This window comes from Convolutriloba macropyga, chromosome 3 (genome assembly GCF_964194025.1).
Source record: "Convolutriloba macropyga chromosome 3, txConMacr16.3, whole genome shotgun sequence".
In the NCBI taxonomy this organism is placed as follows: Eukaryota; Metazoa; Xenacoelomorpha; order Acoela; family Convolutidae; genus Convolutriloba; species Convolutriloba macropyga.
In genome coordinates, this window is record NC_134470.1 from 57,825,226 (window position 1) to 57,947,121 (window position 121,896).

Below are 121,896 nucleotides of genomic sequence, written 5' to 3' on the forward strand. Positions count from 1 at the left end.
GTTAGACCCAAAAGATCATTTGATCGACCTTGTGGAAAGAACCGATCATTTAAGTTTGAAAGACGAACAACAAAAGGATGAGACAATAAAAAGAGTAATTTCATGGCAAACTCGGGAACGAGTTGAAGATCTAACCTATGCATCGTTTCAACTGAAAAAGTATGGAAAGCAATTTAATAGGTTGGTACTTCAAAACAGAGTTCTCTTCAGAAAATTTTTCGACGACACAGGAAAAATCAAAACTCTACAATTTTGTCTCCCAAAACATCTATGGAGAGAAGTAGTTTATAGGCTGCATAATTCAAAGCTAGCAGGACATGTGGGCAAAAACAGTGCAAGAGTTCAGAAAAAGATTTTACTTTCCTGGCTTCACAGAATATTTGATCACGATGATAAAAAACTGTCTTACATGTATTCAAACAAAAGCAATTTCAAACAGAGCACTTAGAACTTTTCTCCAGCCAGTTTCATCTCTGCAGTCCTTTCCTGGAGATATGATGCAAATCGATCTCGTGGGACCATTTAAGTCACCAGTTTACAAGTACGCGTTAACAGGCATTGATGTGTTTTCTAAATATTTATTTGCAAAACCACTAACAAGAGCAAGTGCACAAAAGGTAGCAACTGCAACTGAATTAGCAACAATTTTCTTCACACATAGTTGCATTCCACATACGATTGTTTCAGATCTCGGAAAAAATTTCGTGTCTGAATTAATGCATGAACTTTGCAAATTGTTAGAAATCAAGCTAAAACATGCTACATTAAAACACGCTCAAACTGTAGGGGTTGTGGAAAGATCAAATGCAGCACTAAAAAGGATTTTAAAGTTAAACACAGATGAACAATGGTCAAACTGGCATCTCTACGTACCATTAGCCACATTCATTCATAACACATCAGATTACTCGTCAATAGGCTGCACACCAACTGCTATTTTTCCTGGACGAAAGCCCATCAAACCACTTGACATCCGATTTAATAATAAAAACATTCAACTAATGGATCCAAATTGCGATTTTGTGACAGAGCTGCAAGATGCCATGCAAATATTATTTTCACAAAACAAATGCAAACTAGTGGAAGCTTATCACAAGTTCCGAAAGTACTATGATGAAAAAGCGTACGCAAATCCTTTGTAGGAACACAGTTACTGTCTTGTACTCAACCCAAAACTTTCTCATCAGTCAGACTTTGGAAGCAAATCATTGCAGATATGGTTACCGTTGTATCGAGTTGAAAGAGTTTTAACCAATTCGAACTATCTGATCAGAAAAATCGGCACGAACTTTACACAATGTGTACATAGAGTTCGACTACGAACCTATGAACCAAGCGAACCACCCATTGACATTCAGGACGTGAGTGAGGAAAAATTTACACAAGATCCTATTTTAGGAAAAAACAGACAGGAACCCGAACTATTCGACAACGAAATACCAAACTTGTTGAATCATAACTTCATGGATGAAGCGCATCAATCAGACAAATCCCCTATTTCAGAAGACCCAGTTACCGTAACATATCAATTGAAATAGAACCTCATGACCAATTGAAGTTGTAGAACACCCACAGCCAGTCCAAAATGACCAAGTACACGAACCAGAGAAGATTTTACCCAACGTAGTCTTTCCCTTTATTGAGTTTCCGGAAGTTGAAAGGCAGAGACCAAATAGAGACAAAACAAACAATATGGCATTTAATGACAGCGCTAATGAACAGACAATTAATTTTCCCAATGAAACTAGAAAAACCACTCCTACACCAAGACGTTCTCAAAACAAACATGTCCAGTTTAGCCCGACATCTCAGATACCTGCTCCTGAAAAACAAACAAGAGCTAAACCTAGACAGTTCGTAACGATAGATGGAAAAATCTTTACTATAATTAACTTAAGCCCAGGAGCTAAGAAAGACAACATTAAAAAATCCTATAGAAGCAACATGGAGAGAACCATTTTTCACCCAGGAGCAGGACCATCTAGAGCCACTAAAATGGATCAAAAACGAAGTGAAGAAGTTAAAAACATTAGGCAAGATGCTGAGAAAGATCAAGCCCAAAGTTCAAGCACAGTAAAACCAATCGCAAATATTGTATCTAGATTGAGAGGCAAGAAAGGCAGTGTTAATACAATAGAAAATCAAAACCTTAGAGTTTTCTTTAGCTAGTCTAGCATCTCCAGTTTTGAAAACTCAATAGTACAATTGTTCGATAATCACTTTCAGGATTTGAGCTTTGAAAAGCTTGGAATCCTAATAAGTGAGAAAGAGAGAGAATTAATTAGGAAAACTGACATGCTCAACGGTACAGTCGTTATATCTACATGCTCAATGTAGATACTCTTGAATCCAGACCAATTTACCAGTCTATTAGGATGTGTTTCGATAACCTGAAAAAAGTAGTAGATAAAAACAATGATGAAGTTATAGCAATCCCAAAATCAGAATTAAACTCAAAAGAATTTAGTTGGCCTACTCTGCTTAGATTAGTGGTTAATGTTTTTTACCACAGCAAATTGGATCTAATTTTCTTCGTTTAAAAAAAACAGAAAAAAAAACAAAAAAACAAAATATATTATTGCACTAGAAACTCATCAAAATCACTTCATTCAATTACTCTGTCAAATCGACAGTAGCAACTCTAGCTATCAAAAATAGACTGAATCGATGATCAAAAAAATAACAACAGAAAACCAATCGAATGTCATAAATTACATGTATTTATATAAGTTATAGACTCAATGTGCCACAAAAAAAATTGTAAAAGACTTTCTACAATTTATAGCTAGCGATTGCCATCTCCGTTGACAAGGAAGCCACTCAAGAATTTTGCTCACCCAATTCACAAATTTGAAAGAAGTACAGGTACAAAATGTTTCCTCCAATGTATTAAGATTATGAATAAACATAATTTCAATCACTTTTCCAAAGTTTGAAAAATTATCAAGAACCAGTCCTCATCAAGGCATTAGGCAACCCAGCACGAGTACACATGCCAATTTTGCTCACCCAATTGTCAAAATTTAAAGATATACAAGCAAAAAAATTTTTCCCCCATGTATTAATATAGGCTATAGACATGTAAATTATAACATTTTTGTGATAACTATACCTGATGAAAAAAATTATTAGCTCAAGGGATACATCTTAATACCGGCCCATTATGTGCCAAATTTTATTATTTAACAATGAATGCTCAGGAAATTACAAAAAAAACATTTTTTAGCCAAATTTGAAACATTCGAAAACGATTAAACTGCAAAAAACTATTAAAAGAAACACAATACTTTAAAAACCAAAGAAGAACACGAATCCCATATCACAGAAAACGAAATCAGAACACGAATCACTATATCAAAAAATATTTCATTAATTTTACGGACCACTTACCGGTTGTTTCATACTACGTTCCTTACGATCACCATCAATAGCATTTACACTCGTCATCAGGTTCCATACATTATTTTTCCTCTGCTCTTGAATTTTCATACCGACTGATAGAAGTGAAGCACAGCCATTATATAACTTCACCGTTATAACGCAATGTAACCAGCCGTATGGCAGGTATACTGTGTCACCCACTCATTGCCGACAGTAAAAATTCTTGCCGTCATAACGTTCTAAGCATTCCATGAAAGTGCTCGCCCGAACGAAATGTCTTTCAAGCACCCCACATTCAGCAGATGGTGGGAAGAAAAACCAGTGTTTTTCACGCGAACCGTACAAAGTGATCAAACAATCAGTAGCCTCCATGAAGTCGCTATGCCATCTCGTAAAATTCGGCTTACCGACAGTCAATAAGTACCCTCTGGACAGCGTCGAAATCTCAGAACCATTGGCAATAGTGTACTTCACAAAATCAGGTTTTGTTATTTCGTCAAATGGAAATAAACCCATATAAACATTTGCACCGGTGTCAGTTAGTCGTTTTCCAGAAACCATGAATCGGTTTTCTAAGTTTTCGATTTTTACTAACCAATCAATGCAGCGCTAAAACGATTTTTTTAAAACAGTTTTTTCTACAAGGAAATGTAGGTCTGATGATTTTTAGAAGACAACATTTAACATGATTACCAAAAACGTGAATTGAGAAACTATCACCTGATGATTTTTGTCCTTGTATTGAACAGCTTTGCAACCAGCAACCAACGCAGGAACGGTTCTTTCAATATCATGCACTGAACCGTAACTAGTGACAGCTTTGGTGAGAGAAGCAGCATTATCGCAAATGGTTAACAGAACATCGGAATTTTGAATAGATCGTGTTGATCTCTTCATACTTTTCTCTGGAACATTCGGAACCTCTTGTTAATAATTTTCTAGAAAAACCATTGAAATTTAGATTGAGCGTCCATCAAGACCTAGTAGAAACAAAATTAAAGAGTACAAAAGTCAATTAGCCTTAAGAAGTCGAAGAGCAAGACACTAAAACAACTCTACAAGTTTAAAGAAGTTCTACAAGTTCAAAGTCCAAGTTCACTTAAAACTAGTATCCTAGCTCAGTCTGTTTGTAGACTGCATAAAGAAAGCAGAATTGAATCTGCTTACAGCAGCAACAAACGCTGAGGAGTACAACAATTAGTCCCAGCCAATTAAAGTCGTCCTCCTCAGCTGGCCCACATACAAGAGGTCGAGCCTCCGCACCCTTCGTCCATTGAATTCGTAATAAGTGCCATTAACACAGCAGTTGAGAACATGGCCACGCCAAAGCACACTTGTGCAACAATAGGCAGCACTCACAAAAGCAAGAAGCAAAACAATTTTCAACATGTTTCAACTGAAAATGGGTAACTTACCAAGTAACTGAACTCAACACAATCACATTACCTGGTTATACTCACAGAAAACTAATTGTTTTGAAGATGTGAATCTGAAACACAAAAAGTGTGTTAGCACGTAAAACAAAATTTTAATTATAATGATGACGAGGCTTATACCCTTACTTATCCTACTTCTCTCCCAATCACTATGATTTCATTCTATCAAAAAGACGATTATGACGACATTCTCGAGAAAGGAATCATGAAAACCAAAATTTTATTGGCCGAAAAGTTTGTTCCAGTCCAGTTTCTGATACCATTGCCTTCATTCAATTTCTCAATGAAATCAGATGTCGAGAAAATGTTATCAAAGCTACAAGCGATGTGGAATCTTCCAGCTGTGTCATACAAACGGGATTTCTCAACAAGCTTTAACACGAACTCGACACCATATAACATAAATTGGATTTTGAATCAAACAACACATCAAATTGAAAAATCACGACAAGAAGTATCTCTCATGCGAAACGAAACGGCAACATTTCTACAAACCGAATCAGATGAACAGAAAAGAGGCAAAAGAGGAGCCCATGTAGGAGCTCTGGCTATGGCTGGAATTGGTCTACTTGGTAGCGGAATCGTTATGGGGAGTGCAGGCGGATGCGGTGCAACAGGAATATTTGGAAGTTGCCAGGACGAAGCAAAAGCGAAAGCTCAAAACATTGAACAGCTAAACATCTATTTAGAAGCGTTGACAGAGTACGTTGTACAAAAAAAAAAGAGACAAGCGATAAATTTTTCATGATCAGCAACGAACTGACAGACATCCGCGCTACACAAAAACAAATGAGCGAGACGCAGAATAAAAATTGGGCAATAATTGAGCAGCAGTTTCAAGCAATTGAAGACAACCTTCACATACTCAGAGACTGTAATCAAAAGCTGTTCTCGAATCAGCAGATCAACTTTAACTTTGACACCGCTGCTTCATTGCTAACTCTCCTATACGCCGACGTAAAAAGCTACAGGTCAGCTCTGTACGCTTACCGATTGAATTTGCTGAACTCGATTCCAACTCTCCTTCAAAAACATCTTCCAATGTCTCTAGTGCCACGCGATTCTCTGATGGCAATACTAGAAAGCGTTGGTCGCGAACAGTATAAAGCAGCAGACAGACTATCGTTAGCCATTCCGACTAGTGAACTTATGTCATATTATGATGCAAAACTACTCCGGGACGTGATAACAGTCGAACAAGGTCTAATTGTGACCTTAGCGATACCACTTGCATCACGTCAAACAGTATTTACAGTTTATAAAGCGCAGACAGTACCAGTGCCTCTGCCAGAGTCTCAGATGGCAGTTAAATGGAGCATCGAAGCACCATATCTTGCAATATCTGAGGATCAGATGGATTCCATCCCGTTGAATGTAAGCCAATTTGAACAATGCTTAAGGTCATCAAGATATAGAATTTGTCACCAAGCTGTAGCAACTCAGCCAAATCATGGATCGTGCTTAGCGACACTGTTTTTCAGATCATCCCTAGAAGCGATTCGTGAATGCAAAATGGAAGTCTTATACCTTCCTAATCAAGTTCAAGCTCAGAACTTAGGCTATGGAATTTTGGTTGTTGACATCAGCTACAGAAAATTACAGTTTGCGCAAAACATCTATAGATTCAATTCACCCGTCTCGTAGTGAACTAATACGCAGCTGTAAGATCTGCATCATGACTATAGACTGTGGATACCAGCTATTAGGCAATATGATAAAGATCAGAGCCGATCTTTCGAGTTGTGAGAAGATACCAGCAAAGAAAATTCAGGTCAAACTAGCCGACCCCTTGCAGTTTTTACTTGGTGAGCTACCATCCATAGAAAACTTACCATATTTTGAAACAAAAACTGTAGCAGGTGTAAATCTAATGCGAAAAGTTCGAGAAAACTGCTGATGAATCCAGTGATAGCTGATAATAACCATCTCGCAGAAATAGCAAAGCCGATTGCACAAGAAATGAAAATCTTCAAACCATCCCTTATCAAAGAATTCAGATCTTACGTCCCTATCAAAATATCACTTACATTGACTATTATTGTTTTTATCTTGAATGTTTTTCTTCACGTTCTCTGTCTCTGGCTTTATCATAGATTTCGAATCATTCGAAAGTTTGTCCCATCTTTTCTTATGAGCAAAGACGAAAAAATGGAATTTAAACCAGTATTAGGAGTTAACTCTGATGATCAATCAGTTATTCAAAATCTCCCATCAAAAATGAAAGACCGCTATCATATCATGCTTCAATCTGAACTGAACGAAATGTTTATTGATAGTCAATCAGAGATTGGTATTCAAAGAACTCAAAAAACACTTTTGCCCAAATCAATTTCTCGGATACCATCTCGACCAACAATGATATCAGCTGCGAAATCACATCCTCATTTGAGCTCAGTTACAAGTGCAGTTGATTTGTACAATTAAACGTACTAGCAAAATTTGAAAAACGACCCAATACACGGACAATCTATTCAAATATTGTTTGGAACGATGGCAACAATTAAACGATGCCAACTACAATGATGTCATCATTATTAATTAAGGAGCCTTTTTCGCTCAATAATTTTTACTCAATTATTTATCATGGACTGGAACAATGTGGCCTGCTGTAGTTTCATCGAGTTCAATCCTTACTTCATGACACAAATGAAGGACAAGCCAAAAATTATGGAGTCCGGAACGATTTCCTCAAAGGAGGGGAGAGTCATGTCGTTAGACCTTGAACAAACTTTTGATTATCGATTGGAATTTAACAAACTTGTGAAAATAACTCAATATTGACTTAAAGTTCTAGTATTTGTTTAATAAGCCTCATCATCACTCGAGAAAATATTTCTTTATAATCAGTTGAATTAAGCATTGGAAAACTTACTTATAATAGATTTAACAGTAGATTGAAGAAGATTGTCGCCCAGCTCTGAAGATCCGCTCGAAGATCCTGAAACCCTAATAAAATGTTTTAAGGGGTGCAAAAACACGTAAGCATGCAACAATTTTAATTTCATTAAATACGTTAGTGTCATTATAACGCCAGTAGAAAATCAAAAAAGCCAACCATAAAGTTACTATCAACCTGCATTTCAGGAAATATGAGTTCCAATTTAACGTTTTCCCTCGTGCATAAAGCAGTATCAAAAAGAAGTTATCTGCAATCTCGATAATATACTTGCAAACTAATTTGAAACGGTCAACTTGAAATTAACTGAAACCATGAAGCTCCTAGCTTAATAAAAATTGATATCTTTGCAATTCACAACGATTCAAGAATTGAAGTCAAAATCAATTTATTTTGTTCCTACCCCCATTTAGTGGGAGGAAGGTACTATATACTCAAACAGTTTTTTCTCGTTCATTCAATTTAAAATACAGAATTAAAAAGATTTGATTTTCGGGGAAATATCAGGGTTTAAAATTTTGTGAATATTAGACCGAACTCGGCTGTTTTTTTTTTTCATTTTCAATAAATTAAGCCCAAATATTTGATAATTTTGCAAAAATTTGAAAAAAATTTAAAAAAATGTTATTGATTTTTCCTCTAGTGTAGATGAGGGTTGCTGAATAGTTTGATTAGATTTTTTTTGCTAATTTTTTGCAAAATTTTTCGAATTTCAGACTTCATAAAAAATATCGCAAAATACGCTTTTACATCACACTTTTTTTAAGATTGCTAAAAGAGAACTGAAAACTGCTAAAACATCTTATTTTAACTTCAAAAGACGGCTAATTTTATTTCAGCTTCCTATAAGGGTCTCCTTGAAAGGTCTTCTCGTTTTTTGCTAATTTAACTCTATGTGTATCCAAAATGCATCAATTATTTTTAATATACTGAAATTTGTCATTTGACTAACTGTTTGGTTCGCAAATAATTGAAACAATTAGGTGATTAATGGGACGCGCAGCTATATCAGATCAGGGCTAGTTTTTCTCTCTTCGCCGACACCTATAATCAAAATTTGTTGTGATTTTTTTGGGGCGTGATCTTTTTCATAGCAATTTTTTATGTTAATAAAAAACTAAAATGATTTCTTACAGATTCAAACGAAGCAATTCGCCTTGAAAGAAATTCAGCTTCAATGAACAAAAGATGTTAACTTTTGGGTATACGCTCATGTGTATTAAGTCTTCAAACAGGTTTTAAAAAATTTGATTTCAATTCTTGTGTTTTCCTTGCACTTCTTGTTCCGTTTGCAGACTCATGGCTTAACCTCACTTATCAAAGAATACATATCGGCCCTTTTTGTTCACAAATAAACAAATACCGAGTTTTCAATTGGTATCTAATGGCTCTTATTATTTTGTGTATAATTGTTCTGAGAAATTACCAGTGAACTAATAAATTTAGCTTTTGTATATCATACTAATGTCAACCTATAACTAAGTCTCCGTAAAGACAGCTCAATAATTTTTCCCTGTTAAAATGATTTCAGTTTCTATAAAGGTTTTTATTCTAACCAAAGATTCTCCTCTTTGGTTCAACTATTTTCCGAAAGAACCTTGCTTGCTTGTCAAATTATCACATTAATGACTGGTCCAAAGGACGTGGAAAGATTGCTTAATGCAACATTGTAATTTTTTTTGGGTGATTATGTTTTTGTTTTGACGGGTGCGACACAGTTTTCGTAAACTTTTTATTTTTTACTAGTGTTTGTTGTTGTTTTTGTAGTCGTTCAAAAAATTCCAGATCATAAGAGACCTCCAAAGTTTCTTCTGAATTTGCAACTCAACCAATTTGATATTTTTTTATTATAGCTAATGATTTCGATGACTTTCAGATAAAAAGTTTGCAAGTAAATTATTTTCGGAAATTTTGGGTTTTTTGTTATTGAACAAGGACATCTAGTTTTGACTGTAATTATTTTTTGTTTCTTTATTTTACGTTTGTCTTGTCTCGTAGTCTCATTATTTGCAGATGTCATCAGCCCTCTAATACGGCATTACTTTCATTTAGTAAGGCTCGTTGAACAATATGTGACTTTAATTTAATTTTCAATATGTTAAATGACAGGTCTCATTGTTTTTGAGTTTTGGAGCTGTAGGTGAACTTATTTACTGCCTATATTTGATAGCTAGTATACCAGTTAATTTTTGTCAATAAAGAGAGATCGGTTCCATATCTTTTCTGATAAAATTTAATTGATTTGCTTTAATTTAGATTTTGTTTGATGCTTTTTTGAAGTTTTTATTAAGTTTTTTATATAGATGGACCTTTAGTGTTGGTCGTAATTAATTGTTGTTCTTATATGATTTTGTTGTTTGTCTTGTTTTTTTATTCTTGCTTATGGCAGGTATCATCGACCCTGTAAAGAAGCTTTGTTTAATTCGTTTAGTTGTTTGAGTTCAAAGCAATTTTTTATTTGGATACAACAATTAATTTCGAACAATATATGAGTTTTTCAAAGTTTTCTGTCTCTTCCTCATTTGGTAGACCATTGAGTCAAAAATGTCAGATGAGCCAACGCACATTACCAAGCCTCCTTGTTGGTATAAGAATGATAAAATAAAATGCAAAAAGTCAGAACTGAGAGTCTAAACGAAGCAAAAAATAGTCATTTGATCAAAACAAGAGCATCCATTTGCCTCGAAGCTTTGCAATTGAACATCAGTTGCTTCTACGACACGAGAATCAGGCCTTCGGAACAATTTTTTAATGGTTTTCATCCATTTTCCATGGCCAGACCAATTTATTTTTTATTCATTATTCCATCACAAATTTTTGAGGAGAGAAATGTTTGCTTTCAACTCAAGTAAGGTGAAACGTTAGTGCCAATGAATTTTGCGAATCTAGACAGAGGTAGACACGGGGAAATTCAAAGTGCATTGTCTATTTTTGTCTACACAAAGCCCCAGAATATGTGATTGCGTATAGGAACCTTTCAAAATCGGCTCTTTTAAATTGAGAATTTTGACAGAGGAGCTTTATGCAAAATTGAGCAAGGGTAATTTTGTAAGTCAATTCACTCCAAACTGTAAGCATATGAAGGATTTCATTAAATTCATACACAACAAAGTATGTAATTCAACTGCATCTCTGCATCTGATAGAAAATTTTGGAGGGAGCCTTTGGCCAACCTAATAAAATAATCTCGTAATGCAGTCAACAAAAATTGAATTGCTTTCAACAGAACTAACTGTGATGGTTTCAGAAAAAAACTTGTAATTCAACTTTTAATTGCAAAAAATTAAAGCAAACTTAAATTTTATTTGATGTTTTTTATGGTCCGTCGCGAAACAAGGGCGAGAAAACTCATTTTATAAAATCTCCAGTCCCCTGGAGATTTTAACCTAAAAGACTTGCTCGTCTGGGTCGATATGTGACATTATCAATGTTTGCAACTGCATCATGGGCTATGGCTATCTTGGCGGAGGCATCAAAGAAGTTTTGTTATTCTTTGAGAGGATTGTATGATACCTAACAATCCAGGAGTCCATCAAAAAATGCATCCATGTATGCCTCTTGCCTTCCCACCGCGTTCAAGTTCCGCCTTCCCACCCACCAGTGACGTTTAATGCAGTCGTGCTTGCTTATTCAAAGTACTGAATTGTGGACCAATTCCTACGAAGTATCTGTTGAGATAAATCCGTAGCGCAAATCTATAATCGACTATTATCCAACAGTCTATACACTAACTTGCCAAGCATACTGCAGAAATGAAAAAAAAAACACGACTAAACTTCCGTTGTTAAATCATTAGAGGGAACTTTTTTTAAACGAACTTAAGATTTTTTGTACAAATTCAACAAACATTAAAATGGCTTGTTATTTTTCTTACGTGTATAGAGTAATTCGTGGTGCGAATTACTATAAATTCAGTAATAATTGAAATACAAATTCGCGTCTTGAATATCTGACTGTAGCTGGTTACAGATAATGTCTGGAATTTGGCTTATATTATTGAGTTAAGACAAAGTAGGGAAGATTGAAATAGAAATGGACTTTCAACAAGTTATGAAAACGAAAGAATCATCACTCGGATTTTAATTCCAGGCATTAACAACTCCTGAATTAAAAAGTCTATACCATGGCTTTGATTTTTTCCTCATCGGCGGCGATTCCTTCGAAAATAAATTTTTATCAAATTACATGACAGTTTTTGAGGTACATTTTGCATTTCTCTGGCTTCAAAACCACGTTTGTTTTCCGTACCTAAATCTAAGATGCCCCTCGTGTTTTTCCTTCGTCTTGCTGAAACTAAAACATCATCCAGAGAGATGAGAAAAAAAATATGAACACGTAATTGTTCAATACTGCTGTCAACACTTACTGAAATGTGCTTGGGGCACTGCAGAGTCCAAACCAAAATGGCAGGAGATCATAATGACGATCGCCACAAAAACGAAAGCAGTTTTCGCTATCCTTCAATCAGCTAGCGGGACCTGCCAGTGTCCACAGGCTAAATCTAGTCTAGAGGAGAAATCTAGTCTTGAGTTTACAATAAGATGATTGAGTTTTCGACTGATTCTGAATAAAGGCAAAGCGTCTTTGTTTGCTTGTTTGATAGCTTCTCAGTCCAGAAACAATCTGTCGCTGCTATTTTTGTCGCGATGATAAAGGGTTCACTATGGGGGCTCTTAGACGGTTGGATAAAATTTCGAGAAAGAAGCTTCTACTTCTTGTTTCGCAACTGCAAATTTTCAGGAGGCTAGTCGACAGCAACCAAGTTTAATTGTGCACTTGTTTTCAAAGTAATTCCCGTGCCCACCTAGATGTGTTTGACCCAATCGGTATTGTTTAGGGCGAAAAATCTCAGAAAGTGGGGTCTGTGCTCAATGTCATCAGTTCAGCATAATTGTGTTTTGCTTCTGATGTTATGGTCGCAATCCGGTTCCTTCTGTCCTCTGATCTTGACTTGTATTTGACGTCCACTCCTTCTGATTCATCTGATTCGTGGTGTCGCAACTCACTTTGCGCATTGCATTCTTCCACTGATTCTATATTTTTTATTTACATCAAAATTTCAAAATGTCTGTACTTCTTCTTGTGCCCATCATAAATTATATTGATTGAAAACCCATTTGAGTTTTTTTGATAAAAGGGGTATCCCTAAGATTAAGTGTACCTCTGAAACCGGGGTAACAAGAAGTTCCATTTAACCAACTATAATTGCTCGAAATGCAAGGTTTCTAGAACATTTTCCCACGAAGGGTCGTTGATAACAGATAAAATTGTATCGTGGAAGTTGGACAAAAATCAATGGTGAATAAAGCTTGCACAGCCGTTCTGATTAAAAAAATTCACATTGCTGCCTTTGTCATTACTCCAGTTTGACATTGTGTCAATTTAAAAGCTGCGTCCAAACACTGCACTGGCGTTCATGATACTTGAACTGTTGAAATGTTCATGTCTTTGATTTCTTTTCAAGATCAGTTTATCAAATGGCACGTTGTCAAATATATTATTGTTGTGCGTTTTTGTATTTCGTTTAGGGCAGTAAATGTCAAAATTCACCATGAAAATGGTAGCCTTTTTTGCTCCACTCTCGCTTCTCTGCGGGACGTTCTCGGTACTAGATCATGTTATGTGAGAAACAGGATCCTCTTTTCTGAGAACTTTTTTCAATATTTGCATCTGTAACTACTGACGTTCTAACAAACTGTTGAAAATACTGGTCTGGTTTTTCAACAGATCAATAAATACCACGCCTTTATTCCTTTTCAGTTATCGGATTTCGGTTACCGTTCCCTTTTCACTCAACAGTTTTCTTCTAACCTAAAAGACTTGCTCGTCTGGGTCGATATGTGACATTATCAATGTATGCAACTCCATCATGGGCTATGGCTATCTTGGCGGAGGCATCAAAGAAGTTTTGTTATTCTTTGAGAGGATTGTATGATACCTAACACTCCAGGAGTCCATCAAAAAATGCATCCATGTATGCGTCTTTCCTTCCCACCGCGTTCAAGTTGTCGTTCACCACGTTACCTAGTTCTTAGACTCCGCTTGCAAACTATTGAAAGCTCTTCACTTCGTTTTAGTGGAGGTTCTTGAACTCGGATATGTCACTTCTAGCATTTAGAAAGACTCTGGTATTCCTTGACATTTGGGCTGGCGAGGGCATTGAGCACCCATCCAATAGTTGGCGTGGGTTGGTTTTGTACTTGATTGAAATTAAAATTTAGGAGACCATAAAATTTGTCAGGAGAGTAGTTTTTCTTGCAAGTGGCTAGAACTTTTCAATAGTTGGTGAAATCTCAATTGATTGCCTGTGAACAGCTCTCTATGAGTGTCTGATCAACCAAATCACTGATTATGTGGTGGCGACGTAAAAAAACTGATTTTTCTTTGATCATGTTTAAAACCTATTAATGCAATTCCTATTCGGTTTACCACAAAATCAATAATTTTTGTATAAGAAATTTATGAATTGCTTTAAAATAATGGAGCACATAACTCTTTTAGTTAATCCTCTGCACAGTCCATATTACAAGAGATTATATAGGCCAATTAATCTTAACTGGATGCAAACCCCCTGAACTTTACCTAACTCTTTCTCTAATACAACTTATACCACCAAATATCACAACACAAACTTGTCGGCTGGAGACCGATCAGTTCATTTACATTTAGTTTTGGTTAATCTTTTGAGCATGTTGCTAAGTTTTGAGTCCCTTACCACACTGTCTGTCTGATGACCTAAACACAGTTTTTTGCAATCTCAACGCCAAGAAGTTTTTTGTCTTTGAAGAACAGTTACAGATATAAGAGTGTATTTGAAAACCCCGAGAAAGTTATGTTGAAAACTGATAGTAATTTGACTTTTTTGTTGGATTAATTTGGACAAACTCGGAACAGCTTTCACAAGAAAAGCAACCCGGACCAGTACTGAAACATTAGGCGGAGCAACTGCAAGATTCATTGGACCACAACAAACAACTTAAACGGATCAATTCAAAGAACCTTCATTCAGTTAAATTGACCAATTACAAAGAGACAGCACATATGACACCTATAGGCGACATTCAGTTTTTAAAAAAGACGGCACAATAAAACCCACCAGAAATAAAGGCATAAAAATGGTCCTAGTGTGTTAGATGGAGATTTTGGTTATCATATGATCTCAGGACTGTTTGTAAGAACTGCAAACACAACAGCTAAAGAAACGAAACATTTCAATTCTAATTGAAATCAATAATTGTTTATCGGCATGATTTTGATATTAAAGAATTAATTACGACAATTGAGAAACTTTTTTTACATTAACGCACATAAATGTTTACTGGGAGTAACATTATTCTTCACTTGATTAGTGCCTGGTGTCCGTCTTTAGATAAAAGAGTAATGTGCGCGTCAACAAATTCTACAAACAGCTGTCCAGTTCAGTACCAAAATTCGTTTACCAATTGTACGAAAAGTTTAATATAATTGTTTTTTTGAGAAGTTTCAAAATGACCATAATTATATATAGGCAGATCGCGTCGATCCATTCGAAAACTGTGTTGTATAATCTTCTCGCAAAATTTTGGTGAACTAAACGATCAATTGGGCGACAGAAACATAACTCAAAGACATCAAGACCTAGAACAACGAATGTGTTTTAAGAAAAATTTATGCCTAATAACCTACATTTTTGATAAATTTTTCACTTTACTAGCAACATGTTTGATTTACATAAATTTCTCCAACACTCCTATACAAAAAAAAATTGATCTTAAATGCGTGTTACGGATTTTCATGAATCAAACCAGACTGACTTTGGTTAGATTTGCAAAATATTTGCAAATTATTAACTGATGAATCTCCGCAAAATATTTCCGGATGAATCTCTTTTTAATTGAAAACCAGGAGTCAAATCCGGCATTAACAATTTCTGATGAATCTACATCAGAGATAACAAAAAAACTTTCTAAAATTTTGACAATTTTCCATTTGGTCGAGGAGAACTTTAATCGAAAACAGATCTCATTTAAGGATCTCTTCCAGGCTATTGTTCGAAACAAAATTATTCTACTAAGTAAAACGTGGTTAACCTGAAAAAGTTGCTGTAAGTTTTAGAAAATTTTGAACGATACTCATGTCCTTATGCAAAAAGTCCGCAGTAAAAAAGATCAAAAGAAAAATGGAGGTATCGTCATGATTGTACCAAAGATAATGGCACCAATAAAACCTGATTTAATCAAGTGTTAGCGGAAAAATATTTTAGTGAGATGGGATTTAATTTTAAAAATTTTCCAGAAAGCAAAAAACCCAAAATTGCTTCTCAACCTATCTGAAAATGCCTCAAAACATCAGACAAAGTTTTCAGTAGAAGCGTCACATAATTTGGACTAGTTTTTTTGAAAAATGCCACAAGTTACATGTACGGGATGATTTTAGCTTCAATTGTTTAAACCAAAGCGAGAAATACAATTCGAAAGGCCTTGTTCTACCTCATGTTCTACAAATTGATCACGCATATGAACGCTCACGATAAACACGAAACTGAAAATCACATAATTGTTCCGACCCCTCTTGAGGGGGGAGAAACTATATACTCAGTTTTTTTTAAATCAATTTTGCCGATCGATATATTCATCGCAGAGAGTTGAGACTGGTATCACTAGAAAGTTTGTCCAACGTAGAATATGGAATTAAATAGATTTTTTGATTTTCGTTTCTTACAAAGAGATATTGAGGTTTAAATTTTCGGGAAAATAGAGTGAATTCCATTGATTTTATTCACCTTTTTTCGGAGTTTTTGACTAAAATTTCGCCAATTTTTCTAAAATTTAATAGAATTTTTCAAGAAAATTTTAATGATTTTTTTTAAACACAAAATATGTAGTCGGCTCACTTTATTGAATTTATTTTTCAGAAATTTCGGCTAAATATTTCTCAAAAATCAGACCTTTTCATCAAAAACAGCACGAAATAATTTCTTTAGTCCACTCAGATTAAATTTTCAGGAAGGGCACACCAGAAACACCACTAACACAATCTTTGTACACTGAAACGGGGGCTAATTCTACTTCAACTTCCGTTGTGAGTGCTCTGTAATTTAAACATTGCCGTTTTTCGCTAACTTTATTCGTTGATTATCAAAAACGCAGCGTTTATTTTCAATTTTTTAATCAACAAAACATCTATATCTATGACATTCGAAAAATTAAAAGTTCCTAATGGACAATCAGCATTAGCACGACTAGTTTTGTACCAATCTTGGACCGTTAAAATCCAAAAATAATTCGGATTGTCATCAGTGGTTTTTTTATATAAGAATTCACTCTTTTTTATATTAATTAAATAACAGAGCGTTTCAATTTATTTCAAATTTTCATGTACTCGATGCTCTTAGCTTCAATGATTTAAACGAAAGCGAGAAATACAATTCGAAAGGCATTGTTCTACCTTACTTTCAACGAATTGATCACGCAAATGAACGCTCACGATAAACACGAAACTGAGAATCACATAATTGTTCCGACCCCTCTTGAGGGAGGAGAAACTATATACTCTAATAGTTTTTTCAGTCAGTTTTGGCCGATCGATATTATCGTTGTAGAGAGTTGAGACTTGTATCTTTAGAATGCTTGTCCAGCGTTGAATATGGAATTAAAAAGATTTTTTGATTTTCGTTTCTTACAAGGAGATATCGAGATTTAAACTTTCGAGAAAATGGAGTGACTTCCATTGATTTTATTCACCTTTTTTCGGAATTTTTGACTAAGATTTCGCCAATTTTTCAAAAATTTAATAAAATTTTTCAAAAAAATGTTAATGATTTTTTTAAACACAAAACATATAGTCGGCTCATTTTATTGAATTTCTTTTTCACAAATTCCGGCTAAATATTTCTCAAAAATCAGATCTTTTCATCAAAAACAGCACGAAATAAGTTTCTTTAGACCACTCAGATTAAATTTTCAGGAAGTGCACAACAAAAACACCACTAACACAATCTTTGTACACTGAAAAAGGGGCTAATTCTACTTCAATTTCCGTTGTGAGTGCTCTGTATTTTAAACATTGCCGTTTTTTGCTAACTTTATTCGTTGATTATCAAAAACACAGCATTTATTTTCAATTTTTTAAGCAACGAAATATCTTTATCTATGAAAATCGAAATATTAAATATTCCTAATGGACAATCAGCATTAGCAGGACTACTTTTGTACCAATCTGGGACCGTTACAATCCAAGAATAATTTGGATTGTCGTAAGTCGGATGTCATCTTTTTTTATATTAATTAAATAACAGAGCATTTCAAATCAAAGCTCACTAGTGATAGGTCCTATCGGCTTCTTAATTAGCTCCAAAATAATTTATCTAGTTGATTGCTTGAAAGCTTATGGTCGTTTTGACTTTTAAAATATTCGGTTTTTAAATAAAAAATGGCTTATTGAGCTTTGCCTCAATTTTTCCCTTAATTTAGTCAACTTGCAGCTTAATGTCAGCAATCAAAGAGTGCTCCTTCTTTCTACTGAATTAAAAATCAGTCTTTATTGCGGTTTTACCCTTTAAGTAATATTGTTCTGGCTTTGATACTACTAGATTTCACAATTTTTTTTAATTTAGAGGTATTTGCTCATTTTTCATGTTTTCTGGTTTTGTCATAATTTCACGTTATTGGCAGTTCATATATCACATTATTCACTTCAAAATACCAAGCAATTGATAACATTTTAATCCTGAAAGATATACATTGTGGTTTTTTACTGCTTGGACAATAATTTCTCGAAGAATTTAATTGAATTTTTTAATTTTCTCATTAACTGTCGTTTTTACTTCGTCTTTTTAGTCGTATTTATTTTCCTTTACAATGGCCCGGTTTGATTGACTTTTAATGGGAGAGTAAATGAGCCGATTGTCTGATAATAGTAGATAGCTGATGGCTTTCTTTAATTTCGCTTTCTTTAAAGAACACTTTAATTTCGCATTTTTGTTCCTTTTATTGTCTATTTGTTGCCTGGTCTCGTTAATTAAAGGTTAAATATGACAATAAAGGTATTAAAGGTTAAAATTATAATTATTTTTGTCAAAGGAAGGTGTCAAAAGGGATTGATGTTATAAAATCTAATCTTTTTAACTGTTTCGTTATGACTTTACTGGTTTCGACACGGGTTTTTTTATGAAAAAAAGTAAATTATTTTTTTGATTTTCGTCATATTTTCTTTTTGTAGACGTAGGACATGTTCTGGATAATTGCAGGTCTCATGGGCTTCATAGGGAAGAGTAAGCAAATCTATTCATTGTTTTCATTTTGTAATTAATGGCTTTCATGTCTTTGGAAGAAAATGTTTTCGAAAAAACAAGTATTACATAATCTTGCCCCTTTTTCTGTTTTGGTCTAATTGTTACCTAGTTTCATTAATGAGAGGCCACTAATAAATTTCAAGTGAAAGTGTCAAAAGAGATTAGTGTCACAAAATCTAACGTTTTTAATGAATTCGTTATGACTTTACAGGCTTCCACACGGGTTTTTCACAAAAAAGTAAACGAGTTTTTTATTTTTGTCAAATTTGACGGTCCTTTTGTAGACGTAAGACATATTCTGGATAATTGCAGGGCTCAAGAGCTTTCTCTGGAAGAAAGAACGAACCTATTCAAATTTTCAGTTTCTAATTAATGGCTTTCATGTTATTGAAAATAAACAATTAATTTCGAAAAAAAACAATTATTACATAATTTTGCATTTTTTCTTTTTCGTGTAATTGTTACATAGTTTCATTAATGAGCTGTCACATAACACTTTATCGTTGTTTGACGAAGGTGCAATCGAACATTATTTGAGGGCCAAAGTATGGCTTTACGGCTTCGAAAGCATTTCCTGGTAAGTTTTAATTTGATTTTTTGTTTGTTGTCTATTTGTTGTTCTTTTTGTAACTGAATGAAAAATTGAATACCGACAGCTCTTAATTCCATTCTATGGGAACATTGGTGATTTTCAATAATGAGCGGCCACAATACAGGAACATTGGTATTTTTAATAATGAGCGGCCACAATACATTATTGGTGTTCAACGAAGGTGCAATCGAACATATTTTGGGGGCCAAAAGCTGGCTTTACGGCTTCCAAATCTTTTTCTGACAAGTTTTAATTGATTTTAAATTTGTTGTCTATTTGCTGTTGTTTTTGTAACTGCTTAAAAAATAGCATACCAAGAGTTCTTTATTCCCTTCTATAGAAGCATTGGTAATTGTAATCCTATGGGATATTTTAGTTGATTCCTAATGGTTTTCATTACTTTGAAATTAATTGTTTTTTTAAATAAAAATCAGCAAATTTTCTAACTTTAAAAACTCTGTTCTTTTTGTCAAAATGTCACCAAGCCTTATTATGAACTGTTGAATAACCATTTATTTCTGGTGAATTACAATTTATTTAATTTAATTTCAGTTTTATCTGACGCTATTTTGACTTTGTTATTAAGTTTTGTTTTTAAGAACGGACATAAAATTTTTGACGTAATTAATGTTTGTTGTTGCTGTTTGAGAGGCTATCTCTTAGTTCATATCCCAATTTTTTCAAAAATACTTGAATTCATGGGTTTTCCTATCTGTTCCTCATTTGGTAGACAATTATGTCAAAATTGTGGATGAGCGGGGTCGGAAATTCATGTGCGATCGCACATTACCAATCCTCTTTGTTGTTTTTTCACTTTCTATAAAGAAAAGAAAAAGGAAATATTACTTTGATGCGCCATTTAAATCATATAAATTAGCGTTGCTTGTTTCACGTGATAAAAATTGACAGAATGCAAACCAAAGCCACTTGCCGTTTTGAAAAGAAGCAGTAAAGGAAAAACGATTTTGCTAAAGCCATGTCACTTTCAAGGTAGTACCACCCTTGTAAATTCAAAAAAGTTCTCATAAGATTTAATATTTTCATATGAAATGTTGGAAATGCAATCCAAACACACGCTCGCAAAGTCAAATGAAATTGCAAAGTCAAATGCTTTGACAAGGAGAACAGAATTGCGGCAAAGACAAGAAGCACTTAAAACATAACAAAAAAAACCGTTTGCCAATTTGGTTTTATAAAAAAAAGCCGCACTTTTTTATCAAAATGAAAAAAAAACAGCAAACCTAAGGCATTGCTTTGAAAAACGCTGGAACACAATTTTTACAATCAGACGACAACAAATCGATTTCAACCACTGTAACCCTGATGCAAAATTTCGTTTAAACATACTTACTAACAAAGCAGAAGTAGCGGGGTTCCTATTTATAGAAATTCTGAACTTACACTCTCAAAACTAAGCTAACAAACATAGACAACAGTTAAATTAAATAGAAATTGGTGCTTGTTGTAGTGATGAAATTTAGTTCCAAAAAGACAAAAGGTCCCTGTACGGTTCCTGCCTGAGATATGAAAGTTGTTTGAACAAAAACTCTACCACATCTTACATACATTCTTAACGAATGTTAAAAACAGCTTTTAACAACTGCATTAGAAAAACGAACATTATTTTTATCTCCACAAAAGTTGTTCTCCTTCAGAAGGGTCATCTGAGCAAGAGGAAGGACTTGGTAGTGTGGCACGACCTGATAAATAACACAATCTCCCGTCACAGGTCAAACAACTACCAACCCTGCAGCGTGCCGGAGTTGATATCGTTTCTCAGAACGTCTTGACTTTAACGTAAATGTGAGCAGCAAAAAAAATATCACCTGTCATTGGTATCAAAAACCAACTGACACTGGAATAATACTGAATTTTCGCAGCTGTGCATAAGAAAAAAGTGATTCAGGGGGCGGTTCACAGGGTTTTTAATGTAACCTCTAATTGGTTGGCCTTCGAACAGGCTCTTGAAAAGAACAAACTTGCTGGACCAAAAATCAATATCCAGAGGAATGGTCTTCAAAAATAGTGAATCAGACTCTAGAAAAGATAATAAGTGGCGGTAAAGACCAATTAAGAACAACACCAAAAGAGCATCAAAAAAAGCAAGACTAAATCTATTGATAAGCCAACTATTTTTCTACAATACAGAGGCAACCGTACTCAAAACTTTGCAAGCAAACTGAAGAAACTATGCGAATTGCAAGTAGTTTTTACAATGCGGAAATTAAGATCGTGCCTCCCCACCCTGAAATCGTCTTTCGATACAGACTTGAAATCCCACGTGGTATATGAGATTAAATGTAATGGATGCGGATCCATCTATGTTGGGCAAACAAGCCGGCATGTTACCACAAGGATAACAGAACATCAAAAGAAGGATTCACAGGTGGGTCAACATCTGGTTTAATGTCGTGGCGCCACGAATGACATTGAATGGAAAATTCTGGACGCCTGTAGGACAGTAGAAAAATTAATGATTATCGAAGCTATATATATCAGCAAGCTGAAGCCGGCATTAAACACACGCGATTAATATAGGGGGAGCGATCTCAGGCTAAAATATTAGTTCAAATCATAATTTTGACTAGATAAGAATACGTAGGGCAAAAAACTTTTTGTGCATGACAAAACGAAATTTGCAAAACCTCCACAAGAGGGATACTCATGGTTAGGGCAAATTCGGAATAACCCTAAAAATACAAGAACATGGCCAAAATCGAAAAATCCGGAATAGGAATGTTTTTAAATAAATTGATAACAGATGTAAATATGAGTTGTAAATAGGCTAAATACTGTATATAGGGAAAAATGTTCGATTGATTTTGTAGAATAGTTCCTAGAATTGTTTTAATTGTCTCAGACAAATGTAAATACATATTCATTTTATCTTTTAACAATTTGTAGAACAATTTTAACGTGACGATGAACGGAAAGTTCGAAAACGTTTGTTTTAAATATTGGAAGTAATTTTAATTTGACAAATTGGTTTCTTTTACATTACGCTATTTTATAAGTTTAGCACAATATCACAACGTGAACCAATAAACAACTATCATATATGGCAATGTATTTTAGATAGTTTTCTTGTAGGCAATTTAACACGAATGCTAACGAGTCTATCAAATGCAGTAATATGGTGCGTTGTCTGCAGTCAAGTATGAACTTGGGAACTTTCGGATCTATTCTGTTTAGCCCTCCAGCTTATTGGTTAAATTGCTTTTATGCCCCGGGTGCATGCGCCATATTTAAATGTGGTATTGTGCTAAATTATAACAAAACATTTGTAATACACTTTCTTAAAAGTAAATGCTGAAAATGCATTTTACATGGTAAACTGCCTGATTTTCAAGTCAATTTTAGACTAATTTTGGCAGTTTGTTTTGATTTTGATATCAATCGACGGATCAAAATGAGAACTAATATATCTAAATTCTGTTAAGCTGAAAAGCTTGTTTACATAGAAGATCCAGATAGGTGCCCGGTCTTGTCTAGGTAACATTAAGGTGAGTCGCACGGGAAATCTGTTCCACCTACTCATGACTTCCTCATTTTAAGCAAGATTTTACATTGTGATTTTTTCAAGTTAAACAGATTTCACATGGGACATAATTGACTTCTATTTAAACTAACCTGAAACAGAGGCATTTTACCATGTAAACTTGAAATATGTGCTTTTACTTTTTTCAACGAGTGTAGGTGGGGCATAAAAAGTTGTGGGAGGGGGGGGGGCAGAATAGATCCGAAATTTCTTTGCCACGCACAGGATCATGCGAGCTGAGCCGTCTTGTTCCTTTTCATTGTAAACAGAAAAGCACGAATAACACAGCAATTTTGGAAATTCTTTGAAAAGTTCAACGGAGCCAATCTATGTAACTGAAGGATACTCTGCCAATGCACGAACTGTAACCAACATTCCAAACTTACACTAATGACATAAACAGTGAAAACCCATGGTATATCCCTAAAGACTTCGCTACTACTACTACTATTGTCTCTTTTTAAATTCAAAAATGCTGACATAGAACAAGGAAAACCCAGATCCATCGTTGTTTTGAAGAGGCATTATTGTCCTGTATATGTTCTCTAGGATTTATTACTGCTCTGTTAGTTTTAATTATTAGGAATTTATTTCTAATCTATATTAACCAAAATGATTCATGCCATTTCTTATTGCTCATTTTTATACGCTGCTATTTTTATACATATAGAGCAAATATCATTGATTCAAATGTTAAATTCTTTCAACCCGTCGGTCTCAAAAATCGAATCTTAAACTTGATGTGGAAGTACTTCAGTATTTATTTCAGTATCGAAAATTCGTGTTCCATAACATTTATCTGTCTCTGCGAAAAATGTCGGTCCTCAAATGAAATAAACTTAACAAACTTAAACTAGTGATTCATCTACATATATATAAATTTTGCGGGAGCAGTCCCTCACATTTGTGGAAGCCATAATAATAATAATAATATTGTGGAGTTTCCGAATCAAAGTTTGATAACAAAGATTTGTATTAATTCATTAATTGTGGAGTAGTCCCGAAGGCTGCCTTTTAGATGAAAATATATGCCTAAGTACAGTGCTGAGGATTTGGGAATTAAAGATGATGATATAGAAAAGACTGTCGAAGAGGATCAGCAGCTTTCAGTGCCTCCGGGATGGAAAGAACCAGCGTTCACCAAAGATGACAATCCCTCTGGTTTGTTGGAGAAAAGCTCTTTCTCGACCCTTTTTCCCAAGTACAGAGAAAAGTATTTACGCGAATGTTGGCCTTTGGTTCAGAAACGACTGGAACCTTTTGGCATCAGAGCAACCCTTGATTTGTTGAAAGGTCAACTGATAGTTGAGACAACGAGAAAAACATGGGATCCTTATGCTATTTTGCGAGCTCGCGATTTCATCAAATTATTGTCTCGAAGTGTTCCTTTTGAACAAGCAACAAAAATCTTAGACGATGAAATGTTCTGTGATGTCATTAAAATTGGAGGCATGGTTCGCAACAAGGCTAGGTTCATTAAACGACGTCAGAGAATTGTTGGTGCCGATGGAACGCACTTGAAGGCGATCGAACTTCTCACTGGATGCTACGTTTTAGTCCAAGGTTAAAGTTAACGCTGATAAAGTTCAGAATACCCAGGACTAGCTTAGCGGGCATAAAACTGTGCAAATGTTTAGATTGTCTATAATAATGCTTTATTTGCAATTTTGAGTAGTTCAAGACAGGGGCTACTGAAGCGGAGTACTTTCAGAAATGTCAACCAGAAAAATCTGAACGAAAATGATTTTAGATTTCTGAAAGGAAACGGATGAATCTGGAGATATTGACTTTTTAAATAACCGGTGGCTGCAAATCAATTAATGTGTATAACTACATAAAATAACTCCTAAAACTACAAATAATAAGTTCAATAAAAGAGCAAAAATTTCACTTATTGATTGTAAGTTATTCGACGGAACACTGAAATACAGCTCTTCGTATGTAATTAATGGCGTCAATGTAGCTCTCCTGACGTTCTTGCCGAGTTTGTTTCCTAAGTTTTGAGTTTTTAGGAAGTACCGTGTCAGTGATGGGACCCCATAAAGGACTGCAGCAATGTCGAAAAATTGTCGAAGATTGCATGCGTAATATTCACCCTATTTACAATATAAAACGTTTGATGATTCAAAATGAACTGATGAAAGACCCAAACATGGCGAACGAAAGCTGGGATCGATTCGTTCCCAATTTCAAGAGCAAAACATTAAGCAAGAGAAAGAAACCTTTCAAAGTGAGACAGAAGAAGGAGTACAACCCTTTCCCTCCCGAACAACAACCCAGAAAAGAAGATATCGAAATTGAGACGGGTGAATGGTTCTTGAAGGAAAAAGAGCGAAAGAAATTAAAGCGAAAAGCCAAGTTTGAGACTCAAGAGGAAGTCATTACAGAGAAGAAAGCAAAGAAAATGAAATCTTTTCAACCGCCTAAAGAGAAAATGTATAAACGTGATGACGCTTCTGATGTTAATGAAAAAGCGAAAATCGATGTTGCTTCGTTAAAGAAAAAACTTGCTAAGAGCAAACCTACTTTAAGCACAAAGCAAAAAGCTGGCTAGTTAATGTATTTTTACCCATTTTGTGGAAAATGACAATATCCTTTTACAGCATCGATTTCTACCTGGCGTATTAAAACGCCAAGTCTAAGAGCAGTTTTCAACTTTATGTAAAGTGAAGACTCGATTGTTATTGAAGTATTGCTCAAATGATCACCAAACTTGTCAATTTTCATTTAGTATTGTAGAACAACGTTCTTTTAGAAGTTCATACGAGGTTATCAGTTCACAAATCACGTTGCTCGTAATTATCTCAAAAACAGCTGTTCTAAAATGAAATTTGTTCTAAAAGGCCAGTAAAATATTAACTTTTATTGTCTTTTGCAGCAAGATTTACTCTGGTCAACTTTGTTCAACTTTGATTTAATTTTTAGCTGGTAATCCGATCTTATGTAAATATTTGTTTTCTGAGAGAAGAAAAGCATAATTTGGAATTAAGGAGCGAATTTATCACCGATTCTCCATAATAGTGCTCCTCCCAAGGTGACTTTCTCATCCTTTGTTAAATAAATATAGTGAATGCTGTCAAAGTATTTGCTAAGTCCATTCTTCACTCAGATTCATTACTTAAGAAAGCATAGTATACGACTTATCAAACAAGCTTCTGAAAGTGCATGTATCATGGACAGGAAATCAGGTCTGTCTAAATTACAGAGGTAGGTATGGTCGTCCTTTTTCTGCAACAATGTGTGGCTGCTATTACGCAAAATTATCACTTGAGCCACCCAATTTTTACTTTTTGACTTTTTCGCCGACATCAGCCTATAATTGGTAATGTTTGTAGTCGTGCCTTTTATGCAGATTTTTTTTGCTTCACTGTTTCGAATTGATTCTTTTCGGCTATCTTTTCCGTTTGTGCCCTGTCATCTTAGTGGTTGCATATTATTTGCGCCTCCACATAGTGATTTACTGTATTGCTACGCTACCATTTGAATGATCTTAGAAAATTCCTTATGGAAGCAAATTTTTGGTCTATTTGTTACCGGTAACGAAGTAATTTTTTAAACTGCGTCATTTAATAGCTTAGCGCCTCAATGCCAATAAAAATCTGGGATCGACTGATTATTTGGTTTATATTGGTTGCTCGGATGCCGAGTTGCTGGTTACTCGGATAATGAAACTTTTGTTCTAAAACTTTCTCATTTTAATTAAACTATATCGAATTTAGAAAGGCAATTAATATTGGTTTCGCAGTTTTAAATTCTTTTGATTTCATTGTTGATAAGGTTTTACTAAGCTTGGGTTTGCAATCGTTTTAACAACAGAAAATTTTTCGGGGAGTGCATTCCAAAATTTCTCAAAAATTTCTCAGTAATTTTGTCCCATTTGGGTAAATTGTTTTTACAGCTGCGTAGCTATATTGTGGTGTTCCCAGTTTTGCTTTACGACTCGAAGAGGTGTATTGGTATTCTACTAGTTTTTTTTTCAGCTGAAGCAAGTTTGTTCATGACTTGAATTTCGACTTCTTTCTATTCGACTATTTACCTCCGTTTTTGAAATTTTACTGTTTTCGAACATTGGACATTAACAGTAGCTTAGTTTGTAACGTATAGTAATTAGGATCTGCTGGTAATAATTAAGGTCAAAAGGTAATTTTGAGTAGTTTGCTTCCCATAACACTCACTGCTCTCTATACAAACTACAGACATCCAAACTAATATCCCCCACTTTACCATCTCTCACCTTAAGCGCCCCCCCCCCCCCAGTCTACAACCCACAAACTCCTTCCCCAAAAAATTGCTATCCACCAACTACCTAACACCAAACCTCCCTTTTTCAACCTACTTATCCGAGACTCGTCACCAAACCCCTGACCAAAAATTGATTTTTCTAATTCAGGTGGGGTAAGTATAGAGATTACATTGAATGACTCTTTGAGTCTGTTCGGGTATGTTTTTTTTGTACCGGAAGTAATATTTGTTCAAACGGCGTTTTCACCTGAAAGCGAAAATGAGTAAAATAAAATAGTTATGTGAACTAATTGTTCTGAACGAGAGAAGTTTTTTGATCGTGCATTGCGTTCAATGAATGACTTTTTTGATTTTGCTAGGTGTGTTTGAGAGAATTGTGCATTTATAACGTTTTTTTTCTGTTTTTCGAGCATTTGGCTCAATTTTTGCTTCTAATTTTTTTTTTCGTAGAAAGTTTTTTAACGAGTGCTGTATTAATATGTAGCCTTTTGAAATGGATGTTTCAAATTTTTTGAGGTCCTAACGCGTTTGAAGGGCTAAATGAACCCATATTTCTCAATTTCTTGTAAAATTTTTGGCTTTTTATTCTGTATTTGTTTTTGGATCTTCATTTTTTGATTTTATATTAGCAGACTTTTTTGACCAAAAAATCAGTGTTTTTTGTCAATACATTCCTTCGACAATTCTTGCAATGGTTACCTCATTGTGAATGATTCGTTTTTGTTTTTATAAAATTGTACATAAAGTCTTTCATTTTTTAATTTTAATACTAGGAAGTATGTTCTGTCTCTTCTCTGTGCACCGTCAAGAACTTTACTTTAGTGTTATTAGTAAATGATTTTTTTGACGTTGAGTCTTTGATATCCAGTTAAAATTTGTTGCATAATAGCAGTTTGTACATTTTTTGGCGAAACAACTTTTTGCAAAGTTGACTCTGTTTTTTTTGGAAACAACCCCATTATCATTGTGTCAGATTTGGGATTTCCATGCTCTCATTATGCATCTATGTTTTGCTGCAAGACTATGTCAATCGAAAAAAATGATTTTTTGTTTGGCGATTCTGAAAACTCACCTAAATCGAAAAGATTATTTACATTAACCTTTTTCTGTTATTAAAAATTTCATATTCTTGGATTTTAAAACACGCGAACTGGGGAATATAGCCAGCCATACCTAGGTGCATTATTGTTGTTCAAGAAAGATTGGTACTGTGCGTTTGTTCGCAACTAATTATGTAACTTCTCTTATGCTAAATAAAATTTACCAAAGTTTGAATACGTAAAATATATTAAACGTAGATGAATATCAGATGTTATTTCAATAGATTTTCTCTTGCTTTTAAAATTTTGGGTGAACCTGTCTCTCTGTGCAAATGTAATTTTTGGAAGAAACCTTTTTGACTTTTCCCGCTCACTCTATTTCGGATGCGTTTACCTCAAAGACAGTATTTACTGGCTATCTTCTTTTCTTATCTGACTAACTTTTTTTCAATTCAACTTATCCAACGTTGACAGGTTGCGTCAAAATAGCAGACATTGACCCCGATAACGTCCATCCGCATTGAAATAAAAAAATAAACAGGCAATAGATTGACCGATTGAATTTTAAAGGTGCCAGGCAGTAATCTAATCTGGTTAATAGCCGCGAATCGATAGCTGAGGTTATTGTTGGACTTCTCTTGGTTTTTCACGACTCGAAGAGGAGTATTGGTTTTCTTAAGTTTTTTTTGTACCGGAAGTAATATTTGTTCAAACGGCGTTTTAACCTGAAAGCGAAAGTGAGTAAAATAAATTTTGAAATTTTACTGTTTTCGAACATTGGACATTAACAGTAGCTTAGTTTGTAACGTATAGTAATTAGGATCTGCTGGTAATAATTAAGGTCAAAAGGTAATTTTGAGTAGTTTGCTTCCCATAACACTCACTGCTCTCTATACAAACTACAGACATCCAAACTAATATCCCCCACTTTACCATCTCTCACCTTAAGCGCCCCCCCCCCAGTCTACAACCCACAAACTCCTTCCCCAAAAAATTGCTATCCACCAATTACCTAACACCAAACCTCCCTTTTTCAACCTACTTATCCGAGACTCGTCACCAAACCCCTGACCAAAAATTGATTTTTCTAATTCAGGTGGGGTAAGTATAGAGATTACATTGAATGACTCTTTGAGTCTGTTCGGGTATGTTTTTTTTGTACCGGAAGTAATATTTGTTCAAACGGCGTTTTCACCTGAAAGCGAAAATGAGTAAAATAAAATAGTTATGTGAACTAATTGTTCTGAACGAGAGAAGTTTTTTGATCGTGCATTGCGTTCAATGAATGACTTTTTTGATTTTGCTAGGTGTGTTTGAGAGAATTGTGCATTTATAACGTTTTTTTCTGTTTTTCGAGCATTTGGCTCAATTTTTGCTTCTAATTTTTTTTTCGTAGAAAGTTTTTTTAACTAGTGCTGTATTAAGATGTAGCCTTTTGAAATGGATGTTTCATATTTTTTGAGGTCCTAACGCGTTTGAAGGGCTAAATGAACCCATATTTCTCAATTTCTTGTAAAATTTTTGGCTTTTTATTCTGTGTTTGTTTTTGGACCTTCATTTTTTGATTTTATATTAGCAGATTTTTTGACCAAAAAATCAGTGTTTTTTGTCAATACATTCCTTCGACAATTCTTGCAATGGTTACCTCATTTTGAATGATTCGTTTTTGTTTTATAAAATTTTACATAGTCTTTCATTTTTTAATTTTAATACTAGGAAGTCTGTTCTGTCTCTTCTCTGTGCACCGTCAAGAACTTTACTTTAGTGCTATTAGTAAATGATTATTTTGACGTTGAGTCTTTGATATCCAGTTAAAATTTGTTGCATAATAGCAGTTTGTACATTTTTTGGCGAAACAACTTTTTGCAAAGTTGACTCTGTTTTTTTGGAAACAACCCCATTATCATTTTGTCAGATTTGGGATTTCCGTGCTCTCATTTTGCATCTATGTTTTGCTGCAAGACTATGTCAATCGAAAAAAAATGATTTTTTGTTTGGCGATTCTGAAAACTCACCTAAATCGAAAAGATTAATTACATTAACCTTTTTCTGTTATTAAAAACTTCATCTTCTTGGATTTTAAAACACGGGAACTGGGGAATATAGCCAGCCATACTTAGGTGCATTATTGTTGTTCAAGAAAGATTGGTACTGTGCGTTTGTTCGCAACTAATTATGCAACTTCTCTTATGCTAAATAAAATTTACCAAATTTTGAAAACGTAAAATATATTAAACGTAGATGAATATCAGATGTTATTTCAATAGATTTTTTCTTGCTTTTAAAATTTTGGGTTAACCTGTCTATCTGTGCAAATGTAATTTTTGGAAGAAATCTTTTTGAATTTTCCCGCTCACTCTATTTCGGATGCGTTTACCTCAAAGACAGTATTTACTGGCGATCTTCTTTTCTTATCTGACTAACTTTTTTTCAATTCAACTTATCCAACGTCGACAGGTTGCGTCAAAATAGCAGACATTGACCCCGATAACGTCCATCCGCATTGAAATAAAAAAATAAACAGGCAATAGATTGACCGATTGAATTTTAAAGGTGCCAGGCAGTAATCTAATCTGGTTAATAGCCGCGAATCGATAGCTGAGGTTATTGTTGGACTTCTCTTGGTTTTTCACGACTCGAAGAGGAGTATTGGTTTTCTTAAGTTTTTTTTACCGGAAGTAATATTCGTTCAGATGCTGTTTTGACCCAAAAGCGAAAGTGAATAAAATTGCCGTGTGAACTATTTTTTCTGAGCGAGAGAAGTTTTTATCACAAGATCATGCGCTGCGTTTAGTCAATGACTCTTTGACCTTGAAAAGTAGTTTTTGACTGAACGGCACATATAGATAACTGTTTTTAGCCGTTTTTTCGTCTAAGTGGCCGTGTTTTTGCTTGTAATTTGGTTTTTTGTAGAAATATTTATTCGATGCTTTTAATCGAATATTTTTTATTATATGGAAATGTAAACCTCGAAAATTGATACCACAGTGTTTTGCAGGGCCGGAAAATGCGTTTCAATTTCAAAATTGGCACATATTTCTTTTTTAGTTAATTTTTTGGCCTTTTCTATTTATTTTTTCTTTTTTTGGATCTTTCAGCCGTCTTTCTTACTCAACGCCTCTTTCTACCTCGATGTAGTTTTGTTTTTATAAAGTTGTACACGTGCTAATTTTGGTTTTTTTTGTCAGTTTTTTGCTGCTTTCTTGTTTTAATTACTTGAAATATTCTTTTTGTTCAACATGAGCGACTTTGATTTCGTTTCAATGAAAATGCAATCATTTTTTGGCGTTAAGTTTTCGAAAAACAGATTTTTCAAACCTACAAAACGTTTTGTAAAAAAAAGTCGAAAAAACTTTTTTCATAAATGCTGTCTTAAAAGTTTTTTGGACTTTTTTTTTACAAAATGTTTTGTATGTTTGAATTCTGCTTTATCTTTTTTTGTTTTGTTCAGAAGGATGGGTCTTTGTCTCGGATGACTCGTTGTCTTTTCTATGTCTCGAATGCTGAACAATGAAATGTATTCGTTTTTCTTTTAATTTGGTTTTTAACTTGCAAAAATCAAGAATTTTTGTTTTGGTGTTCCTTACTTTGTGTCCATTTTCCTTGAATTCTAATTTGTATCATTCTAGCTTTATCCTTGCACCTTCATTTATATTCGTTTTATTATTTTTGTTATATTGCTTGTTAAAAAGTTTCAGCTTTTTACATTTTTGTCATTTATTTGGTTCGCAATTGATTTCATTCAACATAAGGCAATACTGAAAGTTTGCCAGAAAGCCTTATCCAAAATTTCCACGTCAAACTTTTTGCGATTTTTACCTTTGTGTTGTTCTTATTTTTTGACTTAGAATATTATTCTGTTGTTTGTCGTTTCTATGATTAATTTAACTTTTGAATTAGTATGAAATCATGTTGTCTAGCATATATACAAGGAAGAAGTATGTGTTGTTTTTGTCTTAATTGCAGTGATGAGAAAGCTAATTGTAGTGGTTTTCTGATTCTTAAATTTGAGCTTTCTTTTTTGAAAAATTCAACTTTGTTTCTAAGATTTATCTGCCGTTTGCTTTCGCGTTCTTTTTGAGATTAGAATCATGAATTATTTCAGGGCAATTGATAGCCCCGTCAGTTTTTTCAGCCTATCAGTATTTTGACCACCCTAAGTACTTCGAACTTTTTTAATGTTACCAAACGTTTTCAATAATATGAAATTTTGCTGCATTTTGTTTCTCTTGGTAACAGTGGTTTATATTCATTTCCTGGGGAGGTATTGAGTTATTGATTTAATACACAAGGTAATGGCTTCAGCTGAATTTAGGGCTTTTTGTGAATAAATTTTTAGTTCATTCTCGGCCTAGTTTTTTATTTGAGCTAAATTTGCTTTTCCCGCTACTGGTTTTTTGTTCCCATGCGGCATTTTACATTGTCTGGTTTTATTTCTCATTTAATTTTTTTTAAAATGTTTTTCCCAATTCACTCATAGTCCGTTCTAGGTCCAGTTTTTTCTTTAGTCAATGAAAGTTCTTTGAATTGAACGTCAGGACTTATCCTGTTGTTTTTTAATTTGCTTTACTTTTTGATCACGTTTTTCGTTTTACTTAAGTCCCGATTTTCACGTTTGATTTCTGACTTACTTCACTCTGTTTCAACTAAATGGATTTTAAATTCTTCAAGCATTGAAATACGCAATATGAATACGGTCAATGTCAAAGAGCAAATTCAAAAGAAGCGGGATAAACATATAAAGCGCCGTCTTAAACGTAATGCATTAGGTTATCAAAGTTCATTAAAACGATTGCCAGCTGGCATTAGTATAATGCTTAATAGCCTGTAGTTTAGAAGCTGAGTTAATGTAATTTTAGAATTTAACCGATTTTGCAGCATTTAAAACATCAAATGAGATCACTTTGACTTCTATAATTTTTCTGTCAATTTCTTTTTTTCCCCTTTCAATCCCAATGGGCGTCAAGCGGGTCAACGGCGGCTATTTTCCGGCAAATTGTCGGCTATCTTTAAAATTTTTTGCAGGTTTAAAATATTTTAAGCTGTTGACCTCAAATCGATATCACTCTTGTTAATAGCCGCATAGCGATAGCTGGGGCTATTATTAGCACCTTTTTTTTATTTCGTCGTCAAATTTTTTGTTATGATCATATGACGTCTCAATTACTTCAAATCTGCTTTTTGTTCATTCGGTCATGCAATTTCAACTCAGTTGCGTGCGTGACGTCATTTTTCACTCTTTTTGGAGCGAGTTTTTGTTCATTCGCGTGAAAGTTTTTGACCACACGTGGCCTCCCTCACTCAAAAATGACTTCCTTACTCTAAATTTGACTTTTCTTCACTTTAATTCAAAGAGATAAGGTCAAGTGAGTGTGTGTCACTCTAATTGAAGGTTATTTGAGAGCAGTGAATAAATGTATTATTAGGATAAACAAATTCTTAATAATAAATATAACATCTCAGCATTTAATAAAAAGGGAGTTTTGGTCTTTCTTTTACTATCTTTTTGAGACTGCCCATTTACGACGCTATTGCGGCTGCTTTCTGGCAATCTGGCAGCTATGTTTAAATTTATTGTTGTATAAGTAATTATACGGAATAAAGCTTCGAAAACGAAGTGTCTTATCTTATTGTCAATTAACATTAGCTCTATTAAACTATGGTAGCTAACTGAAAAATTACTTACTGAATGGCTTTACCGGTTTGTTCCCTTTTTCTCACGTTTGCCCTCTATTAGTGTATTGCTCGAGTTTGATCAATTAGTTAGTTGTATCTAAATGAAGTGAAGTAGTGAGAGAGGTAAGAAAATTATGACAGAAAAATAGCCAGAGATAAAAAATGAGAAGAACATAGCAGGACATGGTCTGAAATACAACTCAAGAAATTCAGCAACCTTAAGTTACAGCTCTCAGACTATTTAGAAAAAGTTCTTGGCTGTTAACAAAATTATAACTGTACACAAATAAAGAAAACCAAAGAAAGACAAAAAATTCACAACGAACAATGGGCATTGAAGTCACTTATTCTAAGAACCATGTATTAACAACTTTTGCAATTTAAAAATAATTCAGCAAACATAATTCAGAGAAAAACAATGAAGAAAAGAAGTAGGACAGTAAGAAAGAATGAATAGACAGAAGCCGCACTTTTTGACGTTTTTTAATGCATAGCTTCGAAGTCATAGAAGCTCTTAATGTGATATCCTTGGACAGTAGTTGGTGACAGAAGGGAAACGGTTGATCTTACCTTCCATTGAAACTTCTGATCTTTTATTTCTCTTTATTTCGGCCAAAGTCAAATTGTCATCATCGCTTTCATCAGAGAGCTAAAAATTCATTCAAATATTAACAAGCCATGCAAGTCATGCAAATCAATATTTTCAAAAGCTAATTGTTAAAGTTTGAAAAAACACTTGTTAGATAACTTGCAATTTGTATTATTTGTTGCTGTGAAAATTCGTTATTGCGAATTATTAAGAACGATTTTTATTGAAAACGACTCTTACTACAAACACGGATCAACAACAGACGACCACCACAAACAGGCACAAAATCAGAAGAGGCGACACAATAAAACAACCGGATTTGGGAAGAAAGGAAGAGAACAGTTGGCTAAGAACTGCAAAGGGCTGAGAACTACAGAGAACAGCCAGAAACGGACTTCAAAAGCTAGTAAGTTTACAATGCAGTGAAACCAATTATCTCAGTGTAGTTTATATATGCCATCAAGTGCTTTCACTGTCACTCTGTCCATAGTTAATCACTTCGTGCTATCAGTGCTAAACTAGTCATCTTTTGAAACACTTAAAAGGGTTTTCGATAGGCGCATACAAGTAAAATACCGACTCTCTCCTTATTTATTAGGATAAAAGTTAAAGAAAATATAATTTAACAAAACGCATGGCTCAACCACATATCTCTCTCAGCCCATTCTCGGGCCTCGAACGTGAAAATTGGCGCGAGTTTGAAGCTTTATTACGCAGTATCATAGCAGTAACAGCAGTCCCTAATGATCAACAAGCAAACTTCTTGCGACTTCACTTAAAAGACGGAGCCCTTAGATTTTTTCTAACACTAGCTGAAGCTACTCAAAACAACTTAGAAAATGCACTCACAGCACTAAGAAATCAGTATTGTGACCTAAATTTAAGAGAAGTTCATGCAATAAAGTTAGAGAACTTTAAGTTTATACCGGGAAAAACAACGCCAGAGGAACTTCTAGTACAGATTCAAACATGCGCACATCAAGCTTACCCAGATCCTATTTTGCCAGTTGTAGCGCCAGCTGCAAATGACGCAGATAGGCCTAGGTTTGACAGAGAAACCGCTGTAAACGCGGAAAGGTTAGCAAGCGCAGGCAGAAACAGAGAAAGTCAAATTAAAAGAGCATTTATTAGAGCAATGCCAAACTGGCTACGCTTAAAACTTTTTGAACTTCCTGAAAATGCTACCCCACAAGAAGCATGTAACGCAGCCCGAAAAAATTTAGTTTTGAAGGACCTTTGTCCCACAGATGAATGGTCACCAGGATCAGTTAGCGAAATTCAACAAGGAGTTACTGAGAATTTAGTAAATGCGCTCACAAAAATGGGCCAAGCACAAGATTCACTGGAGACAAAAATTTCGGAACTGACACGTAAATTTGATGATAGTCAAACCCGACAAGAAGGAAGCTCGCAGAAAAACATTACTCAGAACACACAAGGTGGCGGAAAAATTTTTAAACCGCGAAATTGGAATAACTCAGGTCAGCGTTCGTTTAGACCAAATAACAATCAGTGGGGCTACCAAAATTATCAACAAAATACAAATAGACAAAAACTTCCAAGAAATAGAAACCTACAATGGCAATTTGCATTCCAAACATCTCCCCAGCAGTTTTACCAGAACCAATTTCCAGCACCAAATCAATATAATCAACAAACAAGTCAGAGCCAATTTTCCGAGCAAAACCCCCAGGTTTCCCAAACTTTCCAGACAACAGATCAGAGTTTCCACTACCCATATGTGCAATCGGCACCAAAAATATGCTTCAAATGTGGATATCCCAACCACTTAGCAAAGGACTGTCAAACTTCAAGTAACCAAAATGCTAATCAGTACAAATCTGAAACGTTACCGTTTCCGATGCAAAAAACTAACTAAGCCACAGCCAGATGAGTCCAATAAAAAACAAAAAAATATAAAAGATAAAACTCAAAAAATTCACTATAATCATCATGTAGCGTCATCATCTATAAATGCTGTTATAACGTTAGAAGGAGAAGAACTCTCCTATGTTCAAATTAATTTCTTGAAAAATTTTAAACGTCGAGCACTAGTTGATACAGGAGCAACAACAAGTGCACTGTCGGAGTCAGTTTTTTTGGAGCTACAAAAAAATAGCGTAATAAATAAAAGCTCTTATTGTGAACCAAAATTCAGTCAAGTTAAAACAGCATCAGGCCAAGTAATAAACATTGATAAACAAGTGTCAGTCGATTTCCACATCGGAGACTACAAGTTCACAGAAGACTTTTTAGTGCTACCTAAAATGAACAACATAATTATTGGAAATACATTTTTCATAAAAAATAATATCCAAATTTGTCCTAGAGACAAAATACTCAAGTTTGAAGACATGTCTGTTCATTTGAATGAACTCAAACCTGTATCAGGCAGACGTAGAATATTGAAACCTTGCAAGTTCAATTTAACTGCTGCAAGAAAAATAACTATTGAAGCACAGTCACAGAGAGTCTTAGAATGCAAATTTGAGGACTCACAGCCTGAAATTAAACATTGTAGTGGAGTCGTTACGCCTCAAAAGCAGTTTGAAACAGAAACAGAGTTATTGGTTAGCTCAGCAATAGTAACAACAACTGAGACAAACACAGTTTTTCTCCCAGTTATAAATTTCAACACTCACCCGATTACAATAAAAATAAACACACAAATAGCACAATTTAAAGTTTTAAACTTCCAGGAGTTACAAAAAACTTCAGCATGTTAGTTCAGATACTATACAATCAGCAAAACTGAGAGAAGAATCAAGCTACTTAGCAGAAATTAACAAGTTGATAGAAATACCAAAAGCGCAACAAATTGAGAAACCAGCACCAGAATACGAGAAATTTTGGTTTCCAACACCGGAAAACTGTCCAGACAAAACCTGTCTATCAAATTGGCAAAAACAGGTATATGACAAAATAAGTGAGTACAGAGAAAGAGAAAAAATAAACCCAATAGAAAATCAGAGAGATAGGAATGAGTTTTTACAACAATTTTCTTGGCAAGACTCAATCTTATCAGACACAGAGCATAAACAAGTTGAACAACTCCTATTAGAAAATTTTGACGTATTTGCTAAACACAGATTTGATGTTGGCTACAACTCTGAACTGCAAATAAAATTGACACCATCACATGAGTTACCTGTGTATTTACAAAGCCTTCACACTCCAATTCATCTTAGAGACGAACTTCTGACTGAATTAGCTTTGATGCACTACTTTGGACTAATAACAACTTTGTCAAACTCAAAGTACGGAAGTCCAATTTTTGCCCAACGTAAAGAATCTGGTAAACTCCGCATTCTCATTGATCTCCGTCGAATAAACCATTTACTACGAAATGACTACCTAAATTCAAAGTTTCCAATTTCAAATATGCAAGATGCAGTGAATCATTTTGCTGGAAAGAAGCTATTCTGCAAGCTTGATTGCTCTCAAGCTTACCACTGTGTACAGATGGCTGATGATGTTTCTGTACAACTACTATCATTTAACTTCGCATCTCGGACTTACGCATATAAGTGTCTCGCACAAGGATTAAGCAAATCAGTAACTGGATTCAGCGCCTTTATTAGACATTACCTGGATCCTTGCCTAACGGCAAATGTATGTACCCAATATATGGATGACATAGGAAGTGGAGCTGAAAATGTTACTGAACTTCTGAGAAATCTTAAGCAGATAATTGATTGTGTCAGAAAATCGGGGTTAAAACTCTCACGCAAAAAATGTATATTTGGAACAACCAAAATTAAATTTTTGGGAAACATACTTACGCCAGCTGGAATTCAACCAAAAAGTAAGAAAATAGATAAACTTCTGTCAAAAATGAAAATGCCACAGACCGTAAAGCAGGTAAAGAGACTGATTGGATTTGTCCAGTTCTTTCGCAATCATATACCTAAGCTAAATGAAATCTTGATACCTTTTTACGAACTTCTCCAAAAGTCTGCATTCTTTTCAACAAATGATCGTCATCAAGAAGCTCTAGAACAGATACGTAATGCCTTAAGGAAAGCAACAACTGTTGTGCTCAGATTTCCAAAACCAGGGCTCCAGTATGTTATATTATGTGACGCAAGCTACCATGGAGCTGGATACGTACTTCTAGTTGAAGATTATCTGACAGATGACAAACACAAAAAACAGAAAACATATGCTCCAGTTTCTTTCGGCTCGAAACTATTTAACAAAGCACAGCTTAAATTGTCAATCTTCTGTAAAGAATTTCTTGCATTATATTTTGCATTGGAAGAATGTTCTCACTATATTTGGGGAGCAGAAAAGCAAGTTTTAGTTTTCTCAGATAATAAAAGCCTAACCCATTTCTTCAAGGCAAGAACACTTCATCCTTCGCTTTGGGGATACTTGGACAGAGTACTAGCGTACAATATTGCCTTAGCACACATTCCAGGTAAAGCAAACGTTGCAGCAGACTATATTTCAAGAATTCAGACAGATCCTGATAATGCTATTGAATTGGCAATGTCAGACAGCATTCCAGTGCGAGAAGTTAAAATATCGTTATCAGCAAAAACACCAGACGTTGCATTGTCAGCAATTATAGAGTGTGAAAATATGTTTGAAAAATCAGAGGATCAATTTTTTGACACTGAACTAACCGACAAATTAAAGAAGGAAGGAATCTACGATGCTATGCTTTCACAGTTGAAAAACCAGGGAATCTCAATCAATTCGACGGAGCCTAGAAGTGATATTATGAAAATTCAGTTTAAGCCGGAAATGAATGCATTAGAATTGCAAAACCCACTGGACTCATTTCCAGACATAGCAAAATTGTCTAATCCACTTTCATTAGTGGAGGAGCAGCAAAAAGACAATGATATTGTCAAAGTAATAGGGTGGTTAAGCAAAAATGAAGTGGATAATAGCCGTTATTTGTCATTTGAACTCAGAAAGTATAGGAAGCAGTTTCCACGTCTAATTGTTTGGAATCAAATCCTTTACAGAAAATTTTTTGATGACACAGGAAAGATTTCAGTCTACCAGTTTTGTGTCCCAAAACACCTGAGGAAAGAGATCCTCTATCGACTCCATAATTCAAAACTTAGCGGTCACATAGGTATCACCAAGACAGTAGCTGAGTTTAGAAACAGATTTTATTTCCCAGGTTTCACAGAATACCTTATTGACTATATCCGAAATTGCTTAACTTGTTTGCAGTTGAAAACAGCAAAAAACGTCACCCTTAGACCGCCCCTTCAGCCCGTATCATCAGAGCAACATTACCCAGGTGATGTAATGCAAATTGATATTATAGGTCCGTTTGACAGTAATCAATACAGATTTGCACTAACAGCAGTCGATGTATTTTCTAAGTACATTTTTGCCATTCCACTTTCAAAAGCAGATGCACCAACAGTAGCAAAGTCCTTAGTTTCCATTTTTTTCAGACATAGTTACATACCGTACATGATAATAGCAGATTTAGGCTCAGTTTTCACTTCTGACTTAATGCATGAATTAGCGAGTCTTCTCGAGATCAAACTAAGACATGCAACCCTTAAACATGCACAATCAGTGGGAGTGGTTGAGCGATCTCACCTTTCCATGAAAGGAATCCTTAGATTGGCTTCAAATCAAACAGGCAGTGACTGGCATAAATGGTTAGACATAGCTGTGTTTATACATAACACATCTTACTCCTCAGCTATAGGGTGCTCACCAACCTCTTAGTCTTTCATGGCCGAGAACCTCATAAACCACTGGATGTTAGATTTAACCTCAAAGCCATTCATGCAGCCATGCCCAGTTCAGACTTTCTTGTTACCTTACAAGATGCAATGACACAACAATTTTCTCGAGTCAAAGAGAAACTTGTCACAATGTATCACAAGTATAGAAGTTATTACGATGACAAAGCGGAAGCTAAACCCTTAGAATTATTTTCCTATTGTCTTTTGCTCAATCCGCGCTTAGTAAATCAATCTGATCTTAGTCACAAAGCAGTCCAAATTTGGCTCCCGTTATACAGAGTTGAAAAAGTTCTTACAAACTCTAACTATCTGATCCGAAAAGTTGGAACGCCATTTACGCAATGTGTTCATAGGATCAGATTACGACCAATAGTACCACAGACCAGAATAGACGATATTGATACATTAACAAACAAATTTGTTGCAGACCCCAGTTTGAGCAAATTTAGACAAGAACCTGAACTTTTCGACGAAAAAATTGGGAAATTGTTCGAAGAAGAGTACTATGAAGATCGAACAACAAGCAGTAACGAAAACGGTCTTAACAACCCCTCAGCGCAAGTATATTGGAGTTACCCAATAGGTCATCTACCACCAGCACTACCTAATGGTCCTGAAACACCACCAATGGCACCAAGTCCCCCAAATACTTTTGAACCGCCGGAAGTACAATCTGACGAAGAACCAGTCCTATTTGTTGACGATCCAGCCCCTACTGAACCATTTGAGGATCTATCAGATGCCAATCGTAGTATTGATGAGTCTGAGGACCCATTAATAACAATACAAGGCCATAAGAATGAGCAGGATCAAATTGAAAGTCCAAGATCAACAAAATCAAAAATTCCCATTAGAGATGCTAACTGGAGCACAGGACCTGATTCACCGGTCAGCACTACGCCAACCCCGTCACCAGTGGCTAGCAATCTTCGTAGGTCGTCGCGCATACCCAAAATGCCAATACCAATCTACACAGAACCAAAAATTTCAAAGGAAAAAAGTAACATTCAAAGAGCCTTCAACTTCGAAGTCAAACAGAGGAGATAGATCTCGGAAAACTCAAACGGTAGATGAAGCGCTGAGCGAATTTGGTATGCAAGACTACAGCTCTATAGGTGATCTAGCAAAAACTATAGAAAGACGAAGAAAAGAAAGGGAAAAGGAGAAAACAAACAACCCGTCAACTTTGATAGAATCAAGTTCAAAGCAAGATACTTCACAAAACAAGTCCAAAAAAAGCAAACCCAGTAGTTGTACGCAATCTCTGACAAAAGAGGACTACCCTAGCTTTGAGTCATGCAATATAATTTGCATGAGAGCGGAAATGAAAGAAATAAACGGCAATATTGTACAAAGTACATGGTCTGATTCATTTTTTTTCGAAAAACTTTTGGCAAAATCTTGCAAAATTTTGTCCTAACTTGATAAATAATGACGTACCAACTAACATTAACCTTGCACCCGGCTCAATACATGTTCATTACGATAGTTACTCGGACCGATTTGTATATAATCTCATCATAAAACAAAATGTTTCGAAAAATGAGTTGATAGCAAAAGTTTACCAATCGCTCATTTTACTAAGAAACCATGCCGTAGAAAATCATTTGACCCAAATTTTTGTACCAAGACTAGGCATTGGTCTCGACGTAGTGCCCTGGCAAGCAGTGAAGCAAATTTTTCAGAATATCTTTGGACAAACAGCGCTAAAGGTTGTGATAGTTTTTCCAACAGCAATTATTTGAACTTGAATATCTCGCAAACTTAAAAACAAATTTCGATCAAACATTAGGAAAACGTGGCCCCCATGGCTTCATCATATTATGTGTCAATAATTACAGGCAGGTTGTACCATTTGGGCAAATAAAAAATAAGAAAAACTAACTAAAATACAAAACATAACAGAACTGAATTTTTCACCAAACTTTGAAAAGCACACAAGTTACAACTGACAAACAGATGAACTAAAAAAAGCTCACGAAACCTTCAACAATATGCCAGGGGGACGAGAGGTGACAATAAAATGCAATAGTTTAAGTTAAAAACGCAATAAAAATGGAATAAACGTCAAAAGTGTAGAAAAAACGCAAAAAACACAAGTTTTTGCCCAAAAACACGCAAAGTTCTATATGAAGGAGTCACAGCAGGGCCACCAAACTTTACCACCACCTGCACCAATTGTTGTTGTAAGTGCCTGCCAAGTTTGCTCAATTTTGAACCAATAGTTGAGAAGTTAATGCGTTTTTTCTAATTAGGCCGAAAAATGGGAAAACTTGATTCTTACAATTTTTCAATGGGCTATTTTACCAACTTATAATCACACTAGGGTTAGAAAAATTGGCCTGGAGTCCCAACTTGAACCATACTGACAGGAATTGGGGATAAAAAAGTCCTATCTATCATATATTAGGAGAACTGACCACCAGAAATCGTCAAAAATCAGACCCAAAAAAATGCGATTTTTTCCCAATGAAAAGGTAGCCCTAAAAAACTGAAAAATAAATCACAGTTTTTGACTACACTCAAATTAAGTTCACATCAATACCTAACTGCATGCAAAAAATTTCAACGAAATTCGAATTATTTACCAATTTATAGAGCTTTCGTGGTCAAAATTTTTTACACATCAAAAATCGTCGTTTTGGCTGAAATTTCATATCTTTATGACGAGATAAAAATGCTTGTTTGGCGTGTGTTATTTAGCTTAGAACTAAATTTTATTGATACAGAAACAATGCTGCACAGTTAGAAGGTCCACAGAAGTGAGTTTTTTGAGTTTTGAACATTAATTGAACATTCATTTTTTAACACCTAAAATTAGGCCAAAAATGCACAAATTGCAAGTTATTTAACAAGTTAGAGCCTCAACCGACGGCAGTTCTCTACTATTACCATGCATTTGAGCTGTTACTTTGTGGAAAATTGTTAAAAATGACATTGAGGTGAAATACATGAGCCATAAGTGACCACAAAGTCATATATTATTGATGAGCAAAATTAAGTAAATAAAGTAACTTACAAGTAGAGCAGTTATAACGCCTTTTGAACGCTGTATCTCACGCCGCTTTTGTAATCTTCCTTGAGCTATACCTGGCCAAGCCATTTTTTGTTCATTAGGGCTAATAAAAGTAGATACAGACAAAAGACATGTCCATTGATCGGGCCGAGCAATTGTTAAAACGCAGTGATATTGCCCGAAGGGTAAATATACTGTATCGCCAGGTAACTGCCACCCTTGAACTGCATAGTCTTTGAAATAATCAAGCTGGTGAATTAAACTGCTGGGATTTTCGCTCAAACGCTCTAGATTTGCAGCCATTTTACCTGGGTCAAGAAAAACCCAGAACTTTTTTCCTGTACCATGCAACGTTATGAAAGCATCACAGGGATCTTCGCAATCACAATGAAAGTTTGTGTACTGAGCGCCGCCACTTAGGATATTGAAACCGAAGGACCAAGGACTCAGGGTAAACCCATGCGGCAACTGACAGTTAAGAAAATCGTGTTGAATAGTCTTTAAAACACAATGATTGTAGACTTTTGTTTCGAAAAATCCAGTTTTCTCATCATTACATGTAAACTTTGAAAGCACTGTACTGAACTTTTTTGCACCGTAAATTGATCTCTAAATAGCAAAAATAACTGAATATCAACTCAAACATTGAGGTGTTAAAACAAAGAATAAATGAAGTTTTTATTAAAAAAAAAATCAAAAAGAAACTTACATCAATATTTTTGTCCTGATATTTCACCAAAGGTTCCCGAATAATGAAAGGTCTTCCACGTAAAACTTGAGAGCCAAGACCTTCACCAACTTGTTGAATTTGCTCAGAGAGCTTAGATACAACAGGGCTAAGATCCATGCAATCTGAAGTCAGCAGTACGGACAAAAAAAACAACTTTATCTAAATAGGCCAAATGGGTAAACAAAAGTGAGACAAGTTCCACAACTTAATTGAAATAACCGCACATTAAACTCACACTGACGCCTTTTAGAATTCACTGCTTCTAAATTATAATGTACAAAACCAAAACTGTGCGTTAAATAACAATTAGAAAGCTTAAGACAAGTAATAGTAGTTTTAGTACATGCTAGAAATAACTCAAATCCTTAAGTAATTGCCTGTATACAGAGGAGTCATTTGCTAAACATCTCCTGTACGCGCTCTCAATCTCCTGATTAGATACATGAACACAACAAATAGAATAGAGATCGGAATCAAAACAAATGAATTGATCCACGACAAATCTTTAAAGTCGCCTTCCAGAATTGAAACTTCCGAAGCTGTTCGGGGGAAAATAGAGGGAATTGTTTCACTGAATGATAAAATACCATCAGGAATTGACCACGCAAAAGTGGCATTGGGGCAGCAAAGCAAACCAAATTGGCCCAAACTTATGTTGAAACGCATTTCCGAACTGAAAAACTCCTTTTGAAATTAGCTATGATTATTTGCAAAACAGAGTAAGTCATTAACCAAAACGTTCACACAAAAGAGACGATAAAAACAAAGAGCACAATCGTGAAGATTTTCTATTACAAAATCAATTTATAGAGTTAAAACAAAAAAAGTAAAAGCCTCATCTAACTCAAAAGGGACACATTTAATTCCGATTTCATCTTGCTCATCTGTTCCTCTTCGTCTGTTCACAAAATCAACACCTAAACAGCTACTTTGTTATTTAGGCAAATGAATTTACTTTGGTTAGCGGGATGCAGTGTACTGGCTGCAATAATGTTCCAAATCGATAAAAACACTGCTTTCACGAAAGTTGAAGAAAATCGTGAAAATGCTGAAAGCTTGTCCAAAGGAGTTATTTTCCACGAAAAATCGAAAATTCTCTTATCGGAAAAATTTATACCTGTTGAATTCCTTATTCCATTTCCAAAATACAACTTTACAATGAAGGCCGAGCTTCGTAAGCTCCTACGAGATCTCAAATATGTGGCAACAACCGACTTATAATTGTCCTCTTAACATTTCCTCCAATTTGCAATCTAATACAACTGATTTCAACGTAGACTGGATTCTGCGAAAAATTGAAAATGAGGAGGCAATTGCTAGAACAGAGGTTAGCTACCTGCATAATGAGACACAGCACTTCTTGGAAGCATTGAAAAACACAGTTCCTAATCGCAAAAAACGAGCAGCGCCAGTAGTTCTAGCAGGTTTGGCAGCAATCGGACTTTTTGGAGGAGGAATTGCATTCGGATCATCAGGCAGCTGTGGAATTATTGGAGTATTTGGAGGATGTCACGATAAAGCGAAGAAAAATGCAGAAAACATTCAAAAACTGGCCGACTTTACAGAACAGATAGCGACCTACGTCTCACTTGTAAAATCAGAGACAGACGACAAATTCTTTCTCATTTCGAATGAACTGGCCACTCTGCACAAGATTCAAAATGAACTTATTGAGAACCAGAACAGAAACTGGGAAATAAGTCAAAAGCAGTTCAAAGTTTTCGAGAAAAACATTAGATTGCTCCAAGATTGTGATCAATTACTTTTTTCAAATCAGCAGATAAACTTTAATTTTGACACTGCGGCATCGTTACTCAATATGATATACTCAGATGTCAAAAGCTATAGAGCTGCACTTACAGGATATCGCATGAATCTACTCAATTCAATACCAACACTGTTACAGAAAAGATTACCGATGTCCTTAGTACCTCGAGATTCCCTAATGAAAATTCTAGACTATGTTGCACGCGAACAGATGAACGCTCGTGACCGACTGACCCTAGCAATTCCCATGGATGATCTCCTGTCTTACTATAATGCAGAACTGTTGACGGATGCACTATCAATTAAGGAAGGGCTACTTTTAACCCTTGCGATCCCGTTGGCTTCTCGTCAAACAGTTTTCACAGTTTTTACTGCAAAAATTGTACCAATGCCACAAAAAGACACTGGAAGTGCAATTAGATGGAAACTAGAAGCTCCATACTTAGCCGTATCAGAGGACTCTATGCAAACAGCAGTGCTAAGCAGAGGTCAACTAGGAAAATGTTTAGGATCTTCCAACTACAGAATTTGTCATGAGACAATTCCAACGGAGTTGGGACACTCCTCATGTCTAGCCACACTTTTTTTCGGAACGACTATGGACGCCTTAGTAACGTGTCCAACCGAAAATGTTGTTTTACCAGTGATAGAGGCAGCAGAAAACCTAGGATATGGTATCTGGGTAATCTTGTCAGCGACGGACACATTTACCATGCGAGAGTCTTCCATGGATAGTTCAAACGCTCTCCAAGTCAGAACTTACCCTGGTTGCCAAATATGTATTATCACATTGGAATGTGGTAAGCAAATTACGACTCCGCACTTGAAAATTAGATCTGACCTAGGAAGCTGTCACAAGATTCCAGCAATTAAAATTCAAGTAGAACTTTCTGACCCTCTCAAGCATTTATTGACTGAAGTGCCAGAAATAGACCAACTCCCATATTTCAACAATAAACATCAGGCCAGTTTTACTCTTATTAGACAAGTGCAAGAAAAATTAATAAAAATGCCGTCAATGAGAAAAACAGAAAACCTTGCACAGATAGCCAAGCCAATCGCCATTCAAATGACACATTTGAAACCTGTCTTGAGTAACACCTTTGAGAGCTACATGCCGTTTGAATACGCGCTCCTTATGGGAGTGGTATCATTCCTAGTTTCATTGGCCTTGCACTTACTATGCATGTATCTTTATCACAGATTTAGCTCTGTACGCCGTTTAGTCCCGAACTTTATGAAGGTCGGTAAACAAAAGGTTCCAGTCAAACCAATGGTCGTAGTGGACAGAACTCACTTTCGAAAAATAGCAGGAGAGAGAGATAAGTGGGAAAAGCGTGCACATGTTGTCATGAAAAAGTCTAAATCGGAAAACAGCCTTAGAGCCCCTGACAATGAAAGGGAGGAAGAGCTTACGGAGCAGAGGAAAAGTCTATGCTCGGTATATACAAAAGGTGACTCCATAAACGACTTCGAAGAAGTCAATGTGTAAATTATTCATTTATAAAATGTCTATCCTTCTATATTTGAAACTTTCTGTAAATCATTCATTAATATTTCAAAAAATTTGGACTCAATTAAGCTGTGGTAAATTGGTGTAATGACATATCTGTAGCCGTATATTCTTAAATTTTTTTTAAAAAAATAATATGCTGAAAGCAAAAAAAGAGGGAGCTAGTGTGATATCCTTGGATATCACGTAGTCCTAAAAAGGATTGTTTTGATGATCATAGAGTTAATAAACATTTGGTTGTCTTAATTTACATTTCTTAACCGGTACATTTAAATTATACAAGTATATTTGTTGTTAAATTTACTATGCTGTAAACTGCTGTACTCAATGCCCTTATATGCCTCTGTTGAATCCGGATAAATATTTAATGAATATACATAGCAAATGTAACTTACTGAAAGCCATTGAATTATAATAGAGACAGAGAATAAAGTCTTGAGAACAGTTGGTTGTTTTAAAGAGAAGAAAACCGTGATCCACCACTCCGAAGAGCCTTAAGAGCTCAGGCTGAAAATTAGACAAGATTATTAGTCTTAACTATGTTATTAAATCCCCAACCGTATCCAACTATGTACATTAGCAAGAATTGAGTTTTTAGTAATGCCACTAAGGTCCAAAATGAGAAAAATAACTGACAATTGAGTCAAGATTTAAAAAAATGTCTTGATTTCTGATCACAAATTGTGTCAAATTTATGAAAATCATTAGCTGCAAAGGAAAACCGTTAATTTGTTGCAATTTGTTTAATTGAAAGACGATGAAACTTGTCAAAACAAAAATGTCTCTAAAAACTGAAAATTTATAATTCGAAAAATTGAAAGTAATTTGAAAATGTCCACACGCCCTTAAACTAGTTGCACTTGACTACATTTTAGTACATCGGTCGACTAAATAAATCAGCTGCTGATATAGTTTTTAGAATGTTTTTTACGTGTGTCTGTTTCAGTTGCTAGTGCGTATTTGAAAGGTAAAAAGTTGACGAAAAAGTGAATAATTTTGGTAACTTCAAATTTCATATAGTAATTTCAATGGTAATTTCAATAGTTCCTCGAAAAATCAGAATACGGAAAATTTGTTCAACAATTGATTCAATTTATTGACGGCTTCTTAATTATACCTCATTTATTTCTCTGCACAAGATATACATCGGCCATAATTGGCTTTAAAAGGCCTGGTTTAAAGTTCCTAACCCCCATTTCATTGCGGGTTGGGAATTATTTGGGGGTTCCCAAAGAACTTTGCATGCAATTAATGACGTTGTTGCTATAAAGAAATGTTTTTGTGTCTGGAATATTGAGTGTTTATAGCGTGCATTGCCGATGATGCGTATCTGAACTCTGTCACCTTCTACATTGTAAATACAGACAAAGTACATGCATGGCTTTATTAGAAATAATGGTTGAAGGCTAGGCGGCTAGAAAGCAATCAACCGTGACATTTTTATAGCACATATGACGAGAATTTATACTCTAGGTCGATGGAGCGAATCCTTTCTGCTCGGTAGCAATTGAATAAAGCTGCAAAGGCTTATTTTCATTCCTTGCTTAGCTTGTATTTGAGTGCGTGCTGAAAAAATTTTGCTAGAGATTCCTTTCTTCCAAAAATCAATATGCAGACTTTCTTTTTGGTATATTTTGAAGTGTGATTGTGTATTATGTGCGGTTGAGCGTCTGCGGATATTTCTTTAGCTAAATTGATTCTTTGTTTACAAATTGTGGCTTTGCTTCGATTTCTAACATCAGCACTTTTCATTGATTGATGAACGAGTGAGAAAGCTGCTATAGTGGTGATAATGAGGTAGGTTCTAAATGTTTTTTAGTAGTTTGGTATGCATTCTATAAGCTGTTTTGCACCCAAAATCAATGGGACATTGCTGGATGTACGGCCACTCAGGGCGTTTTCTACCCCTTTTTGAAAAGTGTACCAATTTTTGTTACCATTAGTTGAAATTTTTTTTAACTATTATTGCTATTTTCTAAAACACAAGAATCGTAACTAAATTTTCAAACAATATCTTTGGAGAAATAAATTTTTCTTAGCTGATAAACTGGTACCTTTATTACGCTGCTAATCTCGCACAACAATAATTTTGAACACCTAGAAAAAAGTTTTTTTCTCCATTATTTTGTCACATTCTCAAAAATTTCTATCTGCTGTCAAGGTGCCAGGAATATCTTCAATTCGGGCAAACTCATTGCTGGATGAACCCAAAACTGGCAGTGAAGGTTTTATCCGAACTATTAACTCTTATGTTTTTCAACATTTTAGCGCAAAATGCACTGTAATTTAAATATTGTAATAGTTGCTGAGCTGAGAGTTTCTCACCCCACTGTAGGAAACGGTTAACAATTTTAATAATAAAAGAATGCAGATTTTCAAGTTATCAAAAATCTATCGTTTTTTTTTACCACGGAAGCGAGATAAGATACGAAAATGCTATTTGACAGGAATGAACACAGGAATGAAAGTCAATTAGTTTTTGCCTAGGAAAAGTCAATTTTCTAACAATGAAAACATTGTATATTTTCTATTTATACAGGAAACGAAAAACGTTCTTTTGTTGTTGCTTATTTGTGAAAATGTTTGTTTGAAAAGAAACTATTTCAAGTTTTAAATGTCTCTGGTAAGCTTTGCGGCCTTCATCAGTGATTTGATATGAAAATTTTTTTACAAGTATTGATGCTTATGCTTTTTACATAAAAACATTGACTCCATTTTTGTTGGTCATGGCTTCTAGTGAATAGAAGAAAGAAAAGACAAGCAAGAATGGGAAACGGTCATGTTTTCATTTTTTCTGGCTGTTTACAGAAAAGTAGAGTAATTGCTCTCTTGATCATTTAGATTTCGCTAATTAAAATAATGTTTGAACCAGTGTCCAACACTTAGTATTTGAGTAAATTTAAAAGCAAATTGGCTGCTCAGCTACATTACACCTGGTTTAAAGTTTAGATGAGTAAAACCCTATTTCTCAGGTTTTCTTGCCTAGAAACAAAACTTGCTGTCAACTGATTGAACAATTTAATTTTTGGATACTGTCTCAGCTAGCCTCTTAACTCCCTACATTATATGGCAAATATAAAAGAAATACAGAAATGATTTTAACTTTTTTTCTGGATTAACAGAAAAGTTGTACAAGATGTTCCGTAAAATCAGAGATGCTTTCATTTAGCGGCTGAAATAACTTGCAAAACTGAATTCTGCACATAATGATCCAACCCCGCTCATCTCAGTTTTGTCTTAATTGGTTTGTCAAATGAGGAAGAGATAGGAAACCTTCATGGTTTCGAATGCTCTTAGAAAACAATTGGTATGAATAAAATTTTTATATTGAACTCAAAAGAGTAAATGAGTTAAATAATACCACAGTAGCTACGAGACAAGAGAGACAACAGATGAAATCAGCAAAAGACATTAATTACTGGCAAAACTCAATAGATTTTTTAACACTTAATATTAACTTTTCAAACTTTTTCCTTTTGAAAAAATTCTTTTAAGTCAAATTAGCAGCATCTAAATTAAATGTTAATAAATTAACTTAACTACAAAGCAGACGGGAGCTGTGTCTAATGAGAAACGGGAACAATTCGACCAACAGAAGAAGAACCAAAATGATCAACGTTCAAAACTTCATTGAACTTTTTTTGAAACCAGGTAACCTAAAAAATCAGAACTACCATCATCTATTAAAATTTTAATTTGATTCATTTGTAGCTCCTTCGGATGTCAATGGACGTGCAATAAGTGAGACAGTCAAGTGTACAAAATAATAACAAATATAAGCAATGCTCAAAACGCACAATTAATTTACGGAAACACTATTGTAGTAATAAAACTATAAGGCAGTAACTAAAAAGATTAAATATGTTAATTTGGGCCAAATTTGAACTTCACTACGCCCTGTTGCTTAAGGGGACTGGATGACTCGGAAAACAGTGTGAAAATCATGAGAACAGGCTAAAACACAAAACAGGCAGAAATTATTTTTTTTGCTTCACAAGAAATTGGATGGGACTTGTGTTTAATGAGGCTAAGTTACAAGATGACTAAAAGAAGAGAAGGGACGAAGTTCAAAATAACGGTTTTTAATATCTTCAAAGTTATAAAAACTGACGCTGTTGTCAACTGAGGCTGTTTTGTACGTTCAATTATACCTGCAATACAAAGCATGAAGACTTGTTATTTCTCAGAATATGGAATCGAATATTCAAGTAAAAATTGAAGTGTGTAAGCCATTGAAATCGGAAGATATTCATTGGAAAGTTTTTATTCGGCCTCTTTTCAACGCCAATACCGCAAAAGTTAAAACCGTTTAACAGTTTGACTTATCTTCCACTCGAAAAAAGATATGACCATTAATAAATGAGACTAAGCTGCAAGCTAACAGAATTAAGATTGAAAAAGAGAAATTTCATTAATTCTTAAAAAAACAATTATGTTCAAATTCATAGAAGCCGATAGTTATCAACTGAAAGCATTAGATAGTTTTATTAATACTTGTTTCGATTGCTAATTGGACCTTTGATTATTGAGACTAAGTGAAAATAGTACTAATAGAATAACAAATTAAGGCAGAAATTGAAATTTTGCGAAAGCTAATTTTCGGGAGCCATTACAACCATGAGCTTTTCTCAAATCATCATTTTCAGTGAGTCTCATAAATAAGCTCTCTCATCAATTGAACTTGCATTTGAAAACTGGCTTTTCTGTAAGATGCGTACAAGACAAGGTACGAAAAGATTTGGCTCCAGTACAATCCGAATTTTATTTGTAAAAGTTCACAATGAGAACAAAAGTGGCCTTGCTATTGCTGCATGTCAACTCCTGATTGTTCCCGTTATTGTTCAGAATCTTAATGTGATATTTGGTTTGGAAAATAAAAACTTTAAATATCAAAAATGAATTATGCATTTTGGATTTTAAAGATATCTAAATTAGCGGAAGGCTGCAAAATTTTCTTTCCTGAACACTTTGTTAGGAATCGAAAGTTAAAATAGCGCTCATCCGAGAAAACAATTGTGTTAGCATTTCTTAGGTCTTAGCATGAAGACCTGTTCATTCTCAGAATATGGCATGCGACTGCAAAAAGAACATAAATAAAGGCAAAAATCGAATGAAGATTTTCAGAATATGGCTAAGATTAATCTTTAAATCGTTTTGAAGATTAATCTTACGGCGAATTTGGAAAATTTGCTCTAAAAGGAGCACATTTGTTGGCATTTTTATGACTTTTTTGCAATCGAAATCTGATTATTATCTTTACTGTCACTATAAGATTGTAAACTTTGCTGAATAACGTGACCTCTATTTAAAAAGCAACCATTGACATCGAAACCCGCTGAAGACCCGTTTGCGTAGTGTCAGGTTTTGAAAGGTAATTTGAATTTTTGACTTCTCTGCTTGCGGATCTTTTTTTTGCATGCATGAGGGGCGTCTTTGTGCGCGAAGAAATTCTTTCTGCTGGATTATGACTAATTGAAATAATTTTAAAAATTAAACTAAAAGCGGACATTCCTATGTAAAAATTAGTTTCGAAACTGTTATTTCTAGAGGCCTTAGGAAGGATCTGTTTCAAGTTTTCAGGTCCGCCAAACAAAATTGATCGAAGCGCACTCGCTGTGAATGACGTAATTCACAGTCACGTTTTCTAACCAATAGGTTTCATTCACCGCACAATAAAGCCTGATATTCAACAATACGTCACTCGAAGCAAGTATTTGAGCTAATGTAATTCCTTTCGTTTAAGTGCGTTTAGTAAAGTTTTCTGATGCAACTGAAATTTTTGTTCGCATCAGATCATTAATATGCACTTAACTTACTGATCCGATTTTCGATCAATTTTTCATTTCAACGAAAGTCGTTAAGTTGAAAGGGAAACAAGAAGAATTTGAATAACCCTTGCTTAAATTTATTATTCATTCTGGTGTGAACAAATATATCAATATATTTATTGTTAGTGGCTTTTGTTGAAACCGGGTCGTCCTGTTGAATAGTAACGGTAGGAAAATTAATAATTCCTTACAAATTTACTCGTCTTGTAGGAATTTGAACGTTGTGAAATGGAAAGTTTTTGAAAGCTAATAGCCTATGATTTGCAGCATCCTGTTACTTGGTGTTTGTATTCAATTTACCTAAGATATATATTTGACTAAACAAACTTTTAGAGGCTATTGAACCCCTGTTTTTTGAAAGCTAACTAATTTCACATGTTTATACACATAAACTACCGGGTATTTTTGCACTGGTAATGGCTTTCACCGCCTTATAAGAGTAGAATAGCCATTTCGAATATTTTTTTACCGTAAAATTATAATTACAAAAGTTTTTAGAATATAACTTTAACATCGGATCTTTTTAACTAATTTACACATCAGTTTTTTTTATTGGGCAGCGTTTTGATGTTTGAATTGAGAATTGAAAAGTTGAAAAAATTGTAAGGTTTGTTATAAACCAATACACTTTTATTGTTCCGACCCCAGTTTGCGTGGAGAGGAACTAAATGCTCAACTGGATTTTTGTTCAGTCAATTGGCCGATCGATATATTAATTGCAGAATGTTGAGTGGTAGCTATCATCAGAAAGACCTTCAGCCGTAGAATTTCAATTTGAGTTTACTAAATTTAAGATTTTTTATATCAAATAAGTGGTTTAAATTATATTTACGATAAGATTAGGAAATAAGAACACCCAACATTTGGGTGTTCTTATTAGACATGGAGCGATAGAAAATTTTGTTTTGATCTCATCGAAGATTTTTCAATCAAAAAGATTCGAGATGTATTGGAACACGGTTTTTTTAATTCTTTTGTTTTTTACGTCAATTATAGATGTCAATTTTCATAATGTTTGATTAGTGACATGAGGTCAAATGAAAATGTTTCTTGTTTTGTAATTGCTCAAGGATTTTGATACCTTTTGGCTATTATGACTTTGAAGAAAAGATAGATTATTTTTTGAACTTTGCCCCTTCTCAGTATTATCGGTCAAATTGTAGCTCGGTCTCACTATTGTCAGGTGCTTTTTTCTTTACAAAGAAAAAAATTGTTTGGGCGTTATTTTTAGCTTTTGATTTTATGTTTTGTTGCTATGAGTTTGCATAAAAGTTTTGTAGTATTAGTCTTTGTTCATAATTGTGGTTCTTTTTTGAAGCATAGTCACGTTATCAGTAATGGCAGTCACGTTATCAGTATTACAGTTATCAGTAAGTGCAAGAATGGGAAACGGTCATGTTTTCATTTTTTCTGGCTGTTTACAGAAAAGTAGAGTAATTGCTCTCTTGATCATTTAGATTTCGCTAATTAAAATAATGTTTGAACCAGTGTTCAACACTTAGTATTTGAGTAGATTTAAAAGCAAATTGGCTGCTCAGCTACCTTTACACCTGGTTTAAAGTTTAGATGAGTAACACCCTATTTCGCAGGTTTTCTTCCCTAGAAACAAAATATTTTGCTGCCAACTGATTGAACAATTTAATTTTTGGATACTGTCTCATCTGGCCCCTTAACTCCCTACATTATTTGGCAAATTTAAAGGAATCCAGAAATGGGTTTAGCTTTTTCTGGATTAACAGAAACGTTGTAGATGCTCCGTAAAATCAGAGATGCTTTGATTTAGCGGCTCGAATAACTTGCAAAACTGAATTCTGCACATAATGATCCGACCCCGCTGTCAGTTTGGTCTTAATTGTTTTGCCAAATGAGGAAGAGATAGGAAACCTTCATGGTTTCGAATGCTGTTAGAAAACAATTGGTATGAGTAAAAATTTTAATAATGAACTCAAAACAGTAAATGAGTTAAATAATACCACAGTAGCTACGAGACAAGACAGACAACAGATTGAATCAGCAAAAGACATTAATTACTGGCAAAACAATAGATTTTTTAACACTTAATATTAACTTTTCAAACTTTTCAAAATACTTAAGTCAAAATAGCAGCATGTAAATTAAATGTTAATAAATTAACTTTACTACAAAGACGGGAGCTCTGTCTAAGGAGACACGGGAACAATTCGACCAAAAGAAGAAGAACCAAAATGATCAGCGTTCAAAACTTCATTGAACTTTTTTTGAAACCAGGTAACCTCAAAAATCAGAACTACCATCAACTATTAAATTTTTAGTTTGACTCATTTGTAGCTCCTTCGGAAGTCAATGGACGTGTAATTAGTGAGACAGTCAAGTGTACGAAACAATAACAAATATAAGCAGTGCTTAAAAACGCACTATTATTTTACGGAAACACTATTGTACAAGATGTTCCGTTATATCAGAGAGATGCTTCCATTCAGCGGCTCAAATAAATTGCAAAACTGAATTCTGCACATAATGATCCGATCCCGCTCATCTCAGTTTTGTCTTAATTGTTTTTCCAAATGAGGAAGAGATAGGAAACCTTCTTGGTTTTGAATGCTGTTAGAAAACAATTGGTATGAGTAAAAATTTTTATAATGAACTCAAAAGAGTAAATGAGTTAAATAATGCCACAGTAGCTACGAGACAAGACAGACAACGGATTAAATCAGCAAAAGACCTTAATTACTTGCAAAACTCAATAGATTTTTTAACGCTTATTAATATTAACTTTTCAAACTTTTCAAAATACTTAAGTCAAAATAGCAGCATGTAAATTAAATGTTAATAAATTAACTTTACTACAAAGCAGACGGGAGCTCTGTCTAAGGAGACACGGGAACAATTCGAACAAAAGAAGAAGAACCAAAATGATCAGCGTTGAAAACTTCCTTGAACTTTTTTTGAAACCAGGTAACCTCAAAAATCAGAACTACCATCAACTATTAAAATTTTAGTTTGACTCATTTCTAGCTCCTTCGGAAGTCAATGGACGTGTAATTAGTGAGACAGTCAAGTGGACAAAACAATAACAAATATAAGCAGTGCTTAAAAACGCACTATTAATTTACGGAAACACTATTGTACAGGATGTTCCGTTATATCAGAGAGATGCTTCCATTTAGCGGCTCAAATAAATTGCAAAACTGAATTCTGCACATAATGATCCGACCCCGCTCATCTCAGTTTTGTCTTAATTGTTTTTCCAAATGAGGAAGAGATAGGAAACATTCATGGTTTCGAATGCTGTTAGAAAACAATTGGTATAAGTAAAATTTTTATAATGAACTCAAAACAGTAAATGAGTTAAATAATACCACAGTAGCTACGAGACAAGAGAGACAACAGATGAAATCAGCAAAGGACATTAATTACTTGCAAAACTCAATAGATTTTTTAACGCTTATTAATATTAACTTTTCAAACTTTTCAAAATACTTAAGTCAAAATAGCAGCATGTAAATTAAATGTTAATAAATTAACTTTACTACAAAGCAGACGGGAGCTCTGTCTAAGGAGACACGGGAACAATTCGACCAAAAGAAGAAGAACCGAAATGATCAGCGTTGAAAACTTCCTTGAACTTTTTTTGAAACCAGGTAACCTCAAAAATCAGAACTACCATCAACTATTAAAATTTTAGTTTGACTCATTTCTAGCTCCTTCGGAAGTCAATGGACATGTAATTAGTGAGACAGTCAAGTGTACAAAACAATAACAAATATAAGCAGTGCTTAAAAACGCACTATTAATTTACGGAAACACTATTGTACAAGATGTTCCGTTATATCAGAGAGATGCTTCCATTTAGCGGCTCAAATAAATTGCAAAACTGAATTCTGCACTTAATGATCCGACCCCGCTCATCTCAGTTTTGTCTTAATTGTTTTTCCAAATGAGGAAGAGATTGGAAACCTTCATGGTTTCGAATGCTGTTAGAAAACAATTGGTATGAGTAAAATTTTTATAATGAACTCAAAACAGTAAATGAGTTAAATAATACCACAGTAGCTACGAGACAAGAGAGACAACAGATGAGATCGGCAAAAGACATTAATTACTGGCAAAACTCAATAGATTTTTTAACACTTAATATTAACTTTTCAAACTTTTTCCTTTTGAAAAAATACTTTTAAGTCAAAATAGCAGCATGTAAGTTAAATGTTAATAAAATAACTTAACTACAAAGCAGACGGGAGCTGTGTCTAATGAGACACGGGAACAGTTCGATCAAAAAAAGAAGAACCAAAATGATCAACGTTCAAAATTTCATTGAACTTTTTTGAAAGCAGGTAACCTCAAAAATCAGAACTACCATCAACTATTAAAATTTTAGTTTGATTCATTTGTATCTCCTTTGGAAGTCAATGGACGTGTAATTAGTGAGACAGTCAAGTGTACAAAATGATAACAAATATAAGCAATGCTTAAAAACGCACAATTTATTTACGGAAACACTATTGTAGTAATAAAACTATAAGGCAGTAACTAGAAAGATTAAAGATGTTAATTTAGGCCAAATTTGAACTTCACTACGGCCTGTTGTTAAAGGGGACTGGATGACTCGGAAAACAGTGTGAAAATCATGAGAACATTGGTTAAAACACAAAACAGGTAGAAATTAATTCTCAAGAAATTGGATGGGACTTGTGATTAATGAGGCTAAGTTACAAGATGGCTAAAAGAAGAGAAGGGACGAAGTTGAAAATTAGGGTTTTGTAAATATCTTCAAAGTTATAAAAACTGACGTTCTAAAAACTTGGACCTTGGATTATTGAAAACTGGCTTTTCTGTAAGATGCGTACAAGACAAGGTACGAAAAGATTTGGCTCCAATACAATCCGAATTTTATTTGTAAAAGTTCACAATGAGAACAAAAGTGGCCTTGCTATTGCTGCATGTCAACTCCTGATTGTTCCCGTTATTGTTCAGAATCTTAATGTGATATTTGGTTTGGAAAATAAAAACTTTAAATATCAAAAATGAATTATGCATTTTGGATTTTAAAGATATCTAAATTAGCGGAAGGCTGCAAAATTTTCTTTCCTGAACACTTTGTTAGGAATCGAAAGTTAAAATAGCGCTCATCCGAGAAAACAATTGTGTTAGCATTTCTTAGGTCTTAGCATGAAGACCTGTTCATTCTCAGAATATGGCATGCGACTGCAAAAAGAACATAAATAAAGGCAAAAATCGAATGAATATTTTCAGAATATGGCTAAGATTAATCTTTAAATCGTTTTGAAGATTAATCTTACGGCGAATTTGGAAAATTTTTACTAAAGGACCAGATTTGTTGGCATTTTGCATGATTTTTTTTTGTATTTGACTTCTGGATTTTTTAGCAATAAAAATTGAATATTTACAACATCACTGGCTATATAATCATTATTATCTATGAAGCAATCGAAATCTGATTATTATCTTTACTGTCACTATAGGATTGTATACTACAATTGGGTGTTCTTATTGGACGTGGAGCGATAGAAAATTTTGTTTTATCACATCGTAGATTTTTCAATCAAAAAGATTCGAGATGTTTTATAATTCCTTTGTTTTTTACGTCAATTTTAGATGATCAATTTTCATGTTTGATTAGTGACATGAGGCCAATTGGAAATATATTTTGTTTTGTAATAGCTCAAGGTTTTGGATAACTATTGGCTATTATGACTTTGAACAAAAGATAGATTCTTTGAACTTTACTTCTTCTCACTATTATATGTCAAATTGTAGCTCGGTCTCACTATTGTCAGGTGTTATCTTCTTTCCAAAAAAAGTGTTCGGGCGTTATGTTTAATTTTTGGATTTACGTTTTGATGTTATGATTTTGCATAAAAGTTTTGTAGTATTAGTCTTTGTTCATAATTGTGGTTTTTTTTGAAGCATAGTCACGTTATCAGTAATGGCAGTTGCGATTGGCGTTTTAAGGGGGCCCAATTGAAAAAGTAAAAAGTCAGGGAATAGTTTTTGTTTCAATGGCTTTGACACTTTAGTTGAGTTTTTAACTTTTGCTTTTGTTTGCTGATCTTTTCTAGTCATAAAGCTCATTCTGATTAATGGCAGATATTATAAGAAGAAAAAAGACAAGCAAGAATGGGGAAAAGGTCATGTTTTCATTTTTACTGGCTTTTTACTGAAAAGTAGAGTAATTGCTCTCTTGATCATTTAGATTTCGCTAATTAAAATGATGTTTGAACCAGTGTCCAACACTTAGTATTTGAGTAAATTTAAAAGCAAATTGTCTGCTCAGCTACATTTACACCTGGTTTAAAGTTTAGATGAGTAAAACCCTATTTCTCAGGTTTTCTTCCCTTGAAACAAAACTTGTTGCTGCCTACTGATTGAACAATTTAATTTTTGGATACTGTCTCAGCTAGCCTCTTAACTCCCTACATTATATGGCAAATATAAAAGAAATACAGAAATGATTTTTTTTCTGGATTAACAGAAAAGTTGTACAAGATGTTCCGTAATATCAGAGAGATGCTTTCATTTAGCGGCTGAAATAACTTGCAAAACTGAATTCTGCACATAATGATCCAACACCGCTCATCTCAGTTTTGTCTTAGTTGTTTTGCCAAATGAGGAAGAGATAGGAAGCCTTCATGGTTTCGAATGCTGTTAGAAAACAATTGGTATAAGTAAAATTTTTATATTGAACTCAAAACAGTAAAGGAGTTAAATAATACCACAGTAGCTACGAGACAAGACAGACAACAGATTGAATCAGCAAAAGACATTAATTACTGGCAAAACTCAGTAGATTTTTTAACACTTAATATTAACTTTTCAAAATACTTAAGTCAAAATAGCAGCATGTAAATTAAATGTTAATAAATTATCTAACTACAAAGCAGACGGGAGCTCTGTCTAAGGAGACACGGGAACAATTCGACCAAAAGAAGAAGAACCAAAATGATCAACATTCAAAACTTCATTGAACTTTTTTTGAAACCAGGTAACCTCAAAAATCAGAACTACCATCATGTATTAAAATTTTAGTTTGATTCATTTGTAGCTCCTTCGGATGTCAATGGACGTGCAATAAGTGAGACAGTCAAGTGTACAAAATTATAACAAATATAAGCAATGCTTAAAAACGCACATTTAATTTACGGAAAAACTATTGTAGTTATAAAACTATAAGGCAGTATCTAAAAAGATTAATTATGTTAATTTGGGCCAAATTTGAACTTCACAACGGCCTGTTGTTAAAGGGGGCTGCATGACTTGGAAAACAGTGTGAAAATCATGGGAACATTGGTTAAAACACAAAACAGGCAGAGATTAATGTTTGATTCACAAGAAATTGGGTGGGACCTGTGATTAATGAGGCTAAGTTACAAGATGACTAAAAGAAGAGAAGGGACGAAGTTCAAAATAACGTTTTTTAATATCTTCAAAGTTAGTATTTGAGTAAATTTAAAAGCAAATTGTCTGCTCAGCTACATTTACACCTGGTTTAAAGTTTAGATGAGTAAAACCCTATTTCTCAGGTTTTCTTCCCTTGAAACAAAACTTGTTGCTGCCAACTGATTGAACAATTTAATTTTTGGATACTGTCTCAGCTAGCCTCTTAACTCCCTACATTATTTGGCAAATATAAAAGAAATACAGAAATGATTTTTTTTCTGGATTAACAGAAAAGTTGTACAAGATGTTCCGTAATCTCAGAGAGATGCTTTCATTTAGCGGCTGAAATAACTTGCAAAACTGAATTCTGCACATAATGATCCAACACCGCTCATCTCAGTTTTGTCTTAGTTGTTTTGCCAAATGAGGAAGAGATAGGAAGCCTTCATGGTTTCGAATGCTGTTAGAAAACAATTGGTATGAGTAAAATTTTTATATTGAACTCAAAACAGTAAAGGAGTTAAATAATACCACAGTAGCTACGAGACAAGACAAACAACAGATTGAATCAGCAAAAGACATTAATTACTGGCAAAACTCAGTAGATTTTTTAACACTTAATATTAACTTTTCAAACTTTTCAAAATACTTAAGTCAAAATAGCAGCATGTAAATTAAATGTTAATAAATTATCTAACTACAAAGCAGACGGGAGCTCTGTCTAAGGAGACACGGGAACAATTCGACCAAAAGAAGAAGAACCAAAATGATCAACATTCAAAACTTCATTGAACTTTTTTTGAAACCAGGTAACCTCAAAAATCAGAACTACCATCATGTATTTTAGTTTGATTCATTTGTAGCTCCTTCGGATGTCAATGGACGTGCAATAAGTGAGACAGTCAAGTGTACAAAATTATAACAAATATAAGCAATGCTTAAAAACGCACATTTAATTTACGGTAAAACTATTGTAGTTATAAAACTATAAGGCAGTATCTAAAAAGATTAAATATGTTAATTTGGGCCAAATTTGAACTTCACAACGGCCTGTTGTTAAAGGGGGCTGCATGACTCGGAAAACAGTTTGAAAATCATGGGAACATTGGTTAAAACACAAAACAGGCAGAGATTAATGTTTGATTCACAAGAAATTGGGTGGGACCTGTGATTAATGAGGCTAAGTTACAAGATGACTAAAAGAAGAGAAGAGACGAAGTTCAAAATAACGTTTTTTAATATCTTCAAAGTTATAAAAACTGACGCTGTTGTCAACTGAGGCTGTTTAATACGTTCAATTATACCTGCATTACAAAGCATGAAGACCTGTTAATTATCAGAATATGGCATCGAATATGGAATCGAATACTCAAATAAAAACTGAAGTGTGTAAGCCATTGAAATCGGAAGATATTCATTCGAATGTTTTTTTTCGGCCTCTTTTCAACGGCAATAGGACTGCTCACTGATGTGACATTGTGACGCGAGACCAAAGTGAACCATAAATATAGGCAAATTTCAAGAACTACAGGTTTTTATGAAAACTCGTATCAAAGTCATAAAACCATTAGTTAAAACCGTTTAACAGGTTGACTTATCTTCCACTCGAAAAAAGATATGACCATTTATAAATGAGACTAAGCTGCCAGCTAACTGGATTAAGATCGAAAAAGAGATAAATTTCAATAATTCATTTTTAAAAAACAAATGTGTTCAAATTCATAGGAGCCGTTAGTTATCAACTGAAAGCATTAGATAGTTTTTTTAATACCTGTTTCGATTGCTAATTGGACCTTTGATTATTGAGACTAAGTGAAAATAGTACTAATAGAATAACAAATTAAGGCAGAAATTGAAATTTTGCGAAAGCTAATGGTCGGAGCCATAACAACCATGAGCTTTTCTCAAATCATCATTTTCAGTGGGCCTCATTTAAACGTAAATAAGCTCTCTCATCAATTGAACTTGCATATGAAAACTGGCTTTTCTGTAAGATGCGTGCAAGACAATATTTGAAAAATAAAAACTTTAAATATCAAAAATGAATTATGCATTTTGGATTTTAAAGATATCTAAATTAGCGAAAGGCTGCAAAATTTTCTTTCCTGAACACTTTGTTAGGAATCGAAAGTTAAAATAGCGCTCATCTGAGAAAACAATTGTGTTAGCATTTCTTAGGTCTTAGCATGAAGACCTGTTCATTCTCAGAATATGGCATGCGACTGCAAAAAGAACATAAATAAAGGCAAAAATCGAATGAAGATTTTCAGAATATGGCTAAGATTAATCTTCAAATCGTTTTGAAGATTAATCTTACGGCGAATTTGGAAAATTTGCTCTAAAAGGAGCACATTTGTTGGCATTTTTATGACTTTTTTGCTATCGAAATCTGATTATTATCTTTACTGTCACTATAAGATTGTATACTTTGCTGAATAACGTGACCTCTATTTAAAAAGCAACCATTGACATTGAAACCCGCTGAAGACCCGTTTGCGTAGTGTCAGGTTTTGAAAGGTAATTTGAATTTTTGACTTCTCTGCTTGCGGATCTTTTTTTGCATGCGTGAGGGGCGTCTTTGTGCGCGAAGAAGTTCTTTCTGCTGGATTATGACTAATTGAAATAATTCTAAAAATTAAACTAAAAGCGGATATTCCTATGTAAAAATTAGTTTCGAAACTGTTATTTCTAGAGGCCTTAGGAAGGATCTGTTTCAAGTTTTCAGGTCCGCCAAACAAAATTGATCGAAGCGCACTCGCTGTGAATGACGTAATTCACAGTCACGTTTTCTAACCAATAGGTTTCATTCACCGCACAATAAAGCCTGATATTCAACAATACGTCACTCGAAGCAAGTATTTGAGCTAATGTAATTCCTTTCGTTTAAGTGCGTTTAGTAAAGTTTTCTGATGCAACTGAAATTTTTGTTTGCATCAGACCATTAATATTCACTTTTGACTTACTGATCCGATTTTCGATCAATTGTTCATTTCAACGAGAAATCGTTGAGTTGAAAGGGAAACAAGAAGAATTTGAATAACCCTTGCTTAAATTTATTATTCATTCTTGTGTGAACAATTATAGCAATAAATTTATTGTTAGTGGCTTTTGTTGAAACTGGGTTGTCCTGTTGAATAGTAATGGTAGGAAAAGTAATAATTCCTTACAGATTTACTCGTCTTGTAGGAATTTGAACGTTATGAAATGGAAAGTTTTTGAAAGCTAATAGCCTATGATTTGCAGCATTCTGTTACTTGGTGTTTGTATTCAATTTACCTAAGATATATATTTGACTGAACAAACTTTTAGAGGCTATTGAACCCCTGTTTTCTGAAAGGTAACTAATTTCATATGCTTATACACATAAACTACCGGGTATTTTTGCACTGGTGTAATGACTTTCACAGCCTTATAAGAGTAGAATAGCCATTTCGAATATTTTTTACCGTAAAATTATAATATGTTTTATTGGGCAGCGTATTGATGTTTGAATTAAGAGTTCAAAAAATTGTAAGGTCTGTTATAAACCAATACACTATTATTGTTCCGACCCCAGTTTGTGTGGAGAGGAACTAAATGCTCAACTGGTTTTTTGTTCAGTCAATTGGCCGATCGATATTTTAATCGCAGAATGTTGAGTGGTAGCTATCATCAGAAAGACCTTCAGCCGTAGATTTTCAATTTGAATTTAATTTATTAAATTTGAGATTTTTTATATCAAATAAGTGGTTTAAATTATATTTACGATAAGATTAGGAACAATTGGGTGTTCTTATTAGACGTGGAGCGATAGAAAATTTTGTTTTGATCTCATCGTAGATTTTTCAATCAAAAAGATTCGAGATGTATTGGAACGGGGTTTTTATAATTCTTTTGTTTTTTTACGTCAATTATAGATAAGTCATTTTTCATAATGTTTGATTAGTGACATGAGGCCAAATGAAAATATATCTTGTTTTGCAATAGCTCAAGGATTTTGATACCTGTTGGCTATTATGACTTTGAAGAAAAGATAGATTTTTTGAACTTTGCCCCTTCTCAGTATTATCGATCAAATTGTAGCTCGGTCGCACTATTGTCAGGTGCTATCTTCTTTCCAAAGAAAAAATTGTTCGGGCGTTATATTTAACTTTTGATTTTATGTTTTGATGCTATGAGTTTGCATAAAAGTTTTGTAGTATTAGTCTTTGTTCATAATTGTGGTTCTTTTTTGAAGCATAGTCACGTTATCAGTAATGGCAATTACGATTGGTGTTGTAAGGGGGCCCAATTGAAAAAGTAAAAAGTCAGGGAGAAGTTTTTGTTTCAATGGCTTCGACACTTTCATTGAATTTTTAATTTTTGCTTTTATTTGCTGATCTTTTGTAGTCGTAAAGCTTATTCTGGTTAATTGCAGATATTATTGTTCCGATTGAGTTTTAAAATGGACCTTTTTAATGTCGTCAGTTGATAGCTAATGTTTTAATGTCGTTGATAATACGAGTTTTCATATCTTTTTTGATATTTGCTCATATTTTTGAAGTCTTGTCACATTATCACAATAATGCCAGTTCAGGTTTGCGTTGAAAAGAGGTTCAATTGAAAATCTACACAGTTTCCAGTTAATAGTTTCTTGTCCCTTCATTTGTTAGACAATTATGACAAAAATATGTATGAGCAGGTTTGGAACTTTTGTGTGAACAAACATTGCCGAGCATCCTTGTTGTTTTCTTCGAATGATTACACTTCCTAGTGGCTCTGTAAAGATACAGATTACAAGACGCCATCTATTCCTTTTACAAATTTGTGGGGGAGATCATAGTATTTCTTTATTTAATGCCTTTTTATCTGCTTATATACAGTAACTTGAACTAGACCAGTTTCTTATAGAATGAAAAGCAAACCCATTAGAACAAAGCAAACCTTTTGTTGAAAACCGCTATCACAATTTCCATGTTCAAATTAATGACTACTGAAATTTAGTAATCGAGTGTGAGTTAAATAAGCACCCAGGCTGACGTGCGCGACCCAAGTCAGCTTTAATCAGACTGACGTGGGTCGCGCACAGGGGTTACCGGACCGAAATCGCTCTTAGAAGGCCAACTTAAATCGGGCTACTACTGGTATCATCTCTTTGTCAAGTGTTTGAAATTTAAAATTTTCAGGCTCGAGATGGAAAATTGTCGTAAAAACAAAAAGCGTTCGCCACAACAACGCGTATTTGTTAACCGCAGTCTGAGACTGGACAAGATAGACTACTATGGCTTCGACATGGACCACACATTAGCTGTTTACGTCACTCCAGAATTCGATGAGCTTTGCTTTCAACTCGCCTTAGATGCTCTAGTCAAACTGGGTTAGTAATCGATAACTAGTTTCTTTAACTATTTTTCAGCCAAACATTTGTTTTCAATTCAGTGACTATATCAAAATCTGCAAAAATTTGAATTTTAGGCTAGCATTTTAAATTAAGTGGGCTGTTACAAACCGGCGCAGAGGAATGAAATTCCTCAAATACATTTGGGAAAATGAAATTCCTTAATAGTGTAATTTTAAGACTGATAGTAACAAGGAGGCTCGTTAATGTGCGTTTGCACATGATGTTCCGACCCGCGCTCATCTATATTTTTGAATTAACGGTCTTTTGCCTTACATTTTTGACAAAGCGATAATCAAAAGTAGATAATTGAGTTCAAAAAAAAAAACGTTACACAACCAAACTAATAATTGAATTAAATAATGCCATGCCTCATTACAACGATATCTGCATCGAAAAGACTACGAGAAAAAAAACCACAACTACAAAAAAGCAAAAACAAAAGTTTCACGTCAAAAATTCAATATCTAATTTTAAAAGCACCCAGTAACAACGTCGCATTACAATTAGACAAAATCCTCCTAACTACACGAATTTAATTTTTCCTAACTACACAGCAGATGGGATTTTTTCTTAATGAGACTAGGTAACAATTCTACAAAAATAATTAGGCGAAATTCGAAAATCAATCAACATTTTTTAAAGCGAATAATTTCAAGTCTCAAAAATCAATAGCTTTCAACGAATTAATCCTCAATAAATTTACTAAAGAGTCATGATGAAACCAATAGGACCTGTCTTTGATTGGACTAAGCCATAGGAACCGACTATAGATGCAGAAAATTACAAACATTGCGAAAACACAAATTAGTGAAGCCATTAAAATCATTAGCTATTATCTGAATATTATGTATTTTTATTTCAGTTTCCATTTATAATAATTCAGCTAAATACATACTGAATGAATAAAAAAAGTTCAATTGGGCCACCTTTGAAAATCATTGGGATCTGTTATTACGCGATTGTGCTAAAGCAAGAGAAAAAGAAACACAAATACACCACTCACATAACTTTTCATGAAAACACATTGTCTAACAAACAAAACATTAGTTACATCATAATATCAGTAATGATGTTATTTTTTAAAATACATGGGACCTCTCAATGACGAGAACACGTTACAAGTTAATGAAAACAACAAAAACTGAAAAATGTATATTATAAACTTGAAGGCTAATCGCTATAAACAGTCTTCATCGGGTAACATTATCCTCACTTACATGCTTATGGGACCGGTCAGCATTTTACGGCTACCTAAAGAATAAAAAACAGGCTAACACAGCAAATTCAAAAAAAATTGAGCGAGGAAAGTGTCGAAGCCATTAAAAATGAACTTTTCAGTTGAAACTTTTCCAATTTCAATTAATTTCTAACAGCAATGGGATTTTTCTTTTTAACAATTTGACTACAATAAATCAACAAACATGAACAAACACATTAAAACAACAAAATTTTTTTGAGAAAAACCGTAGTAACAACGCCATTAAATTCAATAGCCTTCATTGGGAGCTAATAATTACGCTAAGTTATGCCTCGGTGAGACAACGAAAAGATCTAAAGTTTGGCATTCATAACGCATCAATAAGACATTACAAAAAGTCATTGACTATGAAAACAACAAAAAACACAGGCAAAATCGAAAAAATTGGTAGAAAAGTGCGCGAGGAGTGTGGAAGCCCTTCACACCATAAGCTTTTCTCTGAAAACTTTTTGTATGAACCACTGAACGTCGTCATCTCTAAGCCCATGAAACTATCTATATTGCGATAATGTGTTATTATTCCAAAAGGAACCAGAATTAAGAAAGAGATCCGAAAATTTTTGAAAAAAGTTATTAAAACTCACGAATTGAAGTCATAACACCAATAGTTAGAACATAAAACCGCTAACTAGATTAATATTGGTTGAATTAAAAAAGAAAGGTCCGGTCATTACTGAGACTGACTTACAATTCACGATCTAAGGGTTAAGATCGTTTAATGTTAAAAATTTCTCGGAAAATTATATTTAAAGTCTTAACAGCCATTAAATCCAATAGCTTTCAACGGAAGCTAATAAACACGTTCAGTTGTCCCTCGATTGAACAAAAAGGATATTTTTCATGCATAGGTAATCGATAAGACATCACAATAAGTCTTATGACTATGGAAACAACAACAAATACAGGCAAAAAGAAAAAATTCAGTGGAAAAGTGCGCGAAGAAAGTGTCGAAGCCATTTAAACCATAAGCTTTTCTCTGAAAACTTTGTCCCATATCCATTGAAAAAATTCTCTAAGCCAATGGGAGATATTAATATCAGGAGAATGTGATAAGATTTCAAAAGGGACCAATAAAACAAAAAATCCAATTTTTTTTAATTTCGAAATTTTGTAGCATTGAAATCATAACAAATAATAAGAAGATAAAAACGCTAACCAGTTTAATTTTGGTTGCAGTAGAAAGTTACTGAAGTTGACATACAGTTCACGAAAATTGTTTATGATTGGTTAATGTTAAAAAAATTTCTCGAAAAATCATTTATAAGGTCTTAACAGCCATTAGCTGTCCACTCAAAGCTTTAGATAGGTTCTCTTAATGCTCATCATGAAACCTATTGCACTTTTAGGCAACGAGTTTATGCCATAGATCTCCAAAAATTTAGTAAAACCTCAAAAAACTCAAAATTTCATTTAAAATTCAGAGTCGTAGCCAAATAAAACGAGCGATTCTTTGAAAACGAAATTTTTTTGTTCATTGGGCTTCATTAGTCTGTGAATCAGGTTTATCATTAACGGAACCTTGGGAAGAAAAGTGACTAGTCTCTATGTGACATAAGAAAACAAAAAATTATGAATTTTTTAAAAAGCTCTGAAATAGAATTTGATATTTTTTTTGATAGTGAACTTCCCTATGACAACAGAACTAGTCTTTTTTTATCGCCTTTCGTCTATTAGGAACTCAATATTGATTTTTTTTGTGGCGTGAAATGTAATTTTGAATCAAAATTTTATATAAAAATTATCTTAATTTGAAGAATTGCACTAAATTACACATAAATTACACTAAAAGTGAACAAAAAATCACATGTTCACACAAAACTTAAATCCTCGAAAAAAAGGAAATTCAAAAGAATCTTTTTAATTTCGAATTCTACGCTGGACGAGCTTTTTAATGATACCACTCACAATTCTCTACGATGAATATATCGATCGGCCAAAATTGACTGAACAAAAAAAAACCCATTTGAGTATATAGTCCCCCCCCCACAAGTGGGGTCGGAACAATTAAGACTATTTTGTTTCATTGAAATTATCTTGGGGAAGAGCTATGTTTCTGTAGTAAATTTGCCTAAGATCGATAGCATCAATTGTAGTAAAAGCCTGTAGACTTGCAGTTTTATTTTTTCTAACTGATAACTGACAAAGACAAAGACTGGTTTTAACACTATTCATGACAAGCATCATAGATGAAGTCATCGTGTATTTTGTCTGGCGAATTAAAATTGATGACAAAGAAAATTGATGAAAAGTTGCATTAAAGTGATAATTGGAACCTCTTTCATGGAAAGGTGTAGTGGCTAATCAAGTTCTTGAGTCAAATTTCATCCGAGTTGTCTAAAAAGATGTCTTTAGGTTATCCTGAATCTATTCGTGACTTCAAATACGACCCGGCTTTCACACTCCGAGGACTTTGGCTAGACAAAAAGTACGGAACCTTGTTAAAAGTTGACCCATACGGCAATATTCTCAAATGCAGTTTTGGTCGCCGATTTTTACGCTCTTCGGAGATTTCCAAAATTTATCCGAACAATTTTGTTACTGTAGACAAGGACATTTTTATCTTAAATACTCTGTTTAACTCGCCGGAGTCGTACATTTACGCTTGTGTTGTGCATCATTACGTGACATGTGGTGAATTTGACGTGGAAAAAGAGGGAGTGAGGAAGGACAATGTGTTCATGTCATTCAGAAATATCGCCACCGACATCAGAGCTGCGATTGACGGAGTACATAGCGGAGATGGCCATATGAAGTCATTCATTTTAGGTAAAAAAAAGTTATAATGTACCTATAATTAAGTATGACGCGAGAATTAAATTATTTAACAGATCGCACCCCCCATCAAGCGCACGTGCTATATTACGGCATTGTGATTTACTGTGTAATGAATCGTGTAACCAAAAGGTCCTGAAAGATGGCTTTCATAGCTTGTTTAGTTGTAAGGTTATCGCACTGGTTTTTCGTACCTTGCTGATGGAATAGTCGGATCTTTTCATCTTTTTGGTTTGCCTCACACCGCAGCTTAACGGGAGCATATTATTTGCACCCCCGCCGTAGCATCTGTGATTTTTCACATGATGCATTTCAATGTAACAATGGCACGCGATCTGTAACTGGTGTGCTTAACGTACTGGAGTGGCACAAGCGGTAAAGATCCGAACATTCTAGTAGTGATGTCATAAAATACCGCTTAAGAATTGGCTCCTTGATGAATCAGATAACGTTTTATAATAACAAATTGAACGTCCAGATTTTTTCGAACAAGGAACACATGCATGACTTTGTTATTGAACTTGTGCATTGTTTTGAGATCCTGTCATTCAAAATTTAATATAATCAGCTGAATCGTTTCTTCAATTTAAATCACTAGTGGTCTATAATAATCATTTGAAGTCCTTTAGTGAAATTGTTGTCATTTGCCATGTTTTTGAAGTTATCAGACCAAAAGTCTCAGGGGGTGATATGATGCTAGTGAAGATATGTGCAGGTTTAATGATGAATAATGAATCCTATTTAGAATAGAATTGAGACTTTAAGTATCAAGTACACTTCTCATTTGTATCTTTTTCATTGGTTAGATCACCTCGACAAATATGTGGTGAAGGACATGAATCTGCCAATTCTGTTCCAAAGGATGAAGGACCATGGCAAGAAGATATTCCTTCTTACGAACAGTGACTACAAGTACACGAATGGAGTCATGACGTATCTGTTTGACTTTGAAGAGTTGGAGAACAAGGATTGGAAGAGTTACTTTGATTTGATCGTGGTGGATGCACAGAAGCCGCGATTCTTTGCAGAGGGAACCAGTTTGAGACAGGTAAGCATGACTATTTTAAACTGGATCAGTAGTGTCCTTTTAAGCAAAGTAAATAGTAAGGCTCCCTTGAACCCTCGATCGATTGGACCCTCAGTCTGTTCCTTAAAATTTAAGCACTTTTTTTTACAGACGAGTACTCGCGGAACCATTTTAATATCTGGCATTGATATCGCAATTTTTATCAGTTTCGATTGGTAAAGTTCAGCCATAGTCTTATAGAAGTTTTATAGAAATTATAAACATTTGAATCAGTCCAAAAATGATACTCAGAATGGAAGGTGATCCATTTCATGTCAATGAATTTCCGCCTCAATAACATTTCTAACATTTAACAAATTTTGAATTTGAACCTTGTCTAATAGTATTGAAACAGTAAAATGGTTGTTTGAAAACTATAAAAGCAGACTATGAGCTCTTGGGTGTTTTGATCTTCTCTTACCGATATTACGCTTATTTTGAGTTCTTACCTAACGTTGGAGAACCGCCGTTTAAATATCAAACTTGAGTAATAAAATAAAAATATGACAGCAACCTTAAACCTCGGTTTAGACCGTTATTAGTTCTCGTAGGAGAAAATAAACTCAATTAACCCCTTCTTTAACTGATTGCTGTGCAGTCCTGACTTTATGAAAATTGTTTGAGAGAATATAATAGAATTTCCAAATATTATGGTTTTTCGGTACTGATTCTCCAATTCATTTCCTTTCTTCCAACCTTAAGTAAGGTATGGACAAAGTCTCTACTTTTGAGCATGCAAAAATATGCCATAGAAGAGGGCATCTAGTAGTGAATTGTTCAAAGTTACCATTTAAGTTCTGTGTTATGTTTTTGAATCATTGTTAAGAAATGAAAAAGAAAGAAAAAAATTTTGAAAATGTTAATAAGTTTTTCATCTATGTTGTATACATCTGGGCACGCTGTGAAGTAGGTCAAACGACCTCGTTGCCTGTCCTTTCCTTGCTTGAAGATAAATAATACTATGCTGATCGTTCTGCTGTACTTTGCTATTCTATTGTAAACTTCGTTGTTCTTCTTTTTTTTTCTACTAAATCTATGCTGTTCTGTATTTATACTTTACAAGCGAGGATAAATTAACTCTCTCTCTCTCTCTCTCTCTCTCTCTCTCTCTCTCTCTCTCTCTCTACTAATTCAGCTTCTTTTTCTGCCAATTTTGACCTTCATAAATATTCATCATTTGACGTGAGTTGTATTGTTTGAAAGCCCTGGATAGTAGAGTATAACTGCAAAGAGGTCTTTGGAATATTGTTTTACATAAGATGTTAGGATTTTTCCCATAAATTTAAATGTTAAATGAGAAGAAAAATGCTGAACTGAATTCCATGCTTTTTAAAAAAAACTCATTTAATTGCTCTCGAATGAAGGTTAAAGCCATTTTCATAAACGTGTGTCTTTTTTATGCAAAATTTTCGCTTGACCCATTTTGTGCTTTTATCTTGCAACATTTTTAGTGACTTTTCTACGCTTGAGTTCTTTTTTTGAGTGATAAAAATGAGGTGCTCTCCTTATGGAATGATATTTGTTGTTAACATAAACGCGATTGCGAGCGAATAAGGATCAAAGACATTGTAGTTTAGTGGGTTGAGACCGCATCCTTGAGTTCCCTGATTTGAATCTCTGAGGGGTGGGCTGCTTAGCACCCATAAAACATTTTTAAGCGAGACTCCCTCTTTATTAAATTGACTCCGCATGTTCGAGAGCAGTTCATTCTGTTACTCGGTTTGATTACAAATTAATTCCAAAGAAAACAAAGTCGTGCCATTGGGAAATTTAACTTCTTCACTGCATGTATTAGGTGATCAAATTTTAACACGGCAAAGGATAGAGCTGTCAGGTATACATAAAATGGATTTATTTATTTATTGTCAGAAATTAAAATTCGAAGAGTGTGGTTTTATATTTGCTCATTTTCTTCTTTTTTGCTTGTTTGTTTTATATTTATTGTTTTTAGATTGCTTAGTTTGAAATTCTGTAGCAGTGATAGAAATCGGATGTAGATTTCATGTTGGTTCGCCCATTATGAAATAATATCATTACTGTTGCTCAAAAATATCGTTTCCGCTAAAATTTATTTCAAAGTTTTTTTGTTGGGATCCCCAAAAATAGTACCAGAATTCTTTTGAGCAAGATTTAATACATTGTTGCCACATAGTTGTGCCTTCTCACTTCAATTTTGTAAACATAAAAATGCGAAAAAGATCTGCTGATTTAATATTCAATATTTCATTCGTTTTTGTAGCTGCGCCTAAGATGTTTTCTCTGAGATTTTATCTTAAACCATATAACCAATTGTAGAAATATCTGATTTTTTTAACTCAATTTTAACTAAATTTTTTAAAATTCAGTCTCTCATTTAAAGTGGCACCAAATATGATTCTTCAGCTTACTTATTTAAATATACCAAAAGTACAGACAAGAAGTACATGTCCTAACACAATCGCTAATCCTAACACTATCAGAGAAGGGGCCAGTCGTACTTCACCCTGCTATTCGAGTGTTCTGGAATTATAAATTGCCCAGTTTTTTTGCAAATTTCAGTCGGTAATTATCTAAAATGCATAATTTAGTGTTGACAATTTAACATTTGTTGTTTGCCATTTTTTGTTTCGCTATCATTTGGAACAATAACTAATTAACGCGCTGCATTGGCAAGGATAGTTTTGGTCTCATCGCGTATTTTGAAAATCAAAAAATAATCGGATTGTATTTGGGAGCTGTTTTTTTTAAATTTTGTAAATCTTTTTTAATAACCGCCGCCAGTCTCAAATGGCTATTATTTAGGCGCTCTCCTTTTTACAATTCAAAGAATTTGAACTGTATTGGGGCGCTGTCTTTTTTTTGAGATATGTTCACACATTTTCATGATTTTTGAAGTCAAATTGGAGTGGTGATTTTGGTCACGCCAAAACAGGAAGTGAAGCGAGAAAGCGAGTGATTTTGCGGCGTGAAATTTTTCGCTCTTATTTAAAGTAGAGTGAGAAAACGGTGTCTGGACAAGAATTCGCTTTTTCGCTAGCGATTTTTTTGTTCACATGCGGCAATTTCACTTTGATTTTTACTGTTTTTTCGTTTTTTTGGGTCGTATTTTTTACTAAATAGTGTTTCCAATCCATTCATAGTTCATTCTAGGCCTAGTTTTTTGTATGAACCAAATTTTCATTTCTGATTTTTTTTAGTTTTCTTATCTGTTTTTTTAGAAATGGTTTTCCCTATTCACTCGTCTGTTCCAGGTCTAGTTTTGTGTTTAGTCCATGAAAATTCTTTGAATTGTACGTCATGACTTGTCCTGGTATATTTTTTTAAAATTCGCTTTACCTTTTGATAACGTTTTTCATAAGTCGTTTTTTAATTTCACATAATTTTCATTAATTTTACATGTCACGACTTTCAAGTTTGACTTACTCACTCACTGTTTCAACTAAATGGTTTTTAAATCCATTCATTCAATGAATTACGCAAGATAGTGAATACAGTCAAGGTCAAAAGAGCAAAATCAAAAGAGACGGGATAAATCGATAAAGCCCGGTCATTGAGAATTAGGTTGTCAAAGATCATTTGAGCGTTTGCTAGCTGACATTGGTACTAAGCGTATTGGCTTTCAGTTTAGAAGATGAATTAAGTGTAGTTTTAGAATCCAACTGAAACTGCACGCCAAATGGAAACAAATGGAAGTAGTATTCACAAAAATGTTTTTTTTTTTAAAATTTGTGATTTTTAAATCTCTGCTAAATTTGAGGTTTTTGTCTTTGTAAGTAACATTATCGTATTAATGAAAAGGCTTAGTGACGTTGAAAGAAGTTTCAGTTTAGCATATGTATTTGTGTCAGCGAATAGAGCCCGATTTTAACGGTTCTGATATCGTTTTCTCGCAAAAATGTAGTTTTTTTTGCCTTTTTTGTTTTTAATAGTCTTATGATTATATTATGATGACAAATGTGTTGGGCTTCATATGAAGTGCTTTTTGTTATACCAATTCAAAGATAAGGCTTTAATGAATTTGGCAATAGTTTTTTTTTAAATTTGTCAAAAGTGTTGTTTTTGAATTTCTTCTCTTTGCAAATTTTACCCCATCCAATTTCTGTTGTAGCAAACAGTAAACTATTTATTGAATTTTGGTTTCAACTGATGATTTTATGGCGTTGTCACTGTGTTTTCATAAAATTTCCTGATACTGGTCAAAATTGGTTGTTTTTTTATATTCCCTCCAATAAAAGGTCCCATTCATGTTCAAGTGAGACGAAAAAATTTTTTAAGATACTGGATTATGTTTTTAATGGCTTCAACCCTGTGCTCTTGTAAAATCTTCTATCTGTCTGAGTTTGCCGGTTTGTGTTGTTAATTTGTTAATTTGTAGACCCATGACTTAATTTCACTAGTGATAAGTACACTGCCCCCCCCCCCCCCCCCAATGAGTTAAAGGAGAATCCAGGTATTTTGTGGTTCAAGGCTTACGTTTTTTGTGTTGTTTGAATACATTTGGTTTTAAAAAAATCGTTAATTTTTGGACTGCCGTTTTCCAGTCTTATTTCTGTAAACTTGTGATTTATTGTCAGGTCGCTTACTTTTTCTAGTGAATTTAAATTTCATCTTTTTAGCGATTGTGTGTTTAATAATAATTCTCGTATACGTCATTTTTGTAAAATTTTTGCGATTTATGGATTTTTGCCCGTTTTGGGGTTCTTTTTTGCATTGCAACATTAATGACGGGTGATATTGGCTTTCATTTAAAGCGCAATGATTATTGTTTTTAGTGAAAAACATGGTTTTAAAGGCATCGAAACCGATTTCTGGGAAAGGTTCAATTCAAATTCATGTTGAAACTTTGCATGTTTTCTTTGTTCTTTTCGTATTAGTATGACGTGTTATGGATACTGACATATCTCAATTGCTTCGTATGGTTGTATAAATGAACTTAGTTAGCAATATCAGTTAAAGCTAATGGTTTTAAAGACTTTGAACGTGTTTTGAACTTTTCACTTTCGATCTTTTTCGTACAACCGAGTTTTTTGTACAACCTGCTCTTTAAAACTTGACCTGATCTTTAAACCTGTTCTAACAACAGTAATATGAGCTCAACAAAATTAGTTTCTAGTTTTACCATAGTTATTACCAGGAAGTTGAATATGGTCAATTTTGTAGTCGAATGAAATGTTTTTGCGTCATGTTATGCGTTGACCCCTTTGCTTGCGCGCAAATCTGTTCGACTGGGCTAAATTTGTCAGTCTTATTACAAAGATTGTCAGTCTTATTACCTTTCGTAACAATATCAACTCTATTGTGTAACTGAAAAAGACCCACAAATGAAGCCACCAGAAAAATTTTAACTGCTTTAGTCTTCGCCAATAACTTAACTCAACTCCAATGCTTGTTGGTATTGAGATGTTTAATTCATCCGAGTGCTCAGTTACTTGATCTCATGTCAACGTTTTAAATTTTTCTCATCAAAATGATAGTGAGAACTAACTGAGGTGTGGGAGTCTTTGTGTTCAACATTTGATTAATGTGCATACACCTTTTTAATTGTAATTGTAAGTCATAATGACTGTACCAACTGTTATTAGTTCTGCATACTTATCGTACATGGTTTAGGTGAACCCTGCGAACGGGACACTGCACGTAGGTACTTACGTCGGTCCTATGGTCAAAGGTCAAGTCTACTCGGGAGGGTCAGCTGAGGTAATCACTGCTCTCTTTGGTGCGAAGGGACGAGATGTCCTCTACTTCGGAGACCATATACATGGTGATGTTATCAGGTTAGAGTTTTTTCATTGATCACATAAGACTTGGTACTATGTGCACAGTACTACACATACAGATCTTATCAGATTCGTACATCCAAAACGTGAGATCTCAAAATATTCTGACACGCGGAGGACGCCGTATAAGATCTTATATCTAACATATATACACAGCTTATAAGGTATGATATTAAAAGTAGTTAACATCATCAGAAGATTTGAAGATGAGAGCATGTCTTTAGGTTTCTCTTTAGATAACAGTACATTAATGCAATTAGCGTATTAGAATGCATTAATATGCTACGGTTTTTAAGATGCGCAATGTTCAACGAGCAGTAACGGTTCGTTTCGTTGCAGAAATTTCATTGTTGTATTTCTATAATGGGTTCAAAAGGTTTTGAAAACGTTCCAAAAATCGAATCTTTTGGTTGCTATACATCATAATTTCTAAATGTTTAACGTGGCCAAATTTTCTACTGTATAATAATTGAGAGAATTTTTGATGTGAATAGGTCCAAGAAACTCTGCGGTTGGCGTACATTTCTCATAGTGCCAGAGATAGCTCAAGAGATTACCATTTGGGTGGAGGAGAAACAGAAGTTTGACACTCTGGATTCCCTCAATGCTGACTTGACAGAGTGTTACTTGGATCTAGACAGTGCCAGGGATGTGGAGAGTGAAGACTTGCACTCTAAGATCAAAGAGCTGAAGAAGGCAATTCGCGAAGTATCGCACGACATAGACATCATGTATGGCCAGTATGGCAGCTTGTTTAGGTTAGCAACATCCATTTAGTCCTTTAAAATCTTGTAGCTTTACCGTGACCAGAGGGTAGATCGAAAGTAGAGAAGATATTAGATCCAAAGTAGAGAATAAATCAAAAATTGAACTATGATCTTTCGCCTATCAAGAAATATGTTAAAGATTAAACAATGGATTGTATTTGGCAATGCCTCAGCGACCTGTTAGCCTGTGAAGAGTTTCACCGTTTCTAGATCAGATCCAAATAAAAACAAAATACAATTATTTTCTTGAGAAATTTTGGTTCTTTATTGATGCATGTATAGTGGGTTTTTGATGCTTTTACGAAGAATTATGGGCTTTATTAATAGCTGCGATAGGGATATCTATATGAGTGGTTAGTGGTCTTTTCTTGGAATTTTTGTCGAAATTTCCCCCCTCTGTCGTTACGCTCACTGCAAATCAGCGTATATCCATTCATTCATTATTAATTCTCGTATTGGTGTATTTAATTGACCTTGAACGACGTTGAAGAACCAACTGTAGTCGTGGGTGTCAAATGCACGATTTTGGATGACAGTTTTGATAATTTGTCCTAGAATATACTTTCGCTCGCTTGATCGATTTCATTTTTCCTCCTGAGAAACTGGTCAAATTGTTAAATTCCGAGGTCAATAAGTTTCCGTTTAGCTTTTTGAGCCTTTGTCGGATATAATCGCAAGGGCGTTCGAAGCGCTGGAAGAAGCAGAACCTAACTCATGGCTTGAAGGGCAATTTAAATTTTAGTAGCTCTCCAATATTAGTGGACATAAAATATTAGTGATTTTTAACTTTTTGCCCCTTTTTGTCTTTTTAATCTGTCTCAAATAATATCATCAACGGCAGATTTAATTTTTTGCTAATGAGGCTTAAATAAATATTGGGTTCGAATTCATAGCTGAGTGTTTTTTAAAAGATTTTTGATCTTTGTTGTTCACAAATTTCCTCTGTTTTGCTTTATCTGCCGTTGATTTCAACAAGGTTGCTGTATTCTGTATTCATTCCAATGGTACGTTGTGTCACTGGTTTTATAATCTTAGGTGAAAAGGCCATTTTAGTTAGTTTTTGTTTCAAATTTCGGAAATGTTTTCTGCCAGCCATAATTTGTTTGTTTTGGCAATGCAAAACTTAAGCACCCAAAGTGATGCGGACAATAAATTTTCTCTGTGAGTCTTGCAACTGCGACAAGTTTTTGAGAAAACCAAAGGATTTGAAGATATTAGTATAACGAACTTTGCCTTTTTCATTGGATTTGTTATGTGGCAATCCATCCTTTTCAAAGCTTGTGAATGGCTCAACGGGCATATTTAAATAGAAAAGATTGGCTCTCATAGTATTAGATACCAGAATTTTAGCAATGCTATTTTTCTTATTTCCCTCAAATTTGTTGATTGTTTGTCTGTTAGTTTCCATTGGTCCTCTGTTACTGTGGTGGATTGCTTTCCAGTGGTTTCGTCGGTTTGTATTTTAGGACTTGCCCTGCCATGGTTTTTTTTGAACTAAAATTTGTTCCGCTTTACCTTTGTTCACAGCTCGTTAACTTTTTTCCTGAAGTCTTTTTGACTTCTGTCACCTTTTTTCACTGTTTTCTCGAAAGTTCTTTCAAGCAGCAGTAGCCCAGCGAAGCAATTTAGAATCAACAGAGTCAGTATCAGAAACAAAATCAAATATAGAAACGGGATAAACCCATTAAGTCCAATTTAGATGCGCGCTATTTGAACTTTGTTTTCATAGTCTTAGTTACCATCTCTGATGCTTATTGGTATGGTATTATACTTGCCCCTGTAACCTCATTTGGAAATAAGAGTATGCGTTACTAAAAAATGTAATCAATGTATTTTGCTCTTCAATCTTTTTAGCCGACAATTTTCTCATTTTCTTTCAATTCTAGTGGGGTTATGGGAATCAATGGTGGCTATTTTCCGTCAGTATGTGGAGCATGTTTCAAACATTTCTAGACTTCTACATCATCTAACTATGTAGATTGCAGTTTCTTCATGATAGCAACTTTCTCGGAGATATCTTCATTCGAGCGACTTAATTTTCTTAAACAGATTACAGACATTAAGCTGCAAATTTAGCGCATATAATTTTTATCTGTTTTTATATTTTTATGGTTATTAATTAATCTGATGGCATAAAACTTTAAATTGAAAGATTTGGCAAAAAAGTGGAGAAATTTGAAAGTCTTTGTCAAATTTCAAGCAGTTTTTCAATCTTGTCTTAAAAATTAGATGTTTTAATGCTTATTATGACTTTCCTATTGTTGCGTGAGCATTTTAATGATCTCCTATTGATGTAAGAGCGGTTTCGGTTTATGTGCTACTCTAATGTATAAGAGAACAAATGAATTTTTCTGTTTTGTTCAGTTGGCGCTTAATTTTCGTTAATTGAATTTTTTGCGTGAGTGGTTATTGAGAATAGTTTTATGAAAGTATATTCCGGAATCCTTCTGACCATGTTTTTTACAATCCAAATTTGGATTGCATTTGTAAGCTGTCTTTTTTGTTTCAACTTTTTTTGGCTTTTTCACGTCACGATTTGTCACTTTATTTTCACGTCAATGAGAATTCAAATGAGTGAAGATTTTGGTCACGCTGGAGAAGTACAAGGAGCGGAAAGAGGAGCAAGTTTGAGCCTAAAGTTTTTCATAACTTTCTAAATTGGAGTGAACTTGTTTATACAATTTTTTGGTTTTTGAGAGTGATTTTTTTTAGTTTCTTCTGTTTGCCTTCTGTTGTCAGTGTTTGTTCTCTTGAATGCTATCAATTTGATCCATTTGTTTTGTTATCGAACCTTTTTAGAATTGCTAGAGTTCGTCAACGAGCAACTAATGCTTTTTTGAATTTAACACTTTGTTGCCATAAAATATTAAGTGAATTTTTTTCGCCACTGTTGTTTTTTTCTCCCACTTTGTATCATTGATGATAGGTATCCTTTTTTGGTAGTGGGGCAAAAATGAATATAGGGCTTATATTCATAGCTAAATTTTCTGAGTTTTTAATAATCTTAACTTTTTAATGCGTGCATTAATTCCTAAGGGATCAAAGATGGAAGCAACAAAGCGAAGTAGTTTACGCTGACTTATTTTTGTCGTCGAGTTTGATCTTATGGAACAGTTCTCTCTCTATAACAAATGTGTTTGCAATAGCAGGAATCTTGTGAGTTTCATGGACAATTTTTGTAGGTTCATTTTGACTCGATACGGCAACATACAAGTCATCCATGTAAATGTTCCGCTCTATGACCTTTTGAACACTTGGAAACATTTTTGCGTTGTCTGGAGCAGATCGCGTAGGGGGCTAAGCAGGGTGAATCCGTTGCAGCAAATATATGACTGGTGTGTTCTTAATTTTCTTTGTGTCCATTGTTCTTCCAGAGGAAGCGTAAGTAGTGTCGCTCTTTAGGGTCAACTTTCACTTCCATGAACATTTCTATATCTGCGCATAGCGCGATTTGTTTCTGACGAAACCTCGTAATGACACCAGTTGAGTTGCTGAGCAGATCTGGCACTTTCAGTAAGTTAGAGTTGAGGGACTGACCCTGGAAAATGCTGGAAGCGTTTGCAACTCTACACGAGCACTAACAGGTTTTTTTCATTGGTCACTGGTTGATGGGGAAAGAGACTATCTGTTAGATAGTTGGCATCATGAACTTTAACAACGTATCCTTTTTCCAAGTCTGCGTCCAGAGTAGCCTGGTAATTTTCCTTTAGTAGCGGATTTTTGGAAAATTTTTGATCTAGTTGGTCAAGTTGTTTCATTGCTAACCATCTGTTGTTGGGCAGAAATGCACCTTGCTTCCAGAGGAGACCTATCTGATAATGACCGTTAACGATCTTTGTTGTGGACTCTAAAGTTTCAATAGCTCTTTTATCGTTGTAGGACAAAGCTTTTTGGGGCGTCGCAATGCCCAATTTTTCAACTTTCATCCATCCAATCATGGGCTAATTTGAAAAGAGACTCGTCAATCTTAGGGTATTTTGCACCTGAGTGTACTGCACTTGTGTAGACTCATTCTAAACTAAATTCGTTTTACCGGTGCACGTCCAACCAAATGGAGTCTCAACGCCCCAGGGGCACTTTTGAAGCTTTTATAATTTGTTTATTGTGAATCAAGTTGCAAATGCCTATAGTAATTGAGACATTGTCCCTTTCAAATTCAGGAAAAATTATATGACTGGTTTGATCATAATTTTTGCACATAGCGTTTAGTTGAGTAAGAGAGAGTTTCTCAAGAAAAGCATTGACAATGCTCTTTGAATTGCCAAAATGTTCTTGCAGTCTTGATAGAGCTGCTGCGTATAAATCACCGTTGCAATCGTAGGCATCAACTAGTGCTTTACCTTCCCCTCTGAGCAGTGATTGTACATGGATCATTTTTTCAGCTGAGGACATGGGTGATTGGTCGATAGTCGCTTTGAAAATGCTATACCATTTTATCCACTTCATTGGATCACCGTTGAACTTTTCTGCTTGCAGTTTCGGGACCAATTTTTGGAAGAATATTGACATTGAGCTGGTTGAGCATTCATTTGAGCTTTCAAGGTTTAGAAGCCCTGGATGATCGAAGTTATTGCTTGATGCGTTACAATTTATTTCAGGGAAAAGACTTTGAGGAGGTGGCCAAGTGAAGGATTCTGTGTTAAGCAAGGACAATGGAGCGGCGTTAGAATCAAATTGTAAGCTGCTGGGCGCAGAAAAACTGACACTGTTGTTCACAGCGGGCGCTGATAAACTGACTGCATATTGCCTCTGATTGCTGATATCAAGACAAGGTTGAATTGGGTTAGAAAATTGAAAATTAGAATTGTCCTGCGGACAATTAGTCTTTTGGTGGCACCAACACAAATTCTTGGTATTTTTTAACTTCTATCTTGAGACGACTATGTTCGCGAGAACAATTGCTCTGTTCTGATGGATCAATCAGAATTATTAATTGTGACACTATGGCTTCAAGTTTTTGCTGCTACATCTTCTGATTCATCTATCGAGGAGTTTAATTAGTCAGTGTGAAAATGTATATCGTCCGTTATCATCATTTTTGAGTATTCAAGCATCTTCTGTTCTTGAAGTGTTTCTGGCTTTTCTTGAGAGAGACTCTCTGTTCGAGCAGTGGAACATTGGTAAAGATTTTCCCAGATAGTTGTTTCCCTTTGGTCGCTCTCGGAGTTAGCGGTTGACCGAGCGTCTACCATGTCTATAACGTTAATTTTCTTCTTTATTTTGCTGGAGAAGAGTTCATTTTGGTTTTTCGGCTTATGTAACACCCACCAGATAAGGAACACCAAATTTAACTTTCACTTACTAACTGCTTGACAGTAACCTGGTACAGACCTTTTCTATGGGCTACTTACCAGAGCTATCTAGGTGTTTCTACAGACACCACTTACCTACCTGCTAGATGCCTACCTGCTACCGATCAGCTAAAAACTTATACAAAGTAAGCCTACTTACGGGTTGTTAATAAACCAACCAAATAGCACTTGCTACCTACCTGCAACCTTATACCAAACTTACCTACCTTTAAGCTCCCAAAATTCAACTACCTAATACCTGCTACCTACCTGCTGCAACTTATACCTACTTATACCAACCTTCTAATTACCGGTAACTCTGTTGCTCAGTACCTGCAGTCTACCTGTAACTGCCTTTACCAATAGGTCCACACCTATTAGTGAAATGCAGAAATGTTGAGCTAGTAATCAAGCTGGGAAATTTGAGGTTTGAAAGATACCCAAAAGAAACGAAAAGCAAAGAAAATGTGCGTGGTTCGGAAGGCAACCAACCTCGGGGGATTCCGGGCGGGTAAAACCCCAAAACCTAAAAGCAAAGAAAGCGCGGGGGGTTGGGAAAGCAACCAACCGGGGGAATTTGGGGCGGGGTTAGGAAGGCAACCCACCTGGGGGATTTGGGACTGGTAAAACCCCGAAACCGAAAAGCAAGCAAAGCGCGGGGGGCTGGGAAGGCAACCAACCCGGAAAATTTGGGACGGGTAAAACCCCAAAAACCGAAAAGAAAGAACGCGCGGGAGGTTGGGAAGGCAACCAACCTGGGGGTATTTGGGGCGGGTCAAACCCCAAAACCAAGAAGCAAACAAAGCGCGGGGTATTGAAGGCAACCAACCGGGGGTATTAGGGGCTGGTAAAATCCCAAAACCGAAAAGCAAAGTAGGCGCGGGTTGTTGGGAAGGCAACCAAACGGGGGGAATTTTGATGCGGGTAAAACCCTAAAAACTGAAGGCAAAGGACGCCGGGGATTGGGAGGGCAACCAACATGGGGAATTTTGGGCGGGTAAAACCCCAAAACCGAAAAGCGAAGAACGCGGGGTTAAAAATTTAAAGACTGTCTTTTGATCTTTTGAATCTGCTTTAAATCTCTTGTGATGTTTTGCGATCCCTCTTGATGTTACATTTGGATTGTTTTTGTAAAGTTTCTAGGTCTTTGGATACTGAAACATCGAATAATCTCATGGTGCAGATCAATTGTTTATCATTTTGATCAATTTTTTAGAGCAATACTTAGCTTTTTCAGGGGTTGAATTGGTTGCCTGACGTGCTTGGGCGTTAAAATATGTTATCAAAACGACTTAATTTGAGGGGGGGGGGGGTTATCTATCGAATGTGCTATTAAAAATTGTTTGTTTTTTATTAGTTTCCTTTGATTGCGACTGTTTTGGATGATTGTGTTTTTGTGTTCTGAGGTTCTTGTCGTAAGTCAGTTCCTTTCGTTTTCGACAAAAAGAAGTCATGTCAGTGACATCTTTCAATCCCAATCGGGGTTATGGCGATCACTGGTGGCTATTTTCGGGCAATCTGCGGGGTATATTTCAAAAACTTTTCGGGACTTCAATTGTGTTGTTTGCAACTCATTCCTGATAACTTTCACGAGCCGTCGTGTTTCTGCAGATGGCTTTCCAGGAAAGCAAGTATTCTTTGCAGCCTTTTGTAATCTTCTCGTAGTTTTTACGTTTGTGCACGTTTGGTCTGAAGAACAGCTAAGTGAAGAAAATTGGATAAGCTGTTTTTGTACTACCGAGTTTTGGAATTTTTTCATGTAACCTCAATGGACAATAAACGTACTTTTGTGTGTCATAGAGCCCTCCTTTTATTCGAGGGAATCATAGCTCAATTTATTTCGGCGAATAGTTCTAAATTAAGCTGAAATCTGAATGTGGAAATGAAGAAGTCGAAGGAGGACTTCATGAAGGAAGCATCAAGTCATGTTGTTTGTTAGTCTTTACCCTCAAAAGTGCCGATAACTGAGACATTATCGATGTTGATTTTTTGGTTCAGGTCGGGCTCTCGGCAGACATTTTTTGCAGCACAGACGGTCAGGTACGCAGATCTATATGCAGCCTCGTTCATAAACCTAATAAACTACCCGTTCTCGTACTTCTTCCAAGCGCCACACGCTCTGATGCCTCACGAGCAAACAATTGATCACGGCGACAGAAGATCGGCGTTCCTACCTCATGGTAATAGCTTCGTTCTCAAAGACACAATGCTAACAAACACTCTAACAAGCCCAATGGTTGCTAGGCAACAACCGGACGATGTTGATGGAATCGATCGGTGTAAGTCACCCGAGGTGTCTACCGAGGTCTCGATTCCTAAAGGGAAGGTTCTTCTGAGACGTCAAACGTTGGCGGCGGTTTCTACGGCGAAAACTGAAGAGCTAGCGACTGGAGATGCGCAGAATTCTTTGGGAATTATTGGAAATGATGAAGGCGACAGTGACAGCTCTTCAGATACTGAAGAGTAATGAGAGTGTGTGCCTTGTATAATATAGTCACATAACACAATAACGATTTGTAAAATTTGTATTTATGCGATTTAATGCAATTTTAGAGGGATTAATTTTTTTGACCAAATTCTGAATGTATGTATCACTTGTCTTTAGAAGCTAATTAAATTTATGAACATTAATTGGTTGACGGATGTGTATTGCGCTTGAAATCGTGCTATCAGCCGTGCATACCTTTCCTTTTCGTTTTGTTTCATGTGATTTCGTCCAGTTTTCAAATCGACATCGGGATGTGTAGTAAACGAAAGCGAAGTTACTACAAAACTCATTTGAAAAAAATGCGCGCAATTAGATTTATGGCGAGCTAAATCCTTTGCAAAACTGCGTCATTTCAGTTTTCGTTTTTATCGAGTTTCGATTTTGTCGTAAATCTAAATTGATTTTGTAGTAAATGAAAGTTACTTTAGATGCGGATTTTTTTGTGTTTCATGATGGTTCCATGCTCCTGATTTTCCTACGAATTCAAAATGCTGCTTTCACGATCGTAAATGTGCGACTTAATTGCATGTGGGAGAACCTCACCAGTGCACTGAGTAATTACTTCTGATATTTGAGGCACCAATTACAACAAGTTTAAAAGTTTTACGGAAATGATAAATTGGATGCGAACTCAGCGTTCGCAGTAAAAATAATCCATCTAACGTAATCCACTATCGTGAAAATAAGTAATCTAAATTAAATTATCATTTTGTTTTTGAAACAATAGAAAACACGCAATTTTAACCGCAGCAACTGTAAGCTATAACATGCAAACATTGCAGCATGTGATATGAGTCACAATTTGTTCTTCAGTGTATTGGTAAGGCAATTACAGTAGGAACCAGCCTTGTATCTCAGCCCTGAGATACATGCCTGGTCCTACTGTACAGGCAGAGAAGTCGGAAGGCAAGACTAGAGGCTCTTAAACCGAAGACTCTCCTCTGCCTAGAGAAGCGGGCAATGCGGAGGCCGCATCTCACGGGAGTCAAAGGAACTGATCTTATCAGTCTCCTGTCACGAACCGTCAAAGGTCCGATGACTAAAAACCGGTGGTCGGGTAGCTAACGATACCTACCAATGGGAGGGGGCACAGTAGGAACAAGCGATATTGCAGGTTCAAACCAGGGTTCCTACTGAAAAGAGAAGCGCTACAGAAAAAGAGGATTTAATCGAAACTGCTGCTCACTTCCAACTTGCCCCAGACGCTTTAACATGACTGGGATAATAGTTAATGCACACAGAGTACACTTTTTGTTCTCGAAGACTTTTAAGACCTGCGTTCGCGAAACTTGTCCAGAATTGTGTTCTGGCCTTTGTAATTAACGTTTGCTTTTCCTACGTGAGACTGGAGGCTTGTCATTGTAGCTTCAGCCAATGGAAATTGATTTCTCTCTTTCAATTTTTTGTTACGCCTCATGCGTGATACTCGTGATTTCTTTCTCTCTCTCCTTCTTGTTATTGTTCCGACCCCACTTGTGAGGGGAGGAACTATATACTCAAATGGGTTTTTTTTCAGACAGTTTTGGCCGATCGATATTATCATCGGAGAGAAATGTGAGTGGTATCAATAAAAAGCTCGTCCCGCGTAGAATTCGAAATTAAAAAGATTTTTTTAATTTCGTTTTTTTTTCGAGGAGTTATCGAGATTTAAATTTTTGTGTGAACACAGGACATTTGCCATAATTTTGTTCACTTTTAGCTTAGTTTTCGTAACTTTTTCTTTAAAAATATTAATTCAATATTACATTTCACGCTACTAATTGAAACAATTTTGCATTCCTAATAAACGAAACGCGACTATCAGAAAGTATCAGTAAGTTTACTATCATATTTATCACATATTTTTTGTCTTTTAAAGTTGCTTTTAAACTACAGTGTCATATCAAGATTCCCTTAATGACCAACCTCACATACAAAAAAAATGAAGCCCAATGAACAAAAATTTTGTTTTCCAGGAATCGCTCTTTTTTCTTTTGGCTTCTACTCTGACTTTTCGTAATTTTTAATGAAATTTTGATTTTCTTTTTGAGATTTTACTGAATTTTTGTAGTCCTATAGCGTAGACTCGTTGACTTAAATTGCAATAGGCTTCCTAATGAGCATTAAGTGAACCTATCTAGTGCTTTGAGTGCACTTCAGTAATAACAGGACCTCCTTCCTCTCTACTGCAACCAAAATAATCTGGATAGTGATTTTGAATTCTAACTTTTGGTTTTTGGTTATTTCGATGCCACGAGTTTTCATAATTTTATTTAAAAAATTTTTGGATAATTTTTCTCATTATTTTGCTCACTTTTGTAATCTTATAACGTTATCTTAATACTGATAGTTCCCATTTGCTTAGAAAAGACGTTCAAAGGATCATAGAGAAAGTTTTCAGATAAAAGCTTATGGTTTATATGGCTTCAAAACTTTCTCGCATTTTTCTATTGAATTTTTAGTTGCCCGAATTTTTGGTTTCCTGTATTTGTTGTTGTTTTCATACTTTTTGTGATAGGTTATTGATGACTTATGAATGACGAACCTAATAGTCTTCCCAACGAGTCATAACTCAGCGTATTTTTAGACTTCCATTGAAAGCTATTGAATTTAATGGCATGATATTAGGTGTTTTCAAAAAATTCGTGATTTTTGATACAGTTGTTCATTTTTCCTGTTTTGAAGTTATATTTTTGTTGTTAAAAGCATACCATTGTTGTTAAAATTATTAAGAAAATAATAGATACAGATCCTTTTTCTTTCTAAAAAAGTCACTTTTCAATGACTTTGACACTTTTCTCTCTCAATTTTTTTACTTTGCTGTTTATGACTGTTTTTTGTTCTTTATGTAAACATAAAAGACTGAGATGTCCCATAATCTACTAATTGAAAATTGAATAAATGGTGGTTTTCATTGCTTTCAGTTTATAGCGAATAGTCCTAAAGTTTATGATATTATTTGTTTTCAAGGATTTTCAATATTTTTAATTTTGTTGTTCTTTTTGTCAACTTGTAACTTATTGTCATCACTGAGAGGTCCCATTGAATTCCATGTAATTCAAAAGTTAATGTGTTTATTGATATTATTTTGTAACTGATGTTTTGTTTGGTGGAGGATTTTCTTTTTTGTGAATTTTTTGTGAGTGGTCAATATGTTTTTTTTTCTGTTTTTTTAGCATATTCGCTTAACAGATCCCAATTATTTTCAAATTAGGACCGAGTGAACTTATTTAATCGTTCAGTATATTTTTAGTTGAAATATTATAAATAACAATTGGAATAAGAGAAGCAATATTCAGATAAGAGCTAATGATTTTAATGGTTTCGATAATTTGTGTTACGCAATTTGTTTTTTGTTTAGTTTTGCTGCTTTCTTTCGTTTCTGTGGCTTGGTCTTAACAAATACAGGTCATGTCCTTTTGGTACGGATTTTTTAGTAAATATATCAAGAATTATTAAAGGCTAAGTGTTTGTAAGACGTTTGAAGTTATAAAACGTTTTGAAAAATGTTGATTGATTTTTGAATTTTGCCTCATTATCTTTTTGTCGACCTTCTACCTAGTCCCATTATGGAAAATCCCCGTCTGCTGTTTAATTTAGAGAAATTAAATTCTTGTTTAGTTAGAAAAAAGTGAAGTAGTTAAGGTTTTATCTGATTGCATTTTGACGTTGTTACTAGGTGCTTTTAAATTTAGATATTGAGCTTTTGCCGTGAAATTTTTGTTTTTTTGGTGATTTTGCTTTTTAATGGCAGATCTCGTGAACGCTGTAATGAAGCATGGCATCATGTAGTTCAATTAATGTGTAAAGAATGTTTAAACTCAAACATCTATTTTTGATTATCTCTTCATTTGGTTGACAATTAAGTAAAAAATGTAGATGAGCTCTGGTCGGAATATCATCTGCAAACGCATATTAACGAGCCTCCTTGTTTCTTTCAATCTCTTTCTCGTGTTATTCGTTGCATAGCAGCGAGTAAAGTTTTGCCGCTTTACTGCCCCATTCTCTTCTATTTTGGTTTTGAAGTAATGGCACACAGTTCAGCATTTTCGGTCTAATTTTTGTCTCCCTAGTTCGCGATTTCCTATTAACAGCTTTTTATATATGTGCATTAGTTCGAAGACTGTCTCTAATCGAAATGTTTTCCTGGTTGTTTGTAACAAGCCTGAAAATAATATTACCGCACCTTCGGCTGCAATGATAGTTCTAGCCCGCTCTTGTGGAAAGTTTTTGTCAGTTTTATTGGCTAACAGAAGAGTTGATGAAGGCCTTTCTGATTTCTAAGCTTGTTCAATAGGCTGTTGGAGACTTGTTAGTTGGAAACGATATCTCCTAGTCATCACAAAAACTCTACGAAAATGGTGTATTAGAGACAAATTCTGTTCCAGGTGGGACTGATTAAGACTCTGACCGTCATATTCCAAACGAAGAATATTTTAAAACCATAATTTCTCTATTTGGCGCTACAATGATATAGAAAATAGATCAACCAATCAATTCAACCAAATCAAGCGGACAACGAAAGAGATCACTTAGGATCTGCTTCAAAGATGGCACAAAAACATTTACATAATCAATTGTAAAAACAATAACAGGTTGTCAATTATCGTAACGGGTAAGCAACAATTTAGGCCGAAACGTTTTTTAACTACATTTGAAATATGATTAACCTGCCCCAAATTTTTTATGAGAAAACAATTTTCTAACGTTTGGTAAAAGGTTGATACTTCCTCAAGGGGTATATCTTTTAGTTCATCGGGTATGATTTTCAATAAATAATTCATTAAGTAATTTCAATTTATTGTTTGACTTAGTACTTTGATATTGAATTTAGTGTGGGTTAATTTTTTCTTGCTAAGTGGTTATTTCAAAAGATCAAACTGTGAGTGCGAGTACATTTGTCAAAAAACAAAAAGGTAACAACAGCAGTTTTCAGTCTGCTAGCCGTTGAATGATTTAAACACAAACTTTAGTAACTCATATACTTGCAGATCGAATACCTTGAGCTACAGATATTTCACAAATGTATGGTTGCAATAATCGGCATCAGTGAAAGTAAATGAGATTCAGCACTTTCTGCAAAAAACATTTGGTAAAAGCCACGAGTTGTTTCCGCAGCCATACACAAGAGTGAGTTACACGGTTGATCTTAGCTCGATAAATTAATGATTTATTGCCTCGAAACAAATGGCCTCAGTTAAGAAACCACAACAGTGTGCTTTACTTTAGTTTGACCTTAATAATACGAATTGAATATGAAAGATTTTTTATTTTGCACGCCGAAACACATGTAGATACTGCTTTTAATGTAATTTGGATCTAATCGGAACAGATCATTGTTTTCTAATAGGAATGTGATCTATGTTTTCTAACAGTGGTCTATGTTTTTACATGGACTGTTTCATTCAATTTAAGAGTGTTCGTTATAGACCAGCCAATTATTGAGAATTAATAATTTTTCAATTTCTTCATTTTTATTCCCTATTGAAACAGTACCTATGTCATTGGCAAACAGTACTTTTGAATAATTACAAAATTGGTGAAGATCTTTATTGTATAAAATGAGGAGTGGAAGTCCTTAAATTGAGCCCTGTGGGACTCCGTGGTCAACTGTATTCTATATCTATGATATACTGTTGATACCAGCTCCCTGAATTGTATCTGTTATGTATTTATTTTTCAACCGGGGTAGACGACGCAATTCAACAGCGGTCCAATTTCGAAATCCAAAAGTCTTGGTTGATGGTATCAACTGCTTTCGTTAGGTCGAGAAAAATAATTTCAGCCTCTTGAAACCGAACTGTCTATTGTAAAACAAAAAACCATTCGAAGAGGCAATAGATTCTATAAGACATAACTCTTTCGTTAACTCGTACCAAAAAAATGTCAATGGAGGTGTGAACGTTTGTCAGTGAATAAACTTGCGTAATCCAATATAAAGGCGGATAGCTTGAAGTAGCGCAGCTAGATAAAGTTGTTGGCACTTCTTCTGTATGTGTAATGCAGCTAAGGAATCGGTGGCTAAGTAATTTGATTGTTAGTGGACGCTGTTATCAAATTAGGATTGTCTATTACGGATCACAATACGGTATTTTTTGCATGCCAGTCTAACTTGACAAAAGATATAACAAATCGAAGGCAATGGTATATGCTTTAGACATGTTTGTGTCAAAAGTCTGAAAGCTGTTTGGGGGCTGAAGGTTAAATTAATGATTGTTTATATTAAAATTTACAAGCTGCTACCACCTGCTTTGCTCTTAGTAGTTTGAAGAGCGATGGTTTGGCGCGTAGTGAAATAATGGTTAAATAGCGCCAAAATGGTTGCTATATAGCAGGGTTAATTATTTGTGTCTAATTCACGCTCTAATATTACTCGGTGACCGTTAGAAAATTGTAAAAGGCGAGGAGTTCAGGTGCCTGCTTATCAATCTTTTAAGGGAAGATGAAGCAGCAGTTAGGTTTTCTGAGTTTTTTTTTTAATTCGATAAAGGCAACAGATCTTGGAGTTGCAGTTTAGCCAAGGGGACAGAAAACCCCGCTCGTTAATCCGTTGTAATTTTCTTTTTCTTTGTAATATGCATCCGTCAACAGTGCAGTAGTGTTTATTTGTTTGTTTAGTGTTAGTTATTTGTGCTGATAATGTTCTTCTTTCCAGCTTTGTTAGTGCCTGTTCCTCCGTTGCATTAGGGCAATATCACTCGAATTTGGTTCTCAGCAGTTTCATCACAACTGGCATTTGAACCCCACGCAACGAACACAACAATCTTTGATTCTTATAAACTTGTGTGAACAAAATATTGCGCGCTTTTGCGTTCATAATGGTTCGCTTAGCTTACTAAGAGTTGAGACTAGCCACTATACTTAATATTACGTGATATAATAAGTTGCATTATAATTAGTGTTCGCGGTACTATTACCTGGTAATATCATTAGTTATAAATAGATATTAGTTTTAATAGGTTGATGTCGAAGTTTTAAATCGATGACTGGTGCTTACTGGTTACTTAATGGTTTTGGGTGTTTTAAATCCCCTAGTCTCGGAGAAGAGCTGTCTCAGAGAAAAAATCTCGGAACTGTTTCTTCTCCAGGTTAAAATATGGGTTTCTATAATCGACGTTTTTAGAGCTGTGTGATTTATGTTAGTGGCTAATCCCACCCCTTGCTAGTCCTTTTCAAGTAGTAACTGACTAAAATGTGTTGTTACAATTTTATTCGCTGATATTCCTCATATGGAAAACAATAGAGTAAGAGTTAAAGAAGTCTGTATGAAACTGGTGTTTTTCAAATTCTTATATTTCCTCAGTTGGCGGTGCTATCCGATTAAGGTCAACACATTCAGTTTAGATTATGTTCAATTGATGATAGTTAGTTAGTTGCAAGTTAATTGGAAATTCTTTATCTTTTGATTTCAGTCAGTGTTCCTGTATTTATCAGATAAATTAGTAAATACTTTATTTCGGAAAATTCCCCAGCAGTAAAGGATAACCATTTATAACTGACATGTTCATAATTATATAGAGGTATGTATGATTTTAATGGCCAGTCCCAGCAGCTCTTATCATCAGGCTATGCAAACTATTATTTGTGCAAAAAAGCGATGTAATGAAAACGAAAAGAGAAAAGTGAAAACGGTTTTGTCCACGGGGGTAAAACACTTCAACTTATGTTATTTTTATTGGGAAAAATTGAACATGGTCCTCAATTAGATATCTTCTTAGTTTGTATTGGTCTCATTATTGCATCTCATTCCGTGTGTTGAACAAATTAGAAATTAGTAGTTTAACTTCGTATTATTTACAAAACTTTACAAATTCCAACAGAAGATTATTTACAAGTTTGTACAATTTTACAAAGATTGAGTCACTTTAACTGATTATCGTCTTGTGTCAAATCATTTGATGGTCACATGTATTATGATCTCTAGTAGTATGTCAGTAGAATTTAGTCGCCGTTTTAGTATTATTGAATAAAAATGGTGATAACTACTCTTTTTACCTGGTGATGAGTTATTCTATATAGATTAATGAACAATCGAGTATGGAGGAATCGGTTGGTCAACTCACGTCTTGTCATAAAAAGAAATGCAAAGCGAACTTTTTGGGTTCGCTTGGGGGATTGTAAAATGTGAGATTTGCTTGGATCTTTTTGAAATACCCGTTTACTATCCACATTTGATCAAATTTGGCTCCGCTAATTGCTCGTCTTTAAAAATTTCTCAATTTTTGTGATCGACGTTAAATATGTTCAATTTATATTTCCTCCATGGGTAACATTCTAAAATAGTACGTAGTGCGTTTTGGTCCGTTGTTTAATTATGATGAGATCCAAGCAAATAAGGCAGTCCTGGTTATTAATAGTACTTGAAGAGGTTCATTATTTATTCCTTAGTGTCTTCGACTTTTTTCTTTCCGAAGCGCGGACTGTCAATTAATCGGCACCCTGCCCAGACAAGCACAAGCTGCAGCAGCACAATTCCACCAGCGACTCCCGCAACCACGTAGATGGAAGCTTTCAGCACTGTTTTCACCTCGTCAATGGAACCTGAAAGCAGTCGACTGGTATCACTGTCTTTGGTTTCGGAACCGCAATCAGGTCCATGGGCCGCATAGTACTTTGCATGCTATCAACGTGACAAGCGTTTTGCGGATTGCGCAGGTTAATAAGGCTGGGAAGACTCAATGCAATTAAATATTTCTAATTTTCAACATTTTTGAATCGTGTCGCTTGCTAAAACATGCAAGCATTTAATCGGAAGCGATTCCTAATTTAAGCAATGCCGTGGCAGTTCGTAAGAGACAGGCTAATCTGACGGAATTAGAAGAAAATTTTTGCTATTTTACTTCCCGTCGATGCATGAGCTGAATGTTATTTTTTCTTTTACCTATCCCTTTACTGGCTATGTATTGTCTTCCTGGAGTGATTGTCAATTCCAGGTCACTTCATATGATCAATTTTAACTGAAAGCAGTAACTGAGCTTTAACTAGCTTTTCGCGATTCCTTGGTGGTCAATCAAAGCATTTTTTTTCGTGCTGTTTTGTGCTACTATATTTGAAATATATCCTTGGAGCTTCAAAATGAATTCAGTTCATTCATTTCAATCAAGATGATATAATGACCTTTATTGTTGGGCGTTTGGGAGGTACTGTCTATTGTGTAGGTTCCGTTGCCATAGTCCGTGATTCCGAAGCAATTCTGCACCCACGTAATGTCAAAATTGCTGGTCGAGATGTCCCCACTGATTACCTTGGCCAGAGAGACGTATTGGTCTCCTCCGTCACAGCAGCTTACAGGGTATGGGATAGTGTACACGGTTCCACCTGTTTAAAAAAATCCCTTAGTATACAGACATATAGCGATAGTATCCCATTGTGAACAAAACGGTCCAACAATACAGGTTAATAAACCATGTTAATGATAAAATTATCCAAAAATGTATGATATGGGAAATAAACATAACACCAAAATAGGGTACTCTTGGCAATTAAGAACATTTAACTACTATTTCACTCTGAGCTACCGACCTCGTTTCACTTCATTCATAACTGGATACCCAGATAAGCGGCAGTCTGTTATACAACTAATTCTGCCATAGCATTTCCAGAACTATTTCCAGCTTCGTAGACGCAAAGTTTGTGCTGCTGCAGCGCGCAGATTGATTTTTCTTTTGTTGACTTTTGCACAACAACACGCTACAAAACAGACTTATCTCATTCTGTTTCTTTCAAAAGAAATGTAGCAGTTGCAACAGCGCGCAATTTGATAACTGCATCAGTTGTTTTTGAATGTGCGTTTGTTTAACAAATCCATTCAAAAACAACTGATGCAATTATCAATATGTGCGCTGTTCTATCTGCTATCTTTCTTTTGAAAGACAAACAAAATGAGATAAGTCTGTGCTAATCTCCGATTCACTTTGTGTAGTTTCCAAGAGATTTTCCAAGCTCGGCTGAAGGCTTCTAGGATCCTATCAACAATTGCCGCCCCCTCTTCAAAAGGAGATATTCTTGAGTAAAATTTAAGCGAGCTGTTTATTAAACAATCAGAGACTACCAATAACTTTCAACGTATGCGTATACCATGTTAAACTAAATAGAATACAATACGCCATAATATTTTAATAAGCCGAATTGGAATAAGAGGCGAAAAGAATTCCCGACTGGCGGGTCGGTGGGCGCGCGTCACGGCTTCGCCGCGATAACCGAACCTCGATTTCCGGATTACAGCCCACAGCGCATGAGAGGCATGGCCGTGAAAAGCGGTCCACAATTACGCTTAAGCCGATATTCGGCTATCTAAACTCGAGGCCAAGTAATATTGTGGCAAAGTTCTGTTTGAGAACAATTGTAATTTTCATTAAAATTTTGAAGTAGAAAGAAAAAATTGATTTCGTTATTGTGATACAAATCAATAATAAGTGAGGACAAATAACGAGATCATTCGGAGCTGCTATTTCAATTTGCCCCTAATTACAATTTAATATTGGTCATTTAACATAGATAATGGATTATATACCGAGCATCATTTTTTATTATAATTTAGGGCATCTTGAAGCAACAAACAATTGGAGTAATATTAATGATATGGACTTTCTTAGAAATTAATTCTAAGACCAGCGAAGAATGCTAAAACCAGCAAAAAATCATTTCTGTAAAAGTTGATCCAGAGATTGACTAGTCTTCCTTTTGCAGGCGAAGTAAATTTTTGATTCTCAAGTATCTATGATGGCTGATTTTATTCTAATAAAGTTCTCCTGCAATCCCTGTGAGAAAGCGTTTAGATTGTTAGGCGAAAACTCAATTGGCAAAGGGAGTTTGTGTAGCCATGGGACAAATTTTTTAGCAAATGTTTCGTAGACATTAGGTGAATACAAATCAAAACACTTAAAGCCGGTGCCTTAGAATTCACTTCAAGCTGTATGACTCTGAGCAGTCCCCAGCAAGATGATAGCTAACAGAAATACAGGTTTTCAGTGTTATTTGAATATTGAGCATTTGCAGCATTTCAGTTTAGGTCTGTCCCCAATTATGCCGAAACTGTTTCAAGGGGAATAAACAACGAATTTTTTAAAAGGTTATCAACTTTTCACTTCGTAACTTATACCAAAAATCTTTTGCACAGGATTATAGAGATGAGGTAATAGTTCGGATAATACGTCTTTTTACTTTCAACTCATTTTCAAATACAATTACTGGAGACTTCTTTAAACTTTAATATGCCAGGTGAATTCTGAAGTGCCGCCTTTAAGTATTTTAATTGGTATTCGTCTAATAAAAACGAATTTTTAACTTAAAGAATTTCGTGTAATGGATACAAAAATTCCGTTTGCGCAATCGTTTAATATCTCACCCCCATCTCATCCCCCCAGATAATACTGAAGGAAGAGTGCCAGTTTTTTTCTCGTCAGAAGAACTAAGATGTCTTGTGCCGCTTGAAATTGGTTCAAAGCTGTCATTCAATCGATTTAGACAGAAAGTGTCGATGTGATATCAAAGATAGCGCGCACTGAACAAAAGAACAGAAAATAGCGCTTCAAAAATTGTCAGTTTTTTGAAGTTGCCATTTGTACGTTTACATTTTTAACGAGTTTATGTGAGCGTGTATATCTCGGTGCTGAGATACTCGTTAAAGAGTTGTCGTGTGTTGGTTTGAAGATGAATTTTGTATGCATCGGGTGCAATAAAAACCATCAATTTTCAACCGAGCTTTTATAAGTAATGAGTTTCACAAGATTTCATGCATATATTTATAATATTTATACATCAACTCCGCAAATTTTGATCAATGAGATGTTCTCATGAGACTATGATACATACTGTTGTCAAAGGTGTTTGAGCTGAAAGTGCCGTTGTACCACTCGGAGTACACGTAGTCAGTGAAGCTATCCACGCCACAAGTGCCAAGCTGGTACTGGATCAGATTCCAGGCCACAGATATCGGAGCTTTGGTGTAGTCGCCCTCGTATTCGTATCTTAACACACAATTACGATGTTACCTTGCCCACTCTAGGCAACCTTGTTTTTTGCACTTGATTTTTATTGCTGCAAAATGGCCTAAAACGCAACTTGATGGGCGCACTCGGAGGGTGCTGACATTGTTTTTCTTACAATGCAGCACAACCATCTAATCAAAAAGAGTTGTGTTAGATGATACACTAATGACAACGCCAGAGGCCAACGCCTGACTAGATTTTACGAATATAATTGGCTTTATTTGCCTTGATAGCTACGAAGTGCTTACCAGAGCTACTACTGAAATTAATACGCAGTGATAGAGATGTAAAATTACAATATGGTCATTGTCTGGTCATTTAGGTACTGATAAATCGTAGTCTGCGTTGACATACGAGCACAACCAAATGAAATATCAACTGAATTGGACTTGCCACTAAAATTCCTTATCTAATTACCATGACCTATTTTTAACTTTGAATCAGGTGCTGAAGGGCATCGAACGTAGTTCCCCGCTGAGCTTTCTTAAGCAAAAGTTTTCACTGTGACAGATAGGTGTTTGGTTTTCATTTCTTTTGTTATCAATTGTTAAAGGTGATCTTATCGTGTGCCATCCTTCAATTGCCAGTGCATTGACCTTCCTTTTTAAATGCTTTGGTTCTAAAATGTCTTAGTTTGGCGTCTGATTAGTGATCTCGCAATTTTCTGTTCACTTTTCGGGGCATCGGCTTTTTCATGTTAACGATTTTCGGATATTTTGCGTAACCGCTGGACTTATTTCAGGTCAATTTTCGGCCCTAAGTTTCTTTATTTCAATTTTCCTTTAATCTGAAATCCTTTTCAGATATAAAGGATGTTAACTCGACTATATGCTTTGGTTAATATAACGGCCTCAAAGTGATAGTAAAGCCTCATCGTGGTTTTAGTCATCATTCCCGTCAAATTTTTTGATAACATTTAAAGTCTTTCAAGTTGATCAATATCTTCGTCACGATGGAACTGGTTTCGTAAACTATTTTATGTAAGTGATGTCTTTTGTTTTGCTTTAGCTTGTTTATAAGATCAGCTTAGTGTTTTGACTCTGCAGAAGGTGCTTCACTCGAAAAATGGCAACTGTTGGCATGTAATTGAATTTTGTTCAAACCGTAAACTTAATCCAACCGAAACAGTGCATTTAAACTTCGAACCAAGATATTGGAAGGCTTTTACTTTTTAAAAGTTGTATATCAATTCGAACGTGTTGAATTCAGATTTTTTGTATGAAAAGGGTCACATGCAGTCTGGTTCTGTGCTATTGTTTTGACATCCACTGGCTTCAATATTGTCACCAATTTGTGCTTCATTTCTGGCAAATAAACTTTCCACTTAAATGATGGGACTTACTTTATTGTGTCCCTCATTTGTTCCCTTGCATTTTCCATAATCTTGTCACCTTCCAGGAAGAACAGCACAGTTAGAATGCCCAGACCTGTCAACAATTAAAATCCTGATTAAATATCGGAAAGTATTTCAAGAGCGGTTACCAATTCTTGATCCTATTAAACAATAAAAAAACCCGATTGAGACTGTTCCTGTGTTTGCGCACAATTAGTTCCTGATATTTTCCGGCAACTGTTTATGAGGCAACAAAAATTTGATAAAAAGCTTTTAATTTTCGATTAGTTTCGTTTTTTATCTGTGGTGTTATCATTTTTAATGCATTCCCTGGCTCCATCAAACTAGGCTCCTTAATCCGATTTTACCTTTAGTAATTTTCACCGAAATTTTTGTCCCATTTCATCTCGGTACATAATATTGCAGGTGAAATTACTGTACATAATATTGCAGGTGAAATTAGCTGCATAAAGAGTTACAGTAAAAGATCATAAAAGTAGAGCTACAGATTTTCGAAATTAGTGGCACCTGCTGTACAGCGTGAGAGAAATCGTAGCGCAGAGTTCTTGCATTTTGACCTTAAGTGCGAATCACTTTACTTCCAAAACTGTTTTTTTCATCTCGTGGAATTTCATGATAATTTAATTCTGGTAAAAATGTTAAATTTTATGCGTTTTTCGCGTGTTAAACATTTAGAAATTGCGATTGAATGGCAGATTCTCAGAATTACGGAATTGCTTTATTATTGCATACATTTTGAGAATTTTTCAATTTTCAATTTTTTTGGTTCTTTTGTTTTGCAGTTTATGTGTAATCTTGCAATCACCGTCTTTTGCTCGTGGGAGGTGTGCTACATCGGAACAAATGAGGTAAAATAACTAGCACTCTTTTTGGTTCAAATAGCGGATGACACTTAAGTGCTAAATTTGTCGGAGACAAGTAGACTTGTTTTTGAAAAGAATGTGCTCCGGTTTTATAGGCTCCGGTGAATCGATAGTTTCCGTGAATTCTTAACAGTGGTTTAAAACAAAAATTTATGGCAACTTATATGTGCATCTCAGGACAAATTCTGACACATTTTTGCATGATTTGCAGTTTTTAATTATTGTTGCATTCGTTGAGTTTTGGCGCATTAGTTGAGTTTTGGCGCATTAGTTGAGTTTTGGCGCATTCGTTGAGTTTTGGAGGATCTCTTTTCTCGTTAAATATACAATATTTCTTTCTTTGACGTGCTGAATGATTTTGAGGAGATTTCATCGCTCATTTTTAATTACTGTTTGGTTCTGCCTTTTCCCTATTTTTTTGTTTTTTTATGACGCTGTTCATTTACGCTTTGTTGTTTGCTGATTTATCCAAGTCGATGTGCTGCTAATCAGATTTAAAAACAAGTTTTTTAAAAAAGTTTGAATATGTTTTAATCTCTTTTGAACTTTTTACGATAATTTATTTTTTGTCTAGTGTTTTAATAATTGTATTCTTTAATTTTTTATCTTGTCTTGCAATTTTTGTGGCATTCGTATGTGCTTGATCTTTTCCTCGCATTTTTGACACAATTAAATCGCAAATTAAATTAACAGTTTCCCCAGCATTCCGAGGGGGCAATGCACAAGAGGACGCCAAACGAGCACCATTGCACTCTTTAAATGACGTCCGGACTAGAATACAGCAACCTTGAGATACAAAATATTAAAATAACGAAAAGAGAAAATTGCACGCTGTGTTATCTTAAATGGTAATAAAATTATTATAAAACAAGTCCAATTTATAAGAGCACCAATATTATCACAACAAATGGGAGAAGTTTGCATTGTGTTACGATCCAAGTGGCTGGTTCAAAAAATTGTACAAAGGCCTGATAAAATCGGAACTTTACCAGTGTGATCTATACTTTCGAAAACTGCAAAAGGGGGTCCCTGACCCCATATAACCACAATGGGCAACCAGAAGGACCCACGAGGGGTTAGATGGATGTTCGTATCGCCTAACTTGGCTAATGAGGCAGGGCCTAAAAATTAAACAAAGGTTAGAACACTACATTCTCTAGTGTATAATCACAGAGTAAAATATCTTTGAAGTTATGAGCTATCATTTGGACTTCTGCAATTATATCAGCATTTATGTTAGTATAACGGAACTTCAATAGGACAATAAGTAGTTTCACACTTCGATTTTGCAAAGAGTTTCTCGTGTTATTTGATTTAATGTTCGGTACCGAACAGAACCCTTGGTGTTTATTTCAAGTATTGTACCTACAGTCTAAAACCTGACAGAAATCGTTAAGAACCTGCGATGATTTTAAGTTATATGACTTCAAAGCAAACTCGAGCAGGTAATAAATGTATAGCTTTTGAACACTAAGAACTCGATATTTTCCATATAGTTGTTCAGCGTTTTCCCGTGGAGAGAAAAAAGTAATACAATGCGGACACTTTTTTTTGTAAACGTTAAGAGGGTCGAGAGTCGTTTTCGAGCAGCCACCATTGATAAGTATATCATATTAAATTTTTGGCTTAATATAGAAATCATAAAATTTTAGAACACTTAAGGTATTTGCGCATTACAAAAGGCAAATATTTGTCAATATATACACCTAAGTATTTAGGTACATTCCTGAACTCTATCTCCGTCTCCTGAACAGATGGAGCTGTTGCTTTATTTAGGGAGCATTGCGACTCTTTTTTAGTTCGGTTTAGAGAAAGATGGTTGCTAACGAGCCAATTGTTAATGTTTAACTCCTGTTGAATTTCACTTTGGTTAGTGTTTAGAGGAGACCAAAAAGAAGTATCGGCAGCATAATGACAAACTATCGATAAAGTGCAGTTATCGCTTAGGTCATTTATGTGTATTGAAAACAACAGGGGCCCCAAGAAGTAGCCCTGGGGGACACCACAGGAGACTGCAAACATCTGATTAGAGGTCTGCAATAGCTAATCTAATAATTGTTTATTTTCAGCAAGATAATCTTTCAGCAGCTTCAAACAAGGACCACTTGTGACATATGTACTTAGTTTTTGCTCCCATTGATTATTATTCAAGGTATCGAATGCTTTTTTCAAATCAAGATAACGTGTTGAAGGACCGTGTTTTACGATCAATTACGATTCTTCTGTCTTCGGTTACTTCCGCGATTGCAACAACAGTTGAATGTTTCGAAACAATCAAAGCAAATTTTGTTAACCGATTTATGGAAGTCCAGTTGCGTCTGATCAGATTAAAGAACGTAGTGTTTTTTAAAAAAACTTTTATCGTTAGTTTAAGTTTTCGAAAATTATGCAATTTTTTGTCTTGTTTTGCAACGTTGATGACATTCTTAAGCTCTCTTGATCTTTTCTGTGCATTTTTGAATCAATTATTTGTCCACTGTTATCGCTGATCAATTTCGCACGCATTTTTCCCTCAGTTAAGCGGGTTATTTATTTATTCATTTCCATAAATCTTTATTGTCTCCAATTACCTACTTCAATATTAAAATGTCTTTGGACTATTTTATTGAGTGGAATAAACATCGTCTGAGGGCACGGTGGCTGCTCTAATTTAAGTTCAAGGGAAGTCATATTTTTTATCAAGAAATGCGGCAATGAATGTGTTCAATTTTTTTGTTGATTACCATCTTTCATCCTTTTTTCTACAACAATCGATTTTTTATTCATATTTTGTTTAATGTTTTTTTTTTTTGAGGTTTATTTCTTCAATATATGTTAGAAAGATTGTAATTAGTTCTCATGCTAAAAAAGTGTTGAAATTGGTTTTGTTTAAATTAAGATTTCCAGTTGACGTCAATTTCAAGTACAAAACCTCAATAATTAGGGACAATAATTTTTCAACTAAGTAACGGCATTATACATTTGCCCTTCTAAGCTGGCCCTTCTGAAATAAGAATAGCGTCAAGAAACAAAAATAGTTTCTTTTTTAACTGAAAAGCGAAAAATTGAGATGAGAAAATTCAACATCAACGCGAATTGTCAATTCGTCTACAGAACTGTTGGCATTTGGAATTCATTTCTTAAATAAGATTAATAGAGGGCTCGTTTATTAAAGATTTTAGGACTTGGATCGCAAGAAATTAAAATTAAGCTGCCAAAAAACGCAAAAATTTAAATTTACAGCATTTTTTAACTGTAGTTCCAAACACCAGTCGAGAGTTCCTTTGACCTTCTGCCTCTTCCCTTAAATTTAGTTCCATTTAGCTTCTGTTGACTATGAATAGTCGGCTTAAAATTTAAACTACAGATATTCTTGATTCTAGAGGAGTGGCGCATTCTAGCTGATCATCTTTTGCATTTATTCTCTTTTCAAGGCATCGGTAAATTTCAACAGGCTCGTCATTCCAGGGACATTAAAGAAAGAAGTAGTTTGTTCACCGTGAATAATTGAAACAGAACTTTTAGAGAAGCGAAACGTTTGAAGTGTCTCTCACCCAACAAACACATCATAAGAATAACAGCATACAGTCCCAACATGAATTTGCTCTTGCAACACACTCCAAACAAGCCCAACAGAGAAGTGATAATAAGCACCACCAGAAATCCCAACATTGAGTACAGTGAGATGCTCATGTCTGTGGATCCAAACACGTCCAGTAACTCCACGATGTTAACACCCACAATGGCGTAAATGAGTCCGGCCAAGATTCCCACGCTCACTATTAGGGTGATTATGTTGGTCACGAAGAGAATGACCTAGAAAAAAAGAACATGAGATTGACCAGAAACCAGACCAGAACATATCTTGAGTATAATCGAGATCTTAAGATCCGCTTTGTTCTGTGGACAATATGCAACATTCGGTGTGGCGGTCGGATGTAAATAGCTCCTGACTAAGGGATTTAATATTGTGTTCTATAATGGCAAAAATCGAAGAGGGGAGAGCTATTTGTTCCCACAACAATTTAGCCCTCTAGTAATGGTGTTCAGGGTTCATTCAGCCTTAGTTTGTTTTTACAGATTGATGGCGATTTTTTGATAAAACATCACAAACCCTGGGATCCAGCTTTCGTCACTGACAGTGTCAGTGGTGTTCAGAAAACAGCCTGGTATTATAGTTCCTTTCGCCACAATATATTTACATTAATGGGTCGGGCTGAAATCCTTTCGCTTAGACGACGCCAAGTTAAAGCTTATCAACTTCAGCTTCAAATCTTTAGATTCCTCCAAGGCTTCCGAGAGAAAAACTGCAATTCGAATTCCTGAAGTTGACAAAAATTTTGATTCCAAAGCTTTTCTGATTGCCAAAAGTGGATTGGATAACCCAGTTCCAGAGCAATTGTCCTAATAAATTGAAAAATGACATAACCCTCTCTATTTTCAAAATAAACGAGCACTCTTAGGAGCTGATCAATTGATCGTTCCCTACCTTTGCCACAAAGTCGATGATTGTTCCGCACATTTTTGGTCCTGAACTCGCTGTGGTTAAGCAATCGGAGTCTTTGACCAAGTTGTAAAGAATTTAAAAGCACTGCTTATTATAGATTTTGACTCTGTACTGTGTTTGATTGTGAGTATATGTGCTCTTTCGTATTTGTTAATTTGTACAGTTTGAGTGTGCGCACATGAAAAGTTACATCTACTATATTGTGGCTGTGACGTAAAAAATGCGAATGTGAGTTTTCAAATTTAGCTTTTCTTTTTTGTTGCCTACGTAAAAGCGTTTGGTTTTGTTAACAGAATGAAGTTGTTGTTCTTCGCATTGTTGACCCTCTTCAACAATAATTTACTTACTAGAAAAATTGAATGTTATTAATTTTGCTCAATCTAATGGATGTATGCATTCTTCATGGAGTTCCCAATTGTTCCAATTATAACCACGGCAGCTCATATTTTTCCGATAGTTTAAAGTTTTGTTATTTTGAGCTCCATTTTGTAATTTGTTAAGTTTTTTTTGTGAGCAAAGTTCTTGAATCATCTGTTTCGAAGTTATTTTATTTGTCATGTATAAAGCAAATATGCAATATGGATATATTAGATATAAGAGAATATAAAAGAACAAGAATGCTTTCCACTGCTGTGGCATGAGGAATTAAAACGAAAGGAAATAAGGTAGCTAGATTTTTGGTGGGCTACAGATGACTGGTATGTGTGTTTAGTGTAACGAAACGGTAGAGATTGAAGTTTCTGGCTTAGATAGCCGGCTCAGAACAGCTACGATCTCCGTAGATTTTAGAAAATTTTTGTCGAATGGTGGTGGGCAATTTGTTATCATCAGCTTACAGTTTTTAGACGAGATTGCAATCAACAATGGAGTGTACTTAGTCCATTATTTGACCACTTATACGTTATTTTTTCAATAAACGGGAGATGAATTTCTCTTTATCCAGTGTTCAGATAATTGTGTTGCAGGTTTTGCGATACATAACATTTCGGGAAATTGAGAACTTTTTGATGGAAAACGATAATCATTTCCGAAAACAAATCAGCTCACATTGAATGCTGATAAAAAACAACTCGTATGTTATTAGCATGAAAACGGAAACAAACACTTTGTTTTGTAAGGGAAATCCCTAAGAGCTGCACAAAATTGTCAATATCTTGTTATGCAGATAGATTCAATTGACATTTGAAATTTACACAAACATAGTTCTGATTAAATAATAATTTTGTTTCTGCGTAATTGCAGCGGAGCAGCATTAGGCTTTTAGTTTGCAGTGCATTAACAGTAGCCTGTTCTCAGCTCTCAGCTGTCCTTTTTCTATTATTCCCCATATCTCAGACTGTTCATTTCGTGAGCATGTATGCTCTTTTTTGGTGACTATGGCAACTTTTTTTTGCACCTGAGATTTTCACGTGGTACCATTATTGCAGCCAAAATTGGTCAGGCTTTGGTCAACCTGAAGCTCTGGTGAAGTAAGAGCTCATCCTCACACAGACAGCTTCACGCTGGCTGAGTGGTTTCGGCTTGTTCTAGTTATACGAAATTCTGTTGATCAAATTTTCTACTCTAATTTTCTACTAAATTGCAGATGATAATTTTTACAAATTTTGCACTGTTAACTATTTGTTACTTACGCTATAGCATTCAATGGCTTCGATATTTTAAGCCTGACTCGGTTTCTTCCACCTTTATTTGTTGTAGTATAACATCAAAGTGGACAGGCAGCAGCTAGTTGTTTCAGTTTTCAGATACTAAATGAAAAGATAGTGTGACAGCAAATCGTGTTAGCAATGGTAGCTCCGTTACCCGTTCAGAAAATATTGATAGTTGCGCTCAAACAGATGGCCAAGCCGTTTGCAGCTAGACTGGTTGCTTTTGCAGAAACTACACCTCGGTTGAGGAAGTATATTCTAGCTCCGATTGGCCAAGCCAGACACAGGGCTGAAGTGATTGTAACTGCTTGGAACAATGGAAAGACCAGACCAGAATTTATTGCACCTCTTACCGAAAAAGTGGCAGTTGTCAAAGGTTGGTGCAAAAGGTTTCAGATCAAGAGCAATTTTTACTGTTATTGCAATTTTCGAAGAACTCTGGACTTTTTTACTATCTTCTTCAAATTTTATCATAATTAAAAGAAGAGCTAATTTTCTGTCGAGGTTCTTGATGTTGAACCAACATGTCTTAAAACTAGCAAAGAGTTTTCATTTTTTTGCTGTTTCTTCAGATGTTTTTTTCCCGCGAACTTTTTTCCGAGGTTTGTAGAACTAAAAAATAGAACGGTTGGTACTGTGCTCGCTGAATTAAACAAAAAAATTTTTTTGCAAAATCGAGAGGCATTGCTCCTAATAAAAGAAATTATATAAGGTAATGGAAGTTTGTTTGTTTCAGGAACGGACATTCTTCTCAACTTAACTCTTATAGCTACATTAATCATCATATTTTTGAGTGAATACTTCAGCTCGGCTGCAAAAGAGGAGAAACTGAGAGAACAACAGAAAGAAAAGTTGGATGAATTGCAATTAACTTTACATGATTTCTCAGATCGACTAAAACAGCGTTCAAAGTACATGGGAGAAATTGACGAAAAATTGCAGCATATGGAAAGCAGAGTTAAGTTGCTGGAGGCCAAAAAATGAACTTCCACTCTATGATTTTATCCATGGTTTCCTGTAAAGTAAATTATTCGTTCTGCAGATGAACAAATGTCTAACGGATATTCATTGCTTAATGGTGCTAAATCTTGCTGTTTAATTTGCTAAACAGGTTTTTTAAACAGTAGAATTTTTTACTGAATTTAAGTTAGTCGATTTTTTTTCACTTTCGTTTTTGTTCGAACCTTTTGTGAAAAAGGGTGCAGAACGTTATGCCAGCCTGTCTTTTTTGTTGATCCAATACTGGCCGGCTGATTTTGTTTGCTGAGTGGAATAAAAATGGTATCATTGAGTGCCCCTGAAAAATTACATCGACCCTCGAACAAAATTGAAGTTTTTCCACTTGGTCTTTACCATATCAGAACGCTGAGACACTATTGTTTGAATTCAGTATATTAGCACAGCTAGATGAGCTTTGGATGTATTATAAAGCTTTTTTATGAATAATAAGCACCAGCATCAATATAGTAAAATGAAATAGTTCGTTTTCGGTTAAAATAGGGAGAAATTAAGCAAACAAAAACTTGATAGAAGTTGCCGTTAAAAAAGTAATAATCTAATTGTGGTTTGTTTGCCAAATGAGGTGTATATAAAAAAAAACAATGCGAAATATTTCTTCATTTTAATGCTATGTTGGAAGAATTTACCAGAAGACAGACTTCAATATTTGCTTCGTGCAGAAATTTCTGTTAGAAATACGAACAAGACGGCTCGCTCGAGTCTTCCAACATACTTCAAAAACAACTTTTAAATTCTTCCGGAGAAACCGAAAGCAACTTATATGCATTGGAGCAAATTACTTGTTCTGTTTGAACCAAAAAAGAACAAACCCTAGAAAGATAAGTGTTGTACAATCTGAGAGACAGAAAAATCATTAAAAAACAGCTTACATGACACGAACAAGCACCAGCACACAAATACAAAGCCCAACATCAAAGAAGAAACATTTTTATAATTTTTTTTGTCAATTGCTCACTAGACAAGTTTCCTCACCGTTCATTTAGGTCTTCCTTGTTTTTTTTTTCTAAAAAGCTTAGGTGTGGACTTTTCGAGGCAATTGTATTGGTAACTGTAATTTTGACACTCAACATTAAAACGTAACATTACATAGTTTTTAGAAGTTTTTCTTCAATTTTAATAGATCATTTGCACAACGGGACAGTTAGATTTTCATAATCTCGCAGAACCGTTATCAGCAAGATTTAAAAAGGAAGTCTAGGTAATGGACACATTTGAAGCCGCAATTTGTAGCAAATATTATGTAGTTTTCTATTTTTTGTTTCTGACATTTTTTTGCACTCTGCCTCTATTTGTGTCTAGCATTTGAATGCACTATCTCTGTCACGCTAACTATCCGTTTCTCCTCTCTCATACACACACCACATAAATAAAAAATGCACACCCAGAAATACACCCACACAATTGCGGGCTTACAGATACTAACCCACTACCAAAACAAATATTTTTTAAGCTTTGTTTTTAGCATCTATCAATTACTCGTCACCGTTTATATTTGGCTTGACTGTTTTTTTTGGAAAACTATGTTAGGACTTCTTTAGGCAATTGTATCGGTGATATTAAAACTGACAGTAAATTCTGAAATGAACTTTTTGAAGGTTTTCAAAATTTTTTGTTTCATGAGCATAAGGCGACACTTTTAATACCTCGTAGACGGCTTATCAGTGATATTTAAAAACACACGGGCTTGGCATTGGTCATATTCAAATCCGCATTTTGTTGCAAATTTTAAGTTTTTTTTCTAATTTGTTGTAATTGCTGCCAGTTTTTGCTCTCTGCCTCTAATTGTGTCTATCATCTGAAAGAAATATTTCTCTCACGCTAACTCTCTCTCTCTCTCTCTCTCTCTCTCTCTTTTACTTAGATACCACACAAATTTTTAAATAGCGCACACCTATACATGCACCCACACAGGCGCGCACACATAAATACACATACAATACGCGCTAACCAAAAAAAAGAAATTTAAAATTTTATTACTGGCATCTTACATTTACAGAATTGTCGTCACTGTTCATGTGTCTTGATTGTTGTTTTTTTTCTGAAATACTAGGTGCGGAATATTTGGAGCATTTCTGTCGGTACTAGCAAAATTGACACAAAAATCGTGAACGAACTTTTTGAATTATTTCGATTTTTGTCATTTTTGATGTTTCTCAATCCGCTCATTCACTTTGTACAAATTACGATTAAGATTTGTTTAATGCTAAATATAAAACTTATAGTTTTGCTTCTCAATGTTTTAAAAACCGCTATGTTTAGAAAAAATTTTAACCTAAGTAATTATAAAATTTATTAAAACTTCTGACAGTTTTTGCTCTCTTCCTTTAGTTGTTTGTAACTCCACTGATATAATAATTGCAGTTTTAGTTCTGAATAATTTTAAAACCGCTTCAGAAATTTTTTCTTAAGTAATTATAAAGTTTTTAATACTTCTGACAGGTTTTGCTCTCTGTATCTAGTTGTTTTTAACATGTAGACGACCGTTGAAAGCTGATTATGAAGCTTCTTTTCTGTAGCTTTGAGGAACACTGAATGACAGTAATTTGAATGTTTTTGCCTTTTTTGATGTTCATTCCATGAAAACGATTGTTTTAATGTCTTCGCGGTTTCTAAAATACTTAAATTGCTGTTTCGGATGAAATAAAAAAGATTGCTCACAAAATAAACTCTAGAATTCAGAATAGAATACATTTTTCCATATTTTGTTTATTTTCGAAGTTGATTTTTGCTATTTCGATTGCTCTAAGGTGAATTAAGTCTTCTATTTTCTCAAAAACAAAACTGTTCGATACGGAGAAATATCGGTTCTTACAATAGTTTTTTACCAGCAGAAAAGAGAAGGACGAAAAAAAATAAGAACGAAAAACGGAATTGTTGATTTTTTTTTTCGAAATTTTTGGTCACAGTCAAAATCGTAAACTTTAGGCTTGAAAGAGTGCAGAATTACTATTGATAATCAAAACGCCGTTTCACCTAACTAATTTACTAAAAATTGAATATCTATTTCTGAGAAATACTAATTAGAAAATTCAACGCGATCTGTCAACCCACCCCTCTCCTCTTTCCCCTTTTAGGTTTTTCTTTCGAAATTTTAAAGCTTTCCGCCTTACTCAGTTTTCTGTTATTTTTATATAAATAAAAACTAGATCCTCTGGGGTACAAAAGTGTTTTTCTTTTTTACGATGCGTAAACAAAAAGTGAAAACTTGACCGAAGAAGAAAAAAGCCAGCCTCTTATAATTATTCCCCCATTTTTTTTTTAGAAAATGGAACGATTTTTACTGTTTCCAACCTTATTTAATCCAATTTTTGTAATATTCTTCGAGTTCTGTGGCTTGCACTGCTTTTTTTTTGGAGACAATGTTCGAATATTCTGATTGTGCCTCAAATAATGTTGAATGTTCTGCTGACTTTTTCACTTCTGTAGCTAAATTTGTGCGTGACGTCATACGTTAATCTCTGTAGTATGAGTTTTCATGTCACTCGTTTGTTTTTTTGATCACTGATGACTTACTTCACTCAAGAATTTTTTAACAATTCTATTTAGTCCAAATTGATACTGTAAACTCTAATTGGAAATGAATAAAGGGCTATCTATTTGTTTGGAAATGAATAAAGGGCTATCTATAATGGGCTATCTATGTTCAAATTTATGCATTTTATTGGTTCTCTGACACTGCAATATAAATTTTGATTTCGTTTGAGAATTTTGCACCAAGCTGTCTTTAAAGCTCTAGTCAAAGCTCGAGGCTCCACCGTTTTGTTATTTGCAAATAAATGCATTTTTTACCTCGCACTAGTTTATGCTCTCTTTGAATCTTAAACCATACATAATAAATTTTGTAGGTTTTTCGACCAGGCGATCAATAAAACCTCTAATTCACAAATTCTTCTCTATTGATTTAAACTGAAAGAGGTTAGTTCGAACGATCTGTTGTGACAACATAAGAAATACAAATAAAAAAAGATATAATGGAATCCCATCTATACTTTTCAATACTGAATTTGGTTTTGACGTTCATTCCATGAAAACGATTTTTTTTACGTCTTCAAGGTTTCTAAAATACTGAAATTTCTGGTTCGGATGATATAAAAAGAGTTGCTGGCAAAATAAACTCTTAAATTCAGAAAAGAATACGTTTTTCCGCTTTTAGTTTTTCATTTTCTAAGTTGATTTTTGCTGTTTTGATTGCTCTACAGTGACTTAAGTCTTCTATTTTCTCAAAAACAAAACTGTTCAATACGGAGAAATATCGGTTCTTACAAGTTTTCTACCAGCAGAAAAAGAGGACGGACGAAAAAAATGGGAAAAAAGAAATTGTTAATTTTTTTAAAAAATTTATGAAAAAGAATGTAAGTTTTCTGAGTAAAGCTCATGATTTTTATCTCTTCGACAAAGAGTTTCCGTAAATTTCTAATGAAATCTTGACTTTTATCAGCATTTAATGTCCTGTTTGTACTCTTACGACTGAGTGTTAATAATAAAAGCTCCAGTTCACTATGTAAATAACTCTTAAATAAACTCAATTGCTTTCAATTGATAGCTAATGATTTTTCGCTGATATAACTTAATGATAAATATCAAAAATTCATTAATTATTTTTGATATATTGACTTTTTTGTCAAATTAGCTATTTTGGTAAAATTTCGAACAATTCTTTGTTTTAATGGTGGACTAGCAGCAATAGCAAGACCTGCTTTGGTCTAGTTTCGGGGTTCTAAAATTGAAATTATTTTGATGGAGCGCTGTCGTTTTTCTAATTTTTAATGTTGTTTTTATCCTGGAATGATGTCAAATCCAAGCTCAATTATAAAACATCCAACTTACGTGCGATTGTACGAAAAAAGTATGTTTTTTGGCTTCTACACTGTGTACTTTTGTTTGAAGTTTCGAATTCTGCCTGTTTTTGTAGTTATTTTGTAGACTTGACTTAGACACATCACTACCATGTCCATTTGACTTCGTAAACAGAATCTCAATCTATTTAACATTTCCAGGTGAAAGATATGGTTGTTATTGCCTACGTCTAAAAAATGTCTTCGATATTATGGTTATAGATTTGCCACTTTTGCTCTATCTATGCCACTTTTTAGTGTAGTCTCAGCAAAGAGTGAGGTCACATTCTGTTTCAAATAAATTCGTATGTAGTCTTCCTAGCGGTTCTCAAATTAATTACTCATTTATTACAAATCTTATATCAATCATGGGGTTGAATGAAAGCGCATGTGATATTTAATAGTTTCGAAAACGATATTTTGACTTTTGCCCGTTTTTGTTCTTTAGTCTTGTGACATTCTGGAACATGACATATAATGGTTTTCATTACTTTGAAATTAATTGTTTTCACAAAGTATAAACGCTTTTCTTACTTTGTCCTTTGTTTTTTTTTCTACTTGTTAAGTATTTTCAATAAAGACAGTTCCCATTTTTTTTGGTGAAGTTCAAGCAAATTTGTTGAGTTTGCTTTTTATCTGATCTTTGTTTTGAGTTTTTGTTAAGTATTTTTTATAGAGGTGGCCATTGAGTTTTGGTCGTATTTAATGCTATGTGTTTTGTTTGATATTGTTGTTTGCCTGGTCTCTTAGTCTCCTCAATGGCCGGAGTCATCGCCCTGCTCATGAGGCATTTTTTTAATATGTTTAGGTGTTTGATTTAGAAGCGTTTTTTCTAAACGAATACACCAATTATTTTTGAACAATATACGAATTTTTATCTTCTCCTCTCTTCCTCATCTCTTCCTATCTCTTCCTATCATCTCTTCAAGTTTCTATCTCTTCCTCATTTGGTGGTCATTCAAGTGAGCAACGTGGTTGAGCGTGGTCGGAACGTTATGTGCGAACGCATATTAACGAGCCTCATTGTTAAGACTATACGTAAGATGACCAGAATAAAAAATAGGCAAAGAAATTTTGAAAATTGAAGCAAGATCAATTTTGAATAAAGTAAGAGGAAAACAGCTAAAAGGGTAGCATTTGTGCAATTATTTTAAAGAAAATTGCTTTTTTGCTCTTTCTCTAATTAGAAGTTGACAGTTTCGGAAACGATTTGGAAATAGAAAAACAAAAATTTGGAAATAAAAATTGAAACGTCTAGAATAAACTTAATGCTCCAAAATGACTTTCATGACTTTCATGCTCCAAAATGACAGTCATGAACTCTGAAGATTTTACACAGGACTGCTGCCACAGTTAGCATACTCTCATACATTAAGCGAGTTATCTGAACTAGATAATAATATTGACGATGAATACGATAAATCTTTAAATTTCAAATTTTTCGTGTTTGTGTTTTCCTGCCATTTTGTGTTTGAAATAGGATCAAGGGTAGTTCACACGAAGTTTGAATTATTGAACATATCTGGAAAAATTTTAAAAATGAAATACCTGTCACATTAATCTTATGGAACCAAGATCTTGGAAATCAAGTTAGGGCTGATTTCACTTTGTATATTAAGGTCTTCTTTGTCAATCGAAGTCGGAATAATTTGGCAGTTAGAAAGCCGGGATTAGAATTTTAAGATTCGTCAGTTTTTTTTAAAAAAAACTTTTGAAATTGAGTGAGTGATTTATAACAGATTTGCTTACAAGTCAGAATTGAGTGCTCCTTCGATCAAGTTGTCATGAAAGTTTTAAAAAGCATTTAGGCGAATCGCAGTGACGATTGAAATTATGTAAAGCTCTTTGCAAATTGCATGCAATTCGATGTAGAAACATTGGCCAAATTGGGTATTTAGACCACTGCAACAGAAAGAGAAGACAAACTGATGCCTCATATTTTAAAGGAAAACTCAGTGAGCAGTTGTTAGGTCAGTTTTTTTTGAAAAAATTGGACAAAACGTGAGAAGACATCTGAATTCGAGCTAGCTTTAATAGAAATGCAAAATTGGTGATGAACAAGCTTAAATTATAGCCGAAACAGTAGAACCGAAGACTTGAACAACCTTCGTATTTGATTGATTAATATTTTTGCAATTCTTTTCAAGCCTCATATACGTTTCTGCAAATGTTTTAAACATAATTTAGCAAAATAAAACAATTAATTGAAATTTAGCTAAATATTTTCAAGGAAAATAGTGAGAGTAGGCCAAGTTTCGCAATACTGTAAACTTCATAAAGTGTTTATAACAGTTATGTGATAATAATTCAATAAAAATAGCGATTGAACAAAAGGTGCCAAATTAACTAATTTTTACCAGAATGATCCGAAAAAAGAACAAAATTACTGTGAAATGATCAAATGTTCGCCAAAAGATGAAAAATGTTAACGTGGATTACTGTTCGAAAAGACGAAATTTGTACAAGGAGGCTCAGTGGTGTGCGTTTACACATAATGTTCCGACCCCGCTCATCCACATTTTCGGCCTAATTGTCTACCAAATAACGAAGGGATAGAAAACTTTCAAAAATTTAAGTAGTTTTCCAAAATAACTGGTTTGTGAATAAAAACTTGCGTCCAACTCAAATCAGTCAGTGAAATTGTTAAGAAATGCCGCTTGAGAGGGCCGAGGCAATTTGCCATTATTAGGAATACGAGACAAGACAAATAACAAAACCAGATAACAACGGACATTAATAACATCCAAAACTTGATTTTTGTTTATAGAAAAACTTAATAAAGATTAAGTAGCGTCATGATAAACCTGAACTAAAAAAAAATTAGTTCATTGGTCATCACTAGAAATGATATGCAGCCAGTCCCTAATGAGACTCGGTGACAAAAACCAAAAAATCGGCTAACTTAAAAGTTGCCTTCATAATTTTTTGAACGAATTCGTTCCTAAGTAATTAAAACCATTAGATATGAACTGAAATAATTAAATACGTTCGTTATACTCCATTAGATAAGACATTGGTTCCGGTCATTATCAATTTTTGCATACGAATAGAAAAACAACGAAAACCGGAAAAAGCAACTCCAAAAATGTTTGCGAGAAAATGGTGTCGAAGCCGTTATGACCATAATACTTGCACCAAGTTCAGGAAACTTTGGTTGCGCGTTTTTGAGCGCCAATTAAGTGATATGTGACCATTCATTAATGAGACTAACAAGCAGACAATAAAAGAGCTGAGTTAAAAACAACTTTCGTTTTTTTTTCAAAAACAATTAATTTAAAGGTTATGAAAATCATTAGCTAAAAATTGAAAACAAAAAATAGGTTTGTTCTTTCCTCTAAACGAGGTAATAAAGACTTTTTTGATCAGAAAATACCCTACGTTTACAAGAAGAATGTCAAATACAGACAAAAAATCGATATAATTTTATTCGAAAAATCGGTGTAGAGGCCGCTAAAACCAAAATGAATTAAATTAAAAAATCAGATATGGTAAATTTCGCCTTCCCTCTATGCCGGGAAATTGATATCTGACCTCTAAGTAATGAGATTAATAAACAAATAGACAAAAAAGAACAGACGATGCAAAATTAAGAAATACTTTTTTTAAAACGATTACTTTCAAAGTCATTAAAACAATCAGCAATAAATTAATATTTTTAAACAGGTTCATTTATTCCTCCAAAGGAGTCCCTTGATATCTCTCGTTAATCAGAAAATGTAACAAAAATAACGTCAACTACCGCAAAATTTTAAAAAAATCGAGAAACCAGTGCCATACCCGTTATAGCCATATTCAATTCGGTGAAAATTTTGGATATGTTCAACTGCGACTTGTTTCGACGCCAATATTGTGAAATGTGACCTGTGACGAGAATAGATGTGACGAGTGTAGATAATTAACAGAGACAAAAATAACGGAGGCAAAGTCAAGAAGTGCTTAATTTTTTTGGAAATATAATTTCAAATTCATGAAAACCATCAGCTATCAATTCAAATCATTATATAGGTTCTTCATTCATCCAACGGAATTCATTGAGACTTGTCATTAATCAAATTATGTGATACGTTTACAAAAAGAAACTCAAAAACCGACGAGAATTTGGAGAAAATTAAATTTTTGACATTAAACAGTTGTCGAAGCCGTCACTATAATTTCAGTTTTTTGAGTTACTAGCTTTTTTTCAAATGCGGCTTCCTTCGATGCTGACATGTATTTTAAAGTCAAAGAGATCTATCAGTTTTAAATTGAAATATCTAAACGTGTCTGTTTATTCTCCTACGGTAGCCACTGAGACCTGCCACAAATCGGACTTTGTCATACGTTTGAAAAACTTCAAATAGAGACAAAAATCAAACAAAGATTTAACTTTTTTGTTGAAATCATCAAAACGATAATTATTTAACTAAAAGATGGAATTCTCCAATTGCGTCTCTTTTCGACGCCAAAATGTGATATGTGACCTGTTATTATTAAGACTAGGTAACAAATAGGCAAATAGCAGAGGTGAACATTTTTTGAAAAACCTTTTACATTTCATGAAAAAGTTATCTTCAAAGTCACGAAAGCCATCAGCTAACAAATAAAATCAGTAAATAGGCTCATGTGTTCCTCCATAACAGGATTCCTTAACTTTGACCTCTTATTATTCAGAATTTCTCATACGACTACAAGAAGAAAGGTAATTAAAGACAAAAGTGAAATAACCGGTGTCAACGCCATTAAAACCATAAATTCACAAAAAAATAACTTCATTTAATTGCGCTTTCCTTCAATGCCAAAAACGTGATATCTGACCTTTAATTATTAAACCGGCTATCAAACAGACAAGAAACAAAAGATGCAAAGCAAAAAACACCTTTTTTTATAAACAATATTTTTAAAATCATGAAAATGGATCAGCTGTAAATTGAATTATTCAATTAAGTTTGTTCATTCCCCCAAGGAATCAACTGAGACCTGCGACTAAGCAGAGTTTGTCATACCTTTAAAGAAAGAACTTCAAATACACACAAAAATTGAGAACTAAAATATATCCAATTTGTGCCATGTGATGCCTGCTTTTGTGCTGCTCAGCAGATTTTGGCTGCGCCAATTACTGACTTGGGGTAATAAACCAGAATGAATAATAGGCTAGGAAATTTTCAAAATTAAAGAAAGATCAATTTTGAATTAAATTAAGGGAAACCAGCTAAAATGGTAGCAATGGTGTAATTAGTTTAAAGAAAAGTCCTTTTTTGCACTTTTTCTAATTAGAAGTTGACAGTTTCGGAAACGATTTGGAAATAGAAACGCAGAAATTTGGAAAGAAAAATTAATGTCTAGAGTAAACAATAATTCTCCAAAAGGACTTCAAGTCAATAACTGAAGATTTTACACAGGACAGCTGCCACGGTTAGTATATTCTTATACATTAAACGAGTTATCCGAATTAGATTAAAAAGTTGACGACGAATACGATAATTCTTTAAATTTCAATTTTTTTTGTTTGTGTTTTCCTGGCATTTTCTGTTTGAAGTAGGATCAGGGGTAAATCACACTAAGCTTAAATTATTGAACACATGTGGCAAAATTTTAAAAATGAAAGACCTGTCACACTAATCTTACGGAGCCAAGAGCTTGGAAGTCAAGTTATGGATGATTTGACTTTGTAGTTTGTGGTGTTCTTTGTCAATCGGTGTGGGAATATTTTGGCAGTTAGAAAGGCGGGATTAATATTTTCAAACTCCGTTAATTTTTTTTGGAAACTTTTGAAATTTTGTGAGTAATTTTATAACAGGTTTGCTTACAAGTCAGAAGTGAGTGCTCCTTGGATCAAGTTGTTATGAAAGTTTTAACAACTTCCTCATTTGGTGGTCATTAAAGTGAGCAATGTGGTTGAGCGTGGTCGGAACGTTATGTGCGAACGCATATTAACGAGCCTCCTTGTTAAGACTATACGTAAGATGACCAGAATAAAAAATAGGCAAAGAAATTTTGAAAATTGAAGCAAGATCAATTTTGAATAAAGTAAGAGGAAAACAGCTAAAAGGGTAGCATTTGTGCAATTATTTTAAAGAAAATTGCTTTTTTGCTCTTTCTCTAATTAGAAGTTGACAGTTTCGGAAACGATTTGGAAATAGAAAAACAAAAATTTGGAAATAAAAATTGAAACGTCTAGAATAAACTTAATGCTCCAAAATGACTTTCATGACTTTCATGCTCCAAAATGACAGTCATGAACTCTGAAGATTTTACACAGGACTGCTGCCACAGTTAGCATACTCTCATACATTAAGCGAGTTATCTGAACTAGATAATAATATTGACGATGAATACGATAAATCTTTAAATTTCAAATTTTTCGTGTTTGTGTTTTCCTGCCATTTTGTGTTTGAAATAGGATCAAGGGTAGTTCACACGAAGTTTGAATTATTGAACATATCTGGAAAAATTTTAAAAATGAAATACCTGTCACATTAATCTTATGGAACCAAGATCTTGGAAATCAAGTTAGGGCTGATTTCACTTTGTATATTAAGGTCTTCTTTGTCAATCGAAGTCGGAATAATTTGGCAGTTAGAAAGCCGGGATTAGAATTTTAAGATTCGTCAGTTTTTTTAAAAAAAACTTTTGAAATTGAGTGAGTGATTTATAACAGATTTGCTTACAAGTCAGAATTGAGTGCTCCTTCGATCAAGTTGTCATGAAAGTTTTAAAAAGCATTTAGGCGAATCGCAGTGACGATTGAAATTATCTAAAGCTCTTTGCAAATTGCATGCAATTCGATGTAGAAACATTGGCCAAATTGGCTTTTTAGACCACTGCAACAGAAAGAGAAGACAAACTGATGCCTCATTTTTTAAAAACTCAGTGAGCAGTTGTTAGGTCAGTTTTTTTTGAAAAGTTTGGACAAAACGGGAGAAGCCATCTGAATTCGAGCTAGCTTTAATAGAAATGCAAAATTGGTGATGAACAAGCTTAAATTATAGCCGAAACAGTAGAACCGAAGACTTGAACAACCTTCGTATTTGATTGATTAATATTTTTGCAATTCTTTTCAAGCCTCATATACGTTTCTGCAAATGTTTTAAACATAACAAAATAAAACAATTAATTGAAATTTAGCTAAATATTTTCAAGGAAAATAGTGAGAGTAGGCCAAGTTTCGCAATACTGTAAACTTCATAAAGTGTTTATAACAGTTATGTGATAATAATTCAATAAAAATAGCGATTGAACAAAAGGTGCCAAATTAACTAATTTTTACCAGAATGATCCGAAAAAAGAACAAAATTACTGTGAAATGATCAAATGTTCGCCAAAAGATGAAAAGTGTTAACGTGGATTACTGTCCGGAGAAGACGAATTTCGTACAAGGAGGCTCAGTGGTGTGCGTTTACACATAATGTTCCGACCGAGCTCATCCACATTTTCGGCCTTATTGTCTACCAAATAACGAAGGGATAGAAAACTTTCTAAAAATTAGGTATTTTTCTAAAATAACTGGTTTGTGAATAAAAACTTGCGTCCAACTCAAATCACTCAGTGGAATTGTTAAGAAATGCCGCTTGAGAGGGCCGAGGCAATTTGCCATTATTACGAATACGAGACAAGACAAACAACAAAACCAAATAACAACGGACATTAATAACATCCAAAACTCGATTTTTGTTTATAGAAAAACTTAATAAACATTAAATAGCGTCAGGATAAAACTAAACTAAAAAAAGTTAGTTCATTGGTCATCATTAGAAGAGATATGCAACCAGTCGTTAATGAGAATTGGTGACAAAAAACAAGAAAAGCGGCTAACTTAAAAGTTGCCTTAATAATTTTTTAAAAGAATTTGTTCCTAAGTAATTAAAACCATTAGATATGAACTGAAAAAATCAAGTACGTTCTTTATACTCCATTAGATAAGAAATTGGTTCCTGTCATTATTAATTTTTCTTAGGACTAGAAAAACAACGAAAACCGGAGCAACTCCAAAAATGTTTGCGAGAAAATGGTGTCGAAGCCGTTATGACCATAATACTTGCACCAAGTTCAGGAAACTTTGGTTGCGCGTTTTTTGAATGGCAATAAAGTGATATATGACCACTCATTAATGAGACTAACAAGTGGACAATAAAAGAGCAAAAATAAATTAATTAAAGGGTTAACAATTAATTATAGGGTTATGAAAATCATTAGCAAAAAATTGAAAACAAAAAATAGGTTTGTTCATTCCTCTAAACGAGGTAATCAACACTTTTTTGATCAGAAAATACCCTACGTTTACAAAAAGAACGTCAAATACAGACAAAAAATTGGTATAATTTTATTCGAAAAATCGGTGTAGAAGCCGTTAAAACCATAATGAATTTAATTAAAACAGATATGTTACATTTCGTCTTCCCTCTTTGTCAGAAACGTGATATATGACCTCTAAGTAATAAGATTAAGTAAGAAATAGACAAAAAAGAACAGAAAATGCAAAATTAAGAAATACTTCTATAAAACGATTGCTTTCAAAGTCACTAAAACAATCAGCAATAAATTAAAATTTTTAAACAGGTTCATTTATTCCTCCAACGGAATCCCTTGATACCTGTCATTAATCAGAAAATGTCACAAAAATAACATCAAATACCGAAAAATTAAAAGAAAATCGAGAAACCAGTGCCATACCCGTTATAGCCATAATCAATTCACTCAAAACTTTAGAAATGTTCAACTGCGACTCGATTCGACGCCATTAATGTGAAATGTAGCCTGTGACGAGAATAGATATGTGACGAGTGTATATAAATAACGAAGACAAAAAATAACGGAGGCAAAGTCAAGAAGTGCTTAATGACGAGAATTTGGAGAAAATTAAATTTTTGACATAAAACTGTTGTCGAAGCCGTCAAAATTATAATTTGAGTTAAAAAAACTAGCTTTTTTCAAATGCGCCTTCAAAAGCAAAAAACACCTTTTTTATAAACATTTATTTTCAAAATCATGAAAGTTGATCAGCTGTAAATTGAATTTTTCAATTAAGTTTTTTCATTCCCCCAAGGAATCCACTGTGTTTGCCATACGTTTAAAGAAAGAACTTCATATATACACAAAATTTGAGAACCAAAATATGTCGTTTGTGACGTGTGATGCCTGCTTTTGTGCTGCTCAGTAGATTTTGGCTGCACCAATTACTGGCTTGGGGTAATAAACTAGAATGAATAATAGGCCAGGAAATTTTGAAAATTAAAGAAAGATCAATTTTGAATAAAATTAGAGGAAAACAGCTAAAAGGGTAGCAATCCTTCAATTAGTTTAAAGAAAATTCCTTTCAAGCACCTTCTTTTTCTAATTGGAAGTTGACAATTTCTGAAACGTTTTGGAAATAGAAAAGCAAGAATTTGGAAAGAAAAATAAATGTCTACAGTAAACAATAATGCTCCCAAAGGACTTTTTTTAAGTCAATAACTGAAGAATTTACACAGGACAGCTGCCACGGTTAGTATGTGCTCATACTTTAAACGAGTTATCCGAATTAGATAATAAAATTGACGACAAATACGATAAATATAAATTTATGAGACTAACAAGCGGACAATAAAAGAGCAAAGTTAAAAACCATTCGTTTTTTTTTTCAAAAACAATTGATTTAAAGGTTATGAAAATTATTAGCTAAAAATTGAAAACAAAAAATAGGTTCGTTCATTTCTCTAAACGAGGTAATTAAGACTTTTTTGATCAGAAAATGCCCTGCGTTTACAAAAAGAATGTCAAATACAGACAAAAAATCAATATAGTTTTTTTCGAAAAATCGGTGTAGAAGTCGTTAAAACCATGACGAATTAAATTAAAACATCAGATATGTTAAACTTCGTCTTTCCTCTATGCCAGGAACTTGATATATGACCTAAGTAACGAGATTAAGTAACAATTGGACAAATAGGAACAGAAGATTCAAAATTAAGAAATACTTTTTCAAAACAATTACTTTCAAAGTCATTAAAACAATCAGCAATAAATTAATATTTTTAAACAGGTTCATTTAATCCTCCAAAGGAGTCCCTTGATACCTGTCATTAATCAGAAAATGTCACAAACATAACGTCAAATACCGGAAAATAAAAAAAAAATCGAGAAACCAGTGCCATAGCCGTTATAGCCATAATCAATTGGCTGAAAACTTTGGATATGATCAACTGCGACTCGATTCGACGCCATTAATGTGAAATGTAGCCTGTGACGAGAATAGATATGTGACGAGTGTATATAAATAACGAAGACAAAAAATAACGGAGGCAAAGTCAAGAAGTGCTTAATGACGAGAATTTAGAGAAAATTAAATTTTTGACATAAAACTGTTGTCGAAGCCGTCAAAATTATAATTTG

At 34.5% G+C, this 121,896-nt stretch overlaps 4 protein-coding genes across 7 annotated transcripts; 3 read left to right on the forward strand and 1 right to left on the reverse strand.

The window, feature by feature from the left end:
• Positions 1–24,119: 24,119 nt before the first annotated feature.
• Positions 24,120–25,859, forward strand: LOC142336310 (KRR1 small subunit processome component homolog). Its single transcript, XM_075385050.1, has 2 exons — positions 24,120–24,678; positions 25,128–25,859. Exons 1-2 carry the CDS (start codon positions 24,144–24,146, stop codon positions 25,667–25,669), a joined length of 1,077 nt encoding a protein of 358 aa, XP_075241165.1. The 5' UTR covers positions 24,120–24,143; the 3' UTR covers positions 25,670–25,859.
• A 127-nt stretch (positions 25,860–25,986) lies between these two features.
• LOC142336309 (cytosolic purine 5'-nucleotidase-like) lies at positions 25,987–85,516 on the forward strand. 4 transcript variants are annotated; one of them, XM_075385049.1, is made up of 7 exons: positions 25,987–26,149; positions 65,761–65,951; positions 69,586–69,999; positions 70,812–71,053; positions 76,661–76,824; positions 77,322–77,585; positions 84,884–85,516. In XM_075385049.1, exons 2-7 carry the CDS (start codon positions 65,768–65,770, stop codon positions 85,350–85,352), a joined length of 1,737 nt encoding a protein of 578 aa, XP_075241164.1. In that variant the 5' UTR covers positions 25,987–26,149; positions 65,761–65,767; the 3' UTR covers positions 85,353–85,516. The 4 variants fall into 4 exon arrangements, with proteins under 4 accessions (XP_075241164.1, XP_075241160.1, XP_075241161.1 ...); XM_075385045.1 differs by lacking the exon at positions 25,987–26,149 and adding an exon at positions 26,170–26,322; XM_075385046.1 differs by lacking the exon at positions 25,987–26,149 and adding an exon at positions 49,001–49,208.
• Positions 85,517–93,116: 7,600 nt separating this feature from the next.
• LOC142336311 (CD82 antigen-like) lies at positions 93,117–104,186 on the reverse strand. The gene is made up of 6 exons (XM_075385051.1): positions 104,028–104,186; positions 103,093–103,354; positions 98,685–98,769; positions 97,167–97,321; positions 94,470–94,670; positions 93,117–93,893 (listed from the first exon to the last, which is right to left on the reverse strand). Exons 1-6 carry the CDS (start codon positions 104,058–104,060, stop codon positions 93,730–93,732), a joined length of 900 nt encoding a protein of 299 aa, XP_075241166.1. The 5' UTR covers positions 104,061–104,186; the 3' UTR covers positions 93,117–93,729.
• Positions 104,187–105,787: 1,601 nt separating this feature from the next.
• On the forward strand, positions 105,788–106,864 carry LOC142337166 (putative OPA3-like protein CG13603). The gene is made up of 2 exons (XM_075386273.1): positions 105,788–106,070; positions 106,431–106,864. The coding sequence occupies exons 1-2, from the start codon at positions 105,833–105,835 to the stop codon at positions 106,676–106,678; spliced, it is 486 nt and encodes a 161-aa protein (XP_075242388.1). The 5' UTR covers positions 105,788–105,832; the 3' UTR covers positions 106,679–106,864.
• Positions 106,865–121,896: the final 15,032 nt, after the last annotated feature.

Bases quoted from the DNA above. Each gene is read 5' to 3' on its own strand.
- LOC142336310 (XM_075385050.1), top strand. From the start codon at position 24,144: ATGCCTAAGTACAGTGCTGAGGATTTGGGAATTAAAGATGATGATATA. The intron at 24,679-25,127 runs GTTAAAGTTAAC...TTGAGTTTTTAG, and splicing joins ATGCTACGTTTTAGTCCAAG to GAAGTACCGTGTCAGTGATG.
- LOC142337166 (XM_075386273.1), top strand. From the start codon at position 105,833: ATGGTAGCTCCGTTACCCGTTCAGAAAATATTGATAGTTGCGCTCAAA. The intron at 106,071-106,430 runs GTTGGTGCAAAA...TGTTTGTTTCAG, and splicing joins AAAAGTGGCAGTTGTCAAAG to GAACGGACATTCTTCTCAAC.
- LOC142336311 (XM_075385051.1), bottom strand. From the start codon at position 104,060: ATGTGCGGAACAATCATCGACTTTGTGGCAAAG. The intron at 103,355-104,027 runs GTAGGGAACGAT...CTTTTTTTCTAG, and splicing joins TCATCGACTTTGTGGCAAAG to GTCATTCTCTTCGTGACCAA. The intron at 98,770-103,092 runs GTGAGAGACACT...AATTGTTGACAG, and splicing joins TCTTATGATGTGTTTGTTGG to GTCTGGGCATTCTAACTGTG.
- LOC142336309 (XM_075385045.1), top strand. From the start codon at position 26,186: ATGCTGTCAAAGTATTTGCTAAGTCCATTCTTCACTCAGATTCATTAC. The intron at 26,323-65,760 runs GTAGGTATGGTC...TAAAATTTTCAG, and splicing joins GGTCTGTCTAAATTACAGAG to GCTCGAGATGGAAAATTGTC. The intron at 65,952-69,585 runs GTTAGTAATCGA...AGATGTCTTTAG, and splicing joins AGATGCTCTAGTCAAACTGG to GTTATCCTGAATCTATTCGT.